The sequence below is a fragment of the Nyctereutes procyonoides genome, unplaced genomic scaffold (genome assembly GCF_905146905.1).
Source record: "Nyctereutes procyonoides isolate TBG_1078 unplaced genomic scaffold, NYPRO_anot_genome, whole genome shotgun sequence".
Lineage (NCBI taxonomy): Eukaryota > Metazoa > Chordata > Mammalia > Carnivora > Canidae > Nyctereutes > Nyctereutes procyonoides.
Window position 1 is genome coordinate 1443153 of NW_026575132.1, and position 114252 is coordinate 1557404.

The following is a 114252-nucleotide window of genomic DNA, read 5'->3' on the forward strand; positions in this document are numbered from 1 at the left end:
ACAACACTGCTCCTGGGAAGGTTTATGATGGCAAATGAAGATGAACCTAGAGCTATGTGCTAAAGAGTGATGTTCAGCCCCCGATGCGGGGTCTTTCCTCCCTGTAGCATGAGAGCTGCTTGTTGGCTATCTTGGCTAGCACCAGCCTGAGGGAAATTTGAGAAGTAGACCAAATTTGACATTTATCCACTCTCTTATTACAGTGTCTTTCTTTTTATACCCCCTGCCATTATCTCCAGTTCTCTATTTCCCCATTGCCTCTTGCTTGCATGTGCCTATCTGGCCCTCTCCCCCACCTGTGACACCCCATCAGGGCACCCCAGTTATTTCATTCTCTGAGTTTGTTCTCCCAAGGCAGCCATAATACCATGTCCATTCTCTCTGGCAAAACTGAGTGGCCAGTCTGAGCTAAACTGTTAATGACTGACAATTGATTGACTTTGATTCCCAATATGTTGCTCTCCCCACACATGGATTCTGTTAGAGATTTTTAGTGGCTTAATCAAAAGGTAGAATAAATATTGAATACTAAATAAAGGAAACCATTTAAAACAAGAGCCCACACTATGCCTCAAAATGAAGGTCTCATCCTCAAGAAGCTTGAGATCCTTAAGAAATAGATTTTGTATTTCACTGAAATAAACAGGACACACAGTACTTAAGACTTTCATTTCATGCTAGCGATTTTTGATAGCAGCTGCTGTTAATAAGGGAGGAGTATATTTGTCAAAGCAGCTAAGCATCTTGTATTAAAAAAAAAAAAAACAGAATGTAACCGGAATTTGGAAATCTGCCCAGTATGCTTTTTGAAAAATGGATGGCAATGGTTGACATCTCTTTTTTGTGCGTCTTCCAGACTCTCCCTCACAGGGGCACACCCTGCCTATTCTTGGGGTGACTCTAAAGACAATGTTGTCTAATACTTTAATGACACAGAAATGTGTTGTCTCCAAACTACACTGAAGGAGAATCAAATGAGGCAACTATAAATTATTAATGGCTGCTCTTATCAACCTGTTCTTCAATAATACTGGTTGCTTTTATTTGCGCCTAAAAATTCTTTCCTCTGTGTTAAAAGCAAAAGAAAAAAAAAAGAGGAAGAGGAGGGAAACAATGAGGGAAGGAATGTTCCCAGCTCTTTCCTGATGAACAGTTCTACATCTTTGAGATGTCAACATTTTTTTTAAAGATTTTATTTTTTTGAGAGAAAGAGTGAGAGAGAGAGAGAGAGAACATGAGCAGAGAGAGAGGGAGAGGGAGAAGCAGACTCCTCACTGAGCCAGATGCGGGGCCCAATCCTAGGATCCTGAGATCATGACCTGAGCTGAAGGCAGATGTTTCACCAACTAAGCCACCCAGGCACCCAGAACTGTCAACATTTTGAAATGAACGGTTCTTGGAATATTTATTTTTCTTCCCAAGATTTCGCTAACATGGGTTTTGATTAGAAGTACATGCTTACTTTATTTCCTATATATTTTTCAATAATTATGTACATATTTCCATGTTTCATTTTATTCTTTGCAGTGACTCTGGGTTGGACATCTGAAATAACTATTTCAAATATTTGTTTTTCCTCTCTAATGAAGGATATTTCCAATTTTGTTTTGCTTTTGCCCACATTCTTTTGACATTAAAAAGAAGACGTGATAAAGAGCTTTTGAGGAGATGAACCTCAGAAATGGCCTAGGATTCAGGGGTCAGGATGTTATGCCCACAAACCAAAGTAGCTGGCTGCCTGTCTTACAAATAGCTTTATTGGAACGACCCCATTCATTTATATATCATCTACGGTGGCTTCCTTGCTCTAATGACAAAGTTGACAGAGACTATATGACCCTAAATTTTTTATTACCTGGCCCTTTATGTAATAAAAGATTTGTTGACTTCTAAGCCTTAGTTCTTGCTACCAGAAGCTTGGTTCACAGACTGCAACTGGAAACCAAATATGTCATTATACACACCATTGAATTCAGCTGTTGTCCTTTTTGCAGACAGTCTTTCTTATTGGAGGAAGTAGTGTATAGATTTACATTCCGGTGCAAACTCTGTAGATGAGCATATTCAGTGGCAGTGGCTTAGGTGACTCTATAAAACTTTAGCTTACTTTGAAGAAGTATTTATTTTGTAACATTTTTTAACTGTGTGGCTCCTAGAGATATGCACAACTACCAGTTAGTTTTTGCTGCTTAATAAATTACCCCCCAAACTTTGTGACTTAAGTTATAGGTTGGCAGTTTGGGTAGAGCTCAGCTGATAGGGCAGTTGAGCTTGCCCATGTGTCTATGGTCAGCTGGTGGGTCAGCTGGGGTTGGCTGGTCTAAGATGATTCAAATAGAAAAGCCTTCTGCAGGGCCCCTGGGGGGCTCAGCGGTTGAGCATCTGTCTTCGGCTCAGGTCGTGATCCGGGAGTCCTGGGATCGATCCCTGCATTGGGATCTCTGTTCAGCAGGGAATCTGCTTCTTCCTCTCCTCCCCACTTGTGCTATCTCAGCTGCTCTCTCTCTCTCTCTCTCTCTCATAAATAAATCTTAAAAAAAAATGGTGATGGAGAAAGAGCCTCAACTCACCTCCTCTCCTCCCTCAGACACAAGTCGATAGCTACACATGGAACAACTTCCTCTGGAGAAAACCTAAAGGCTGGCTGAGCAAATGAGAAGAAACATCAGGCAAATGAGAAGAAAACCATATCGAAAGGGGCAGGAGAGGCCAGAACACAATCTCACCGTAAATCCCAGTCCCAGCACAGTGACCCATATTGGAAAGGAACTCAAAACCCAGAGCTTCTCCTTGAAGAGTGAGGGCTTTGAACCCCACATCAGGCACCCCCAACTTTTAAGACCTGCACCTGAGAGATGAGCCTCCAAAACATCTAGCTTTGAAAACCAACAAGGCTTGCATCCATGAGACCCACAAGACGGTAGCCATCTGAGGAAGAGTTTTTCAAGGACTCATGTGGTGGGACTCAACTGCCCCCGGACCCAGCCCAGGGGCAGCATTCTGCTCAGATTTTAAGGGAAAGAGCCTCATTTGCATATTTTGAAGTGTAGGCCTGAGGGGCAAGTTTGTAACTTAACACGCACACCTAAGAGCCTGCAGGAACACACCCTGGGGCAGAGGTGACTGTAGCTGCCACCTTCTTGCTCTCCTCGGCCTTGCTCTAGCCAAAAGGTGCCATCTCTCACTTTTTTCTTAAAATAAATTTTCCAGTGGGTGCCATCTTTATGCCCCCTTCTTCCTTGATACAGCCAAAGGGCCTTCTTGTGCTGGCCATCTGCAGTGCTCCAGGATGCCAGTATCTCCCACGGGGAGCTCGTCCATGTATCTTGTATCCTGTTTTTTTTGTTTTGTTTTGTTTTGTTCTTGTTTTTTTGTCTGGTGTCCTAGTTTTTGAAGCTGCTGCTCAGGGGATGTTCCTCCACCGCCTGGCTCTGATGGCCATGTGGGGCTGTGTTCTGGATCCCACAGCCCTATCACAATGGGAGAGTAGTTCTTGGTAGCTGCCACCCCCAGGGCACTGCACGGAAAGTGGATTGAAGCACATGCCCAGTCTTTCTGTGAAAGAGGCCCATTTGCATGTGCAGGAGTTTTGGCCCAAGGCTTTCGAATGGTGCACACCTAGGGGTCTACTGAGTTGTTCTCAAGGAATATAGGCCAACGATGCAATCCTTGGGCTCTCCCTCTACCTTACTACAGCTGGGTGTTATCTTCCAGAAAAGAGCTTATGCACTTGTCTGGAGTCCTGATTTTTGCCGCCCAGGGGACACCTCCAGGTCATCTGGTTCAGGTCGCCATCAGGGCTTATGCTTGTGATTCCACAGGACTGTATACATTTGCAAACTTAAAAAACTGGTGCCTGAGGGTCTGTTTCCAGGCGACCCGAATGAGTGTAAGTGCTGACTGAGATTCTCTCCTTTGGGACACTGACAGGTCTTAGCAAATCCTCAACTACTGGGAGCTATTAAAAATATCATAGGCTACTTAGACAATCACAAGGTTTAAGAGACAACCAAGAACTAGGGCAGGGTTGAATGATATGATTCATTTCCCACCCAAGCCCAACCCTTTAAGATTGGGGGAGGTAGCTGTTTCATCTAGTGCGTAGACAGGCAAAATGAAGAAACAGAGGAATATATTCCAGATGAAGGAACAGATAAAACTTTAGGAAAAAAACCTTAATGAAGTGGAGATTACTAATTTCCCTGAAAACGAGTTTCAAGTAAAGGTCATAAAGATGTTCGCTGAATTTAGGAGAATGGATGAACACAGTGAGAACTTCAACAAAGAGACAGAAAACATAAGAACGTACCACTCCACCCAAAGACATTCAAAGAGGTCACTCCTGATTCCCCAGATAATTATAATTTCTCTCTTTTTTAATCCTTCTTGAAGCCCGTGCATCATTTGATTCTATTGATCTTCTTTCTATAAACTTTTTCCTTCACTGGCTTCTGAGACCACTACCTCTCTGACTTCTATCCCTTGGCTTAATACTCTGACTTAATTGATTTAAAAAAGGCCAGGAGGAGGAGCAAGTCTCACCTCTATTTAAGTGTTAAAGATGAATTTACCATGGAGTGTAAGATCCCTGAAAATTTGGACAAACTTGACATATTGATAGAAAACATATTTTATTTCATTAAGGGGAAATCATCTAGGTGATATGCTTCGCTTCTTTGAGAGTAAAATTAAATATCTTAATGAGGGCATGCCAATAAATGTGATGTTTGTATTAGTCTTTGATAAAATTCTATACTAAAAACTCTTAATAAAAAATCATCACAAAAAAATTTTATGGGTAAAGAACTGCTCTAAAAGCCCTAAATAAAAGATAGGGATTAATGGCCACTTGCATTTATAATTGGTGCATCGAATAAGCCCTGTCTTATAGGATGTACTCAGAAAAACAACTTTTTCCCTTTCGTTGTCCACTTATATTTACTCAGTGGGTCTGGTCCTTCCCCTGCTTCTCTGAAAAAACTGAGTTTTCTTCTTACCCTTACATAAGAAAAGTTTATTTTGCTGGTTTAATTTAAGATTCACTCTTGACTTGAGATAAAGAAGGTGGGGTTGATACTTCACAACTCTCTCGAAAAGAAGAGAAAAGAAAAGAAAAAGAAAGAAAAAATAAATTCTTCAAATGCCCAGTAAAACCACCTTTATGCCCCTGACATGGGTAAGGACGCTAAGAGCATTGTAACTCTAAAATCAGTAAGTCTGCGCTTAGCTTAGGCACCTGATACCTTAGGACATCGGCTGAAACTTGGACTTAACATTCCATTCCCCTTGAATGAAGGGATTTAAACGGTGAGGTACACCAGGGATTGGCCCTAAGGCGTTCTTATGAATCAGTTTGGTAAACGATTCAGAGGTGAGCATATGTGTCAAAGCTCCAAAAAGGCATATGACATGAAACTTCCAGTTAGTAAAATGCCATGTGCAGGATAACCTACAGGAAAACAGCACCAGCCTGGGCAAGTGGGCAGAGAACTGGCAGATGGATAGTCAAGGATAAGGTAGAAGATGCTTTCAGGACAAATAATTCAAGTGCCATTCTCAGGTGGTCTCCAGGGTATCAGCCATGACCCCCTGGAAGGACGGCCTTCAGAAAGGTACAAACCTGGACACAAAATGAAGCTCCTATTTACAGTTCTTAAGTTACTGCAATCTTTTGCATGTTTCAACTAAGGTTTTTTTATAATCATTAAAGTCTTTCTTTTCAGTGAAAGACAAGGTGCTTGAATTGTGAAATTGAATTTCAGACTGCATTGGATAGCAGGAATTTGCTTTGGTCTTTATTTCCATATATATTTGTAATTAATATAGGGCTCTAAAACCTAAATTCAATCTTCTTCATGTATAACTACATAGAAGATCTTTATTATGAATGTCCTAATAAATTTCTTTTTGTCTATGTGAAGATGTGTTTGTATATCTTTATCCACATAGTTTCTGTTGTGCATGTGTGTATGTACATTCTGTAATGCAAGTATGTAATTACTTGAATTGTAATTAAAAGTCTTTATGAGACTCTCTCAAGATCTTTTTTTTCCTCCACTGAGAAGTTGAGGCATTGGGTAGCTGTACAATTTCCACTATTAAAAATAAATGTCCTTCAGACAGGAATTAGATAAGCAGGTTGTTTCTGCAAGAGTTGAATAGCAGCCAGTTTTACACTAACTCATTTCATAAATATTTCTCTCTTCCAAAAAAAAATTGAGAAGATGGATGGATTCAAAATTTTCCAGGAAGGTGCTAAGGATTCTGCTCAGGATTATCTCAGGGGGAAGCTTCCATCTGTTCTCTCTAATAGGTTAACTTGCTCTGCTCTAAATTTCTTTAACAGGACTTTGGAGCTTCTGCATAAGATCAAATATTTTTCTCATTTTCCTGTTTTTATTAAAACACATTAATCTGAAAAATCATTACCCTGCTCTATTGCTTATAGTATTACCTTAGGGTAGAGAAAATATTTTGTCAAGGAGAAAGATTTCATGACATCCCTATGGCTGCATAAATACTCATGTATCTTTTTAAGTGCCTTGATTGATTTTAGATTGTCTCAGATTCCATCACATTTCTCTGCCTCCCTAATCATCCTTCTTCAATCCCTGGATAACTTCCTATTTAATCCTGCTGGTTGGCCCACAAAGGTCATGTTCAAAATCTTAATCACCTTTATGTAATGATCACATACAAACCCTAACCTTCCCTAAATTATTTCAATATGAACATGACCATAAACCAATGTGAATAATTTTCAAAGTGAACAGGATTTTAAAATAGTTCAATAAGAGGAATTCCACAAATCCTAGCATTAGAACAAGCACAGAACTTTTTTCTGCTGAGTCCTTTGAATATATAAGTGCTATAATGTTTATCTATAAAGTCATTCACACTTTTTATACTCTCACTTTGTATTTGGTATTAATATGCTATACTGTGTATTTTCTTCTTGCTTTAATATTTATGTTAATAGCTCTCAAAACAGAAGTGGGTAGATTTTAATTTTTAGCAGTGCTTTTTTATCTTTAATACATTCTCACATTTAAATATGAAAAAGACATGAAAGTGAATGTCTAAAGATTTTTTAATTACAGGAATTTCTTGTATTATATTTGTTTGCCAAAAAACTCTTGGGTCCAATAAATTCACAGTTTTAAATGATTTGTTTGGAACCTTAGGGACTTTTCTACTGTTTCAGTCTCCCAATTAAAAAAAAAGAAGAAGAAGTAAGCAAAATCCATATGAAGGCACTCACCACTCCCCTGTGAAAGGTAGTACTTTATAATAATACCTTCCTCATGGACTCCTGTAATTTTCCATCACAAATTAGTATTCAAGTTCCTTTCAAGCAGATACTACTGTAATGTGCTCTAATACATGGTTGACTTTGGGGTAGAAATGGAAACTGCCCCAAATCACATTGTACTCTCCCACTTTCTGCTCCAAACACTTTTATATGGGAACATCGGGTTAAAAGCAATTAACCTTAAAAGAGAATGAGGAAGCCCCAGAAAAGCCACACCCAGTCTGGGCAGAGGGTGAACATAGAAGATAAGACAGTCTTACCTGCCTGCCTTGCTGACCAAGGGTATGGCAGTAGATTGGACACTACATTCATGTATAAGAAATACCCACCCTGAAGTGTGCTGAGAACACTGAGTTTTTATAGCCCTATAAGGCAGGTAGTATTATTATCCCCATATTTTACAGATGAGAAAACTATCTTTTAGGTCATTTTTAGCACCAGTTGGGGAATTGGCTAACTGCCTGACTGAGTCATGGTCCAGATGCTCAATCCTACAACCATGAGAGCCTAAGACGATTACCCAGTGTTTTTGGCACTCTTTGCTTTAGCTGTGCCCAGCACACACTCTGAATATTTGATAGTATGTGCTTAAAAAATAACTCCACATTGCACTGATGATCATTCAAATCTGTGTTAACAAATACTTATTTTCAGTATTTGAATCATCAACTCGCATTTCAATACTAATTTTCACCTTGGCCATTTGCGCCAATATAAGGGAGCATTGGCATGGATATTGGAAGTGGGCAATTTGCCCACTCAGCAGGACCACGCTCTTCACACAAATGAGCCAAACACTGATATTCACTGTCACTTCATTCCTTAAAATTAAAGCTAGAATTGAGGAAAGTTACCACCAGGGGGCAATAAATATCTTATCATGTGGTCAGAACCAGCAGCCATATTTTGTTAAAATGACATGGCAGCATCAAGGAATACAATAATTGAGCACCAATACAGAGATCAACATAATTTTAAATGACAAAATCTTAGATTTAACTAGATATATTTTTAGACTAATGCTTAACTGCTTTAAATTAGCTTATTCTAACTCAGTTCTTATCATCTAGCTGAAACAGAAATTTGAATATTTGTCCTAAATCCACATCCTGAAGGGATCAGGTCCTTTCTAGAGAGGCTATACATTTTGTTACTTCAAACAAATTTGGTATCTGCTCATTCTCTTCTTCTTATTATTATTTTTTTATTTTGCTCATTCTCTTAGTTGCAGGTACAAGCAAGAATTGTATAGCTGCCATGAGAAACTTGCTTAGATGGAGTTTCCCAACTTCTTACTCATCTTGTTCTCTCTCTAGCAGGTGCAAGAAACTGCTGGAGGGGATAAGAAAGACACCCTCCTCTTCCTTTCTTGCTTTCTCACTCTTTTGTGAGTCATTCACAATCAGAACAGGCAGAGAGAGCAACTGATGGTCCCCAAGGTCAAGGATGGCTTTGGCTGTGATGATATTTCTCACTTCAGACTCCTAGACTGTTATCATTGTTCAGGGTCAAACTTTCTGGTATAGTAGAGAAATTATTATTGCTCTCTAGAGGCAGTTGGGGGTGGCAGACAGAACTCTAGCTTTGGGAGAGAAATGCTTGATTTGAGTTATTGCTCTATCACTCACTGAGTATCCTTTACTATTTACTGTAGTCTGTAGCTCTCAATTTTCTTGACTGTAAGAGGTGGATAATATTATTTGCCCTTACAATTCCTCCCCTCATGTTTTTGTAAAGAATCAAAACAATCCACGTGATGAAAACAAAGTATAGAACACCATATAATACAAGGTATTAAAATTTTGAAAATGCCTGCGAGGCAAACCGACCAAAGATGGCTATTTTTATAATCCTGAGGCAAGAGTCATTGGGGAAGACAGCAGAATATAAAGCATAGGAATCTGTCTCCCCACCTAAAAAACAATTGCACTTACACGATATGTCTGATGTAACTATTTTGAAATTCTAAAATCTATTGAAGGCTTACAAATTCCAGGGGAAAGCTTGAATGATAAATTGTGGTTGATTTCAGACAACTTCAGATCTTAGCACAGTCGCAGCTTCCCATCTTCCACCCCTCAGACCTGTGGCAGGCAACTGTACACATGTTCTAGAACAGCTTGTGTGAAGCTTGCCAGAGCCAGCCTGGGGGGAATAAAAAAAACAAACCATGTCCTCCAAATGTGTGGGATCTGTTGTCTGATTGCTGGTTGTTGTTTCTGACCATAGAGGCACAAGCAAAGAGGCAGTGATCATTGTTGCTACACCTTCCTCATTTTTGCAAGTCTCTCTCACTTCAGTTGAAAGGACTTCTGGGGATTTAAAGAACTGACACCCCCTTTTTCCTTTCATTTTTCTCTTTTCCCCCTTTCAGAACCATACACTAAAGACTAGGATATTCAAAAGCAGTCACATATTTAGGAGAAATTAAAAAGTCAACACACATACCTAGGCAGAGGTACAGGCTCAGAAAAGACCTGAAAAGACCTTACATTTACATGTCAGACTGATTTCCCAGCACAGACATAGCCTACAACAAACCAAAATAGCAAACCTTGCAGGAGATGAGGGACAATCTTATTTTCCAGAGTTACCAAATTATTAGATTCTAATGTCCATTTTTCAACAACAAAAAAATCACAAAGAATACAAAGAAACAGGAAAGTATGGCCCATTCAAAGGAAAAATTAAACCAACAGAAGCTGTCCTTGGAAAAGAAGTGATGGTGGATCTATTAGATAAAGACTTTAAAACAACTGTCTTAATAATGCTCGAAGAACTAAAGGAAGATGTAGAGAAGGTTAAGAAAATGACATATGATAAAATGGAAATATTAATCAAGATAAAACCTAAAAGAAACAAAAAAGAAACTCTGGAGCTGAAAAGTATAATAACTGAAATGGAAAATTCACTACAGGGATTCAAAGGCATTTTTGAGCAACAGAAGAATCAGCAAACTTGAAAATAAGACAATGGAAATTATTGAGCCTGAGGTACATAAAGAAAAAGATTGAAGAAAGTGAACAGGGCGTAAGGGACCCATGAGATACCATCAAGCAGACCAACCTACAGAGAGTGGAAGTCCCAGAAGGAGTAGAAAGAGACAAAAGGGCAGAGACAATACTTGAAGAAACAATGTCCCCAAACTCATCAAATTTGGTGAAAGACATGAACATAAACATCCAAGAAGTTCCAAGACCCAAGTAGGATGAATTCAGAGATGCACACTGAGACACATTATAATTAAACTGTTGAAGGCCAAAGACATATTTTTGAAAGCAGCAAGACAGAAGCAACTCTTCAGAAACTTTGGAGACCAGAAGACAGTGGCCTGATATATTCAAAGTGCTAAAGAAAAAAAAAGTCAACCAAGAATATTATATTTGGCAAAACTACTTCAAAAGTGAGAGAGAAATTAAGACATTCCTAGATAAATGAAAGCTGAAGGAGTTCATGACCACTACACTTAACCTGCAAGAAATGTTCTAGGGAATGCTGCAAATTGAAATGAATAAACACTAGATGGTAACTTGAAGCCAAATGGGGAAATAAACATGTCAGTAAAGGTAAATACATGGGCAATTATGAAAACTGGTGCTATTGTTGCAATGATTTGTAACTCCACCTTTTTCTACATTGTTTAAGAGACTAATATACTTTAAAAATGTTTAAGTTTATGTTTTAAAAACAATGTATAAAGATATAATTTTGTGACATCAACAACTGAAAGGCGTGGAGATGGAAATGTAAAGGAGAAGAGCCACTGTATGTTATTGAAGTTAAACTGGCATAAATCCAAATTAGAGTGTTATAACTAGAATACTAAAGGTAATCCCTATGGTAACTACAAATAAAATGATGTAGAATATATATTAAAGGAAATGAGGAAGGAATTTAAACACTTCATTACAAAAAAATCAACTAAACACAAAAGAAGCTAGTAATGCAGGATATGAGGCACACACACACAAAAGCCATAAAGCATATAGAAGGAAAGTAGCAAAATGACACAGTAAGTCCCTTATCAATCAGCCTTAAAAAAACTTCTGACACATGCTACAGCACGGGTGAAACTTGGGGACACTATGCTAAGTAACATAAGCCCGTCATAAAAGGACAAACATGATTATTTTGTTCATTTCTCTATATGTTTATTGATGTTTCTACCTCTGTACAGTGTAAGCTCTGTAAGAGTGGGATCTTTCTGTTTTGGTGACCGCTGTTTCTGTACCATAGAGAACATAATGGCATATGATAGAGTTCAAAGAATTATTTGCTGATGAATAAATGGAATTTTTTTTTTAATTTGAGAGAGAGAGAGAGAGAGAGCACATGCAAGCAAGCAGGGGAGAGGCAGAGGGAGATGGAGAGAGAGAATCTCATGCAGACTCCATGCCGAGCGCAAGGCCCGACATGGCTCTGTCTCAGGACCTTGGGATCATGACCTGAGCTGAACCAAGAACTGGACGCCCCACTGACTGAGCCACCCAAGCGCTCCATGAGAACAGAATTTGATGCTGTTTTTAAGATGTAATATCTCTCAATTTCATCCAAAACTTAAAGACTAGACTCCTGGGTGGCTCAGCAGTTGAGCATCTGTCTTCAGCTCTGGGAGTGATCCCAGGGTCCCGGGATCGAGTCCAGCATTGGGCTCCCTGCCTGGAGCCTGCTTCTCCCTCTGCCTGTGTCTCTGCCTCTCTCTTTGTGTGTGTCTCTCATGAATAAATAAATAAAATCTTAAAAAATAAAAAAACACTTAAAGACCCAATGACTGACTCATCACTTTGTTCTCTATTCTTGGTTTAGGGTTAAAAAAAAGTGTTTTATAACAAATCCATATTTTACCAAATCCCATATATTTTTATATTAAAATCCCTTACCTATAGTCCCAGCCTCCATATAACATTTTTAATCAACTACTGGCTCTTCCAATTTATTGATTATGAACCTATGAAATACTTGAAAGAAAAATACAAAAAGCATCCATATACTCTTCATGTAGACTCAATACTTTTTAATATCTTGTCATATTTGCAATCTCTCCCTGTCTCCATACACACACACACACACACACACACACCTCTAAATAAGTTATTACAGTGATAACTATAAAATGTTAACTTTCTTTTTCTGTCATTCCTTGCATATTTATTACCTAGTATTTGTCATAACCAAAAACTTCTTGACACTGGATCATATGAGGGGATATTTGTATTAACAGTGAAGTAGATTCAGAAAAAATATTTTAGTGGTCTTGATGTACTTTTGAGTCAACCCCATTTAGTGTAGTCCCCAAACAGAGAAAGTATGAAATTCTGAAATATTCATTTTCCCTCTTTCAGTACAAGTGTAAAAGTGTCCCTGTATTGTTGTTATTGTCATTGAACCATCTAATCCACAGACATTTTATTTTATTTTTTTTTCAATTTTTTTTTATTTATTTATGATAGTCACACAGGGAGAGAGAGAGAGGCAGAGACATAGGCAGAGGGAGAAGCAGGCTCCATGCACCGGGAGCCTGACGTGGGATTCGATCCCGAGTCTCCAGGATCGCGCCCTGGGCCAAAGGCAGGCGCCAAACCGCTGCGCCACCCAGGGATCCCTCCACAGACATTTTAAACTATTTTGCTATTAACATTAAACCAAAAGGAAATAAATTGATGATATGTGTTTGAGATGTGAAAAACATTTTGAAATTGCAAGAAAGCTCATTCTAAATGTGTATAACATTTTCAAATGGACCCAGAGAATTAAAGAGGAAAATTCAGAGCCAACATTTATTGACACTAATTCTGTGAGGCACTATTGCATTATTGCCATGATGCAGTCCAATTATTCCCAACGTAATTTCTTAAGTTTAATTATATTAAATGGAATTTTTCCTCCAGCAGTTTGATTAACTAGTTTTTATGGGTTACTATTGCAACTAGTTTGATGGAGGAGGTGGTCTGGAAGAGGAGTCAGGAAAAAGCAGTTTGGAATTTGAATCCTCTACATGTAATCTACAAGAATAGTATGGAAATTACTAATTTTCAGGGTTTTGCCACTAGTCAAATTACATGAACCTTAACTGGTGAGATAATATTTAGTTCTAAAATGTATTCAATTCATTTGTGCACTCATCAAACATTAGCAGAGTTCCTCTGCATGCTAGCTACATGCTAGATCCTGGGAATCCCTGGGTGAACACAGCTCCTGCCATCAACTGTCATCAGTCTCCTCGGGCTCTAAGGAAGTATCTCTTTGGGGAAGTAGGTGGAAGTAAGTGTAAGAAAGGATAAAAGGGGGACGGAAGAGGCCCCTGGATGACTCAGGCGGTTAAGCAAATAAGCCTCTGCTTTGGGCTCAGGTCATGATCCCAGGAGCCTCGCGTGAGGATTAACCTCAGAGGTGAGCAGTCTTGAAGTGAGAGGTAAGTAGGGCTTGCCACAGACAGCTCTGTAGTCTGGGCGTCATGCAGACGCTGGATGGAGAGCCCAGGCCAACTGAAACCCAGACTCAGTTTCACTTGTCAAACTTCATGCTTGGGAAGGCGAGGGAAGGACTTGACCTGCCCCTAAAAACAGGCAACTTTTTCCAATTTACAAAGAGACACTATATAAGCTATCTAGTCCTTAGATCCAAAGTCGTGCCTTTGAAACTAAAAATATTAAAGAGAGTGACAGTTGGCAGTGCTGATGCTCTGTACTCAATCAAGCGTCTTCCTAACAATTTTCTCAAGTGTACAGCATTCAACTGTATATTTTCAAGACTTCTAGCTGTACGTCTTGGGCTTATAATAAGCTCTGGTGATAGATTTCGTCACATGAAGCTTAAGTTCTTCATTTACTTTAGGAGTATAGCTTAAGAATATTTGATATGTAATATGTTAAAACAAAATACTCGTGCACGTTTACTTTTGTATTATAACATTTTAAGAATCCTCTTGTTATTACTATTATTATATAACTCAAGAAAAACTCAAGTTTCAGTGTAAACCATGGTCATTTGCTATCTGAACAAGATTATTTTCATTTATGTTACTTCAAATCTTAAAATGTGTGGTTCTATATAAAAGAAGAGGAAGTGGTCTAATCTTTTTAAATATAGAATGTTGACATGGAGTTTAAAGTCTATTTTTATCCAATTTCAATTTTCTCTGAAACACCTAGAAAAATTCCTTGTGCTTAAAGAAAATACGTACTCATGCTCTTAAAAATTGTACTGTGAACCTAAAACACAAAACAAAACATGTGTACAAATACACAGCCATCGTGTGGGTGTGTATTTTATTGGGCCTAGAATCTAATAGCTTCTAGGCAAGTCAATCTACGACATAGTATTTTAGATTCCTTATGTGTCAAAAATTATTAAGAGTTCACTGTGCAAAGCTTCATGGAATTAAGCAGATAATAGAAAAGATACTGTTTCTGCCTGTTTCTGCCTTCAAAGGGATCAGGTGAGGGATGCCTGGGTGGCTCAGCAGTTGAGCATCTGCTTTTGGCTCAGGACATGATCCCGAAGTTCCAGGATTGAGGCCCTCATCGGGCTCCTGCAGGGAGCCTGCTTCTTCCTCTGCCTGTGTCTCTGCCTCTTTCTCTGTGTCTCTCACGAATAAATGAAATCCTTAAAAAACAAAAACAAAACATAAGGATAAGGTTATTTTGGCATTGAAATATTTCTTTTCAGAACGATGATAGCAGTAGCAATATGGGTCGAATATGGGCAAAATTGTGTGGGTGATGTCTCCTGTTTTGATCTCTCCTTGAGGCACCCAGTTGTTCTCTTGGTCTCTCAGAGTCCTTTGTGCTTCGCCTCTGGAAATTCTCCCCTTTCCAATTCCTTCTTTTTTATGGCTATATCAAAATTATTTGCTTATGATCTATTTTCTTAGGAATTAGTTGCCACAGTGACAGCTAACCTCATGAACTAATCCATGCTAAGGTATATTCTAGTTTTATCCATTTGGGTAACATATTTATGTTTTACTCTCATTTTAGAGACAATACCTTAATGCATAAAAGTGACTTTACTGGTCAGGATTTCTACATGTATTATGTATGGGTTTTTTGGTGTCTCTGAAATAAATCATTTGAGGAGCTGCCAACATCGTTTCCCTGTCCTGAGGGTGGAGGAAAAAAAATGGGCTAAGTCTTTGAATTGCTTGGAGGAGGTCCTAATGACATGCTTACCAAAACCCATGAGGGGCAGGTGGTTTCTTCCCCACCTTTGTGGGACCCTCTGTTTCAACAAGCTCAGCCCAGTTTCCCACAATTTCTATTGGAAGAAAATATATTTCTCAAAATAAGGGTGCAAGTGGCATTCCGGACAGGACAATTCTTTGTATTATAAAATGGTATTGTATGTGGCAGGAAATGTTAGCATCCCTGGTCCCAACCCACTAGCATCTCTGCCCTGCTACCCCACCTGCCCCGTCATGTGACAACAAACATGCCTCTGACATATTTCGAAATGTGTAGAAAAGCACCGGTGATGGCTTTTAGCCAACCCTCTTAGAGCCATTAGAACCTTCCCTGCAGAAGGCACAAAATACTCCATCAGCCACACCCTCACGGGAGGGGAGCAGCCTTGAACCTGTACTGATCATATCTCTGTTCAGGAGTACAGTGTATGAATGGGAAAAGGCAGATGTGAACTTTCCCCTCAACATCCTCAAACTAATTCCAGTCAACTGTCTTACTGAAGTCAGGAAGTCAGACTAAAAGGATGGGATATTTTTCTGAAAGTAAAGGCTTTCTTCAGATGGCAGGTTAATAAGGAATCATTTGGCAGTTTGACGTTGAGCTTTCTAATATTGTGACAGTATCCCTGAATGAAACTATTCCCTTTGGGGGTAACATAACTTAGAATTTCATTTATTTTTAGAGTCACATTTGGTCTTATGCAAAAGATTTTTTAAAGAATCAGTACATGAAGAAAGATGAGAACAGAAGTCTCATGTCTCAAAGCCATGGTAACACACTAAAATACTGATTTTTTTTAAACAATTGCTCACTTGACACAATTGCCAGTAAGTCAATTTGTTTTAATTTTATTAATTATTCATAGCCTTAGGATTAAATTACTTAAAGATATAGGTAAGAATAAGAACTATATAACATCATAGCAAAACATGTTTCAGTTTGTGGTGAGTAGATCAAAGTTTCCGGGGCCATAAAGAGTTTTACTGGGGGAGCAAAGTCCTTTTGTTTCTTTTAAATAAGGCATGGTAATAGTGCTGTTTTATTAAATAATGCTCAAAGAACATGACTGACAAGAAAATTATGTGAAAATAAATTTTAAGACAATTTATTTAAAAGAAAACTATGCGAGAAAAAAATTTTGGAATGATTTATTTAAAAGTCTGTGGTGACTCTAAGAGGATGGAAGGTAGGGAACATGACTTTTGAAAATATGAATATGTGTTTGCAGTATTAATGGTTTTCCCCAAAGTAAGGGTTAAGATGGACTTGTATTTTAAATATTGAACATTTGGTACAAACTGATGCTGACTTGGTATTATACAGGTGGTTACATTATTGGCTACATTGATAAGAAAGCCAATTATATTTCATCCCTAATGGTCTATGTGTTGGTTAGATGCCAATTTAGGAAAATGGTCTCTCTACTTCAAGTTCCAGGAATGCAGGGGCCTGTTAACACTGTTATATCTCCAGCGCCTGAGCAGAATGCCTAGCACATAGAAAGCCCTCAAAGGCCTGGATGAGTTGAAAAATATTCACTCCTTTTTTTCTAGTGTAACAGAAACAACCTTGATGATTCTCTACTTGAGCCATTTTCAATACAACTTCTCATTGGTAATAGTAACTCTCCTCATTATGCATTTATTGTGTGCCCAGCAGTAATGACCATTATTTCAATTAATTATTAAACCAATTTCATGGCATAAGCATTATTGTCGACATTTTCAGATAAAGGAGCTGGATCTTAGGTCAGTAATTTGCTCAGGATTACATGCAAATCAAAATGCAAATCCAGGTCTCCAAGACCTGGGTCTATTTATGGAGTCGCTGTTGTGAGTGAGACGCTGGGGTAGGAGATAGATTTTATAAGATAAGCTTCTGCCCTCTAGTGAGAAAGAGGGTCGTGTCAACAAGTCATTCCACTCACTATTAAAAGAGCTGAAATAGGGAAAGTTATAAGGCAGCAACTAATAAAATTTAAGGGGAGAAGTAATTTAAATTACCTGAATTTAAAGATGTTGCTAATCACATGATGATTGAATGACAGGATTTATATGTTGGTCTCCGATTCCGGGAGGCAAGCAAGTTATGTAAGATGAGGAAAATTATCCCAATTCTGTCCCTAGGTCCCACTTCTCTTCAGGCAGCTCTGCACCGTGGGTCAACCCATGTACGTTGACCAGAGCTGTGGTGCCTACTGATGCTTACCTCAAAGGTCCCAGTGCAATTCTTACAGTTCACACCACTTGCACCAATGTGAAAGGTGTCTCCCTTTACTTCTGAGAGTTACTGAAGGGGTGCCTTACACAAAGAGACAAAGCAAGTCCTTCTTCTACTGGGGATCCTTCTTGCAATGTCCGCTGCAGCTGAAGCTTGCTTAAGAAACCTGCTGGCATCTCTGCTGAGGACGGTTCAGCAACCCGTGCCCCACGACCCACTCGTGTTCTGACTTTATCCAGCAAAGCCATGGTAGGTGGAAGGACGCCCCTTCTGCAGGCCACTGGCCTCCAGGGCCCCACTGCCAGCCCCCCGCTGTAGCTCACAGGAGAATTTCTTACCCTCTTTATCACCTTAAGCAAAAATTTCGCCCAACAGAAAGGAGAAGCAGTTTTCTGTGTATTCCCTATGCTGTTTAAGTTCTTCCAAGAAAAATAGAATTTTCCCCCTACTACCGAAATACAAGTAAATGCACACACACTCACACTCACATAGGGTACTCGGAGACAGAAATCTAGTCCAAAGCTACACCATCAGCCATTTCCCTTACCAAACTGGAACACTTAGTACCCTGTTCAGATTAAGGGTACTTGCCTTCTATTTGTGTGGTTAATAGAAACCACTCTGGGTTCCCCCCCCCTAAAATGGAGGAGCAGTTTACATTAAATATGAATTAATATTTACTTGTAGAGACAAAAAAAAAACCACACAAAATTCCACAAATTTTAAATTTCAATCTCAGCCAAGACACCCTATTACATAGAGGTGAAGAAATCAGGAGTCAAGAATATGAAGTTTGAGGGTTACAATCATACAGGTAATGGCAGAGCCAGGGTTAGAATCTGGGATTTTCAATTCCCAGTCTAGTGCTCTTTCTTTGGGGAGGGAGGGAGGAGGAGGTTAAGAGAGGTGTAGTTTGATACTTTTTCCTCTCTGGGAGAAAGAAGAATGGATTTCTCTGTTTCCCTCAGCTAGTTTTGGTCAGTTTTTGGTCATCTGCTAGGTATGTGTCATTTCTGGCTCTTGCATTTTCAACACAGCCGACTCTTGTGTACTGAGCTCTGAGCCTCTGTGGTTTTATGGAATGCTCAACATGAGCCTCCTCCAAAGGGAGACTTGTGCAGCACTCCTCATTCTAAAAATATGCTGTTTTGGTTGAAATGGTTAAATCACTAAGGCCCATTTTATTATAGCTTGAATTGTGCCTACATTCCTTTCAGTGTTCCTTTTCAAATTCTTGTCTTATAATCTGCCTCTCCAATCTTTATGTTTTTATCTTTTGAACAAGCTGATCACGACATGCTCCACATAGCCTAAAATCAGTTACTTATGTTTCCTAATAAATTGGTTTCTCTAATTGTCATTAATGTTCAGTCACTCTCCCTTAGTGCGGTTGCTAGATATACTGCTGGGGGCCTGGAACATATTTCACCAGGACCAGGTGTAGTATTAATATTTCTATTCTGACTCCCTCTCCCTGGTGCAAGGAACAGCTCCTGTTCTTCATCTTCATCAGAAAGTAGAAACCTATGCATCTGCCACGTTCATAATGCTTTTGGCTTCTCTAAGTGAGATGTGGGGGAAAAAATGTTGGGGGTGAGTTTGTAGCAGCTGTTTTACCACATTCCTGTGAAAATGCCTGCAGGCACAGACTGCTCCACTCAAGCCATAAAAAGACCTTGGGCCCTGGTAAATCTGCCTTGGCTGATCTCTGTCAGAATGCAGGGTCGCAGACCTAGTGTGCATGAGAAACACCTGGGGGTGCAGGTTGCTGGAATGTACCCCAGACCCTAGGAGCCTGTCCATCTAGAGTAGGGCCCAAGGACCCTTTAGCAACATCCTGGTGATTCCGATGCAGGCTGTATCGGAGCATTCTTTGGGTTTTAGAATTAGTCTCATTTCATCAAAACAAATCTTTTTCTTAAAATTGTGGCTGGAGAGCCAGTTTTAAGGACTGCTGTATAGAGGGGATTAACAAACAGATGGGGGAGCAGGCCAGATTTCTCAAGTCTTTTCCTTCTCACCTCTTTGATTCTATGATTCTGCATTTTTTTTGGATTATATATAATACATCTGAATCCATGGAATTTAGGCTCAGTACAGAGAGATTTCTTGGCATCTTTTTCTCCCTACTAAAGATCCTGCAAAACGAAGGGTTGTGTTAAAATGTAGAAAATATGTGTTAGACGCTTTGGTGACTTTCTGGAGTTATTCTTTGCTAACTAAATAAAACCTCAGTCCACAGTCTATGGTCTCTCCTCATTCATATCTTCTGGGCACAGTTTGCTTGACTTTACAAGATTAGGACCAAAGTGGGTTAGTTTCTGTAAATAGGAGCAAATGAAGAATGTGTCCTGAGAATTGAGGTAAGCCTTGGAAACTGAAGGGGAGGGCTTGGAACATTGGGGGACACAGCAGGCTTACTTATGGGGGGAGCACACAGACCTTTTGTGATGTGGCTTTAGAGGAGACAAGGGCAAATTTCTTTAGTGGGCTCATGATGGCTGAAGCCAAAGCCTACACTGTGTAAAGAAGACACTTAAGAATATACCTGGAAGATATTTCCTTAAATTCACTTTATTATATATAAAGGATCTCCATGAATGTTTCCAGAAAGCTGTTTTAACACAGAGGGGGGAAACTGCCATAGAAAGTTGGAGTGAGGGAAGTCTGGGGGGGGGGTGTTGTCGTTTAAGTGTTTTGGCTTAGGTCATGATTTCAGGGTTGTGAGGTCGAGGCCCACATCAAGCTCCACACTGAGCACAGGGTCTGCTGGAGTTTCTCTCTTCCTCTCCATCTCCCTCTGCCCCTTCCCTCCCCCGAGCTTGCTCTCTATCTCAAGTAAATAAATAAATCTTTAAAGAAGAAAGTCGGAGTGAGGGGAAAAATAATGTAAATGAGGCAGACAGCATAAACATAGTTGGCACCATGACTGTTCTTATTCCATTTATCTTATTTAATAGGCAAGACACACCATAAAATTCTGGAGAAAAATACCTATGTGGCAACCTAAGCTAATGAAAGAATAGAAATTTCATGTAAGGTTAAAGCACAGAGGGCCCTGATGAAGCAATCGCCACTGTGTCCTCATTCTTTAGAGGGAGGGCCTCAGGTCTGGCTATTAAATGGTAAATATACATTTAAATACCCACACAGAAACCTCTCAGAGAACTTCCCTGAGACCTGCCTTCCACATTGGGGGTTTCCAAACAGGGATAGTGTAAAGGAGGATGTCAGACCAGCACGGAGAGAGGAATCTTAAAGAAATTCCAAGCCAAATAGGAAAGAAGACTCAAGTGGACAAGAAACTTCAGGAGAGACTGCCGATCTAGACAGATGACAAAGGTCAGATAACACAGAAGGGATGGTACCTAGCACAGTGCTTGGCACCTAGAGACATTTCGTAAATTGGAAGGAAGGGAGGAAGGGAGAGAAGACAGGGTTTCCTAGTAAAAGCTTTCTAAGTTATTGGAAGAGGTGGGGTGGGCTATGAAGTGTGCTGCCATGACTAAAAAGGGTAACTGGGTCTAAATCTCTAAACCAAACAGAAAAGGGTATTGGTACCTCCTTCCAGAGACCTATGCAGAAGCACAACTCAGGAAGCTAAAGCAGGGGACTTAGCCCATCGGTAAATGACCCGAAGATAACGTGACTCAGATTAGAAACAAAGTACGAGGATGTGCCTGACAGGAACATTTCTGCTGAGAGCTTGGACAGGGAGGGCCTTGAGGGATACTTGTAGTTCATCTCTTCTTTCATAGTGAGTGGGCCCTGCACTTCCTCTTTCTCAAATCCCTCTTTCTACATAAAGTTTAATTTTACTCCAGAACCATTTGTGAATGTTGAAATGCAGCAAACAGGGTGAGAGAGAGGAAGTGAAATAAAGAGGAAGTAGGAAGAGGCCAGGATACAAAGGTCTTGGATGGATGCATTTTCTTTCTCTTGATTCCTGCATGTGGCTCGAGGAGGACCCCCACATTTGACATCAGGTTGGCCCAAGTAAGGTTCTCCAATTTTCCATGGGCAGTGGGGATGGGGTATCCTCAGATCTTTCACTGTATCCCAGATCTTTCACTGTATCTTTGGGTGGACTTTATTGGTTAATAAATCTTGAACTCCAGCAGCAAGCATTTCCTGCATATGCTTTCTCCAAGCCAGACTGTGGCCATGAGGGAAATGCCCACACTACCTGGCCCTTAGAAACTTGGAGTCTGGTAGGGCAGAAATAGTCATACAGGATTATTTATTCACTTGAAAGAAAAGAACATGGTGCTATGAGAGTTCTTAAGAAGGAAGCATATTTGAGGAGATGATGTTGAAGCTGAGACCTGAAAAGTAAAGATTTTGCCAGTAATAAAGAGAAAAGGTGAGAGTTTCAGGCAGAGAGAACTGCATGTGCAGAAGCAGTGATGGTTTCCAAATTACTATATAGGAAAAGGCCTTAGAGGCAGCAATTTGAGTTGTGGGCTAGAAATTATTTTCTTTTTTACTTATTTCTTTATTTGAGAGTGAGCAAGAGAGAAAGAGAGAGAGAGAGTGAGAGACATAGCTCAAGCACGAGTAGGGGCAGGGGCAGAGGAAGAAGCAGACTCCCCATAGAGCAGGGAGCCTGACATCCGGCTGGATCCCGGGACCCTGGGATCATGACCTGAGCCTAAGGCAGACCCTTAACTGACCGAATCATCCAGGTGCCCCGGTCTAGAAACTATTTTCACATGGCATTTTGCATAAGATTTATAAGATATCAATTGTGCATCTCAAAGGAAAGACGGGCTCAATGCATATTATGAGAGAGAAAGCACCCCAAATCTCCTTTTGGGCTACTACCATGCAGGAGCCATGAGATAGGTCAGGCCTATCTGAAGACCTGAAACAAAGCAATTGTGGCCCGAACATAAACGTCAGGGGCAGACTGACTGAAGATGGAGCTGCAATTCAGATAGAGCTAAGGAGATTCGTTGGGAAGGTTACAAATTGCTAATTTTACCCTAAATGTAATGGGAAGCCATTAATGGTTTTAAACTGGAGAGTAACATGATCTGATTTTAGAGTTTAAGATCATTCCAGCTTGATAGAAACGAATTGGAAGGGACAAGGAGCTAACAGTTGTTGAGTTTTTGTATGGACCTGTCCCGGAGCAAGACATAAGCATTACTCATTTAATTCTTACAGAGGCCTCCAGAGGCGGGGGAACTGAGGCCCGTCAAGGTTACATAAATTGCCCAGCGTTAACAGTAGGAGAAGAAAAAAAAAAGCGTACGATTCATTTTATTATTGTGCAGTTAATGCATGGGGCATACCAATAAAATCTCAATGATTGTTTTGTCACAAAATTCTGTAGATAGGTGATGGTCACATCCAGAATGTAGTGAACCACAAAAGGGTTTATATGTCTTTTTGCAGCAGGAAGTCCCTGGCCCTGGCTGCTCATCCAAGAGATGGTGGATGTAGCCATCTATGATTAAAGCTGTTATAGGATTTTGCTCTTAAAACCTTTCTTAATCATTGTTAAATGTGCAAAAGACCTCTTTCACTGTTTTGATCTTTTTGTCAGGTTGTTTTCCAGGTAGTGGTTGCTAGGAGTGAAAGAGCTAAGTGGAGCCTAGATGTCCCATACCCTTATAAAGTACAAAAAAAAAAAAACACACAAAAAAACTCACCTTATGGTAATTGACATGAAATTTATTTTTGCAACTCCATTTGTACTAGTCCATCTGCTTTTTATTTACTTGTGGCTATCTCTTTTTGCTAATGATTCTCTGAAAGCACACACTAAGTCCTGGAGACGGTTGGAGGAGTCTGACTGGCAGGGCTCTTCAGAGCCAACAGTTGCTTCTCGTAACAGTGAGCATGTGAGTGCTGAGTGACCACAGGTCCCCACCATAAGCCTGAGTACCAGCCACGCAGGATGGCCCGATGCATGAATGACCCTTGATAGGGTTGCCTGTATAGTCTGCTAATGTTTACCACTGCGGGAAACCCCACTGAGACTGAAGTTGTTATCGACCAGGTTACAGAGACATGGCTCCACATCTGGGACCAGTTCCCCGCCAGCCCTGAGGTTCTAGGCTGGGAACCCTGTGCCCCTTCTCACATCGCCCCTTAACAGTATCTTTGATTATTAACCTAATGGCGTGTGTATCCTTTTGCTCTTGCAAAACTGCCGCGCGCAAGGCCATTAATAGCTTTTGTCTAGCTACTAAACTTAAAACATTGTTTAATCTTGTTTGATTTTTACAACGGGTCACCTGCAATTCATATAGTATCTGTTGGAAACAGACATGAGACCCCATCAGTAAACGTCTAATAATCTCCAGATAGAAGTCACAACTGCATATAGCCAGAAGCACATGCTCAGAATCACACTTCAGATCCACGTGGCACCTTTGAGGTCACTTAAGCCAAGCTTCTGTTTAATTGATGAGGGAACTGAGCCATTGACAGGTCAAGGGATTTACCCAGGTCAACCAGTAGGATAATGGCCGGGCTGGAGCTAGAATTCCAGTAGCCTCATTCTCGGTTCAGAAAGCATTTAGAGATCTATATCCATTATTAAACTCTTTAATACCTAAACATAAATTTAGTCCTCAGAATTAGACTTAAAATTTATTTATTGGATCTCTTCCTGTACAGGACTTGGTTTTCCTCTCAATATTTGGGCAGATACTAGGGAGTATACACACTTCAGGCACTTCCATTGGCCCAAATCACAAATTATCAAGAGCGAACTGTAATTACAAAGGAGACTAAGTCTATCTCCCGAATGTCCACCTTTGTTTCCCATCCTTTCTCTTCTCCTCTTTCTTTGAATTCCTCCCAGTGTTGCTGGTATCTTAAGATATGTATCCCAACCTATTCATCAGCCCGTGGCCTTCCATGCTTACCATTTAGGGTAACCCTTCATGTCTAGACATTTCCTACCTCATTTCCTCTTCTGTCTACATAAACTTACCTGTACAGTGTATCCTACCCTCTTGGTCTCTCCTCTCAGGTATGATGTTAGCAAAGCTAGTGTGCTAATCAATATACATGCACACTCCTGTCTTTGCCTATTATGAGATGTCAAGTTATCACTACTTCTGTCACTCTCTTGGATTAAGATATTATTTCTAGAAAACTCGATTAAAATATAATCAATGTTAGCTTGGAGGTAAAATCCATGAAGGCAGTACTATGTGAAAGCAATATACTCGGCTAGAATTAAAATCTAAGCTTGTCTCTCCCCAAGTTAAGCATTTTCATTTGTTCCATGCCTCTTTCAAATGTAGAAATGTAATAGCATCTGTTGCTCAATGCAAGCGTAGCTAATATATACTGAGGCTATAGATGACTCTGAATATTTTTTCTCCATCTGGAACACATTGGTCAGTGACTATGTAACTGTAAAACTGACTTAGGATGGATTAGGAAGACTTTTTCTTTTTTTTTCTTGACTTACCAACTTTGGAGTTAGTTGTGAAAATAAGAACTGCTGGTCAGAAATGGCATTAATTTAAAAGGCATAAAATAGGCTTATTTGAAGTCATGTATTCAAATATATTAGACATACACTTTTGGGTAAATGGTCATTTTATGGGCTGACCTTTATGTGTGCAGCTAATAGGATTGGCTTCTCTATGATCCAATGCTCTTTATCCCACCTTCCTCTCACCTCAAACTACATAGAATAATTAGGATAGAATGTTTTGCTCTGGTAAAAATAGACCACAAATCACAGAAGCTTAAAATGACAAGCTTTCTTTCTCTTACCCCAGAGACCAAGGTAGACAGAGGAGCCACCAGCTTTAAGTATTAACATTTATAGTCGCATAGGGAAAGAGACAGTAGAAGATCATGCATTGGCTTTTTAAGCTTATAACATTTTCCATGGCCAAAGCAAGTTGCATGGATACATCCAACTTTAAGGGAGCAGAGACATGAAATCCAACATAGGTGGATACTAGAAATATTTAGTAGAGAGTGCTAATACCACTTAGGATTACTTGTAATTCCCTGAACTTACCATTTAATGTATTTCTTTTCTGTTCTCGAAAGCATGCCCTTGTCAACCTTGTGCACCTGGATTTTTGCCTAGTAAATGCCACCTCCTTTTTAGAATATTTTGTAATCTCCCTGATAGAATTCATTTCTATATCATCTTTATCCATTGAATATACACATATATGTAATGTTTATAGCATCAAATATTAGATATATACATATATCCACATCAAATATTATATATATATATATATCCAGACTAAGATATAGATAGATAGATAGATAGATAGATAGATAGATAGATAGATAGATATACGGATATATTTGACAGAGTAAGAGAGAGAGAGAGTGCGCATAAGCAGAGTGGCAGACAGAGGGAGAGGGAGATGCAGGCTCCCTGCTGAGCAAGGAGCCATATATGCAGCTCTCTATCCCAGGACCCAGGGATTATGACCTCTGCTGAAGGCAGATGCTTAACCAATTGAGCCACCCAGGCATCCTGGAGACTAATATATTTTAATTAGGAGTTTGTCTATCTGTCATCTACCTCTTCCAACCAAAAAGCAATGCCTTCCTCATTCATCTCCATTAATTTTAGCTCCCACAGTGGTGGTTGATGCCGGTACATAGTCACTAAAAAGAAGATGTCCGTAAGGTCCTTCTGCAGTTTGAATTTTTTTAAAGATTTTTATTTATTTATTCATGAAAGACACACACACACACACACACACACACACAGAGGCAGAGACACAGGCAGAGGGAGAAGCAGGCTCCACATAGGGAGCCCGAAGCGTGACTCGATCCTGGGTCTCTAGGACCAGGCCCTGGGCTGAAGGTGGTGTTAAACCACTGAGCCACTGGGCTGCCCTGCAGTTTGAATTTTTAATGAATTTCTTCTTCTTTGTGAAATACAATAGAGGAGTAATTTACTCAAGATTCAAATAAAATTGTGAAAGGTTCATTTTTAAAATATATTTCCCTTATTTTCTAGTTAATAAACTCCTATATTACATTAATTAACACTCAATTCAGTTATTTAAAATGATGTTATTTAAAATGATGGTGGAAATGTTGAAAGTTAAAAGATCTATATCTTTCTGTCTAGCTGGGAGAATGATGTACACAAATAATCAGAGTAATGCAATAAATATATTACCAAGCAAGCCTTGATAATGGAGAGGAAGAACCCTTTAACTCTACTTAGAGAGGTTGGGGCAGGCTTCCCCCAGGAGATGACATTTGAGCTGAGTTCTTAGAAAAGGCAAGGGATATCCAGATGGGACTAGTAAGAGACAATGGTGGTGTAAAACCCATATCATCAAGAAATATGTGCTACTTTTAAGGCAACTCACTGAAATATTGAAAAGATTATTTAACATTTCTGTGTCAATTTTCTCATGTGCACAATAAGATCATACCTACTTGCCAATCTCAAATGGCTGTTAGGAGGGTAACAACTGTTATGAGGATAAATGTGCAGTCATATGAGAAATTAGCATCATGAAGATGTAAGACGGAGACCTTGAGAGATCAGTGGAATTTGGATGGGTTGAGGGAAAGTGGCTTAGGACATACAAGATGGTAAGAATGATGTAAGCAGACTCCAAGGAGAAAAATCGGTTAGGTGAAGGAAAACTGGTAATTTCGGCAAGAATGGATGATAAAAAGTTAAGGCACAAACCCATAAGGCACAAGTACAGAAGTCTAGTTTAGACAAAAAACAAAGCTGGTTGCTTAATATGACTCAATATTTTTTTGTTGTGTGAAGGGAAGCAAATCTAGAGTTGCAGAAATGTCCAAACTGTGACAAGCTTTTTAATGCTCATTGTATCTCCAACTCCATCCTTTAAATCATGCAAGGCTGTTATATGTGGCCCTCAAACAATATGCAAACAGGTTAAACATAGATATATAATTTAGTGGGGCTAAAAAAATGAAAAAAGGGGATCTGATAAATTGTAACTCAAGGCAAAGAGAAAGACACAGAAAGAATCTTCTAGAGTGTGATTTTGAATCAATCATGATGTCTTAATGGAAATCCAGATTCCAAATGATTTAAGTAATAAGGAAATGTATCATAAATGTATAATAAAGAGGGCAGGCATCAGAATTGGTTGCTCATGAATGTCAGTAGCTCATGAATGTCATGGAGACTCCAGACTCTTTCCACTTTTCCACTCTGTTGGCCTTGGTATGTTGGGTTTGTCTTATGCAAGCTCCTCTTCTCAGGAGCAAGATAGCTGCGGCGGTTTCATGGGGAATGGAATTTCCATGGCTGGTTAGGACTAATCATCTGGAGTAGGATGTGTGCTGGGGAAGAAAGTTACATTGCTATCATTGCTATCAGGACAGGGCTGGAAACATGGTGGCCCACGGGCCAAATTATTCTTGCAGATGTTTTGTTTAACTAGTATGGTGTTAAAGAAACTGAACGAGCTGCTTACTCTTATAAGTCAAAAGATTTTATTTATTTTAAAAAATCATATTTATGTATTATCTTAAAGAATCCAAAGGTCTAGCTAACTGTGCCTGCATTCCACTTAGTTAAAGCTGGCTGGAGTACATTAGTTACTTCCCCTTTAGGCAGGATATTCCAATTCTAATTTACTGGATCCTCATCATTCTCTAATACATTATAACATGGTCTGCTTTACTCAAGTTACTTACTAGCCTTTTACTACGGCAGGGGATTATTTTTAAGAGCTTTGTGATGCTTTTGTATCCATAAACATATCTCTTGTAGGCATTTGTCCAAAGGCTCAAGAGAGCAGAAGACAAGGACCACATCTAGGTGGAGAGTGTCTTTGCCAACTCCACTGTATTAGTTGAGTGACTTTATTAACTTATAATTTGCATAGCCATAAAATTTAGCAACTGACAACTGTCCCAAGTAGGAATGTTATAAAGATAAATAGTTTAACTTCAGAGGAAGGAAGGATATATTTTTATTCATATTTTATTAATAGAAGAATTCCTTTCATATTTATGTTTGAGGTAGCCAAGAGCCAAAAAATTCTTTCTGTAAGGTTTTCAGTTAAATATTAGCCATTCTCATCTTTTGTAAAGCTTTAGTTCAAGGATATTGTCTGATGTTGCATTCTTCAAGTGTATTTACAGAATAGCTATATTACTTACTAGTTGTATCACTCATCACTGATGAGTCAAAATTAAATAAAGTTTAAAAGGAATCATTAAAATGTGAAAATTGGATTTGTAATATTTTCTACAGTTATCATTGTTAGATAAAAGAAACAGCTTTCAACATTATAATAAAGCTTTTTCTCTTTAATTATAAAATATTTCAGACTTAGAACAAGAGGGAGAATATAACAAACACCTGCATATCAACCGCCTGGCTACCATATTTCCTTCAAATTTTTAAAATTATTTTTTAAAAAATCAATCATTACAGATACGTGTGAAGCTCTCTGTGTACATCTCTTCAATCCCATTTCTCATTATAAATAACCAGAAATAATAGCCACTACAATGAATTTGATGTTTATCATTCCTATGCACATTTCAAACTTAAATGACACACATATAAATCTATAAATAATATATTTTTCCATGATATACCAATTTTGCAACCATAGTATCCTAATATACATATTTGGCTGAAACTTGTTTTTTCTCAACATTGTTTTTGAGGCTTATCTTCTTTAATACATTATTAAAGAATGTATTTGATACATTCGTTATATGTATCGTTATATGTAAATATCACATTATTTTAATTCATTCTCCTACTGATACATATTTAGACTGTTTCTATAGAGAATTTTTAAAAATATATTAATTTGTTGTACTATTGGGGGTGCATATGAATAAGGCTCTGCCTCAGAACATATCATATGGTATTGTTACTGTGAGAAGCAGCTTAATCACAAATCAAGCTTTCTTTTGTAGGGTTGCTTCTTTGGTCTTATAATTAGACAGAGGGAATCACAGTAACTGTAAATGTCAGGTGCTTAAAAAGTATAAATATATTTGAAGGAATCAATTCTATATAAAAGATAAATACTGATTTCTTTTACTCCAGAACATCAAAATACATTACTGTGGATTCTTATGGTTTAAAAAAAAGTCTGAATTTTGTATTTAGCTCCATACTTCAGTGGAATTCAGTAATTGGTTTCTGGATTAGCAATATGATTTTACCATTTGGATGAGATAAATATACAAAAATCCAGGCTCATTTTTCTTTTTCAGAACTTAGAAAATGTGGCAAATTTCAGATGTTGAATCAACATTTGATTTCATAGCATAAAACCAACATATCACAATGGATATAAAAGTCATATTTCAAACCACTAATTTTCCCTAATTAAATCCAAATATATATGACAGATTGAAATATCACTCAAACATTTCCTACCTGAACTTTGATTTTAATCATCCTTGAAAGAGAATGCCTATTCTGATGGTCCCTTCAGTGATACTCAGCTTCCGCTGCTCTAGAGGTTGACTGCCTATCTTTTAGAGTTCTCAAATATTTTCTGTAATCCATATTAGTCTCATGGTGACCAAGTTATCTTTATTCAAGTTGGATGATATATCAGTCAACCTAAGTTAAATTATTCTATGGTAATAATCCCTAAATTGGAATTACTTACAGGAAGGTTTCTTTCTCTTCATGTTATTTGTCAATCACAGTCATCTTCAACTTTGTTTCATCATTCTGGGACAAGGTGATGGGGTGTCCCCTCTTTGGGACATGCCATTCTTGTCACACAAGGAAAAGAGAGATGTTAGAGCTAAGTGATGACTATTAAAGTTCCTGTCCAATGTAGCACATATCACTTCCTTTCATATTTCACTGAACAAATCAAGGCAAAAGGCCAAGCCTGCCAGACAGTTGGGTTGGAGGTAAAGTCTTCCCATTGGAAGGGACATAAGTATTTGGGAACAGTAATTTGATTCACCACAGAGGTTTTTTTCATTCTCAAGAAAGTATCTTTTTGATTGACTTGGAATATTTATAAAATATTATTTTTTAGATTTTTACTGAGTATACAAGGAAAACTTTCTTATCTCTGAGATGGGGTTTAGTCCAATTTAATATTCTCTATTATGTTACAAAAAATAAGAATTAAAATTACTTTGAAAAATCAATAAATATCTAGATAACCCATGCATATAATTGTGATCTAAGTATAACCAATATTAACTTTATAAATTGAACTAATTTAAATCTTTACCATATCACTACAAATGACAGAAAATAACTGATTACCATCCCACTCTTGTTCCAGCCAACAGGGGACCCACATGAGAAAAGAATTTCATGTAATTAGTATTTTGGATGAGACCATTCAAGTAGTCTCTTCAAATCTGATGAAAATCTGTCTTACCATTTTTGTGTGATATCACAAGGAAAAGAGGTTTAATTTACATAGGTGGCAAATAATAGATTTTTAGATTTAATTATATAGACACGTACATTTTCTTTTCAATCCAGCAATTCTTCTTTCTGTAGTACTTTAAAAAATTTATTTGTAAATAGCTGGTACCTTGGGCAGTGAGTCCAACTTTGCTTAATCTTATTGTCTTTGCAGCAGCCTATTTTTATTTTAAGATACTTTGGTAATTATTGGTTTGTTTTCTAAAAATGGAGCAAATGATCCCATTTCGGGGAGCTAGCTTCCTCTTAAATGGTATTTTACGATTAGATGGTTTAAAACAACTCTGTCTGGCTTTTCAATAACAGATGTGGCAACTAATGACATTGTACAACAAAATTTATTCACTAATGGAATAATAACAATAATATTTATAGTTAGTACTTATAAAATGCTACTGGTATTGTTCTAAGTGGTGTACATGTATTGCTTTATTTAATCTTAACGACCCTGTGAGATAAGATATTAATATTATCCCCATTGTATAGCTGAAGGATCTATAATACTTCAATACAGATCTAAATTCAGCTTTAGAATATAAGTCATATTTGACAGGGTTTATCAGCAAGACTAGGAAGTTGGCCAGCTAAAGCAGGAAACCAACAGAAGAAAGGGAAGTAGTAGCAGAAGCTGTTTAGAGGTTTCCTGAATCTTACTCTATTCTCTTAATAGAAGAGTTTCAAACAAACAAACAAACAAACAAAAAACTTACTCAATTCTTTTCAGCTGTTAGGCAAAGGAGAATTATTCTCTACTTAGCTTTAGGTCAACAAATAATAACCTCTTAGATTTTGTGAAAGGCAAAATCTGGAACTTATACATAATGATTTTGAAACATTAGCCTTTTTTAATCTTCAAAGGAACACCGGAACATAGGAATTGTTCTTCTAGTTAGAACAGAAACAAAGTGCATAAATTCCAGTTTTTCCTTTGGATGGTTCATTACCTTCCCAATGACATCCCCGCCTCTTGGGGGATGGCTGCACTTATCTAGTAGCAAAGAGGAAGTCTATGAGTAGCTCTGACAATCCAACCACCTGTTCATCTGGAGACCCATTTTCTATTTGTGGATGTTTTGGTGGACTGCTGTGTGGGTGTAAAATGTTTTTATAGGCATAGATTTTGTTTTATATAATGATATAATTTAACATGTAAATGATTAATCTAATGGAAATAATAATTAACTCCAATTCATGGTTACCCAGTTGTCTTTGATTAAAAAACATAACGAGATTAAAAACAATAAAGAATCAAATGAGAGTATGAATGAGTCACATTTTATTTATAGTAGTTTTAAATTGCTGTCTGTAACTTTTTCACGGTTTTCGCAAAGAGGGAATTAAATTTCATCAGACTCTAAGTTCTTCTAAATATTAGGAGTAACGTGTCCATTTTTATCAGCTCATCTCTGAAAGTAGACACTGTAGAAAACAATCAATTACTAAGTTTGCTTTCCATGTTTGTTAAGTATACTCTAAAGTGTTTAAACTTTTAAACATTAGAAAGCAATTTCATAGGAAAATTAGAGAAACTAAGAGAAAAACCAGAAGGAAAATAATAACTGGATTTGTCAACAGCTTCGAGGTGGTTGAGAGAAAGGAGACAATCAAAACGGATATATCCAGTTATAGCTAAGAGGTCACACAACATTCAGGTGTATGCCATTGGCAAGTCCGATGGAAAGGCTAGGCATGGCTGCTGTTTGTCACCTTTCCTTCAGAAGTTCGTGTTCCTTTTCCTGAATATATTATTGCTTAACTCTTCAAATTTTAGTGACAGGTGACAAGTAGTAATAAAAGTCCTCCAGGTAATTCCCAGTTGTTTTGACTTCTTTTCTTAAAGGTAATTAAGTAAAAAAAAAAAAAAATCAAAAAAATTTTTTAAAAAGGTAACTAAGTGATTTATGCATCATTATTTTTTCCAGGTTCCTTCCGGTTAAAGAGCAGACCAAAAACTTTAACCATGGCAAGACTGTGACACGCCAAAGGTCACATAACCTGTAGGTACAGCCAGATTTCCTACTAATTCAGTGCTGTATTTTAAGGTTCACTACATCACTGAATCCGGCGATCAGGGAATGACACCTGCCCCCCCCTCCCCACACACACTTCCTGTCTCTTAAAAATCATCCCATCACCGTTTGGGGATCCAGGCATCTAAACGTGATTCTTTCAAGAAATCTTCCAACCACGTTTTGTCGTGGAGCCGGATGCGAGGCAGGCCCGGGGAGGGGGAGAAACTCAGTTCATGACCTTCCGCAGGCCCAAACGGGGTGAGTGGCGGCCTGGAAGCAGGCCGAGACGACTTAGAGACCCGGTGTTCCGAGGCTCCCTAAGAGGATGGAGCAGGGCAGCCCAGGTGGCTCAGCGGTTTAGCGCCGCCTGCAGCCCGGGGCCCTATCTTAGAGACGCGGGATCTTAGAGACCCAGGATCTTAGAGACCCGGGATCTTAGAGACCCGGGATCTTAGAGACCTGGGATCGAGTCCCGCGTCCGGCTCCCTGCATGGAGCCTGCTTCTCCCTCTGCCTGGGTCTCTGCCTCTCTCTCTGCAATAAATAAATAAAACCCTTAAAAAAGAGGATGAAGCAGCTTTTAAGATAGAAAACTTTCTGCGATTCTGAGTCAGGGACTCATTGCCGTGTAGAAGTCTCGAGACGCCAGTGTACAGAAAAAAAAAATAATTGTTTTCAAAAGGGAAGCAGCCGCGCTGTGGCATTTCTGCCGGCCTCGCCCGATCCCCAGCCCTCCCGATGGCTAAGTCGCATAGCTCAAAGGATTTCGCTCATTTTTTCCAAAACACTTCACATCTGGGGAGGAGCCAAGCATGGAAAGTTTCAAGCAAACGTAACATTCGGGAGGGAGACGAGGCTCCCCGGCGCCGCCGTCCCGGGCCCGCGGCCATCGGAGGTGCTGCAGCCCGGCCCCGCCGCGCTCCGCCCGCCCCGCCGCCGGCGTGCTCCGCACCGCAGCCGCCGCGCCCCGCCACGGTCGCGCCCCCGGGGCCCCGGCACCGAACAGCGCAGCCTCGCGGCCGCCGCGGCCACACCCCGCCCGGCTCCCACGCCCCGCACGTCACCAGGCCCCGCCCCCGCCCCTGCCCGCCTCCTGACGCAGCGGCGCCCAGGGAACTTGACTGCGGCCGCAGCCAATCAGAGGCGGGGTCGAGGATCCCAGCCAATAGGAGCGGGCGGAGGGGGAGGGCGCGCGCGTCCTCCCGCCCCCCCCAGCGGGCGAGCGCGGAATGTCTCGGGCCCTCCCCTGCGCTTCAGCCTCAGTGCGGAGTCGGCGGCGGCGGCTGGAGGAGCAGCAGCGGCGGGAGGAGCGGCGGCGGCGGCGGCGGCGGCGGCGGCGGCGGCGACGACCGCGGGACCGGAACCGAGACCACACCCACGTCGCCGCTCGCGTCGTCTCCTGCGCTCTAGGCGGCCGGCGGCCCCCGAGCATCCTCCGCTGCCGAGCCGGCGGCATGATGCGGCTGCGGGGCTCGGCGATGCTGCGAGACCTGCTCCTGCGGCCTCCCGCCGCCGCCTGCGCCGCCCTGAGGCGGCCACAGCCGCTCGCCGCGCAGTGCCGGCGTGCCCGGGGCGGGGGCCCGGCGGCCGCGCGGCTGCTCCCGCGGTGGGGCGGGGGCGGCGGCGGCGGCGTCCGGCCGGCGGGGCCCCCCGCGCGGGGCCTGTCGGGCTCCCCGTCGGAGATCCTGCAGGAGCTGGGCAAGGGCGGCCCGCAGCCCCCGCAGCCCCCGCAGCCCGGGGCGTCGCCGCCCGCCGCGCCGTCGGCTCCCGGCCCCCAGGACGGCCCCGGGGAGGCGGACGCGTTCGGCAACAGCGAGGGCAAGGAGCTCGCGGCCTCGGGCGAAAAGTGAGTGTCCCCGCGGGGCGGACGGGGACCCCGGTCGGCGCCGCGGCGGGCGGGATGGGAGCGCGGCGTCGAGGCAGAGGAAGAAAGGGATGCCGGCGGCCTGCGCGGCGCGCGCCACGTGAGGAGCCGCCCCGCCCGCCCGCCCGCCGGGCCCGCTGCCCTTCCCCCTCCCCCGCCTGCCTCAGTGCGGCTGCCCGGCCGCGCCGCGCGCTCCCCCGCCCCCCCCGCGGGGATGCCGCCTGCCGTGGGGGCCCGCGCTTCCTGTGGGGAGGGCCGGGCGGCTCGCCCCGAGCGGGAGGGAGCGCGGTGCCGCGTGGCCCGGGAGTCGCGGCGGGAAGTGCGGGGGCTGCGGCGGCGGACGGCGCCCCACGCGGGCCCGGGCTGAGGCGACTGACTGGGTCTCGCCTCCCCGTGGGTCCCCCGGGAACCGTCTCTCCATCGCTGCGCCGCGAGGCTCAGGCCCGCGGAACGTGTCCTGTGATTGAAACGGGCGCCTTCCTCAAGGCGTTCCAGCCGCGGGCCTTCCCGACTGAGCCGGGTCCCCTCGGGAGACCGCCTGGTGCGGCGGGCCGGGCCCCCGGGGGCGTCGGGGCGGCTTCCCTCAGGAGACGGTGGACGCCGCGGGAGCGACACTCGCGGAAGGTGCTTCCTGTCGCGTCTGTCGGGGCCTGGAGCGCGCGCGCTCGGGGTCGTCGGGTCCGCGGGGCCTCAGCCCGGGGCCCCGGAGTTGCAAGACGCGACCGCCAGTGTTCAGGAGTCGCCCTCCGGCGCCCCCGGGGGGCCCGGCGCTTGAGCGCCCGCCTTGGGCCCAGGGCGTGACCCCGGGATGAGTCCCCATCGGGGTCCCCGCAGGGAGCCTGCTTCTCCCTCGGTCTGGGCCTCTGCCTCTCTCTCCGCGTCTCTCATGAATGAATAAATAAAATCTTTAAAAAAAAAAAAAAGTCGCCCTCAAAGGGCTGTATTCTCTCGATGACCCCTTCCAGTCGGTGTCTCCGCACTGGCTTTGCCGTCCCCCTTTTACACTTTTTTTTTTTTTTTTTTTTTATCACATAGGAAACTGAGCCTTTGTGATTTACACGTCTCCCAGAAATTTCTAGCTCCTTTGCCCTTGAATAAGAAATCCTCTCCTAGCAATCACTTTGAAATACTTGAGCTCATGCTAATAACAAGGATGTGTTAAAAAAAAAAAATTAAAAAAGAGGTTCTGTGCTGTACCCTAACCAGCGAAGAAAACGGGTCTAGAAAAGGGCGTCCTTCAAGGAGTATTTGCTCAGATGCCCTGGGCGTTTGAATGGCCAGTAAGCTAATGTTGTTTACGTTCAAAGGAGTTTATTCTTCTGCCACTGAAATTTGGAGTAATAGCTAGACTGGCTCAGGAGCCATTGGGGTACATGAGAATCCTGAGGGCTTTCAGTCCACCATTTAAAGAGTGAACCCCAGCTGCCTCCAGGCCACATAAAGTTGAAGAGCACTGGCCTGGAGATTGCCAACAAATTTTTAAGTCTTGTTAAAGATGCTATTTCCTGAGTGCTCTGGTTTCCAAATGTAGCTTTCCTCCTCTGACTCCTTTTTGCTTCCGTGCGGTAAACATTTCTTTCGTTCTGAGAGGTCAGGTCCAGTTGATCCTGTTATCCTTTCTAATGCTCAGCTTCCGAAGCATAGTTCATCCCTCCCTCAGCAAGCCATCTGGAATGCCAGGACTCAGGACTCTGCCAGGTTTTATGGAGGATTATTAAAAGAAATAACCATGTGATATAATTAAATGAATTGACATTTTGCAAAAGGCTTATTTGATATGTGTTAAATGCTACCTATCTGTTAAATAACCTGGCAACGAAATTGGTCTCTGAATTTTAGGCTCACACGTGAGAAATTTGCTTTCCTGCTTCACTTGTTCTATTTTTTTTACCCTTACCATATTATATTCTGGAAAGAGCCAGTTACCTACGTATCTTTTTCCTGTAGTCAGATTCTTTGAACCAGCGTCATCCTAGGCTGTGCTTGCTTGCTTGCTTCTCTTCCTTTCCTTTCTTTTTTTTTTTTTAAAAGATTTTATTTATTTATTCATGAGAGACAGAGAGGCAGAGACACAGGCTGAGGGGAGAAGCAGGCTCCATGTGGGGAACCCGATGCAGGACTCGATCCCGGAACTCCAGGATCACACCCTGGGCTGAAGGCAGGCGCTAAACCACTGAGCTACCGGACTCTCTCTTTACAGTCAAGAGAGCTTGACTCTCTTCTTTTTTTAAATTGTTCTCTTTGCTTCCCTGGCTCTTTTTTGGGATTGTTCATTGAGTAAACTGTGAGGCTAAAAGCCTTAGCTTCTTTCCCACTTGTCTGTCTTCTCAACAGCATGTGCCTTCTCTCAGCTTTGACTCTTATGGTGATATTTGATCTTTTATCCAGATTCTTTTCTCATATTTATCTCTACACGTTTGATGACCCAAATTTAAAATCTGTATCCCCATAGTCATTCTTCTGTCCCATTTCAATCTATTTTGTATAATGTTTTGAAGTTAATTCTAGAGTTCAATTTCAAACTACTATTGTTCTTCCAGAATACCAATACAGATTGGAACGAGCACTATATCAAAATCACAAACCATGCTGTAGCATTCAGTATTCTTGATTAACCTTTATGCCAAGTGCTTGCCCAACATGGACATTTTATACACTTCTCCATCAAGCATGCCATGCTTTCATTTCTGTAAAGTTCAGAAATGTGTATCCTCTCTTAGTCCCTGAAAAGGACTAGCAGGTGGGGATGAGGGACATTTTTGTTACTTTTGCTTGGGCCTATGACAGAAAGGACTAGGCTGGGAAAACATCAGCACATGTAGGCTCTTTAGTAAGCAGGTAATTTACACAGAGTACAGTATTGACAATACAGGATACAGTATTCATTAAAACAAGATCATTTTTCCCCTATCAGATTGGGAGATGTTAGGTTAAATGATGCGGAGGGTGTGGGCAATAAGAACTCTTACATTGCTAGTGGGTGTATAAATTAGTTCAGCTAATTTTGGAGGATGGTTTGATGGTATCTGTCAAAAACTGCATATCCATGATGCAGTCAGTAATTGAATGTTGGCTCATCTACACAAAGTCCTGGCACTTAAAAATATATTTTAAATTAAATGTGCATAATTAAAGACCTATCAAGGGGCGCCTGGATGGCTCAGTGGGTTAAGCGTCTGCCGTTGGCTCAGGTCATGATCTCAGAGTCCTGGGATCCAACTCAGAGCTCTCAGTCCTGAGTTGGACTCCCTGCTCAGCAGGGTATCTGCTTCTCCCTCACTCGCTGCCTTTTCCCCCCTGCATGCTCTTGCTCTCTAAATAAAATGAAATCTTTAATATATATATTATACCTAATATATTTCTATTAATCTCTAATATGTATTTATATATAGATAATTCTTCACTATATAAGTATGTATATAGTGAAAGCAAATATTTTCAGCTAGCTTCAGATTGTGTGGCTTATTTTGGTAGTTCATATTTATTAAAGGGAAAGTGAGGGACAAAAGGGAAAGTGAGGGGAAAAGAATCATTATATTGTATGCTGTGATAATTGGATCTCAAAGTAAGATTAAATGCATTTCAGCAAACACTGAATTGGGTCTATACAACAGTACTGATAATGAAGTTGAGACACTATTTGACAGATACAGATAATTTCAAAGTGAAAGAGCCTCTGGAAATAGGTGACAAATTATCTCATTCTTTAATAATGCATTTGCTTTTAATTTGTAAAAGTGAACATATTTCCAATTCACTTAATGTCAGGATTGAGAGTATATTTAATGGGGGGCTTCTCAGTGAACCCCTCTGATTTTATTTGTGATTCTATTAAAATTTTTTTGTAGGTTACAGTTTATTAGTGAGTTTTTGTTTATTTTTAATGGCTAGTTGTAATGTATACCACAGTATTTTGGCAGCCTAATGTTTATATTAAACCACACACATCTATTTAGTCATAGAAATATCTGTGGTGATCTGTAATTAATAAACTGCATGCTTCTTATTTTTAGATGAAGTTCACTGAAAGTGTGAATTAGATCTCGAACTTTAGTTTCTTTGAGTTTTAGCTGCTGCTTTTCAGGCCTTACTGTTTACAAAGAAGTCTGCCTGCCTCAAAATCAGCTAACTCAGGAAATGACTACCGAATTTAATTCAGTTTTTAAATGAGGCAGTAGGTAGGGAAAAGTAATGGGTGGGTGGGGCACTATTTTAGTCTAAAAAACCTAAATGTCATCTTGAAGAGAACTTAGCTGAAAATGTTTGTAGGTTTGAGTTTTTAAAAATTACTTGAAATATGTAAAAAGATATATTACTTCCTTGTGATTGTGAAGAAAAGTTATGGCTATAGAAACTGAAAGTCTGATTGTAGGATTTGCATTTCTTTCAGGCGCTCAGTCTTTAAATCCTGTATAAATCAAGGAGTTGCCTGTCTGCCCTTAACACCTTTTAAGTCATTTGCTAGTAAGAGGAATGCTTAAGAAAGTTGAGTAAGCATGAATTAATAAAAATAGTTACTAACTATTGATAGCTCTAAGTGAGTTAAATAGCTTGCAGGTAGACACTTATGTTATCCTGGCATCTACTCAGGTATAAAATTGCTTTGGTTATGAGACACGGTGCAAATGACTAATTATTGTGCTTAGTGATTTTCCTGGCTACCTACAATGGCAGTAAAAGCATGTTAATTTGTCCTCTGGCTTCCTTTTGGGAAGTATTCTCTGGTTGGTATGTAACATTATTGCTTACTAAAGAAAACTTTATAGTGAATGCTAATTTTAAAGCATGAACTATTGATATTGCATAATGAACAATAAGTTGACGGCTTTCAGGATTTGGATATATGTATATTTTTTTGCCTACTAATTTCCATTACAGACCTCTAAAGATTTTTTTTTAAGATTTATTTATTTTAGAGTGGGGAGAGGTAGAGGGAAGGGAAAAGAGAATCTCGAGCAGATTCTGCACTGAGTGTGAAGCTCCATCCCACAACCCTGACATCATGACCTCAGTAAAAACCAAGAACCAGACACTTAACCCAGTGTGCCACCCAGGTGCCCCTAAACAAATATATTTTTAAAATATATGATTTATTTGAGAGAGGGAAAGGGAGAAGCAGATTCCCCTGTCAAGCAGGGAGCCCACCTCAGGGCTTAATCCCAGGACCTGGAAGTCATGACCTGAGCTGAAGGCAGATGCTCAACCCAAGTGAGGCACCCAGGTGCCCCTAAAAAAGATTTTTAAGTTATCATCTTCATGAGGGTATTCTGAGTGACACAGGCACTTAAATCCTTGGTTGGAGTTCTTAAAAGTAGAGACTTTTTGAGAACAGTTTTTAAATTATATGAAACTTTATATATACATACAAACTGAGTTGTGGAAAGATTTATTCACTAATATTTTTTAGCACAGCATTATGCATACTAGTGAAGAGTGGAGAAAAACTTGTGTTCAACATTAGTGGAATGGTTAAGTAAATTAGGGTACGTCCATCTGAGTCCCTTATTTAGTCATTTAAAATGTATATGGAGGGGATCCCTGAGTGGCGCAGCGATTTGGCGCCTGCCTTTGGCCCAGGGCGCGATCCTGGAGACCCGGGATCGAGTCCCACATCGGGCTCCCGGTGCATGGAGTCTGTTTCTCCCTCTGCCTATGTCTCTGCCTCTCTCTCTCTCTCTGTGACTATCATAAATAAAAAAAAAATTTAAAAAAATTAAAAAATAAAAATAAAATAAAATGTATATGGATACTTTTGGGGGTATAAGAAAATGGTAAGCCAAAAGTTAGAATACAAAATATTCTGTGTAGTATGATCTCAAGTGATACTTAAAAAATAGTGATACTTTAAAAAAAATGCTTAGAAAAAGTATTCAAGGAAAATAAACTGAAATGACATAAGCAGTTGTAGATGGACATTGTTTTTCCTGCCTCTTTAGAGTTATTAAGATTTCTCCTTATAAGTATAATTGACCCTTGAATAATGGGGAGGTTAGGGTGTCAAGGTGTCGAGCCTTGCCCTGGCCTAACTTAATTACTGATAGCCTGCTATTGACTGGAAACCTCACCAATAACTTAAACAGTCAATTAATACATATTATGTTTTATGTGTTATATGCTATATTCTTACAATAAAATAAACAGGAGAAAAAATGTATTTTTTTTGTTTTATAACAAATTAAAAGAATTCAGATAATTAGGCTTTATGTGTAAAATGTGTGAATATAGGTGCTGTGTGTGTGTGTGTGTGTGTACAAATATATCCTAAGTGAGTAAAGTTTAAAGTCTTTAGGAGGACATCTATTTTTAGCAGCTCAAAACTGAGAATTAGAATAGGAAGTGACTTTAAAGACATCTAATTCCACCAGATTTTACGTATTTTAAAAGTTGGCCACATATACTAAATAGCCTAACTAAATGACTAAAGTTCATACAATATTAAGACTTAGTTTTTTCATCCCCAATTAGCTCAACAAAATACTGTACTGAATTGATTACTTTTTTAGGTACAAGATTGGAAGAAACCTGAAAACCTCATCTCTCCAGCTGATGTTTTTTCTCTTCTGTTATATACCCTGCAAATTGTTATTCATCTCTGCCTGTTTCCTTGACTAGAATTCTTTACCTTAGAATATAGCACTTTCCATTTTCGGAGCTGTTTTGTTTTTGTATAGCTAAAGTCAGCCTTTCATTAACTTATACCTATATATTTTAGTTATTTCAAGACATCATTTCTAGTATTGCATTAAAGTGATTACAGTAACAATTCACATAATATCTGTATTTTTACAACTAGAGTGATATATTAAAGGACACTTGACTGAAAGAGTAGGTGGTTAGACATCAGGGACAGCCTGGCCACTTCCTCACAGAAAGATAGCTTTGGTGCTTCTTAACTTTGGCATGCTCTTGAGTATGGTTCAGTAAAGTCCAACAGAACAGCAGCCCTAATTTAATACAGTCTCATCCTCACTTATTGTACAGGATGCAGTTTTAACAAGGTGGAACAACAGTTTAGTTATCTAGCATAGTTCCCCTATTAACATTTTGGTTAGAAATTCTTCAATATGTAAGGAGTCTTATCTTTCATTATTCTGAATGAACTCCAGGTATTCCTCCTAAAATGGAGGGCTGATTACTGAGTGTAGTTGGTGTGGTATACCAGGAAGTATCCAGGACTGGAAACCAAAGACCAGATTTCCAGGACTAATTCTGGTCCAGCCGCTTAAGAATTGTGTGACATTAGACATGTTGCTTGGCTTTGAGACTCTATCCTTATCTGTAAACCTTATTTTAGCACATAGGTTTTAAGATAGGAGGAGATTCTTTCCTAAAGGTAAAGCCTTACAGGATGTAAGGTTTTGTTTTTAAATTACACCATTAATTAGCCTTGAGGCAAAATGATGTGGAGAATAAGCAGAATTCATCACTTTGTCAGACTTATACATGGTCAATTCCCATCAGTTCACCTTTCAATCCCATAGGTTTATTTAATTAATTACTTTTTTGAAGTATGATTGACATGCAGTATTATATGTGTGTACAACCTAGGGATTCCATGTTTGTATGAATTGGGAGCTGATGGCAAGAAGTCTAGTTGCCATGTGTCACCTTACAGAGTTGATACAATATTATTGAAGATGTTCCCCAGGCTGTAAGTTACATCCTCATAGCTTATTTATTTTATAACTGGAAGTTTGTACCTCTCAATTCCTTTCACCCATTTTGGCCTCCACCTCCCAATCCCTCTGGCAGCCACTACTGTTCTCCGTATCTATGAGTCTCAACTGGTTTAATCTGCTAATTTCCTGGTGTTGATGGACACTTACCAGTCAGATTACTTTAAATTCAAAATGATAAGCTAAAAACAACTCCAAGTTTTTTTAAAGGTCATTGTTTTAAAATGACAACATAAGTAAAAATACCATTCTTTTGGATTCTGTTGATTTTTTTTTTAAACCTAGTTGTGGGGGGATAAAAAGGTTTTGATTATCTAAAAGGTTTAGCAGACCATACTATGTATTTGAGTTACATGGGGTTGACCCCCATAAAAAAAAAAAATTAAGGAAGGTAATACACCAGCCTTGAAGGTTTATAGTTTAGAGAAGTCAGATAATACAAAACATAATTTAACAAAAAAGAACAATATAGTTGGTTTCAATTTTTTCTTCTCATTTTGTAGTTTTTAGTAAAGACTTGCTTTTTATTTTTCTTCTTTAATTTGATACTAGAGTTTTTAACTTAAAATTTTAAACTGGTGAGGGAGAGTTGCAGTATTCCTCCTAGTTACAAAGTATACTTCCTTGATTTCCCCAATCCATCAACACAAAATTAAATGATTAGGGCAGCCTCACTGGCTCAGCGGTTTGGCGCTGCCTTCAGCCCAGGGTGTGATCCTGGAGACCCCGGATTGGGTCCTGCATCGGGCTCCCTGCATGGAGCCTGCTTCTCCCTCTGCCTGTGTCACTGCCTCTCTTTCTGTTTCTTATGCATAAATAAATAAAATCTTAAAAAAAATTAAATGCCTACTTTTACTTCCTAATACTTTTCTTGTGCTTCTGTCACAGTACTTGCCACACTGCTGTAGTCTTGGCTCTCCTGGATAGCATCCTTACTCTTATTCATTTTTATATCCCCAATGCTTAGTACATAATAGGCTGTATAAGAAAAGTACCAAACAAACTTAGTGATGCAGCCCAGTTCATGCTAAAAAGAATGGAAAATCTGGTTGGGGGAAGCCCTCTAAAATGATTGATTAAAAGGATCATTGATGGCCTAAAGGGTTAGGAAAAGGAGGTTCATAAACAGAAGGCTTCTATAGAAAAAAAAATTAAAGATGAGATAGGATTTATTTACAGGTTTGTGAGTCTAATTAAAAATAAGTTGGGGCTCCTGGGTGGCTCAGTTGGTTAAGCACCTGCCTTAGGCTTGGGTCATGATCCCAGGGTCCTGGGGTTAAGCCCTGGTTTAGACTCCCTGCTGACACTCTCCCTCTCCCTCTACTGCTCTCCCTGCTTGTCTGCTCTGTATCTCCCAAATTAATAAATCTTAAAAAAGTAATTAAAAGTGATAAGTTAAGAATAGGTAGTGCAAAGCCAAATCTAGGGAACTGAATACCAGACTGGGGAGCTTAAATTACTCCCAAAGTAGTAATTTCTTCCTGTTTGAAAGTTTGGGGAGAATCTTGCCATTCGTTTTTTCACCAGAGTGTTGAAGCTAACTTATTCTCAGATCAGAGTCAGAGGATTTAAATGCTGAGATAGGCAGTACATTTTTTAAAAATCAATTTTGACCCATTTATTTTGTGAGCACATCTTTTTAGAGATGACTTTAATCTCTCTTATATGGATAAAAATTAGTCTCATCCAAAAGCAAGTAAATATTAACCTTTTTCTAGCTGTGACAATAACATGGTCATTGAAATTTTTTTGTGCTCTGTACCATAAGCTAAAGAAGAGTATATGTTACTTACTTAGCTTTTAGGTAAAGCAAATACCATTTACTGGTGTGGTAGATACATAGAAAGCTTATTCTGCAGTTTTTTAAAATGACAAACTACCGTTATCTGAAGTTTATTTGACAAACCATTTTCTGTAAATAATTGGTATGTTCTTTTCCACTGATGTTTTGATGGCTAGCTCAGTTTTTTAAAAAATATTAAGCCATCAGAATTGTTAAATGCTGTTTAATGATTTTGGATCAGGGTAAGATCTAGAAAAATTGAACCTTATGAAAATAATAACTAGCTAATAAATTTGAGAGCCAGTATACTGTAATGGTGAATAATTTGGACTCTGGATTCAGGGAACTAGTTTCTAAACCCATTTTTGCCACTGTGTAGTCTTGGAAGCTTCTTGACCTATCTGAACCTCTGTTTCCATTATATATATAGAAATTCAAATTGAACTCCAATAAAAAATTTAAAAAATTCATATTTCCCGGATATGTCATTAAGTTATGATAATCCTATGTGTTAGTTTTTAAAAACTTTGGCATGAAATTGTTACATTTTAAAGGTCACTCTAAAAACTAAAAGTTGTGACAGCTTTTATTATTATTTATTTTATTTTTAAGATTTTATTTATTTTTTCATGAGAAACACAGAGAGAGAGAGAGGCAGAGGCAGAGGGAGAAGCATGCTCCACACAGGGAGCCCGATGTGGAACTCGATCCCGAGTCTCCAGGATCATACCCTGGGCTGACAGCAGCACTAAACCGCTGAGCCACCTGGGCTGCCCTATAACAGCTTTTAAAGCAAGTTTAAATGATGTTAATACCAACATTAATGTTTCTTTCAGGAGAAATTTTATATGTGCATGTAACACTGTTGATGTTCTGTGAGCCAACATTATACTGTTGTCTTTTAAGATAGAACTATATGGACTGCTAATAATAGGGAAGTAATTACATTAGGAAATAAGTACATATGGTCTTACTCAAGTATGGAACAATTAAGTAATTGGGTAATCCAGGAAATATTTAGATACCTAGAAAAGTTCTTTTTAACAGTACAAAAACACTTTTAAACAGACTTGAGTTGTGTAACAGTTTATCTTACAAAAGTAATATATACAGTTTTACCGTGAAACTTGATATTATACCTATGGCGAGTACAGAATTGTTCTCCATTAAGTTCTAAAATTAAGAAAATGAGTATTCCATTCCTCCTTTTTCTTTAATTTTCTCTCTTTCTTGAAATACAGATTAAAGTTTTCCAGAATATTTTACACACACAGACACACGTATTTGTATTTCTCTCTCCTGTTTTAATAAATACTGATAGGTGAGGAGGAGATCATTTAACCTTAGATTTGTAATCCTTGTAACATCACTATAATATTTAGTAATTGATATTTAGAATATTGGAATGTGTTGATTATAGTCTCAGAGCTAAAAGAAAACCCCCCACATTCTATAAGTTCATTATAATTTGTTTACTTGAAAGCTTTTCAATGGATAGGAAATAATTTCTTATTGAATTGTTTGGTTAATTATGATATCTTAAACTAGTTTATTAGTTAATTAAGATTTTAATTTTAATGTATTTAATGTATTTAATGTATTTTTTATGGTAAAAAATTTTATTCTAACAGTTGTCTTTGTGATTTGTGGCATTTAGTCTGTATATGTAAGCCTAGATCACTTTAGATTTAGATTCACTACAATTACCATCAATTGAGTACTTATTCTCTGCCAGTCAGCATTCTAAATGTATTGAACGTTTGAGTCAGCTGATCCTCACAAAGACCCTGAGATAAGCACTATTATCTCCTCTCAGATGAGGAAACTGAATCATGAAAAGGTACTTTAATTTATCCAAGGTAACTCCGCTAGTAAGTATTCTAGCTAGGATTCAAAAACTGAATTTATTGTCCAGTACGTAATTGCTGTCTCTCCCAGATTTTACAATTAGGTTAACTATTTTAATATATAAATATAGTCATTGGGGACATCTGCGTAGCTCAGTGGTTGAGTGTCTGCCTTTAGTTCAGGGCATGATCCCGGATTCCCGGGATCAAGTCCCGCATTGGGCTCCTTGCATGGAGCCTGCTTCTCCTCCCTCTGCCTATGTTTCTGCCTGTCTCTGTCTCTCATGAATAAATGAAATGTTTAAAAAATTAAAAAAAAATAAATATAGTCATCATATTTAAAAAAAATAAAAACAGAAGAAAGTGTTGACTCTTCTTACCTGAACATTTCCTGAGCTCTATAATTAATATGGAGTGTTGTGTTAGGCTATACAGAGGGTAGCACCGTAACAGATGACTAGGCATTAGTACCATTAGATATGGTAATCAAGATTTTAAGACCTGGGATTAAAAATATCTGTATTCATGAATAAATCCTCTTTTACTTTTTCAGTGTGATTTCAGTAATAACTGGTTTGATTTTGGTAAATTTGCATTTATCATGACAGTAGTCTTGATGATTAGATTAGCTCAGCTGTAGTCTGATTCAGTGATTGATTGTTCAGTGATGAATATACCTAAAATCCATTAGACGGTTCACACATGGATTAATTTTGTTTTCTTTTCTCCCCTTTAGTAAAATAAAACAGGGTCTATTACCTAGCTTGGAAGATTTGCTGTTCTATACAATTGCAGAAGGACAAGAGAAAATACCTGTTCATAAATTTATTACAGTAAGTTTTTATATTTTTCTATCCTAAACTTTTTAAAAATAGTAATACGGAATAAAAAATACAGTGATATTGAAATGTAGTTTTAAAGGTCATCTGACACGTAGATTCTGGCTGACACTGTTTCTCTTACTATGTTTTTAAATTTTCATCATGCTCATTTCAAGGTAATCAGTGAAAGAAAATGAAAGAAACAATGACAAACTTGTCCAGAAAGTGGGTAATAGTGACACTAAAATGCCCATATACATATTCAGGTCCTGGGTAGAAGTTTTTATATACAGGAATAAAAACTTGTAGTTGGAATAAGCATATACATTATTTGCACTATGTATTTACAAACTCTTATTTTTTTAAAAACAGGCACTCAAATCTACAGGATTGCGAACGTCTGATCCCAGGTTGAAAGAGTGTATGGATATGTTAAGATTAACTCTTCAAACAACATCAGATGGTGTCATGCTAGACAAAGATCTTTTTAAAAAGTAAAAATTTCTGCCAAACCTTTAATGGTGATTTGCTATGCTATATGCTGATTTTTCTTTTAAAACAAAATTGCATTTTTGAAGGCCAGTGCTTCCTGTGTAACTGAAAAAAGGGGGAATTTATAAACATCAGTTGCTTGAAGAACATGGTGCGCATAACGTTCTACATTACACAGGGGCTAAAAGACTTCCTTGAAACTGCTCTGAGGCAATGTAGGCATGGATGTTTCCAATTTACAGTATCTGGAGATTGCATTCAGTTTGAAGAGAGCACATTCTTGTAATAGCTTAAATTGATCCTCCAGTTCATCTGCATGTCTTAATAGGCTTTTTCAGTAGGGTCTCTGTTTCTTTCCTACAAGGTGACTTAGATGACATCATAAAATGAGAAGGCTTCAGACAGCATGTATTCCTTAGATTTACATATCTCCAGTGTCTGCTTCTCTCCTCTCTTCAGACATATTAATACATAAGCTTTTGACTACTTTTTTTTTCCCCTTCAAAATATTTAAAAACTGAAGATACTTTGGATATTAATGCCTTGATTTGATTGGATGAGCATGCTTTTTTTGATTTTCTTGTATTTGCTTATTTATGATTTATCTTCATTAAGGTAATCCTACTTGTCTGACTTCTTAATGATTTAAAAGATAATATGTTTATAATGAATCCCAAAGAGGTAGTAAATCATATTTTAAACTTCTAAGAGTTAGGTAAAAACCAGTATAAAACTATAAACACTACTTTAACACTAGCCTTTTTCTAGACCATGGGGTAAGTTGAGGTAGATCCAAAGAATTCCAGCATCTACCTTGAAAATGAATTTTCATGTATATGTGTATTTTTACTTATTTTTCTTTTATTTTCTTTTGGGGACTTGATTTGTCCGAGATATCTCCTAGGATATCCTAGAATATTAAGTCATTTGAAGGTATAAGTATTCAACTGAGGTCCTTCACAGTTTCCTGGCCTGCTTTGAAGCACTGCTGATAGTTTTGGATTCTTATCTTTTCACCACAAGACTCTTGATCCTGGGAACCCTGGGTGGCGCAGCGGTTTAGTGCCTGCCTTTGGCCCAGGGCGCGATCCTGGAGACCCGGGATCGAATCCCACGTCGGGCTCCCAGTGAATGGAGCCTGCTTCTCCCTCTGCCTGTGTCTCTGCCTCTCTCTCTCTCTGTGACTATCATAAATAAATAAAATTTAAAAAAAAATAAATAAAATAAAATAAAATGTTTAAAAAAAAAAAAAAAAAAAAAAAGACTCTTGATCCTGCTCCTCAGCTGATCTTATAAAGTATAGATTTTAGGTTAATGTTGGAATTCATGTTAGGAATTTTGAATCCTCAAAATATGTTTCTTTGTGGAGGGGAGGAAATAATTTATGGTTAGCTATGCCTTTGCAATAAGTATTATTTTTAGTGTTCGTGAACTGTCTGAGCAAAGTATTCTTGATTATGGTGCCTTCTGAAGAGTTATTTTAGTGTATCTGAGAATGAGGTTGTCAAAGAGATGGGTGGTAAATCTGTTGATAATAGGTATGAGGAATTGCTTTGGAATTTTAAATGAAAGCGGTATTTTATACCTTTTTAGTACTGTTTAAAATTTTTTATGCTTTATAAACACATTGTTTAAATATGAAATTAAAAGTAACTTAAATATACTGATCATGAAGCTAGAAAACAAGCATAAAGTTTTCTCCCCATAATTACATAAAAGAATAGCAATTACCATATTTTAAATACTAATCAATTTTTAAAAATTGATGATTGTGATATAGGCAGTTCCCAACTTGACAAATGCTTAGTGTTTTATATGAACAGGCAGTGGAAAAATCTCAGTGTATAGGCGTAATTCTTTTCATCTCTAGAATGAATTCAAAACATCTGACTTGGTTGAAGTCAGTATTTTGATATTTTACCTAAAAAACCTAAAAAACATTGTTGGTTAATATATTTAGCCTTCGAGGGTAATCTGAGAAACAATTGTTACATATGACTTTTTTTTTTTTTTAAGGGAAAGTTAGTTCTAAGCATACTGTTTGGAGCATAATCTATTTGAAAGTTGGAGACTGCCTGTACCCATTTAGTTAATTAATTGTTTTTAATGCTAATAATCCTTAAAACTAATCGAACTGGAAAATTGTGTTGAAAATGAATGCCTTATTTATTTATGCATTTTTAACCATACAAATATTAGAACTATTTTTATGTGTGATAATAATTCTTTTGGTCTTTTCTGTTTCGGAGGAAAATGAATGATAGTCTTTGCATTTGTATACTGCTTGATTTTTCTATTATGTTATTTTACTGATGAAAAATTGTGAGATACTCTGTAAAACATGTGCATTATAGTTAATCATAAACTTTTAAGATGAAAAGATGATTATTATTTCCAGTTTACTGATGAACAAATTAAACAAAGCATGAGAAAGTTGTGACTTGCTGAAAAATATGAGCCCTTCCTTCTCAGAATTCATTTTTGTATAGGACTTCTAATTTTCTAGTTCCATTCATGACATCTGTATTCACATAACTCCCAATGAAAAACATTGACTACCTGTAATTTCCATCAGTTTGCAGTAGACACTGAATGGTTACATTGCTTGTGTTGGCCACAGTAATTCACCTGAAGTCAGTTACCACAGCTTTACCAGCACCTTCTGATAGAGGGCTAAAAAACAGCAAACCAGTTTCACTGACTGTACACTTTTGTTAATTATAAAGCTTCCTTTTAAAAGTGCTGATTAATTTTAAATAGTTAGTTAGTAGTAAGTTAATAATTTTAAGTTTGTTTGGCAGTCCTCATGTTTTTTTCACGTTTAGCTTTTTGAAAAATTGGGATTTAGGTTTGATACAGATAGAATGATCTAAGATTAGGAATTGTCTTCTTTTCTTTTGAGAAATGTGTTCTTTAGTGTATATTTCTTACAACTCTCATGTCCAAATTGAATTGCTATTTATTTTTTAAATTTTTTTGAATTGCTATTTAAACATCAAATATTAAATCAGTGGCACACTTAATTTTTAGATTAACATTGGAACTATGAGAAAATTTATCAAAGTTTATTGAAGTAAATATTTGTTATCTCTAGAATGTCCCATTATTTCTCTATTGGTTAATAATGGAAAGTAGGACTATAGTTTTTTCATGCTGTATTTGGGGCACATCTTCATCATTGGAAATAACCTGTATTATTTTAAATCAATAATTTTATACTGACCAAGTGAGTATATTCTCTGATTTTTAAATTAATAGTTTAAAATGAAATCTGGCTTTTAATTTTAATTTGATGTTTCATTTAGAACAATTAAAATACTGAGATATGAAAATTTCTCATTCACCACAAACTAAAAAATATTGAGTGTCTCGTTCTTCTTTCTTCATTTATCTATTTATAATTGATGCAAGTTATTTACTTGCAGGTACAGTTTTCATACCCATAAAGTAAGGAAATCATCTTTCTCAAAATGTTGATGTTTTCAGGGTTGAACAGATGAATAGTATTTCAAACTCACTTAAAAAAAAAAAAAGCCAATTTGGATGTTTTTTTTCTTCCCAAAGAAGCTAATATAGTATCACATCATTGACCTTTGAGGAATCCAGTTACATAACTTCCCATAGTTAGTGGCTTGAGTTTCTCTTACTGAATTACTGAGACTGTTAAGAAGATGAGCTTAGAAGACGGTTCGCTGTAACATTACAAAGCTCTTCTTTATGGTTAGATTAATATACTGGTTTTCTGGCTTAAGCACTTTCTAGAACAAAGCAGAATGTTTGTTCAAATCATTAGATTTGAATCAAGCTCTCCCATCCACATGGTTTACCATATCTTTTAAAATAGATTTTAACAATGAGACCTTTTTATTTTACAATATATTATATATCTTATAGTGAAAAAAAACAGTATGATTCCATGTTTTTGGGTATTCATATGAAGTGAATTACTGTACTACATATATAATTTTATTTAAAATTATACATTACTTTTTACTTATAATAAATTATAAGCAATTTAATAGGTATTTTATTCTAATCTAAAGTTGATCTTATCTCCATTTGTTAGCTTGGAAATAGAAATTTTTCAAACTAATTCAGGGAAAATATGTTAAAATATAAAAAGTTTAATTTTTTTATGAAATACTACTAATAGTTATATAGGAACTAAGGAATATATGCCTGAGGTTACCTAATGGATAAACAAGATTTCAACTATAACATTATTACAGTCCAGTTTTTGTTAACCAGATGTCATACTGAATGCTTGTCAACCTTGGTGGGCTTAAGAAACTTGTCTTTGGATGCTCTTGATATTTACCCTGGTAGATGCTCTGCTATTTTAATCTTTGACACAATTTTTAGGCAATTTATTTCTTTAACTTGTTCACAGCTTACAAGCAACTACATGAAAGACCGCTTGAAGGGAAGAAAATAATACAGAAAGTATAATTTATAGATTTTTAGTTACATAAAATGAGTATTTTCTTTATTGTTTAATACTCTCCTAAGTAATACTGTTATTACCTAGTACTAATATTTGAAAGGCACCTAGTCAATTAATGTTTTTCTCACATTCCACAGATGTGTTCAGAGCAACATTGTTTTGTTGACACAAGCCTTTAGAAGAAAGTTTGTCATTCCTGACTTTATGTCTTTTACCTCTCACATTGATGAGTTATTTGAAAGTGCTAAAAAGCAGTCTGGAGGAAAGGTAACATTTTTGATGTGAATATTTTCCTAAACCAGTCAATTTATTTAGCTTAACTTGTATAGAAATTCAAGTTGTAGAGTTTTCTTGTCCTTTGCTAGTTAAGAAATTTAAGTCAAGCGAAACTACTGGATTAAATACTTTAAAAGTATTTTAAATATTCAGCTTTGTTGTTTGGGCTACAAAGAAGTCTTAAGAATTCTTTTTGATTTTCAGATGATGGAAATGGCTTTTACCTCTTTCATTAATAAGAGTATTTTAAGAATTTCTATGGATGTGATATTCTCGAGCATTAAATTTTAAAAATTCTCTAAATAAAATACTAAGGACTATTTTATTTTTTCTTTGTATTGAAGGTGCTTAGATAATGAAACCCTGCTACCATGACTTTGATTAAAGAAGTTTTCTATTTCTTTAACTTTAAAAAAAAAGTCAAATCTTAGTTCTTTTTTTAGACTGTGCTTTCGTAGGAATTGAGAATACATTGGAAAACATACAGGGTGATGGAGACTGGCAGAAATCAGTTAGATCTTATCTGTAATCCTCAAGTCTTTGTTGCCCTTAGTTTTTATGAATGTTATTATAAAAGACCCACAAACCCACTCCGTGCTATAAAATAATTCTTCATTAGTGGAAGCTAACTTAAATTTTTTGGTAGAAGAAATATTATCTGCCTATATTCTGTTAATTTTTTCCCAATATTTTGTATAGGTTGCAGATTATATTCCTCAGCTAGCCAAGTTCAGTCCTGATTTGTGGGGTGTGTCTGTGTGTACAGTAGATGGACAGAGGTGAGTTTATTTTAAATTCATGAAAACCAACTTGAAGCCTTAAATTTTGTGTAACAGTGAGCATGAGGGAAAATGGAACATCTTCTGTGGTGGGAATTAGCCGTAACATAGGAATTCAAGAAAGAAAAAAAGTTTAGATTTTAATTTAATTTTTAAAAACTCAAATGAAATAGTCTATACTAAATTTTATGAGGCATATCATCTCATTCACAGTTGTAGTCTTGTTGTTTGAGTATTTATTGTTCAAGTACCTGCAATTATAATTTCATTAGGAAAAGCAGACTTGTCAGAACATGAAATTTTTCACTAATGTATTGACCACTAATAAAATTGGTTTCCATTTTTCAGCTTAACATTAGTTACTCAGCCTCCCACTACCTTTGTTGCTCATGCTCCTGATATAAGTGCCATGATTGTTAAGACAGTACAATATGATAATGGGGTATTTCTGTCTGTCATTTGCAAAGTAAAAAGTCATTTTCAAATTTGCAGGATCTCATAAATCCATGAAAGCAATCTTTGGGAAGTGCTTATACTATAGGCAGAGCTACTGACAAATGACGTCCTAGTAGCAGAATTATAAAAAGGATAATGATGTGAAGGCACTTCAAAGAGAATGATTTGGTTTTAAAATCAGTGAATTACGTGAGGCCCTTGAAAAATTGATGAAATTCTGGAGTATTTTTTTTTTCAAGAATGACTCTTTATTATGCTGTGAGTCGGGTATTAGGATTTATTATCATGTTATAATTTGGTTTTGTCAAGTCAGAAAAATTATGCCAAAAAATAAAAATCCATTTTTTAAATTAATTTGAAGACTTAGCTCAGAATTATAATTTTTTATTCCTTTTATGTTTTCTTACTAAGGTATTATCTCTTTTTAAGTAAAATGTTACTTACATAAAATAAGGTATAAACTCCTAAATGTATACTGCTTGATGAATCCTATGTCAGTGATGAAATTTTATCCTAAATTTTGTTAAAACTACAAGTCATTTAGCCTTATAATTCTGTCTTCAATACCTTCCAAGTGATCTTTTTATTTTTACTAATCATCTTCTTCAAATAATACAATAAAAACACACATGGCTTAGCCCATTCATTCTTAAGGTATCTTGAGGTTCAAAATTCATCTAATACTGGCAGAGGTAAAATTAATACCTGAGTCTCTTGTAGTTTGCCGTTCTCTCCATTGTGACAGACTTCTGTTCTCATCTGGGCTTGTAAAATGTACAAACCACTCCTCGTGTGTTGAATTAAATGTTGGGTGATATGTAAGGACATAAATACATGAGAAGACATGGCTTTGTTCTTATGAACCAAATTCTAATAGGGAGTGAGTCCTGTTTTTGTATTTGGAGGAAATGATAATGCAAGGCTTGCACGTGATTTTTCTCTTAAACATTCTCTGTGTGTAGAGATGATTTCTTAGGTTACTTATCTAGAGAATTTTAGAAGTTGACTTTGGATTAGAACATACATATATTTTTTAATCCAAAGGTAATAAGGCAGGTACTTGCCAGATTTTAGAATGATGGTCAAGTTGAAGTCAACAGTCTGAATTAGAAATTATTTATAAATATGATAGGAAGAACATATAGTTTCCTTACCTATACATTCGTATTTATATTCCATAACATACTTAGAAGTAAGGTTGCCCTCTGATGTTTCTTTGCCCTTTGATACCTCCTCTAACCCCATTTTGCCCAGGGGTGGTTATCAGTAGTACCCAGTTTCACTATGAATGAATTTCACTCTGAATGAATGAATGTTTGGTCTGTATTGGGACATAGTCCAGGGTACTTGGGATGCCAGTGAATAAAACAAAGATCTCTGCCCCTGTGAAGCTTACATTATAATAGGGTCAGTCATTTTTTCCATTTTTAAACCTATTCTGTACTTCAGGTGCATTCCAATTTGGAAACATAAAGCTCTCTTTTTGTTCCATTGTTTAGATACATGGTAATAATGGTGCCATTCATGCCAGCTCCAATACAGTTTATAAAACTGGGTGCTGTTTATTTTGAACAGGACTGGAATGTGGATAGATATGGTTCGTAGGATGAAGCATTTATAGACAAGGTCTCAGAGCACGGTCACTCTGAGAATGCTATTGAATCCAAACTGAGCTGTTTAAAAACTAACTGGTGTAGCCATGGTTGAAGCTGAGTGAGAAAGTGGTGACTCACTGATTTCTAAAAGGTCCAGTTCATTTTATATGATTGAATTCAGGTAGGCATAGGGAGAGCTGTACCCCTCTTGCCCTCTGAGGAAAATTTTCATACTGCTTATTTATTTTCTAATTCTGAACCATGTTATTACCTGAGTACCTTTAAGCTTTTGCCCTTTTTGCAGTATTCTTAAAATTTATATTTATTCTTTGATAGCCAAGTAAACTTGTGGTCAAACTATGGGAAAACCTTTGTAAATTAGAATTAAAATGTAAAAATAACTCCAGTTATTCAAACATTTTTTTCTAGTTGATTTTAATTATTTTTTAAATCTACTTTTAAATAGGCATTCTATTGGAGATACCAAAGTTCCATTTTGTCTTCAGTCCTGTGTAAAACCTTTGAAATATGCCATTGCTGTTAATGATCTTGGAACAGAATATGTGCATCGATATGTTGGGAAAGAGCCAAGTGGATTAAGATTCAACAAACTGTTTTTAAATGAAGATGGTAAGAATTATGTAAAAAAAAAAGAAATACCTGATTTTCCTATTTAAGTCTAAGAAGTTTTTAATTTTTTGAAGAAAAAAACACTCATACTTTTTTTATTTTCATTTCCCATGGAAATTCTGTGAAACCCATAAACATAGTTTGTTTAATCACCTACTTTAAATTTTTTTTTTTTTTTTTTTTTTTTTTTTGTGGGGCTTCTCATATTATTATTGGAAAGTGAGCTGGGGAGAAGATGGGACAAGGAGTAAGAGTTTCCTTTCACTTTATGACCACACAGAATATTCTGTGGTAAAATCTCTTAGTGTCTGGGATTTGCTATAAAATTGAATTATTTTTGAATTCAGGGATACTGAATTGTGAGTATAGCTAGGGAGTGCTGGGTGTGATTATTAACTATATGTTAGTAATTATTGAGGCTGATGGCTACATGGGTATTTGTATTCTATTCTACTTTTTGCATATTATATATATTTGAAAACTTCCATCATAAATTTTTATGGTGGCTGTGGTTGAAATAATGAGTGTTTTTGCTTTTTCTCTTTAATAACATTTAAAATTTGAAAAAAAAAATCTTGCATTAAATGATTGGATAGCTAACAAATATTACTACTTAACAGGAATACAAAAGCAAAAGGGGAAGACAATGGTAGTTAGTACTTTTGTTCTGATAGAGGTTTTATTTATTTATTTTAAAAAGATTTTATTCATTTATTTATTAGAACACGAGCAGGGAGGGGACAGGAGGACAGAGAGAAGCAGACCCCCACACACACTGGGCAGGGAGCCCAATGTGGGCTCAATTCCCATTGAGCCACCCAGGTGCCCTGATCTACCAGAGGTTTTAAATCTAAACAGCAACCTATACATTGGTTTCTGTTCAGTCTTTATGACATTTATGTTCCTCATTTTGTGATGAGTTTATAATTCAAAGAAAGTGCGGAAGTCTGTGGTTGCAGTAATGGTTGTGAGAAATATAAATATACGTTTTGTATTTTTTGTTAGTACTGGATAAAAAATGAAATATGCCTTACACTTATTGTTTTTTACAATGATGTTGTAAGAATGATATTTTCTTAAGGCACGTGGGTATGGCTCAGTCAGTTAAGTGTCCAGCTCTTGATTTTGGCTCAGATAATGATCTCAGGGTCCTGGAATTGAGCCCTACATGGGTCTCTGAGCTCAGTAGGGAGTCTGCTTGAGATTCTCTGCCTCTCCTTTGCTCCTCCTCAATGTGCTCTCTTTTTTTCTCTAAATTAAATGAATCAGCCTCTTAAAAAAAAAATAGTATTTTCTTGTGCTTTTCTATTTGTTTTGAGAGCAATTATATTTTCTTACCTATTTTACCATAATCTTTCTGTCCTGATACTGCATTTGATTTTATGGAGATCACCCCCCTTGTGATCTCTCTCTCTCAAGTAAAATCTTTTAAAAAATTGAGAAATTTTTAACATTGTTATTGGGACATAGTTCACATGTCATATTATTCACCCATTTAGAGTATATAGTTCAGTGGGTTTTAGTATATTCATAGAGTTATGCAACCATCACCACAATCCACTTTGGGACACTTTTGTCACCCCAAAAAGATACCCTGTACCCATTAGCAATGAGTATCCATTTCTCTACTACTTCTGGCAATTAGTGATCTAGTTTCTGTCTCTGTAGATTCCTGTTCTGGGGGGACCTGGGTGGCTCAGTCAGTTAAGTATCCAACTCTTAATTTTGGCTCAGGTCTTATCTCAGGGTTCTGAGATCCAGCCCTGTGTGCTTAAGTTAAGATTCTTTCTGTCCCTCTGTTCTCCCCCCCCGCCCACCTCCTGGCTTATGCATGTGTGCACTCTCTCTCTTAAAAGTTATTTGGCTCTTCTGGGCATTTTATATAAATGAAATCATAGGATATTTGGTGTTTTATGACAGGCCTATTTTATTTTTAAAGTACTTGCATGCAGTGGCATGCATCAGTATTTCACTTTTTATTTATTTATTCATAAGAGACACAGAGAGAGGCAGAGACCTAGGCAGAGGGAGAAGCAGGCTCCCTGCAGGAGCCACATATGGGACTGGATTCCGGAACTCCAGCATCATGCCATGGGTCAAAGGCAGACGCTTAACAGCTGAGCCCCCCAGGCATCCCAGTACTTCACTTTTTTAAAATTGCTGAATAACATTGCGCTGTATGGGTAATAATACCACAGTAATTATACCACATGGTGTACAGCCGATAATCAGTTGGCAGGATGTTTGAGTTGTTTTTCTCCTTTTGACTATTATCTATAATGCTTCTGTGATCAATGGTGTGCAAGTTTTTGTGTGCACATATGTATTTATTTCTATTTCTGTTGGTTATATACCTGGTAAATGAAATTGCTGGGTCACATGGAAACTTGAACAGTTGAAGAACTGTCAGGCTGTTTTCCAGAGGTCAGAGCTATTTAGTTATAGGTTCATCTTACAGAAGATACCTTGCTTAAAATTTAAGAAACTAATAATGTAGTAGTGACATAGTGAATTCTGCTGGATTTGTCAAGTTAGATATGAACTTGTTCCCTCCAAAATAAATCACTACCACAAACAAATAAATGAGGAATTTTGCTATCAGATAACTGTTTTCAGTGTCCTGAGAGGTTCATTTGGTGTTTGTGCCATGCCATGAATGATAATGCAATCAGTTGAGATTTGAAATTCTATTTATTTTAAGAATAGGATAGGAAAAAAGATATGTTTTTGGATGAACTTAAATTCTAAGTAATTTTTAAAGTAAATACATCTTCATTGTCAGGGAGTATGGAAAGAATAGAGAATATAATTTAAATCCCCTGTAATATTTTTATTATATGTATATCCCTTTATAGTGTTCATGTTTTCTTTTTCTACATGGGTAAATACATAAAAAAAAGAAAGCACTTTAAAAAGCAAAAATGGTTTCATATTAGATGTGCTTATTTTCAAGGTTAATTTTTAATAGTAATATTTGAGTGTTTAAGGGTGTGCCATATACATTTAAGCATTTCATTTGTTTTAATTAATTCAAGCATTAGGACTCGCTCAAGTGTTGGTGCTATTTGTTACTCCCAATATAGAGTGGGGAGATTGAAGCACAGGGAAATTCAGTTACTTTCCCAAGGTCAAATAGCTAGTAAATGTGATAGAGTTAGGAAATTTCGATGTAGTATTATACTACTATTCACGGTCTTTCAGTACATGAGTCTTTGTTTTCCTGTATAATTATTATAGAAGTATATTACTGGTTTGACAAGTAAATGACTTCAGTGCATTCTTCTACCCTCTCTTCCCCCCCAAAAATAACTGTAACAGTATTTTACATAAGGAAAATAGATATATATTCACGGGAAATACTTGTGCACCACAGAAAATGATATCAAGTATTTGAAATAATGCTATCATTTTTATATTTTGCAGATAAGCCACACAATCCTATGGTAAATGCTGGAGCAATTGTTGTGACTTCATTAATAAAGGTAAAATGTTGACAATTCCTTTTAACCTAGTAAGTTTTTAAAAATGAGACATAAAGATGAATCTTGGAATATTTATGTAGAATTGTGAAAAGTTTTGGTGTTAAAAAAATTAATCTTATGGTATAAAGCTAAATTCCTACTTATTTAAAAATAAATGTAATTTCAAAGTCAAAATTAAAAACAGATGACTCATTCTAAGTGTTACTCAGTTACTCTTGACCTGAAGATCTGGCAAAAATTCAAAAAGAAGTCTCTGCTCACCAATAGGCACAGAGGTTATTCTTCCTAAAGTTTGGATATTTTTTTCTTCCTTCTCCTTTTGGTTCTTTGAAAATGAACAGATGTAACCGCAAGTAAAAGCATTTTATTGTTAACTTTGTCATTAGCATATGTAGGAACAAATATTCTGGTACTTTGTCTTAAAACAAAGTACATTTACCCTTGAATATCTGAAGTCCTTTCTACTCTCAGGAACTACATTCATGATTTTCATTTGAACTTCTTTCATTTGTTTTGCTTATTCTCATAACTAAAATAAGTAAGACTTATTCCAATTATTAAGTTCTATTATTTTTCTTATGCATTGTTTCACATTGTGTGTTTTGATTGTTTTAGTGTCTGGTTTTCCTTAATAATTGGAAACTAATGTTGTTTGGAATAAATATTTGAAAATGATTCAATTGTATGATACTATTTAGATTTTTAATTTCTAATTATAAATTCATTTGTTCAAATAAATTTCATTTATGTTTAGAACATTTATATACTTTCTTCAGTAAATCTGTGCCTACCTTTTCCAAGAATGAAAAAAACCTAACTACATACATTAGTGAGGATGGGATTCCCTGATTACACAAAGGATGTTTGGATATAAATTACGCCCTTGGCCCAATTAATAAAGATTTAGCTAATTTGTATACTAGAAATTCTCTCTTTCATGAATTTTATATGTTCATGAGAAAAGGGTTTAAAATGGAAGACTACTACCATAAAAATTATATATGTTGTTATTTTAGGGCAAATACTTTGTTACATCTAGCTGTTCATGACTGTTATACTTCAGATAAAAGTTGTGAATTTGAGGTGAAAGAATATTTGTTTATTGTAGAAAATTATACAGATCTGTGCTAGGCAGTCCTTCCTTCAGTCCTTGCCTTGTAGTGTGAGGTGGACACAAGTATAAATGGGTCCTTACAGTGAAATTTAGTAAACATTGCGATGAGAGAAAAGTCTCATTAACTACTGTTTAGATTTGAACAAGTAGTAAATTAGAGGTGAGGAAAATTACGATAATACAACCTATATATTAGTGCTTGATGAGAAAACTACTAGAATGGTTCCAGACCTTTTTTGGGTCTTCCCAGAAAAATGTTCATGTATAATGATTTTATATAAACTTTAAGGAGTTCACAGACCCTTTGAAGCTGATCCATCATCTTATACTGGAGAAAGAGTAACGTAGCACACCAATACTATTTTCAGGAAAGGGTATTTATAGATGATTTAAAAAAGCCTTCCTTAACTGCATGCAATTAAACATCTTTTGTTTATACGGGTTTCATATACTCTGCTGAAATGCTGCATGTGAGAAATGCATGTCTGGTCATATCACACCATCACTTCATCAGTTTCACTTCCCATGTTCAGTCAGGAGCCATAAAAGTCACATGGAGCCACATTAACATAAACACAAACAGTGAAAGAAATACGTATACACAACATAAGTGTGGTTCAGTGTTCAACAGTGCAAAAATTTAACTGAGTCATCTGGTATTTATAAATTTGATCAGTGATTTTATTTTTATTTTTTATTATTTTTTTAGTGATTTTAAATATATAAACAGTTTTAATTTACTGGCACAGTTGAAAAATGAGGCTTTGGGATATAGTTTATTTTTAAGGTCACTTTCTTGGAATTTTTGTTTTGTTTTTAGAAGTGTTTCACAAGTTTCTTTTTCTTAAATGACGTTCATCCTAAGTGTTGGAGGGGTAAGCTTCATCTCCCTCTGTAAAACTGACTGCCCTAGAACATAATACTTTCTTTAGGCTGTTTTAAAAAAAATTCAGAACTCCTCTAAAAATTTGTATGTGATCTGTGCAAGTTGTATGATCACGTATTTATGAATTGGTAATCGAAATTGAGGTAACAGAACCGTAGCAGAAGGGTCTTCAAGTCCAGCCTTCTTACTTTACACAGATGCAGTGAGAAACTGAGCCTTAGACAGGGACTGACAGCAAGTAGAGCCAGGCTTGAGCTAAATCTGATTTGTTTGCTCTTCATTAGAATCCGCTGTGCATATTTAATGTAGGTGTTTGCTGTTTCTCTAGATGACATCTTTGTGTTACCCAGCATGGTTATATTGTCCAAAAAGCAGAAATTTTATTTTCTTAATTTTAACTTGTACAAAAGATAACAATTTATTGGCTTAAAAGTCCCATCTGATTTTTAGTGGGTGTAATATGGCATTCTTTGGACATTAGTCAGTCCCTACTATCTGTAAGGAACTAACCCTTTTCTCAAGGAGCTTGCATTTGAGTACACAAAGCGTGGATATATTTTACCATGGCTAAATAGATGTGAATTTTATTTAGCTCTTTGAGTTAATGACCTTAAGGCTATTTTTTCTTTCAAACTTCAACTTTATTTAATGCTATCAAAACATTCTCTTCATGTTATTAGTCTTCTCTCATCTCCCCCCAAAAATTAAGTAGAGTCTTTAGTAAGACTCTTTATTTCTTAATTTTGTAGTATTGATATTTTTTCCTTGTAGGATTGGAGGTGATCCTCAGGAAATGGGGGAAGAGGCAGAGCAAATGTTCAAAAGGATTAGCAGATTGTGGAAAAAAGGAGGATTTGGACAGAAGGAACCTGTTGCATAAATTCTTAACTACTAAACTTGTAGGAAAACTCCAAAATTTAAAATTTTAAACAAAGCTTATATAGGTAAATACCTTCAAAAAAACCAAATGTCATTTTGTACTTAAAATGCACATAATTTTAAAACTATAAACTATCCTTTCTTTTTCTTTGTGGTAACTATTAAGTTTAAAGGAATACTTTTTGATGAAGTTTGTTTTATATGATGATATGGTTACTTGATTTAAAGGGAAGAGTAAAAAATTTGAAAGCACAGTTAACTCTGGATGAAATAGTATACATACATAATTTTTTTCTTTGCAGTGGTAAAGCTTTACCTAGTTTTAGTTTAAAAGTGAAGATTTCCGGATGACTTCAGGATTAGGGTGGAAAATGAGGACAACATATTACAAGATAATTGCTATACTTCTGCCTTTTTATTTTAAAGATAAAGAATAAATTTCATTGTCTTCTCTGCTTCTGTCTCTCTTTATGCTAGTGGTAGTTTCCAGTTTTTGTTTTTTGAAGAAGCTCAATTTTATTTTTACATCAGAACTATTTTTAAATTTTAAAAAATCAGACTTTCTCTTTTTAAAAGACAGTTTAATCTTACTCCATGAAAATAAGATGAGTTTAGTTTGCATGTATGTATATAATGCTCAGTTTGGTTATGTTAGCAGTAACCTGTTGGATGCACTTAAGCCACACTTTTAAGTGGTTTGTGGCTCTGGGGAGAACTGGCTGATGCCTTTCGACTTAGTGATTTTATTGTTACTGTTTTATTTACTCCATGTTTATGTCAGTTGAATTGTTTGAGTTTTTTTTTAATGAAAGGCAGATAATTCATTGCCAACAGAATTCACTTTTCCCTTTATATTTAGGATTAATCTATAAAATACTACATTTAGAACCTTATTTTTTACCTGTAATATCTATTTTAAGTTTTCCAAGTATTTTTTAGCTTTAAGGCATTTTCTGTGGCAAGATTAAACTAAGTAATTCTATAAAATCATTTTTGGTTACTTCTTCTTGCCTCTTTTTTATGCCTCTTTCCTGTGTGATCTCTAATTTTCAGTTGGCTTTTACACTCCATACTTTATGAATGGAATCAAGTGATTTCTTTACAAACTAAATGATTAATGCACTGACTTCAAATGAATCATTTTTTTATTTTATTAGATGTTCCTGTTGACTGTAATATTTTCACCAATGTTTTAATGTAAAATACATAATTCATTTTAGGAGTATGTTATAAAAAGCTATAAAAACACTCCAGTATATTTATATTAATTCTTTGAACAGCCAATGTTCACAAGTCTCTGCTTTTTTATCACTTTTTCTTTCATAAAGTTTTCTTCAGTGAAATGGAAATTCTTTAACTTGGTGTAGGTATGTTTACGGAGAAATTAATTTGTATGATTTTCCAGTCTCCGGATCTAATTACTACCCTTTTCAAACAAAATGTGCTTTGCTTTTTAAAAGTCATTTGATCTCCAGGATCCTGTAAGTCTTCTTTAACATATGAAAATCCTTTTAGAAATGTCCTTTATCTCTACTCCTCCAATTTAAATGTATATATAATCAGTCATTCCTTACAATCACAGTGCAGCTCATTCTGCCCATTGGTCCTTGCTCTAATACACACTTTTTCATACAAAAAATAAAAATCATTTAGAATAAAAATAAAAATATTTTGGCAAATGGATTTGATAAGTCATTTGGTAAATATATTTGCTCCAATTTATTTTTTTAAGCTTTCCTACTGTACTTACTACTTATCACTATAACTTTTTCTAAGATTAAAATAGCATATCTTTTTTTTTTTATATATTTATTTATTCATGAGAGACAGAGGGAGAGAGGCAGGCAGAGACACAGGCAGAGGGAGAAGCAGGCTCCAAGCAGGGAGCCCAACGTGGGACTTGATCCTGGAACTCCAGGATCACACCCTGGGCTGAAGGCAGCACTAAACCACTGAGCCACCTGGGCTGCCCCTAAAATAACATCTAATAATGGTTGTACAGTGATTTAAAACTGGGATAAATGTATCCCTGGTTATGGGAATTTTTTTCCAAGAGATAAAGGGGCATTTGATATTTTTAAGACTATCAGTTTCCAAATCTCAGTTTCCATGTGTGTCTTTTTAAAAATTAGTCTACCATTGGTCCAAATTTCCTCCCATTTTTCATAAAAAGGCATACTTCTCATATGTCCCAAATTTTACTATGGTGCACTGCTTCAGGTTGTAAAAACCTCTGGGGCAACAATAGAAGAGAACATTTTTGAATTAGAGTCAGTGGTATTGAGGATATGAATCATAACGAGGGGAAAAAGCTCTCTGGTACTAGGTTGTTTTAGGTCTTTGGTTTCAAGAAAATGGACGGAGAATCTAATCAAGTTGTTAGAGCATTATAATTTCTAAGGATGGATTACTGTGTGACTTTTATATATAATATGGTAGATATGTAAAGAACTGAGTGGTATTGCTATAACAAAACCCTTTCTATTTCTATCCAATTCTGTTTCAACAAGATTTCTCCACTCACACATCTGTCAAAATTTTAAATAGATTTATTTCCTTATTCTAGCAGTAGAAAATATTTACTTATACATGAACTAATTAAAAATCAATTACTTAAAAAAAATCAATTACTATGTCAAAGAGAAAAACCTATTCTAAAGTAACCATTGTAAATTAACATGAGACATTAACATTTTTCTTTAACTTTTTATGAAATATTTCAAACATACAAAATAAACATGATAGTGGAACTTAGCCCCCATTTACCTGGCTTCTGATTTTCATAACCTCTCTTCCTCTACCCTCTGTACCCTACTATTAGATAATGATAATGGATATTTTTTTACAGTTTATATTTTTGCTTATGGGGGGTTTACTCTAGTTAATTTTGTAATGTGTGCTTTTTTCCTAACGTTATGCAAATAAACTTTATACAGTTATTTTTTTAGGAATTATAATAACTTGACATTTTGTAATGATTATTAGAGCTCACATATCCCTGAGGTACACAGAATCTTCCCAAGAGATATGGGGGCAAATATATTTTATTAACTTGAGTTAAATACTATTTTCAGAGTAGATAGTAAGAACAAACGTTAATCAAGTGCTTTCACATTTAAATTTTGGGGTGAGACCTTCTTGGGTCAAGAAAAATCAGTTAAACACTTTATTTTGCTTGTTTATATAATCTGCCTAGGACATTTCAAGTAGCTTATCCAAAATGTTATATAATGATTGACATTAGTAAATATCAATTGTTTTTAAAGACAGCATAGAAGCAAAATTTAATTGTGCTTTAATGTAGAAAGTTACAAAGTAGACCAAGCATGTGACCATAGCCTGGAGTTGAAACAGTTTTTTTTTTTTTTATTCTTTTTATTAACCATGACAGCTAAATAAAGAAAATTTGTATTTGTTCTGTAGGGCACAGTTTAGGTCAGAGAATGAAAGTTCAGTATAACTTGTTTATTTTACATTGATTAATTGTATAATGGTAATTATCCATGTAACATCCCAATACAAATGCTGAGATCCTTTTCCAAAAGAGTTGCTTCTTCTTTTTTTTTTCTTTTTTTTCTTTTTCAAAGGTTAAAAAGGTTTTTGTGGTTTAAATGTTGTTACATATTTTACAGCATTAGGATCTATGGAATATTTTGACAACTGCAACAGTTCAATGAAGTTGGTAATTTCTTCTTTTAATTATTTTTCATTGAACAGCTTTGGAGTTACATTTCTACATTTTGAATTCTGGTGTATTATAAGGAAAGAAAACTTAAAATATGTCAAAGGGTACTTTAGAGAAAATACATAGATAGTGATTACAATATGGCGGTAGCTAAATTATTCTTACCTTGTTTAAGCTTTGCTAATGCCTAATTTTGATGATACAGTCTGTTCTTTTCAGCTACTGATTGTATATGTGATTGACATCCTTTCTTAAATAAGTTGATTTGTAAGGTTTCACAGATCAGTCACATTCCAGTCCATTTGTAAAGTGGATGAACCTGGCTTTATTCAGTTAAATAAGTCTCTGGTACAGTTTTCCCCCTCATAGTAAAATTTTAAAATGTAATGTTTTGGAATTTTTGAGAGCTAAGAAATTTGTTTTTAAATTTTTAGTTGTCAAATTTTATTTTAAGCCTGTTTTAAAAATTAGAGATGTATTGTTTCTATTGGGTGCACATCACCAATTAATACGTTTGATTTCAGATCTACATCTTACTGCTTTGTAAACTTCGCCGAGGTAAAATGAAACCATTTGGCTACTTGAACTGATCTACGTTACATAGGTTTTTCCTATTGACATTTGCAGTAGCTAACATGTCAGAAATAGAAGTGATGAAACAATACATCTTCCATGCTTTGAATTGGCATAATGCTAAATTCATATGTAGCTAATTTTTTAGAGACTGCGGAATATATATTTTTTTAGTTCAAGTATTGTTAAAACAAATGAGATATTAAAGGTAGAGCTTTCTTTACACTAGCAAAATGTATTCAGAATGTTTGCATATACTAGAATTATAAAAGATTAGTTTTGCAACATAACTCATTCTTCTAACTCTAATGCTGGTTTAAGGTTATTTTAAAAATATGAGTAGATTGTTCTTAATTGAAAACCATAATTTATAAATACTCAGTTCTTTCCTAAGGGTGAAACTTTATTTTAAGTTTTTTTTTTAAATATGAAATTAAATGACATGTTCTAGAATATTTTATGTTGTCATGAAAGATAAGGGAATTTGGGGTAACTAAAATTTTTTAACTTTGGGTTGGGTAAAGATACTTAAAATAAAGCATTCCCTTCCATTATCAACATATTGGTGTTAATAAAAGAACATGTAAAAAGTTTATGTAAATATTAAATTATTTTAGAAGTATTTCCTAGTCTTAAAAGTACTAATGCACAGTATATTAATTATAATGATAGCACTTTGAAATTTTGATATTATATTCACTTAAAACTGTGGGGTGATATCTATATTAATATATTTGTCTCATTTCTTTGCAGCAAGGAGTGAATAATGCTGAAAAATTTGACTATGTAAGTGCAATGTGGAATTGTTTTCAAACTGTATTTATATTCCTTATTTGTTTTTTGACTATTACTTTCTAATTTTGGTTTATAGGTGATGCAGTTTTTGAATAAGATGGCTGGCAATGAATATGTTGGATTCAGTAATGCAACGTGAGTCTGATTTGTGACATACGGTTTTTATAAATAGGCCAAGCCTCTTTAACAAAAATATCTGGATTATAGAATTCTATTTTAAATACTGTTTTGTCCCTCCTCTCTCCTTCCCTTTTCCCCTCCCTCTATATTATAATACACAGTATACTTAGAATTCATCTATTTTCCTTTGTTGGTCCTAGAGCTTACTTCAGTGAATAAATACTTAAAATTTGGTCATTAGAGGGAAATTAATTCTAAATTACCTGAGGGGGGGAAAAAAATAAATTACCTGAGGGAGAACCCTTAAATTCTTTTCAGTAGTTTTGATAAACTTCTTGTGAGTAATTATAGAATTAGAAGGGACCCCAACTTTACATTAAATTAGTGATATTTAGTTTTCTCTTTCTACTACATGTCTTCTCTCTTTTTTTTAAAGATTTTATTTATTTATTTTGAGAAGGAGGGAGCCAATGTGCCTGAGTTGGGGGAGGGGAATGCAGAGAGAGAAGGACAAGCTGACTCCAAGCTGAGTTGTGGAGCCTGAAACCGGGCTCCATCCTTAGACCCTGAGATCATGACCTGGCTGAAACCAAGAAAGCAGAGACTTAACTGACTGAGCTACCCAGGCACCCCTATCTTACCTGTCCTTGGCTAATGACTTTCACCCCAATTTTTTATTTTGAAATTTGCCAGTCTACAGAAAAGTTGAAAGAATAAGCAATGAATATTTGGATATCTTTCATCCATATTTTCTGATTAATATTTTGTCTCATCTGCTTTTCTTTGAACTCTTTAAATAGAGGCATTTAAAAACGTATATCTCTCTGTATATGTACATATATGTAAATAAATATACATGTAAGTGATAGATTTTTTTCCTGAACTAATAGAAATAGTTATAGATACCATAATATTTCACTCTTAAATAACTCAACATGTGTATTCTAGGAATAAGGATATTCTACAGAACCACAATACTGTCAACATACTTAAGATCATTAAATTTAATTTAAAAGTACTATTAATATGTAAATGTCCTCAATTGTCCCCTAATTGCCTATTCTGGCCTTTTTTCCCCAGGAATTAATCAAAGCTCATGCAATACATTTATGTCTGTTTTGCTTTATTAAAATAGAAGAGTTCCCCTGCCCTACACCCTTGCTTTATAAAATTTTATTAAATGGCTTTCTTTCAGGAGTGCCAATCACTTGTCTTACAAAGCAGGAATTAACTCACTTTCTGTGAAGGACCAGAGAATAAATCTATTAGACTTGTGGGCTATATAGACTGTGTTGCAGCTACTCGTTCTACTGTTTTAGTAGGAAAGCAGCCAGAGACCATATGAGATGGTATTCCAAAAAACTATTTATAAAAATAGGCAGCATCTGCCCCATGGGCTATAGTGGATATTCATTCCCCATGTTGAGTAGGTCTGGTTGTTTCCTATGGTTAAAGTTGAAACAGTTTTGGCATGAATACTAACCTGGGTAATACTTTGTACTACATGTTTCAGGAGGGGAAAAGTTTCAGGTTTGTCTCCAACTTTTATTCATCAGCTTAAATATCTTTTCTAGGAAGTTTTTCATGAATCTCATCTCACCTCTCTTATGTGCTCTCATATTACCATATTTAATTGTGCTTAATCTATGTCTTTCTGCCTTATCACCACTATTAGATTCTGATCTTCTTTATACCTGGATAGAATATGTTCCAGTTCACACTGTATTTCTGTTTTTTGGCAGATAATAGACACTTGATATGGTGTTTGATGAACAGAGCTATATGCTAGGTGCTGTGATAATTGCTTAGTACATTATGTTGATTTTTTTTTAAAGGTATGGCAAGTTGACAAGTTTATTTTCAAGAGCTTTTCCACATCCAGCATTGTTTTTCTAACCAGGGAAACCTTAAAATGCGTAGTTAGGGGGGACTGCCACCTCCCACTCCATGATCAGCCATACAGAGTGTCATGCTCAGCTTTTTTGTCAGCAGCCATCTAGACCCTTGTAGGTAGATTTCTTAAATGTACTGCCAATGAATTAAATTAAAACTTTCTTTCTTCTCAAACTCCTCTTTGTTCCAGGTTCCCATCAGTTGGTATCATGATCCTTTCAGTAGACTGCATTAAAAATCTAGACTTTTGTACCAGACTTCATTCACCCTGTTTCTCCTCTTTCCCATCAGGTTTGAAGACTTGCCAAACTATTCTTGTGTTTGATCATACATCTCCTTCCATTCCTATCATCACTACTTAAGTTTAGGCTTTTGGTGGCTCTTTACTACTCCAGTCTCCTAATAACATCATTCATCCTTTCTTTTTTTCCTTTCCCAAATGATGTCATAGTTCTCCTTCTAAAATGCAGTTCTGACAAGATAATTTGATTGAAAGCCCTTAAGCTTTCATTTTTTTGGCAATCAGGAGCCATTTTTAGCATCTATTAGTCTTGATAATGTCCTAGTCCCCTTTGCTAGTTTGATGTTTCTCCACTCTTCTCCATGAACCCTATTTCCCAGATATGTCAGAATATGTGTCATTCTATTCAGTGAAGTCCTGCCTTTTATACTTGTAACTTTGTTTATGCTGCATGGAATTTGCCACTACCTAGGCTTACCTCTGAGATCTGTTAATCCAACAAATAACTAAAGGCCCATTTCATGTATCCCTCTCTCAGTGAAATTTCCATGGATTCCCTCAGTTGGAATTAATTATTGTACTTTTGGAGGATCCAGAAGATGTTGCAACTTTTTAGTATATTGTTTAAATTTATTTTTTTTTTTATTTATGATAGTCACAGAGAGAGAGAGAGAGAGGCAGAGACACAGGCAGAGGGAGAAGCAGGCTCCATGCACCAGGAACCCGATATGGGATTCGATCCCGGGTCTCCAGGATCGCGCCCTGAGCCAAAGGCAGGCACCAAACCACTGCGCCACCCAGGGATCCCAGTATATTGTTTAATAGTGGAATATTTAATAATTTTTAAATTAGCTTCTTTATTCACAAAATGTGAAGACTTCAAAGAGCCTTAGCTCATTTAAGTCCTTTTACAGCTGAGGAAGTTAAGATTGAAAGAATTGTCACTTAAATGACTTCCCCAAGACACATAGCTTATTGACAGAACTGGGACTGGAACCCAGAAGTCTTGACTCTTAGATCAGTGTTCTTTATACTGTACTTTGCTATACAAATTAAACTACGGTATAGTCATACTCGTACAGAAAATAAATAAATAAAGCTATTTTCTTTTCCTCCTAGGTTTCAGTCTGAAAGAGAAAGTGGAGATAGAAATTTTGCAATAGGATATTACCTGAAAGAAAAAAAGGTTTTTGAATTTTGTTTCTATTTTAACTTATTTTATTAAATAAAACATATAAAGATGTATGTTAAGAACTCAACAATAGCTTTTAAGCAACTTACTACTATTTAAGGTGCAGAAGTTTTTACAAGATACTCTTGAGTTAATGGTATCAAAATGTTAGTTTTAAATTGATTTGCTATCTGGCAGTATTCAAGTATTTGACTAGTTATATTAATGCAAGTTTTGCTTAAGGATTAGCCCATTTTTCCAAAAGTGTAATGCCAGACTTGCTGATTATATTTACTTTTTAAATTTTAAGAGGGTAGTCCAGTAGTTTAGTTTATAAATTATGAATCAGCATATCATTGTTAAACTAGTATCTAGAAATCTGTATGTGATATAGTTTTACTTTATCATTCTTCATATTTCACATTTACACTCTTTTATAGATTATGTGCTTTTTTGTTCTTAAGATGAAATATTTGTGTACATTTTAAATTTAATCTTTATGTATGTTTTATGTGCGTATATTCTTATTTTTAATTGTCTTTCTTTTTTTCCAGTGTTTTCCAGAAGGCACAGACATGGTTGGTATATTAGACTTCTATTTCCAGGTAACGTACTTTAACTCTTTGAATTAGAAGTGAGTCTGTGACATTTTGCAGAATATAGGTGTCTGTGAAATCATGGCTCCAGCTTAAGATAAAATATATTTATCATTGACATTCAAAAAGAAAAGCCTTCATGAAAGACAATTTCATGTCTTTTTCTCCTAAAATATATTATGCCTCAAGATATAGGGAAAGTTTTTTTCTATACAAACATTATATTAAAACAACAACAATTATATTTAAGAAGTGTCAAAAATGATGTGTAACTCCAGAAATTGGCTTATCCTTATTATGACTAAGTTGATTTCTTAACTTTTCAATATTGTTTGGAGGATTTATTTGTTTTTTTTTTTATCAGAGGGTTCATAGCATCTTAAAGTAGTTTTTCTTTCAGTTAATTCATTTTTGCAGTATCATATGATGGGTTTTTTCTAAGTTAAAGTAGCTCTCTACATTCAGGAAGGAGGTGGGCCACTCCCATAGATTGCTGTGGTTATAGAACTCACTTATGTTTTCTGGGTTTTTTTAAGATTTTAATTTATTTGAGAGAGAGACAGAGCATGAGTGGGGATGGAGGAGCAGAGAGAGAGAGGGAGAAGTAGGCTCCCCACTGAGGAGGGAGCCCAATGTGGGGGCTCCATCCCAGGATGGATCATGACCTGAGCTGAAGTCAGAAGCTTAACCAACGGAGTCACCTAGGTGCTCCAGAACTCAGTTTTAAATAGCCTCCCTGGACATCCCTCTTTTCTCCTTGTGTTTTCAGTTCAGTTCATTCAGTTCATTATTAAATCTGTAATTTAATAAATTGGTGCCTCTGATGGACCAATGTAAACTACGTAGTAACTAATTAATTAGTATCGATTTCTAGTTAACCTTACATTTGTCTGTCATTACTTTTAAAGAAGTACTTGAATTTCAATTTTGTAATAATCTTAAAAAATATATAGGAGAGGTTGATAATGCAATAGATTTTGATGGCAGTTTTTCACCTGCTGATGTGAAGACCTGTGAGTCAAGAATACAGGCTATTAATATAAAATCAAGGCCTAATCTGGCCACTTTTTAGCCATATGACCTAATTTCAGTTACTTAGACCTAGTTTGATTATGTATAGCACATGCTTGTCCTAACATTCTGCATTACCTTGAAGACAACCTGAGTTAATGTGTGTGAAATTTCTTTGAAGCTATAAAGTGTTAAATAAAATATAGCATCATAGTTACTTTTATCCCGTAGCCCTTATTTTTCCTCCAGCCCATATGAATTTCTTCTATACACATAATGTTTCTTTTCCTTTGGTATACATACTTTGGCTGTTACAGCCTAGATGCTATTAATGTGAAATGTCTGCACTTCTGGGCAAAAGTCAAGAGAAGGCCATAGAAGCCTTATATTTTTGGAGAAAGGCTGTATGTAATTGAACATTTGTCAGGGTATCAGGAAGTGCTCTCAAATTGGGATTTGTCAAATTAGTATATCATCTTATGACAAAATTCCAATTAATACTAAGTATAAATTAGGAAATGATCATAGGAATTTAAATCTTACTGATTTTAGAAAGCCTTTCATGATTAGATCTCCTATAAGTCTTTGCTGTCTGGTTAAGTATAGTAAGTAGGTTTGGTAGTTTTGAAGAAAAAGGGAAGAGATTTTAATATAGATAAGCAAAAGTAAAAGCCATAAGTGGTTCCCAGTTTCCTAATGCTACGTAGTGAATTAGTTTTCCTTCCTGCTGTTTCCAAACACCTTTGGGCCTCTTGTAAAACTTGCAAATTGAGAATCCAGTCTTTTCTTCTCCCCTTATCCTCTTTCTCCTCTCCTTCCTCCTCCAGCCCCCACAGTTTTGGTTGCTGTTGAGGAAAACTAAAATGGAGCATAATTATTGTTTCAGTTTTATGAGTAAATTTGGATTTGCTATGGTAAACCATGCATTATTTTGCACAATCAAAACTTCACATTATTTTGATTTTATTTATGTATTTATTTATGTATTTATGTATTTATTTATTTATTTATTTTAAAATATTTTATTTATTCATGAGAGACACAGAGAGAGGCAGAGACATAGGCAGAGGGAGGAGCAGGCTCCATGCAGGGAGCCTGATGTGGGACTTGATCCCGGGACCCCAGGATCACGCCCTGGGCCAAAGGCAGGTGCTAAACCACTGAGCCACCCAGGGATCCCCTTGATTACATTTAAATGCAAAATTTTCAAACTGTACTGTACCTGGACTTTGCCTTTTTTAATTCATCATAGTTTATCCATCACCCATAATCAATATCAAATAAATATTTGATAATAAATGGTTTAAAAGGTAGCATTTTGATTTAGGCACACTGAGTATCCAGGCTAGAGCTGTCTTAGAGTTATCTTCCCTTAATTTTTTGCATATTGCTATGTGGAGATGCTGAGCTTTGTTATAGTGTGAAATGTCAGGCATTTTAGCATTTCTTTTTCTTAAAGTGACAATTTTCATGTAGATGCTATCATAATACTAATGTATGTTGCTTTATCTTAAAAATATATCATGACTCCTGCTTTTTCTTTTGATTTAAAAAATAATTGTTAGTGTATCCAATAGTAAGTATTAATATTTAAGCAACTTTGAATATCTCTTGGGGCAATTACAAATCTTAGTGCTTAGGGGCTGGCTCTTTGATTGTTTTGCCTAGTCTAAAAGACTAGATAACTGGGCAAATCAGTAAACCTTAGAGGGGCTTGAACTTTGTTCAAACTAAAATCTTTGGAATGTTATCAAGTTATATTAAAATTTTTCTTGGAAGAAAGATTACAGATCTGTATGAGATACCAAAAAAACCCAGATTTCCTTAAAAGTCAACTGTAGTATGAAAAATAATGTGAACCTAAATTTTTAGAATTCAGTTTTTTCTTCCTTTTAGCTATGCTCCATTGAAGTAACTTGTGAATCAGCCAGCGTGATGGCTGCAACACTGGCTAATGGTGGTTTCTGTCCAATTACTGGTGAGAGAGTACTGAGCCCTGAAGCAGTTCGAAATACTCTAAGTTTGATGCATTCCTGTGGCATGTATGATTTCTCAGGGCAGTTTGCCTTCCATGTAAGTAATTGTTTAATCTTAATTTTCTCTTGCTAGAAACTAGTCTGGACTAGTTCTTTTAAAAATACTGTTTGAACTTTGGTTCTCAAGCAGACATTAATTTTTGAGAGAGAGAGACACTTTTTCAAGGTTAATTTGTTACAGACTTGGTAAGGAATAGAGTTAAGCAGTCTGCCGGATATTCTAAAGAACTTGAAGTTTAATTTATAGAACCTCATCACTTGTACTTACAAGGCATTCCAATGTAACAGGGTTGGTACAGACATTATCTGCTTTTTCTTGTTAAATATTTAGCATTACGGCGATTACATACCTCAAGAATTCCTTAAGTTCAGAAGGAACGCATAATTGTAATGTTTAATATCTTTGGTTATGTTATAGATTTTTTAAAGCACTTAAAGTATATTTAAGTTAATAAAATATACTCCTTTAGTCTCTGTTGTACACTTGTGAACATTTGTGTATGCGTGTGCAATGAATGTATAGACTTTCTTACCTCATTCTGCCTATGTGAAGACATAATGCCCTAAAAAAATTTTTTTTGAGATTTTATTTATTTATTCATGAGAGACACACACAGATAGGGGCAGAGACACAGGCAGAGGGAAAAAAGCAGGCTCCCTGCTGAGTATGGAGCCCAATGTGGGACTCGATCCTGGAGTTCTGGGAACACGCCCTGAGCCAAAGGCAGACGTTCAACCACTGAGCCACCCAGGGTCCCAAAAAAATTTTATTTGAAAATTTTAAAGCAAAAATAGAGAAATGCATTTAACATTACCCACTACTCAACCTTGATAATTATCATTATATGACCAATATTGTTTATCTTTATTCCCCACCCCTCCATAGTTTAATATGTAATTCTAAATAAGGACTTAAAAAAAAAACATAGCATTATTACATTTTTAAAAAGATAACATCTTAATCTTTAACATCATCAAGAATTTAGTGTTCAGAAGATCCGGATTGATTATTTTATAATTTCCTCGACTTGGCAAATATGGGCCATATGCTATGATAGTTGTATCTCCTCTTATTATTATTTTTTAACTATGGTTTCCCCCTTGATGTTTTTACTTGTTATTTTTAGTTGAAAAAACTAGGTCGTTTATCCTGTAGTTTCTCACAGTCTAGATTTGGTTTATTATATTCATACCATTGTCCCTTGTATCTTGTATTCCTTATAAATTGGTATATCCCATTCAGATGATTTTTTTTTCTTTCTTAGATTCTGTGCAAAATTACTTCTAGCAATAGGTATTTAGTAGCTGAATGTTAGTAAGCCATTAGTGAATACTACTATCCTGATGATACTGATTTTGTCTTTTATCATAATTATTGTCAAGTGTTCCATAATGTGAACTTAAAAGTTTTGAAGAGGATTAATTTGAATTAATCTTCTCTATTCCTCAGACAATTCTCTGACAGTATGCAGAGAATCTTTTTTTTTTTTAGAATCTTTTAAGAAGTTATAATTTCTCATTGTTTTCTAGTCATAGAATATTTTTTGAAAGTAATGTTTTATACTTTATTACATATTTATTATAGAATTAAAAAATATAGTCCAAAAGAGTAAAATAAAGACAAGCATACCCCACAATTTAGATATAATCTACTTTAATATTAGAGTATATCTTTTCAGATTTTTTTTCCATATTCAAATATATCTCAACCGTTCCATAGTGTTTTCTCATTCATTGTATTATAAACATGTCGAAAAATACGTACATTTGTAATGTTGGAATTCTACTGTGTATATGTAAACCATAGTAAGTTTAAGTTCCCTTATTATTGGGTATAACTTTTCTTTTTTTTTTAAATATTCACATCTATATCCTTTTTTTCAAATTATTTTCAGGTTGGTCTTCCTGCAAAATCTGGAGTTGCTGGGGGCATTCTTTTAGTTGTCCCCAATGTCATGGGCATGATGTGCTGGTCTCCTCCTCTGGATAAGATGGGCAACAGTGTCAAGGGAATTCACTTCTGTCATGTAAGCATATTTTCTTAATGAAAATAATGGTCATAGAATGAAACCATCCAGTGATTCAATGTTTTAAATTTAATTCCAATATAGTTAACATACAATAATGATATATTAGTTTCAGGTGTACAATATAAGTGACTCAGCAATTCTCTACATTACCCAGTGTTGATCATCATCATCCCCCTCACTTATTTCACCCATACCCCCACTTACCTCTCCTCTGGTAACCAGCAGTTTGTTCTCTGTAGCTGAGTCTGTTTTTTGATTTATTTCTTTTTTGCCTCTCTATTTATTCTGTTTCTTAAATTCCACATACGAGTGAAACCATATAGTATTTGTCTTTTTCTGACTGGCTTATTACTTCACTTAGCATTATACTCTCTAGATCCATGCATGTTGCAGCAAATGGCAAGATTTCATTCTTTTTTATGGCTGAATAATATTGCATTGTGTGAATATGTATATGTGAGTGTGTGTATGTGTGTATATATATATATATATCTATTCATCTGTTGATGGACATGAGCTATTTCCATAGTTTGGCTATTGTAGATAATGCTCCAGCAAACATAGAGGTGTATGTCCCTCAAATCAGTGTTTTCATATTCTTTGGGTAAATGTGAAATTGTGTGATTACTGGATCATAGGGTAACTTTTTTTTTTTTTTTTTAACTTTTTAAGAAACCATACTGTTTTCCATAGTGGCTGCACCAGTTTGCATTCCCATCAACAGTGGTTTTGATTTGCATTACCCTGATGATGAGTGATGTTGAACTTTCATGTGTTGACCATCTGCATGTCTTTGGAGAAATGTTTGTTCGTGTCTTCTATCCATTTATTAATCGGATAATTTGTTTTTTGGATGTTGAGTTGTATCAATTTTGGATACTTACCCTTTATCAGATATGTCATTTGGAAGTATCTTCTTCCATATAGGTTGTTTTTTGGTTTAGTTGATTGTTTCCTTTGCTATGCATAAGCTCTTTATTTTGATTTGGTCTCAATACTTTGTTTTTGCTTTTGTTTTCCTTGGCTCAGGAGACCTACCTAGAAAGATGTTGGCTATAGCCAGTGCCGAGGAGTTACTGCCTATGATCTCTTCTAGGATTTTTATGGTTTTTAGGTCTCACATTTAGGTCCTTAATCCATTTTAAGTTGAGTTTTGTGTATGATGTAAGAAAATGATGCGCTTTCATTTCTTCTGCATGTAACTTTCCAGTTTTCTCAACACCACTTCTTGAAGAGACTATCTTTTTCAGCCATTGTATGTTGTTTCCTACTTTGTCAAAGATTTATTGACCATATAATTGTGAGTTTATTTCTGGATTTTCTCTTCTGTTTCACTGATCTATATGTCTGGGTTTTTGTTGTTGTTGATGTTTTTAAGATTTTATTTTGAGAGCGAGAGAACACAGCAGGGAGAGTGGCAGACAGTGGGAGAGGGAGAAGCAGGCTCCCAGATGATCACAGAGCCTGATGTGGGGCTCAATCCCAGGACTCTGGGATCATGACCTGAACTGAAGGCAGATACTCAGCTGACTGAGCCAACCAGGCGCCACTGTATGTCTGTTTTTGTGCCTGTACCATTCTGTTTTGATTACTATAGCTTTGTAATATAACTTGAAGTCTGGAATTGTGATACCTCTGGTTTTTTCTTTTTCAAGATCGCTTTGGCTATTTAGAGTCTTTTCGGTTTTATACAAATTTTAGGATTATTCTAGTTCTGTGAAAAATGCTTTTAGTATTTTGATAGAAATTGCATTAAATCTGTAGATTGCTTTGGATAGTATAGACATTTTAATAATATTTGTTCTAATCCATGAGCATGGAGTGTCTTCTATTCCATTGCTTTGTATCATCTTCAGTTTTTTTCAGCAGCGTTTTATAGTTCAAAGTACAGGTCTTTCACCTCTTTGGTTAAGTTTATTACTAGATATTTTATTATTTTTGGTGCAATTATAAATGAGATTGTTGGGACTCCTGGGTGGTTCCGTGGTTGAGTGTCTGCCTTCGGCTCAGGGCATGACCCCAGGGTCCTGGGATCGAGTTCTGCACTGGGCTCCTTGTAAGGAGCCTGCTTCTCCCTCTGCCTGTGTCTCTGCCTCTCTCTCTCTCTGTGTGTGTGTGTGTCTCATGAATAAATAAATAAAATCTTTTCGAAAATAAATAAATGGGATTATTTTCTTAATTTCTCTTTGTGATTTATTATTAATGTATAGAAATGTATTGGATTTCTCTATATTGATTTTGTATCCTGTGACTTTACTGAATTCATTTATCAATTCCAGTAGTTTTTGGGTGGAGTCTTTAGGGTTTTCTATATATAGTGTCATGACATCTGCAAATAGAGAAAATTTTCTTCTTTACCAGTTTGTATGCCTTTTATTTCTTTTGTTGTCTGATTGGTGTGGCTAGGACTTCCAGTACTATGTAGAATAAAAGTAGTGAGAGTGGACATCTTGTTCTTGACCTTAGGGTAAAAGTTCCCAAGTTTTTTCCCATAGAGTATGATGTTAGTTGTGGGTTTTTCGTGGATGTTGTATAATAATGTCATGTAAGTGGTACCATCCAGTGATTCCATTTCTTTACTCACTTCAGTGGTCTTTTGATGGTTGGCATTCTCCCTACCTACCAGTTACTCATCGAGTAGCTTTCAACTGCTTCATCAGATAGCTGCCATATACTCAGAAAATTGCATTTGTTGAATGCTGATGTTTTACTTGTCATGGTTTTAAAAAGTTTTGTTTTCAAAAGTTGAACTAAAGTTATTAAACTTGGAAAGGTTTAAGTTTAAAGCACAACACAATTTATTATAGTTTAATATATCATTGTTAATATGCATGTTTATCCATAAACTACCATGAAAGTCTCTTTTTTGAGGACATAAGCACTGGTAAAGTAAAATTGTTACTACTGTTGATTAGTTCAATATTTTATGTTGCTCCCCAAGTCTTGCTAATATTTCAGCTCTTGGTTTTATGTACATTTATTACTTTTTAGACTCTATATTGAATGCCATAATTTTTCTGAAAACTTTCTCAATTAAAATTCTGATTTATTTTTCAGTTTTTTGTATTTTAGAAAAACTAGAAGACATTGGATTGCTTATAGATTACAATAGATTATAACTAGAATAATTATTTTTATTTTTGTGATGCTTTATGGTTATTTGATAGAATAGTTCTTTCATATGGCCTGTTGGTATAGTGCCTATTTTATAGGAAATGAAAATTAAACAATTTGATGGTATAACCCCCAGGGTCATACTAGTAAGCAGTGTTCTCAAGATTTTATCCATGTCTTCTCGTTTTGATTTCAGTTCCCTTCTTGATGTATCATGCTGCTTTATTAACATACAGTGGTATTTTCCATGAGATAGTAGTTAGGTTAGGTTAGTATTAGTGTGATTTTTTTTTTTTAATATGAAAATCAATAGCCATTGAAGAGACAACCTCTTAACTTGTTCTGTTTATTTATAGGATCTTGTTTCTCTCTGTAATTTCCATAACTATGATAATCTGAGACACTTTGCAAAAAAACTTGATCCTCGAAGAGAAGGTGGTGATCAAAGGGTAAGCAAAATTCTTATTTAGATTATTATGATTTTTCTAAGAACATGAGATTCACCTGTTTGAATAGAACTTTGTTAGTGGCCTCATATATTTGCTGATCACAAAGGACTGTACACAAATTGTTGACATTTTTATCCTGGAAACAGTGATAAAGATATTGTTTCATTTAAATTTCAACTGGTTAGCTTAGCAGCAGTGTTTCCCTCCCCACCACCCATTTTCCTATTTTAAGCGATATTTTTAAGAATTGATTCTGTTAAAAAAATAAAGAATTGATTCTGTTCCAAGAAAACATTAGAAAGTGCTACATGCTATTTAAAAAAAAAAAAAAGCCTTGTTTTTACTCTTAATATTTGTTAGCTTATAGTCTTGAAGTTTATTTTGATGTGGATGGATATATAAATGGAAAAGGATTATACTACTAGTGAATGACCTTTGAAAGCCACATAGTAAGTTTTATTGGCCACTATAGTTGAGATACTTTCCTATAAAAAATGTTTAATGCAGAATTCTTGAAACTCTTACTTTAAACTAATATTGTTTATCAGTGTGTTTGGCTTCATATTATTGCATATACCTGCTTTTTTAGAGCTGATATTTAAGAGTTGGGACTTAAATTTTAGGAACAAGATTTTTTTGTCTTCATAGTTATTCACTGGAACAAGGACTTGTTTTTGAGTTTTAATTAAATTCCTTTACATCCCATCTATAAAATGTTTTATAGTAATAAATACCTAACTAGACTTGAAGCTAATAGAAATAGAAATTATTTTTAATGCATACCAAGAAAATTTTCCTATTGTTAGTTCCAATCAAAGTAACTTCTAACATATATGAGAATTATGCAAAGCCAAAAGAATAGAAACTTCCATGAGAGTCAACATGAGTAACATGGAACAAAACATCAAATGGTGGTGGGTGAAAATGTTAACAGATTTTAATAACATTCATTGAAAAATGCCGTTTTATAGCTTGGACCTTTCTTCACTCAAGTGCACTAATAAATTATGTATGTTGCTTGAACAACTAGCATTCCTTTGGACCATTGGACTATGAAAGTCTCCAACAAGAACTTGCTTTAAAAGAGACAGTGTGGAAAAAAGTGTCACCTGAGTCAAATGAGGACATCTCTACAACTGTAGTATATAGAATGGAAAGTCTGGGAGAGAAAAGCTAAAGAAATGGGTTCTAGTTTCAGAATGTTCTTCATTTAACCTTTCAAACATCTTTAGCTTTTTGCATACTATAAATATTTATTTGAGTTTTTTTTGTGTTCTCATCCTTGGGTGCTGGAGCCATAAAGCTTTTTAATCTTTGTATAAAGATAATAGATTAAAAAGTGGATTTGTTGGTCTTTAAAAAAGTATTTATAAATAAGTAAAGCATATTTGCTTTATCTTTAATGATGCAGAACGGAAAAATTCCTTTAAATTTTTCATGGTATAATTAAAATTTTAACAATCTTCATTTTAAAATATTAACAAATATGTAATTTTTGGTTCTAAAACCCACACATTGAACTCATAAGTTTCATTACATTTTGTTTTTTCTTTCCCAGTTTTACAACTGACATAATGTCTGTAGGAGCAATAGAAAGTTATTTCATTGCTAAATTCAAAACTAAAAAGGCAAAATTAATCCCAAATTATTTAATATAGCAGTAGATCATAAAATTAGCTTAAGGTTTACATTTTATGCCATTTTTTAGTGATAGATTGGCTTTAAATTTTTAAAACTTCATTTTAAATTTTATGAAACACTTTAAAATATAATCATGTCTTTGCTTTTTTTACTTTGCAATTCTTCTTTGTTCTGTCAAAATTGTCATGTACAGGAGTGTCTTATGTTACTAAAACATTCCAGCCAAAGAATCTCAGAAGTAAGATAATGACGTTTCACTGTTAAAAAGCTATAATGGTTACTCAGAAGGAGCAACAGTGAGTGTCTTCAAGTGAAATGTTTACCTGAACAATTTTATTTTCGTATTATCCACATTACTTTTTCTATGTTATATTTAAGTATGAATGGTGAAATCTTGGGTTTTAGCTTTTAATATTTTTATTATAATTTCACAAATGCTAATCTTTTATGATAAATTATAACATCTCAAAGTTAGCTTTATTTGAACTCTTAGAGTACTTAAATGAATTCAGTCTGATAGTAGTAAGTAAGCTACTAAAATGTTAGATCTGAATCCTTTTGTTTGGTTATAAAAATGCAATATTGAGAATCAAAACTTGTTTTTAAAAGGATTATTTTGAATAATTTACAATGTTTAAAGTTTGTCTTGGCAAAGTGGTTGTAAAATTCTGTAGGACCTATTCACACTTCTTCCTTCTTCCAGATATCTCTGCTTTTTCCCCACAATTTCTTTATCATAGCTGCAAGGAGTTTTTTGTTTCTATTTTATTTATTTTTAAGCTTAACAGATTTTGGAGGGCAGTGATGGTCTAGAAGGAGAACTTGATAGTTTTTAAGTGTCATGGCAAATATGTGATAACATCTATGAAAGTAAATAATGTAGTAAAAAAGGTTTCACTGAGTAATTTAGATACTGTTGCAAATATGCAGAAAACTTGATCATATGATGTCTGGTGTTTGGGGACTATGACATTAGAAAAAGAAGTTCCCTTCCAAAGGTGTTGGTTAAAAGCTTTTTGGGCTAAGTTAAGTATTAAATTTAAATATTTAAATATATGTTAAGTTTTAGAGGATTTTTTCAAGGATTTATGGTTACTTGAATACATCTCTAATGTACAAATGCATATCTCACTGGATGCTTCTGGTTTGGTTTGGCCATTTATAGAGCAGTGGGTTTTTTTTTTTTTTTTTTTTTTTAAGGCCTTGCTTGTTTCTCCAACACCTTTAAACAGTATCATTTGTACTGTGACTTCCACCAGAGCCATTTGCAGTTTGGGGAATGTCTTAATTGATAGATCAGAAAAAAGGCTTTATTTTTCCTTTATGCTCTAAAGTGTTAACTTTTACTATTTGGAGAGTGGTTTTACTTTATAAAATGAAAATTTAATGTTTCCCATTGTATCCATATGTATAGATTTCAAAATTATGTTGTTAATTTATGGTACTTATGTTGGTAAAGAGCAAATGCACACTTAACAGTGAAGTAGTATTAACCTAACCTGTGTGTATAGAATCTTGTGAAGGATGAGCATCCAGAAATTTTGGGGGTATCCATATGGAAGAAGGGGGAAGGTACTGTGAATAGGCCTCCAAACTTTACTTAAAAAAAAAAAAAAGAAGAAAAATCTTTGCCAGATTTAAAGACATTCTTTTAAATTGATTCCTTCAGTATTTTTAATACCTTTTCAAATAAAGTTCTTGAAAAGTACCCAGTATTGTGGATTTAACATTTCATGCCATTACTGATTCTTGATATTCAAGCATTTAGGAGTTAGCACATCTGTTTTTCTTTTTTTTTTTTTTCATTATTAACATTTCATTTGAAATGCATATCCTTCCTGAATTACTTTATTTTTAGCATAAATGTTGTGCATTTTATCCTTAGTGTTTGGATTAAAACATTTGTGTTATTTAGCTTTCTTTCATTTGCTTTGTATATTTAAAAATGTACCTTTTATTTTCAAGTATGCCTACTTTTTGTATTGTACAATAAATTTATTTTAAGCTGATTTTATTGTTTTTTTTTTGTTTTGTTTTGTTTTTGATGAAAGCAACTCTAGCATTTTGAATATAAAACAAGTATTTGGAATTTTAGCATAAAAATTTCTTTTATGAAGATACTATTAAAATGCTTTATATTTTTAATTCTGAGGCTGTTGAGATATTAGAAATACTCAAGGGCTTTGATTTTTTTTTTTTTTTTTTTTTTTTTAAGCAAAGTAGAGTTGGTGGGGTTTTTTGAGGGATAGGTTGCTTTCCTGTTGGATGTACTAGAATTATTTGAATAAAGACTTTCCTCCCAAATTTTTTTGGGGTGTTGTTCCATTTGACAACATAAAAAAAAAGTATACCCTATTTACTATTTCTGCTTTCTGAGGAAGAGTATCACTGATTTTAATGGACTCTCAACTATCTGTTGTCCAGCATAGGAAAAATATATTGTTAAATAAAATGAAGAGTATCAGTCATACTACTACTATAAAATTGTCATTCACAGAGTTATGTTGAGTGCAAGAACTATAATATAGAAATTTACCTTAACTACTTTTTAAGGATTTAAGGAATTTAATTCATTTTTAAGGAATTTTTCAGAAGGAACTTAGTTCTTCTGTATATTTACACAGCATAGTTGGTCAAATATAGTACAGTTGACTCTCAAACACAGGGTCGAACTGCATGAGACCACTTATATAACTTAATTTTAGGCCAGTACTGTAATGTATTTTATCTTCCTTATGATTTTCTTAATGACCTTTTTCTTTCCTAGTGTACTATGTATGTTTTAGTGTACTGCTTATATTCTTGGTCAGTGTAGGCTGTTAGTAGTTAAGTTTTGGGGGAGTCAAAAATTATGTGCAGATTTTCAACTACACAAGGAGCCGGTATCCCTAGTTCCCACCACAACATTGTTCAGGGTCAGCTGCACTTTTCCACCCCAACATTGTTCAAGGTCAACTGCACTTTAAATATTTCTATTTGATCAGATCTATCATTTGCATCCAGAGATATCCCAAATATATTAGAGAATTTTAAAACTATTTGAAGGGGAAATACCATTGTTTATAAGAATTTGTATTTGTGGGATTTTTGATAAAATTCTTTGGGGGCTAGTAAATAAGGAGTTCAAGTGTCATAATATATTCAATATGTAATGATTGCTTACTTTTAAAGATACAGTTGGAATTTTTTGTTACTATTTTTAATCCATTTAAAGCAAAGGGAGAGGTGACTCAAAAGATCTTGGTGATCTTGGTCTGACAGTGTAGAGTTTTATAGGCATGCATGTAATGTGGAAAGAAACACTGATAGATACCGGTCTGTATCCTGGTAATTTATGTGTAATGTGTGGGTGTTACATGTGTATGTTTGTAAGTATATATATATATCTGTATATGTCTGTCTATCCATCCATCTATCCATTTATCAGTCCATCCATCTTCTGAAAATTAGCAGCAGTTCTTTACACATAGTGTCTTATGTATCAATGGTTCGTTGCTTCATTCCTATCCCAAGTTTTGTCATAGAAGAATTCTTTTTAATTTATTTTTTATTTTTTTCATAGAACTCTTAACGTTTTTGCTGCCCCCACAATTTATAAAATATAACATATTTCCCTTGTTAAATTTAACTCTAAAAGATTGTGATTCCTTTTGTTGTGCCATTCACTACCTGCACTGTCAGGGCAAGGGGGTAACAGTATTGGGAAACTCTGTAAGAGGCAAAGGAAGAACTATAAATTTCATGTGGAAGTTGAATTTAAGGCAGTCTCCAAAATTTTTTACATGGAAGGATTATATTCAACTGAAAGTAATGTACTCATTTTGAACACCTTATGTAATAGATTTATTCCAAAAACTGCACAATTTTTATATTTATTTTTTTTAATTTTTTAATTTATTTATGATAGAGAGAGGCAGAGACATAGGCAGAGTGAGAAGCAGGCTCCATGCACCGGGAGCCCGACGTGGGATTCGATCCCGGGTCTCCAGGATCGCGCCCTGGGCCAAAGGCAGGCGCTAAACTGCTGCTCCACCCAGGGATCCCCAATTTTTATTTTTTAAGAATGTGCTTTGCTATTCTCTTGTGAAAATGTGGGTGTTTGTTCTAACTACTCTTAAATTCTAGAATGCAATTTTTAAAAAAGGGTAGCATGATTTCTGCCTAGTTCCTTTACTATTTTATAGTAAATGTTCTGTTTACATTGTATAATAAAACCAAAGCCAGATGTTGGAGATACAGCTGCTATGATGCATCGTGACCTATCCTTCAGTTTTCACCTAGATTTATTCAGAAGAGACTTTTACTTAGTGTTTTTTGCATTCTCTGTCATGGAGTTCAAAGGCAAAATAAAGCAGGAAAATATATTCAAATAAACTAAGTTCAACCACTTTTATTTCATATTGTAGCATAGTTAAAAACATTTGTTTCTTACACAGATAGAAATGGAAGGAATTTAATTGGACTGGGAGAGGTTCTGTTACCCCTCTTCTCTCTTCCCTGCCCAAGTAGTTTATCAAAGTGAATTCCATACAGACCTGAAGAAATTTAGAGTTCTACTTAGTCTCTTTTACTTTAGTTTTTAAAACTACTATAAAAGGCATCTTAGAGGGACGCCTGGGTGGCTCAGTGGTTGAGCGTCTGCCCTCAGCTCAGGGTGTGATCCCACTTCCGGAATCGAGTCCCGCATCAGGCTCCCCGTGAGGGGCCTGCTTCTCCCTCTGCCTGTTTCTCTGCCTCTCTCTGTGTGTCTCTCTCGAATAAATAAATGAAATATTTTAAAAATAATAAAAATAAAGGCATCTAGAGCAAAATCTGCAACATAAAACAGCTGGCAAAAATGACGTTAAAGGGTCCTTAAATATAGAAAAGGTACTTACTTTTTAAATAGAAGATGTTAAGGAGAATGATCATAAATCCTTAATGAAGTGATTCTATTATATTGTAATTTTAAAATGTTCTTTATATTTTGAAATATGAAAGATTATTAATTTTAAGGTTTACTTTACCATTTGTTTTGTAGATTGTAGTTCCACTTTAGTGGTCTTTATAAGTTGTAGCTGTAGAGATTTTTAAGATCAGCAAAATGGGGGACCCCTGGGTGGCTCAGCAGTGTAGCTCTCATGAATAAATAAATAAAATCTTTAAAAAATAAAATATGCCAAATGTATAATTTGTTGATTAAACTTTGTTTAAACTTTTGTTGATTAAACTTTTATAATGGCTTTCTAATCAATTAGATTAACCTTTAACCAAAATGAGTGATAGAAAATAGCACTTGAGTGTACTGCCTTTTTTGGTGGTGTCTGGTATTTTTTGCATAAATTTTTATTCAGAACTGTTGTGTATGGGATAAAAAAAGAACAAATTATGATTCTTGGTGCCAAATGCTGTGATGATACAGTTCAGTTTGGAGGTTCACAAGAAAAAGTAATGAAATGACAAGTTTTGGCAATTGATCTCATAACACTGTTATTAGATTTTCAACTCTAAATCTCATTTACTAAGTCAGAAATATTTAGTTAAATCTCAGTGATAAAGAACGACTTGGTATATCTACTTTTAAGCCAAATTTTAATATCTGAGGATGTGAGTTTTCTGGACATGGTATTATTAAAAATATTGTTTTTTTTTCATTATTTACCTTCTGAAATACTTCCAATGCTAATACCCCAGATGATTGAAATTATCTGTCAGGAAGGCTTAGCATTTTCTTTTTCTTTCTTTCTTTCTTTCTTTCTTTCTTTCTTTCTTTCTTTCTTTCTTTCTTTCTTTCTTTCTTTTTTTTTTTAAAGATTTTATTTATTTGACAGAGCGAGCGCACAATCAGGGCGCGGCAGGCAGAGAGAGAAGGAGAAGCGGGCTCCTAGCAGGTGTGGAATCTGATATAGGGCTCCATCCCAGGACCCTGGGATCAGGACCTGAGCCGAAGGCAGGCACTTCACTGACTGAGCCACCCAGGTACCCCTGGAAGGCTTAACTTTTAAAAGGAAAAGTTCTTGAACAGTTTTAGATTTGTTTCCATATTAACATGTCTGGTAATTTTTGTTTATATAATGAAAATCTCTGTCCCGTAATTCCACTTTGGAACCCTGAGTTACGGTTTTAGTTCATATTCTCTAAACAGCTGAAGAATTTTTTATTTTTAAAACATAGTTCAACCTTTCTAGATCTTTGATGTTCTTTCATTTATCATAATCTCATAATATTTTAGAATTTGATAATTGAGGGTCACCAGGGTGACTCAGTTGTGTCCAACTCTTGATTTCGGCTCTGGTGTCATGATCTCAGGGTCATGAGATCAAGCTCCAAGGTCGGCTCTACCCAGGGCATAGAGCCTGCTTAAGATTCTCTCTCTCCTACCCCCTGCCCTTCCCACAGTTGCACGTAAGCAAGCTCTCTCTCTAAGAAATAATATAAATAAGAATCCCATAACTGTGCTTGAAAGTTAAATAAATCCTAAAGTTTATCTGGTGCAAACTCCGACTTCAGCCAACCCCCTTTTCCAGATTTCTTAGCACCTTGCTTTCTCAGTTAACATATGTAGAATATTTTTTTTCTCTGTCTTCATGGAGTTTGGTCTGTTTTGTGTTTTGTTATGACAGCCGTTTGTTTATTGGTTATTTCTAATGAAAAGCATAATTGGCAATAGTTAAAGTGACTAAGTTATTTGGCAAACTGTCCCATCAGTGTTTGTTAAAACTACTTAATTGTATTTTTCTAGTAAACAGTCTTATGCCACAATTTATAAAGACTAGTAAAGTTAGAAGTGAATGTTACAATTCTAAATATAAAACATTACCCTGGAACCTTTGAAAGAAAAGTAAGTGTAGCAAAAATGTGATTCTAAATATAGATGTTGCACCATTTGCTTTTTAAAAGAAGTTCCTTTGGGGTTAGGTTATATATTTAAGTAAAAAGGTCAAATAAGCAAAAGGTTATGGGAGTTCTAAACAAATGTTTTCTAGAAGAAAAAATCTTTTTCTCTGCAAATTAGCTTTTCTCAGCACATACTATACAAAATATCTAGCTTATTTCCTTTATTTTTAGTTTACATATTGGGATCTCTGGGTGGCTTCAGAACAAGGCACCTCATTTGTCAGTGTATTATTCTATCGTGTATATTGTCCTTAGCACCATTTTCCATTTCATAGTTCTGGATTGATTGATTTTTTAAAGGAAACTTCTATTGCTGTTCTTGAAAAGCATTACTTTTTAAAAGCCTTTGTTGACTTAGAAATGTTACAACTTAAAATATTATTTTTAAAAAAGTATGAATTTCTTCCCCAAATTTAAACTTGGCTAATAGGTAGCTCTTTTTCCCACAAGTTTATGTAGATAAAAACCTGAACTTTTAGGAGACTGGCTCTTACTGAGTATAATCTGCTTGTTTTCACATTATACTTACTAAAGTAGAATGGCCTTGAAGTACTCCCATCAGTTATACTAGTATAACTATTCATATTTGGACTATTCCATTGCAAAAATCAAATTGAAATGATAACTGTTAGCCTTTCGTTAAACTTCTCTTTCTAATTACTAGTTTTCATGATTTTGTATGTGCCTTTCACAAATCATCACTAAGGGGCAATTATTACAAATTATCCTTTGAGGGATTCATTTAATTCCATTAAATGAGATTAATTATGTTGTATAAAACCATGATGTAAATTATTCATTGGACTCCATCCACATTTTGTTGTTTTGTTCTTTTGCATAGTCACTCACAATTAAAGATCCTAATTGAAAAATTCAAAGTATATTAATTTCAAGTATTCTTTTTTAAGCTTTTTTCCCTCATAACTCATTTTTGGCTGAAAATGAGGTGACATAAAAATTATGTCAAAGTTACTCATAAAAATGGGGTTTCATTTCAAGCCTTGTATTGCTGATATGTTCATTTCCAAATCTTGTTGACATTTGCTATTCTAGGGTTTACTTTCTTTAAAAAGTTAAAAACATAAGTGTTAAAATTCAAACTTTTTTCATTATAATAAAGTTTGTTGGTAATTTATTATTTTACCTTCAACTTTGAATGCATACATCTGTGTGTCCAGGTCTATGCACAAGATTTATAATATAAATAAATAAATGAACTAAATGATGTTTCTACTTCTAATTGAAATGAATGTTGCAGTTTTTGAACAATGAAAGTTTATTAACATCTCTTGATGAAATTATAGAACAAGTGATTTTGTTAAAATTCTATGATGACTAATACTAATAACCCTTTTAAATCATTCCAATAAAATATTCCTGCATTAATGTCTCTTCTTTTTACCTAAAAGAGAAACTTTAGAGAATGGTTTTAAGGAGGTGGGGAAGTAAAGCTTAACTTTCTATTGAGGGGTTTGTGAAGTGTTTCAACTAAAACAGGATATTAAAACAAAACTTTTTAATAATAGTATGTATGATTTTTTTTTCACCTGAAGGAGAAACAAAGGAGAAAGAAAACTAACTTGCTGTTTTTAGCCAAGTAATAAAAACTTGAGAAGCTTTAATTTTTATTTTGTCTCTGTTGTGCAATTTTATTTTACATCCACCATATATGTCTGCCACAGAATCAGCACTGCTATTTATTTGGTATTCCTTATGTTTTGGGCTTTGTCATGTATTAGTGCATTTACCTCATATTTAGGGACTCTGGATAAAGGGCTGTTGCTATGTTTGCCTCTTGAGTTTTGTAGTTTTTGCTTTGCAAAAATTCCCATTCATTGCTGTCATGAATTTTAGAATTTTTTTTTTAGTTAAGAATTTGCAATCTTAAAAAAAAAAAGAGTTTGCAATCTTCTGCAAAAGTTCTTAATAGATTGAAACTTGTGGTTTACCTAGTGTTTTTTGGACTTAAATAGGATCAGTGAATACTGGAAAGTTGGGGACATAGAAACCTAATGTGATACAAGGCATGAAGTTTTTTTTTTTTTTTTTTCTGGCATGAACTTCTGATTCTTGTTTTCTAACTTAAAAATGCATATAAATTTTCTTCTCTGTTACCTACTTTATTATTTTTTAAAACATAGTATTTACTACAAGTTCTGACTTTTTCTCCAGAGTTGGGGTAAAATTGGCTTCAGGAACATGTACCATTCTCATTCATTTTAACATAGACAGTAATGGTTAGTCTTAATCACAGGCTTGAAGTTACCATTTGTTCCTAAAATTGGCAGTGATTTTAAAAAGGATGTCTCATTTATACCTGCTGCCAGAGACCTTGGAAGTCTAGAGTTCCTGTCTCAGTCCCTTATCACAAGAAGCTTAACCGATTAAGACTGAATATACAGTGATGAGCCCTCCAAATTGTGGGCCAAAATTTAGATAATCTGTTTGCTCAGATCCTGCAGTTTTCTGTAGACTTCCCCTTTTGCTTTCAGTATCAGTAAATTTCAGTCCGCTCTAGCAACTGCCCAATACACCACCAGCAAAAACCTGACATCAAATCTTGAATAGCATGACTTTTAACCAGTGCAGTGCTTTGAGAATTTTTTTAATCCTTCTAAAGTCTAAGTAGGAACTATTATTACCTCTATGGATCTGTATAGATCTTGTAAGTTCCCTAAAATCACAGAACTTTTATATCTATAGCATTAGGATTTGTACCCAGACAGTTTTGCTTCCAGAGCTCATTGTTTTGACCATAGACTATATTATTTCCCATTGCAAAATGTAAGTGGAGCAACTTTTGTCTCCTTGTTAATAAAATTGGGCTATTCTATGGGAACATAAGGACAATAACAGTTTCAGAGTGCTTTGATAGAACAAAAGGAATTTCATGTCAAACAAGGTTATCCTGTAATAATTTCAATTTTCATTGTATGTAATGCAGGCAATGTCTCCATCACATGTCCCCAGTATCCTATGATCGTCATATGTGCATGTATTTATTTCATTCATAGAGAAGAACTTTCTATTTCCAAAGATACTTTTTTGTGATGGGAGGTTATTATTGGCGGGGGGCGGGGGGGGCCTTTCAGCAGACAGCACATTTGTTCTAAAATGTTTGTGTAAGTGGGAAAGTTAAGTCCAATATTACTTAACCACAGCAGATAACAGATCAGCCCTAAATACTACAGTGAAATCGTTTTTTAATTTAGCTTTCTTATAAGTGCTTTTCATTACTTAAAAAGTTTCCTCGTTGTATATTTCTACAGCACTAAATATAAATTGGTATATTAGCACTAAAAGCTGATGTTTGTTGTAACTCTTTAAAACTTGTAAGATTCATTTTTAAATCGTTTTAAATCTTTTTGTTTGTCTCCTCTAAATGTCTGTCAGCTAACCTTAATTTTAAAACTTTTGTAAACTGTGACTCCATAAAGCTTTTCTTAAAGCTCAGTTGTAGGGGTTTTCATTAATCTTACATAGAAGAATTCTATGATCTGGAACCTTAACATCCAAAAGTGAATTTTTCTTCGTTCACTTACTTTTAGGGTAAAATGTATTTTGAGACTAGAATGATTCAGTGATTAAAAACAAAACAGTTTGTATTTTCATCTACCATCATTTGTAGTTCTTGTATATGTGTTTTATTTTAATAAGGTTTGAAACAAAATCACAGAAACATGCCATGTGTACTGGAATATGAAGAAACACAATTCTACTATTAAATTATATCTAAAAAATGAATTCTGCCTAATTCTAATGCCCTTACTCAGGGAAGCTGGTAGTAAACGTACCTATTTTCCAATTAAATTGTTCCTCCAATATTGCTTTTATAATTAGTAGGATACAAGAGTAGTCAAGTAGTTCCTTCTTTATATGATGCTGCTCATCCACTAAAGTGGCTATAAGAAAAGTAGGATTGTTCTGGTTTCTAGGCCTCCCAATTAATTATTATTAGCCCCAGTTTACTTAGTTAACAGCTTTTCATTTATAATACCAAGAATTTTATTTTCCTCTTGTGTGAGTTTTTTTCTCTTCACTTCAGGTAGTACATATAGCTCACCTACCAATATGTCTAATAGATCCCGCTATTTAAGTGCAAATGTGTAACTTTTCCTTTTTTTTTTTTTTTTGCTTTTTTCCTACTAAGAACTAGTTGTCTCTCCATATTTCACAGGTTTTTGTTTAAGCAGCACACAATTAGTTTAAGATATTTAGTAAATTTAAATTGATGGAGTAGTTCAGATTTTATAAAAAATAGCTTTAGCATTATCCTATTGTTCATTCACTAATTACTTCTTCAACCAATATTTATTTGTCTCTTGCCTGTTACATGTTAGATACTGCAGAGTGCTTAGGATGTGTGGTAGTGAATGAGTGATCAAGCCCTTGATGTTTGCAACCTAGAAGGGGATGCAGGTCTTGAATAACTAATAAAATAGCTAAAATGGTAATAAGTGATTTGTTCAAACTGACCCATTTAGATCTAGAATTTTTTTTTAAATCTAGAACTTTTTAGCTTATTAAGGAGGTGAGACGGTATATAGCAAATGGCACTTTTTATACACCTATACAATAGACTTCATGAGATGAATGTACAGTGTAGTTAAAGAACATGCACACTGGTCTTCAGTAAAACTTACAATGTTTTTTTTAAGAAATACACGAATATAATAAATGACAGAAAAGTACAAAGTGCCAGCAGAGGGTATAGCAAAAGACTTCATTTTGTCTGGATGAATAGGTATGGTTGGTTTCCCCTCAAAGGTGATAATTAAGTTTTGAATGAGTTAGAGGAAGGGTGAGGATTATAGGACAGTCTGCCTTGGAGGGACAGGAAGGAGCTCATTTGTAAAAGTGAAAGCAAAAATGATAGAAGAGTGAGGCAAAGTGAATGGAGATTGGCAAGATCACATGATGTAGGGTACTGTGTCCTAACTTTAAGGTACAGAATCCTAGGGCACAACCTCAGAGATTGGTTTAAGCATCTACATTTTTAAATAAGCACCCCAGGTGCTTCTGCTGCAGATAGTCCCCTGAACACAGTTTGGGAAATAATTTACATAGGATCTTACACACCACATTAAGAGTTTTGGACTATGTAAAATGCAATGGGAAACTTTAGGGCTTCTAAGAAAGGGGAATGACATGATTTGGCTTTAAAACCCTGCTTTGTGGGCAATTGATCAGAGGCAGACAAAAGTCGAAGTTCTGGGCCTCAGGTGGGACGTGATAGTGGCTTAGAATAGGGAAATAGACATGAGAAAAGTGAGCAGGAGACACATACAGGAGATGCAGTTGGCAGCACTGAGTGGTAGCATTTGGTGGGTGAAAAGGAGATGTCAAATGGACAACCAGGTTTTAGTATAAGTGATAGGGGAGATGGAGCTGTGTTTCTAAGATAGAGAACACCGGAGAAGCAAACCTTGGGAGTACGGGGAGAAATTAATTTTGATTGTTTAACAATTAAAGGGTATATTTGACTAAATAGATACCAAGAGGATCATTAATAGGGACTTAGATGAATGGGGTTATTTTTCTAATATAACAAGTTGGGGTAGAAAATCCAGGAAGTGTGCCAGCAATAAGATATACTTAGGCTCCAGCCACCCTTAATGTGTTGACGTTAGGCCTCCTGCCTGTCCCCTTAAAGTTACAAGGTAACTGTTCACTTTAGCCTCACTTGTGTGGTCAAAGTGGAAGAAGAAAAGGAGGAGGGATACCTAACTAAGTCAGACGAGTTTCCTAGAAACCCATCTGACCTGTACTGACCACAGCAGCAGCTACAAGACGATCTAGGGAAGGATTTTTAGATGCCACATCCTGTGCCTAACTAGCAGAGATTCACTTAGCATGAATGGGGTAGGAAATAGGTGATAGGTAGGCACTTGGCAGTGTGAGAAAACTAACTTCTATTTGGCGTATTTGTGAGATTCCCAAGTAGCAATGTTGGGGTATCAGATGTAGGCCTAAACCTTAAGAAAGTGGTCCCCGTGGGAGAGTACATTTGAGACTGTCAAGCCTTGTAGATTGCTCCAGGAGACAGTGCAGAATGAGAAGGAACCTTAAGGAACTCCCATTTTAAAAGTAGGATAGGGGGCACCTGGGTGGCTCAGTGGTTGAGCATCTGCCTTGGGCTCAGGGCATGACCCGGGGGTCCCGGGATCGAGTCCCACGTCGGGCTCCCTGCAGGGAGCCTGCTTCTCCCTCTGCCTGTGTCTCTGCTTCTCTTTCTCTCTCTGTGTCTCTCATGATTAAATAAATAAAACCTTAAAAAAATACAATAAAAGGCTAGAACAGTAGGTCTCCCACTAGGGAAAAATGTCCCATTAGGAGGAAATCCAGCATATCCTAGTAGAACTCAAGGAAAGAGCAGATAGGCGTGAAGTATGATGAGGGATGTCTATTTACATAATCTCTAATTTTCTTTTCGTGTGAAAGTGTCCTTTTATTTTAGTGAATGATAGTAGTAGTTGGTAGGGTTTTTATTTTATGTGCTCAGAAAATAAAAAAATTGGCAGCCCGTATTGGTAACCTCTTCCCCACAGTTAAAATTTCCTTGGCTTTGCGATCTAAAGTCCAAGAACTATTGGAGTGGAGTGAGTGTGGCTGCTGGTAGAAAAGACCCAGTTAAGAAGGTGAACCTGAGATAGATACAGGAGAGTGGAAACGGCCGATAAAGCACTGTCTCTGGAAAGAAACGGAGCTCTCAGCACAAGTGGAGGATTAGGTTTGGTGGGAGGAAAAGCATCTCTTCTAATAAAATAGGACATCTAGAGGCAGGCAGGCAGGTTTGCAGACCTGGAGGGAGAAGTTGAAATTTGTCTGTTGGTTCCCACTTTCCTGAAGAGTATAAAAGGAGGTTTTCAAAAAAAAAAAAAAAAGGCTTTCTGGGGAGAATGAGTTGGGGTTGGAGGGAGCCTGGTTTCAGGGCATATAGAAGCTAGGAAGGGGTGTTCTCGGAGAGCGGGGCAGAGCTGAAGGAAATGGGGAGCATTATCAGACTACAGCTGAGGTTGGTAACTGGATTTGCAGTGGTGCTAATCTGTCCGTTGCCACCTGCCTCCCTCCACCCGTTACCCTAGGTCTGCATTCCAAATTTAGGTTCAGGAGCTGCAGAAGATCAGGCAAGGGATTTTAGAGCATTTACCAGATAGTGATTTTAACAGCAGGCTTTGGAATCTACTTTGGATTGAAATCCATTTGGGCTTTCTTTGTTTAGAATTTGATTCTGCTTAAAGAATATTTTATTTTATTATTTTTTAAGATTTTATTTATATATTCACAAGAGAGAGGCAGAGGGAGAAGCAGACTGCATGCAGGGAGCCCGATGCGGGACTCGATCCCAGGTCTCCAGGATCACGCCCTGGGCTGAAGGCAGCGCTCAACTGCTGAGCCACCGAGGGATCCCCTGCTTAAAGAATTTTAAACTAGGATAGATTACACGAACAGGGGAGTTGTGTGTATTACTTTGCCACGGCCATCTTCCTTGCTTCACATAAAATAGTGCTGAAAAGAATTACAACTGTTAAAATACGGATACATGCTAAGCGGTCTCCTGATAAAGGCCCTGAGAATGGTGCTGGAGTGATTTTTTTGGCCGGGGGGGATTGGAGGTGGCTATTGGTACATATTTTTTCGTATAGTGTTACACTGCATTATGTTTAAGGGTCTTAAAAAATATCCTATTCTCTAGCAGCCTCCTGTGTTACGTGCTGGAGGAACCTGTTTGATGATATCACAGTGTCTAGGAAAGTGCTCTGAAAAGTGCACAGCACTAGAGAAACCTGCTGTCGTGCCTGTTTCGGGTGCTGCCGTAGAGCCAGCCTGTCGGACAATCCGTAGTAGAATTGTAAAATTAACATTAACGAATGTAGAGAATGAAGCATGGCTCTCTGGAGATGAGAAGTTTCTAAAACCAAAGCAGTAAGAGTGTACTGTGGACTGTCCGCGTCCCTGTGCCTTGCTTTGTTGTAGCAACGTTTAGGGCATGCAAAGGGGAGAGCGGTCCTTTAAATTGACCTAATTCTGCCTCTACTGCTGCCGAATCTTTGTTTTGTTTCTTGGCAGGAAGAGAAGCCCACCTCTTTTCAGGGACCTCATGTATATATATATTTTTTTATTTCTACCAGACAGCAAGAATCTTTTGATTCTGTTTGCTCCGATCCTGGTTTGTTTGTTTATTTGTTCGTTCTTTGGTTTTTGTTTAAAGTATTGTGTACAAGAATTTGGTGACCGGTTTCTTCTCTTTCTTATTCTTTGCTTTTAGTTTCTTTGACTCTTTGGGGTTTTACCTACTTGTCTTTTTAGTTAATCATCATTGTAAATGAACATGGTACTTGCCCCTGCCGGAAGTGTGGCACCTTGTCCTCTCTATCTGAGCACCCTGATGTAATCTTACCTGCTCTTTACGGTGTTTCACGAATATTTGTATAAAAGAAAGAGAGCGGAGAAGACCGTGAATATGAGCCTTTGATAGCTGTCCGTGCTATATAAATACTCCTAGGTTTGCCACATGGAAAATGCACTTCTGTTCTTCAGAGAAGTAACTGCCTTCTCCCTTGCTCGTTTCAAGTTTCCTCCTCTGTTTGTGGCTGACTTGTTAATTAGGATGCCCTTTGTCATTGCCACACAGAGCTACACCGCTAGCTCCTTGTATGCTTGGACCTAAAAGGGTCGCTAATGGGTTTTGTTAGGGAATCTCCTGGCCCCGTAGATAGAGCCTAGTGGTTGGGAGCACTGACCGGAGCCCCAGTCAGGCTGACTGGGGATGAGCTCCCACTGTGCCGCTCACCAGCATGATTACTCTGCTCAAGTTAATTTGAATGCATTACCCTTCATTCTCTCTCTTGAATAATAGCAGATAGTCCTGTTGAAAGCACTTAAAGCTCAGTCCAGAGAGAGTAGGTACTTCCTATTAGCTGTTTTTTTCCTAAATAATGTATAATCTGAATTTTTGTCTTCATGGGTCATGATACAATCATGAGTTCTTATTTCTTTGATACAATCATGAGTTCTTATTTAAGAATAAGTAGAATTATTTAAGGTTAATCTGTTCATTGAGAAATGTTGAAAATGGTGTGCTTAGGAGAGTTTATTCGTTAATGAAGCAGAATGCAGTTATTTGGAGCTGCCATTTAGAGGCTGTATTTTGTAAGTGTAATTTCTATGCTCTTCTTTAGAGTAAATTTTACTGTTCAGTTTCCTCTCTATTAAAACGTCTGTATGAGAACCTCCTGCGTTCATGTAAAAATTTGGAAATGTCATGAAATTGCTGAACTGTTACTTCCTTAAAGGATTTTCTCTAATCCTCTGGTCATGTCAGTTTGGATTAATTTTGTCTATATATAGTAGATTAATTGTGTCTAAATAAGTCAGTGGGAGACATTAGTAGCCTATAGCCTCATACTCATCTTCAACTTTCTAATTATGAAAGTACTATGGTTTTGTTTTACATGTCCGTATGATATTAAATAAGCTCGTATTAAATATTTGTATGAATATTAAAAAGGGAAAGGAAATATCTTTGGTCACATACACATTGCTCAGGCTTATATTTCCACCCTTGTTGGTAAGAGATTAATTTACATTTGCTGACAACTTAAAATTTGTCTTCAGCTATACTATAAGAGGTTTGTATTTCTTAATCTGACCTTAAGAAAATTATTTATGAAAGAAGGCTAAAAACTTACTTTCACTTAAAGTCTCTACAAGGCCAAGTTGGCATGAAGTTTTTAAAACAAAATTGGATCTGGAATGATGATGGTTTATTTAACAGATGAAGAAGAGTATCTGTTCCATGGCAACAGATACTATAGTGAGTTGGAAATGAGAGAGCAGCTTACGTCAAGCTGGAAGTGGTAGGAACGGAAGGATGGTTTTTCAGTCACCTCCTTTTTCTTCATTAAAGCCTTTCCAAAAGGGCTGCATTAGTTTTTGTATGAAGACAGAAATTAATGATGAAAAACGAGGGTAACCACCCTGGTGCAGTTGCTGACGGAGTTGGAAGTAAAATACTTGGAGTAAAGCTAATGAATCGGTCTTCCTTTCCTTCTTCCCTCTTCGTCTCTCGTCTCTGACCCATCCCTTCCAAACCGCCCTCCATCCTTCTGATATTTAGCAAAGGACCTTTATGGATCAGAGCAAAATTGCTATTTAATCCTTTGGTTTCCTTCTGTCCTTTGGATAACAGTTTGAGCTCTGTTAAGGGCTCACATCACCACGGTCTGGTTGTAGGAATTAAGAATGCAACCCAACTACATTACTAATTCATTTGCCATATGACCTTGAGCCAAGGCCCTCCACTCCAGTGGTAGTAATAAATAAAATATACCTATAATTTTATTTTACAACCAGCCTGTCAGAAGTGTTTAAAAACAATTGCAACTTTTTAAAATGCTGATTTTTTTTCAAGGTGGTTCACCATAGAAATGCAAAGAGATCTTACATAATTCTAACTGCTGCTTGTAGAGAATTAAGACATTGGGGAGGAGGAGACAAAAGTCACACAACTCAACTTCTAACCAGCCTTAAAATGATAGGATTGGAGAGTTAGGAATACCTTGTTTTAGAATTGTAAAATTGAAAGAATCTCCAGCTACTTCTAGCTGTTTTTTTGGGGGAAAAAAAAGTATGGTTTTGATATGCCAAGCATGCTAGTGCTAAATGAACTCCTGTGAACTGTAGCATTTTTGCCCTACTGTTGTCATGACTTCGTATAAATAAACGAAGATAAGGTTGTCTGGTTCTGACAGGCTCCAACACAGATTTGATAAGGAAAATGTAGTAGTACTAGAAAACGTGCAGTATAAAGGGAAAACTGGTTAACCTTTAATTTATAGATATGTAGTGGCTACCTGCCCAAGTGAAGCTTCTCTTTACTGTGGAGAGGCATACGTTAGACCCCGGGGCCCTTCATGTACGTGGGCTCCTGTTGACCTGCGGAAGCTCTGCTGCTTTGTACCGAGGAGCGTCCTCGAAGCAGACCCCTGCCTGTGTCTCGACAATTACTGTTAACTGTTTCCTACACTGGCTGCCGCCGCCACCTTCTTTTTGTTCTGTTATTTAAATTCAACTTGCCAATGTATAGTACAACACCCAGTGCTCATCCCATCAAGTGCCCTCCTCCGTGTCCATCCACTGGCCTTCTTGACGGCATTTTAGAAAGTAGCGTAACGCAAGTATCCGTTAGGGAGGCAGGGGGCTGAGCCTTCCTCCAGGGCTGGCACCCCCCCCCCATTCTTTGCAAGGGTTGGGTAGCTGTTGGCACGAGTCCTCTCCTCCAGTTTGATTCACGATGCTTCTCATTCCCGAGGCTCTGCCAGTGCAGCTGGCAAGATTTGCGGGACCCTTTTAACCAAGACCAGGAAGTGAACTGTCCGCAAATGAAGTCATGTTCCTTCCATCCGCTGTCTTAAAACTGTTAAAAGCTGTTGCATTTTTCTTTCTTGGCATTCTACCCATGGCTTGTTCCGTGATTTATGCCAGCCTTAAAACTACAGGTGGCTATTTGCTGGAGATAAATGTGGTTTTCATTTTCAATGGTGCCAGTGTCTGTGCTGCTTCCTGGCGTTTTTCTGTCCAGAAGTAAGCGGCACTCGCTGTGTGACCAGGCTCCTTTTCTTGATCTGTGACTGGGACCAAATTGAGCCCTGCAGCTAGCCTTTTGTTCTTATGGGAAGAGTACTAAGCTTCCATGCTACCCTTTAATAATTTTTTTTAAGGCAAGCTAGTGTATTTTCCCCCTGATACATCACAAAGCCTTTTTTTTTTAAAAAGGGATTTTATTTATTTATGAGAGACACACAGAGAGAGAGAGAGAGGTAGAGGGAGTAGCAGGCTCCATGCAGGGAGCCCGGTGTGGGACTCGATCCGGGATCTCCAGGATCATGCCCTGGGCTGAAGGCGGCGCTAAACCGCTGAGCCACCCCGGCTGCCCTCACAAAGCCTTTGTACATTACAGTTTCCTGGATTTCTCTGAGCTGAAACATGCTTGTGAATAAAGTACTTTTATGCTCTCAGTGAACTGGTTCTATTCTTAAAATCAGCCTGTCCTGGGACTTATTTAATAAGGAGTTTTAGAACTTTGGAAATACTGAATAAGTGACACAACATATTTTTAAAGAATCTCTTCAAACTAGCTTGGTCTAAATTCAAAATTGTAAAAAGGGCTGTCGTTCATGCACGCAGTCACAGAAATACATCGAGTTACCGCTCGGAAGGACTCATAGACCATAAAGAATAAGAACTATGGGTGGTTAACATATTAATGGTACCCATGTTGGAATTCTGGATTTCTCTTGAGTAGTAGAGGAGATAGGAGATACGTAGACCTACTGAGTGTGGTGGTGTCCTCGGCAAACACAGGAGGAAGAGAGGGCTTGTGATTGAAGGGACGGGAGTAGAGCTCCTGGAGGAGGGCTGGGAATAGCGCCACAGTGGAAGCCGGTGGGGGAAGGCGGCTGTCGGCCAGTAACAAGGATGTCATGTGGCTCAGTAGGAGCAAGGGTACACTTGGGGGGTAGTGGGAGCCGTGTCTGGGTGAGGACTCCCCAGCACCCGCTGTCACAGACACTGTGCAGACAACTGGCAGCCAGTGACCCGGGTGATGAGTGTTGGATGGGGTGGGAGGAGGTGTGGCAGCCACCAAGGGGCTTTCCCAGGCTCTCTGGCTAGCCCTCGAGGGAATGGAAGGGTCTGACTAGGAATCTAGATGTTCCCAAAAGGAGGAAAAGGAGCACAGACACAAGGATACAAACGAACAGTAACTAAGGCCAGTTTTGCTCTGTTTGGGGTTGAGAGAGAGAAAAGCAAGGAGGGAGCCAGAGCGAAGAATCTTGAATGCAAGCATAAAGGACTTAAATTTTATCGGGAATGACTTGGGGATTTTTGACCCCCCCGCCCCCACACTGACAAACCTTTAATGATCAGAGCAGTATTTTGAGAAGATGAGCAGAAATATGTGGGAAAGTTGCAGCAGGTGGAAGGACCAGAAGCAGAGGCAGCAGGGAGGAAGACAACCAATCTGGTAGTGATCTTTGAAGTAAAAGTCAAAGGAGGGAGAAGAACTAACTAATAAGGATTAAAATGTAATGCCCCAGGTGGTGGCAACAATTTGAATATTTTATGCTTTGGGAGAGAATATGGATTAGTCTGTGAACACATTATTTTAATTATGGTATAATTGGTGTAGAGCCTTGTGTAAGTCCACGGTGTACGATGTGTTGATTGACGTCCACGCGTGTTTAATGAGCACCTGTTCTGTGTGGTAGGCCCTAGGGCAAAGATACGGTCTCTGCCCCATGTGGAGCTCACAGTTAATGGGGGAAGGGGCCGAGAAATAAATCTGAAGATACATATATAACAAAGATTTATATATATACACACACACATAGATATATGATGTGAAACTAATGAAATACATGTATGTATGGTGTCAGATAATGGTACGTGCTCTGAAGAGAAAAAGCAAGTTAAGGGCTAAGGGATGATGAAAGAGGGCAGTATCTTAGGACCTGAGATGACATGTGATAGAGACCTGGACGAGGTGAGGCGGGCATCCTGCCGTCGGGGGGAGAGCGTGCCAGGCAGCAGAGCACGGGGAGAAGGGGAGCCCCGAGGACCCACAGGGGCCCACCTGGCTGGAGGAGACTGGCGGGCTGAGCGGGAGGGAAGCAGGTGCGCGGTGCAGCTGGGGAGCAGGGCAGTCGGCGCCCTGACGTGCACGGGAGGGAAGCCCCTGGGGGTGCTGTGGTCTGGGTTTTCAGGAGAAAGCCTCTGCGGTGGCAGCAGAGGGCTGAGGAATGAGGAGTTAGGGGGCCGGGCAGTCCTGCAGGTGGGGGGGGGGGACATGGCGGTGGGTTCCACGCGCATCCGCAGGCAGAGCAAACGTGTTGACGAGCTGGCCGTGGGTTGTGGGAAACGGCAGCAAGGGACGTCGCCAGGGCCTACGTGGTGGGTTTGTGTGATTAGGGAAAAGGCCGGTTCCCAGCTCTGCCTTGGCAGGAGCAAACCTTCGGCGCGTCTGTCTGAAGAAGGCCCCCTTGTCCCACCAGGTGGACGTGGAGCACGGGCTGGGAACCCTGCCTCGGCGGCCTGGGGGGCTCGGCCGGGCCCTGATGGTCCCTGAGCTCCCGGCCTGAGCGACTGGGTGGACTGAGGCGTTGCCCCCAAATGAGGGAGCCTGGGGGGAGCTGCTGGCTGGGGGCTGGGGATGCAGCTGCACTCTGTGAGTCGGGATGCCTGGGGAGCGTTCTGAGGCGGCAGCAAGCAGGTGGCGGCCGTGGCCTCCGTGGGAGCCCCCGGAGCGGCAGAGACGCCGCGTGACAAGCAGGCGGAGCTGTTGGGTCCAAGCTCAGGGACAAGAAGCAGGTTCAGGATGTGGGCTGGGCGGTCCGTGGGATGAGGGGCGCATGAGGCCTCACAGGAGAGCCGAGCTGCGCAGGGAGGGGGTGCCTTGGGGGCACCTCCGCAGAGGGAAGCAGGGAGGACTGTAGCGCAGGCTCGGGGATCTGGGGGAGCCAGGTCCCTGGGAGGCCAGGCTTGGGTGGTCCTCCAGGGAGGGCATTGGGAGGCCGCTGGGCCAGAGGAGGGTGATGGGGGGGGGAGGCGTGCAGGGAGCTAGAGGGGCCGACTGCGGAGACGTGCCCGGAGAGGGGCCGTGGAGTGCTGGGCGAAGCTGTGTCCGACGGCAGAAGTGAGGGGACCAGCGGGGGAGGGAGAGGGCGAAGGTGCTGGCGGCCCCCAGCAAGGCCGAGGGCCGGTTAGGCAACGGGGAGGACGCGGGTCTAAAGGAATAGGTGAAGGAGCCTCAGCAGTGGAAGCGGGGAGCTGGGGAGTGGGGTGCGGGGCCCGGGGCGCAGGCCCGAGCTGGTGGGGACGTGGCGGGGGCAGGAGGCCCTGGGGACCCGAGGGCGCGGGGGCTCGGGGGTCCCGGGGTCCAGCTGGAGAAGGCGAAGGGCCCTTGGGACGCCTCACACCCAGGAGAGCCCGTCAGAGTCTCCGGTGACACTTCCTGGGGGACCACTTTTCCCTGAGATGCACCAAACCGGCACGGGAACCGGAGGGGAGACGCTTCCGTAGCCCCTTGGAGCACCGGCTGGTTCCACGGAGCTGCCCTCGGCTGGGGGTGTGGGGGGAGTGGGGCGGGGGTTCCGGGGGTCCCGGCCATGCTGCTCTAGGACCTGGGAGGCCGTGCAGCACGCCAACCCCGACGGGGCGCACACGCCCGATGCCGGGCCTCCATCGTGACGCTGGCCCGAGTCCCGGCAGCGGCTCCTTCAGTTTGATGTCCCAGGAAAGCCAGGGCCTTGGGGGGGCTCGGGGCGTGACCCGGGTCCCGGGATCGAGTACCGCCTCGGGCCCCCGCACGGAGCCTGCTTCTCCCTCTGCTGCGTCTCTCGTGAATGGACGAATAAAAACTCTTAAGAAATAATAAAAGGGAGGCAAGCCGCCGGCCACGAACCTTCCCTCCGCCCAAGTCCTGCTTGCTGCCATCGAGGCCCACTCGGCTGGATCACCCCTGTGCCTGCAGAGGGTCCAAGGTCAGAGTGGGACCTGATGAGATGTGAACACCGCATTTTCAAGAGTTTCCCAGAAACTGGCTGGACACGGTGCGTGAAAGCAGGCCGCGGTCTCAGGACCTCTCAGGACCACAAGCCCTCTTGCTCATCGGAAGGACACCCGTCAAGAGCAGACACGCCTTGAAGTCTCGGAGCGGGGCACTCGTTAGCAGGGACTTCACGTCCGGAGGGTTGGCGCAGCTTTGAGCGGACAAGGTCCCTTCGAGGACGTCCCAGCGTCCTCACCCCGACCTTGACCACCCGGGCCATGGCCACCTGGACCTTGGCCACCCGGACCTTGACCACCCGGGCCGTGGCCACCTGGGCCTTGGCCACCCGGACCTTGGCCCACTGGGCCTTGGCCACCTGGACCTTGACCACCTGGGCCGTGGCCACCTGGACCTTGGCCACCCAGACCTTGGCCCACTGGGCCTTGGCCACCCGGACCTTGGCTACCGGGCCTTGACCCCTGGGTCTTGGCCACCTGGACCTTGGCCATCAGGCCTTGACCACTGGACCACTGGGGTCTTGGCCACCGGGCCTTGACCACTGGGGTCTTGGCCACCCGGATGTTGGCCCACTGGGCCTTTGCTCCCTCCGGGCCTTGGCTACCAGATCTTGACCCCCAGGTCTTGACCACCGGGCATTGGCCACCTGGGCATTGGCCACCTGGACCTTGGCCCACTGGGCCTTGGCCACCGGACCTTGGCCCACTGGGCCTTGACCCCTGGGTCTTGGCCACCAGGCCTTGGCCACCTGGGCATTGGCCCCCTGGGCCTTGGCCTGGAGCCGGTCGTTCTGAGGGAGTGCCGTCCTGGAGCTGAGGGGTTAGCACTGAGCTTGGTCTCCGAGGGCCCCCGATGCCAGGGGCCAGGGAGGCAGCGGTCCCTGGCCGGGGGAGGCCCCCCATGACATGGTTTAGTTGTCAGCAGGATGTGGTGTGAGGCTTGTGAGGACGCGAGTCCCCACACGGCACTGAGGCTGGGTTTAAGGAAGGTTCCCGAGGATCATCCCTGGCCCCGACGGCTGCCCAGGCCCCGAGTGTCCCGCCTGTGCCACATCAGTGCGCGGTCTCCTCCACGCAGCGCACCTCGACTGGTGGACTTTCTCCCCCAACCCGCTTCGCGACCGCCATGAGTGTTCTTCAGTTTGGGGAGGTGCTTGTGGGAGCTCCTGCTTGTGGCCCAGCGGAGGTGTCCGCGCGCACTGGCGTTGATGCGGCGAGTGACACGCCCTGTCCCTGCGTTGTGGCTGCTTGAACTCTGTTGTCTTCACAGGTGAAGTCAGTGATAAACCTTTTGTTTGCCGCGTACACCGGGGACGTGTCTGCACTGCGAAGGTACGTGGACGCGGTGGTGTGTGGCGTGGCACGTGGCCTGCGGCCCTCGGGGTGGGGCTCACCGGTGGCGGCCATCTGTAACGGCTCGAGGCTCCCCCCTCTGTGTCTAGTGGAGATGGCCCAGATCCCCGGGGAGCCCCTTGCCAGTGCCGCGGGCCCCCTGAGCAGTCCCCAGAGCGCCCAGACATCTGCTCCCCCATGGGCAGTGGCCACCGTCCGCTTCGTGTGTCCTTGGAGGGGAGTGCGGTCCCCTCAGGCCGGGGGGTGGGGGGGCGACCGGGCTCCTCGCTCGGCGCAGGGAGAAGGGCCATGCGGGCTGCGCCTTCACCCTGGGCTGCCCGTGGGGCATGGCCGCAGCCGCGTGGGAAGGAGCCGATGCCCTGTCCCTGGGGGTGGCTCCTAGTGACACACACGGGCCTCAATAGCTGGCTCTGCACACACCTGCACACACACCTGCACGCGCACCTGCACACACCCACATGCACCTGCACACACCTGCACATGCACCTGCACACCTGCACGCACACTTGCATGCACCTGCACGCGCACCTGCATGCGCCTGCACGCGCACCTGCACACGCACCTGCACACACCCACACGCGCCCACACCTCCCATCCCATGGGCCTCAGCGTTGCCGGGATGCAGGTGCCTGGCGTCTGTCTGCACACGGCCGGTGACAGACGTGCCCAGAGCTGGGGTCCTGGTCCGGCCGAGGCGCGCTGTCGCGGGGCCCTGAGCAGGGGCGGCCGGGCCCACGGGGACGGGGCCACGCGGGGCTGAAGGGCCGCCGTCCCCCACTTTCAGGTTCGCTCTGTCGGCCATGGACATGGAGCAGCGGGACTACGACTCGAGGACGGCGCTGCACGTCGCGGCCGCAGAGGGTAAGCCGCCACCCCGGCCGCTTGCTTTTCTTTTCTTTTTTTTTTATTTTCCAGACGGAACCTCAGCTTTATACTAAGTGCTGGCGTCTGCTTGTGTTGTTTTGGGTACAGGTCACGTCGAAGTCGTCAAATTCCTGCTGGAAGCGTGCAAGGTGAACCCGTTCCCCAAGGACAGGTGAGGACGCCACCGGCGACGCGGGCCCGCAGCTCGGGGCTCCGCTGTCCCGGGCTGAGCCGCCTCGTGCCTGGTGCGCCCAGAGCCGCCGTGTGGGGACCCTCTGCAGCCTCCATGGCGCCCAGAGGCCGCGGGGAGGGCCCCCCACCCCCACCCTGTGTCCTCAGAGGCCCCACTCCGTGGCACCGCCGGGCTAGGGGGTGGGCCCCCCGGCACGAGGGACGCCAGGCTCTGTGCTGGGGAAGAACCAGGCACCTGGTCCTGGCGGGGCCTTAATCTCCCGGGACAGACCCTAGAGGAGCGAGAAGACCCCCGTCGCAGGACGCGGACGGCCGTGGACCAGGTGCTCTCGAAGCTGCTGCCCGTCCTCGGGGGCCCCGCGGGGGCCGGCTTCCAACCACTGCTCTGGGCCCTGAGGGCACAGGAGGGCGCCTGGCACTGGGAGGCACCAGCCCGGCACCCATCTCCCCCTCCATCCCCAGGCCAACCCGCTCCAAAGTGGACGGCCTGGGGGGGCGTTGGGGGGGCCCGGGGGGCAGCTGCACCTGAGTCCACTGTGCCTGGGCACTGTGCCGCATGCACGTGGGGTGGGGAGCTGGTGTGGAGCATGAGGTGGAGGGGAAGGAGGAGGGGGAGGAGGAGGACAGGGAGAAGGGGGAGAGGCTCGCCAGAGGAGGGAGAAGAGGAGGAAGAGGGGAGGAGTGGGATGATGGAGAGGGGAGGAGGAGGGGGGAGGAGGAGGAAGGGGGAGGAGGAGAGGCTCACCAGAGGAGGAAGAGGAGGAGGGGAGGGAGAGGGGGAGGAGGAGGGAGAGGAGGAGGGGGGAGGATGGAGAGGGGGGAGGAGGAGGGGGAGAGAGAAGGGGCAGAGGGGGAGGGAGAGGGGGAGGAGGAGGGGGAGGATGGAGGGGGGAGGAGGAGGGGGAGGAAGGGAGGGGGAGGATGGAGGGGGGGAGGAGGAGGATGGAGAGGGGGAGGGGGAGGAGAAGGGGGAGGAGAATGGGGGAGGAGGGGGAGGATGGAGAGGGGAGAGGAGGACGGGGGGAGGAGGAGGGGGGAAGAGGAGGAGGACAGAGAGAAGGGGGAGAGGCTCACTAGAGGAGGGAGAAGAGGAGGAAGAGGGGAGGAGGAGTGGGAGGATGGAGAGGGGGGAGGAGGAGGAAGGGGGAGGAGGAGAGGCTGGCCAGAGGAGGAAGAGGAGGAGGGGGAGGAGGAGAGGCTTGCCAGGAGGGAGAAGAGGAGGAGGGGGAGGATGGAGAGGACGAGGGGGAGGACAGGCTCGCCAGAGGTTCACAGGCACGACCAGGAGGTGGGACTGGACACGAGAGGACATGTCAGGAAGTCTGCGCGGAGCAGATTAGCCCCTCGCTATTCAATCTTCGTTTCACTGTTTTTTCTTTAATTAGAAGTTTGGGTTTTATTAGTTCGCTGCTTGCAAGAAATGCAGAAAAGTCACGAGACGTGCTAGCAGGGCTGTCGGGCTGGGGCGCTCTGCTTATCCCCCAGTGACCCGCATAGGCCAGACTGTAAAGCCTCAGGCCGGGAGAGGTCCCCCGTCCCTGCAGGTGTCCTGTCACCGCCTCGCTTCCTGGAGTAAGTCAAGAGCCCTCAGCCCTGGCCTTGGGCCGCGGGTCTGTGATGCCAGCGGAGGACATGTGCTGGGAACCTTCACGGTGCTTTTCTGTTTTATCCTTCATATTTGAAGGTTGAAAGGTTTTGGCCTTTGTTCTCTTTTTGCATGACACCGGCCTCCAGGAGCCTGGGAGTGCAAGTGCCGGAGCAGGCAGGGGCAGGCAGGCGTCCGCTGGACGACCCCAGTGACCACCGCGCAGCCAAGGCCACTCTGCCCCGTGGGATCGGTGTCTCTCCAGTTGCAGGACAGGCCTGGGTGGTGTGGGGAGTGTGTGTTGGTTCACGGAGGAGGGGGCTTGGGGGCCTTGCCGTGAACACTCACTCGCTAAGGCGGAGTGTCTGTGCTGCGGCACCTGAGAGCCCCCCGTCCCCCGTCCCCGGGCCATCGACTCCCCAACCCGGGGAGGCCAGTATGGAGAGGAAGCGGCTTTCGGACACACGCCTGTAAAGTGTTACTTACCTGACGTAAAGAATGACGGTTACCGAATCCTACCCCGAAAGATCTGAGGCTATTTGAGGAGCCTTTCGGCTCCATCCCGTGGCCCCACAGAGGAGGCAAGAGGTGGAAGGCAGAGCTGGACAGTCGGGGCGGCAGGAGGTGGGGCCGGGCGCCCCGTCCTGCACGTCCTCGCCTCATGCCCGTGGCCGGCCGAGCCCAGTCCGCTCTCCACTCGGCACCGGCCGCTGCGGGGTGCGCCCCACGACACCGGCAATGGGGAAGGCGCCGTTCCTGCCTGAGGCGCGGTGGCCCGTGGGAGCCCCTGGGTTCCCGCCCTTACCTGAGAGGACTGTGTCCATCCCTCTGGGGTGTGGGACTCCCCGAGGTCACCATCCCTTCCAGACCTCTGAGCTGTCGTGACTCCCACAGGACGGGGTGACGGGTGACTCTTCCTCGAATGCTTTACTTGGGGGGGATCCTGTGGGCTTTTCGCGAAATTACCGTTTGGGAACCCGAGGGGCCCGCCGTAGCTGTCCACGCCAGGATGCCCCTCCGTGGTACGCACGGGGACACGTGGGCAAGGCCCATGTGGACAAGAGCCTCTCCCTGCCCCCGTGTCTCACCCTGCCCATAAGACCACGTTTTGGGCGAGGAACCCCTTTCTGTATCTCAGTATTTACTTGTGACGTTGCTGAAACGGCTGAGTCTGAAAGGCCCCAAAACCCACGTGAGCATCTCCGCTCACCGCGGGACCGTCTCCGCACAGAAACCCCCTCACGGTCGGGCCGGGTTGTGCTTGTCGTTTCAGGTGGAACAACACTCCCATGGATGAGGCGCTGCACTTCGGGCACCACGACGTGTTTAAGATTCTCCAGGAGTACCAAGTGCAGTACACGCCCCAGGGGGACGCCGACGACGGGAAGGAAAACCAGACGGTCCACAAGAACCTGGACGGGCTCCTGTAACCGCCCCAGGCCCGAGCACAAGCCGCTTACCTACTCAGTCGTGCAAAACGATTATGAAGAGCACGTGTATTCCCACCCGGTGCGGTGTCTGTTTTACAACCCGTCATCTCCGTGTTGCTGGAGTCCTCTTCATCGTACACGCAGGACAAATCTGATCTCTTTGGGGAAACAGAAATAAAACAATCTCCCTCCACAACGTGAGCAATATTTACCTCGTGCGCTGTGTCATTTGACGTAAGAGGCTTAGTTACCAACGCTGGCTTAGCTGTGCGGTCCTCCCCTTTGATTTTTGTGTGTTTTGTGAACTTTCAATTTGTACGATACGCTTAAGGCATTCATAGAGTAAGTTCTGTCGTACGGTCCATCCAGGTGGGTCAAGGCCGTGTTTTAGAAGTGAAAGAGTGCGATTTCAGGACTTCTGGTGTAGATTTAGTTTGAGCGACTGAACAACTGTATGCTCTTGGGGTCACGTGTGTTGTCTCCCATCACCCGAGCTTTGTGACTAGACTCCTTAAAAAATTAAAATGGTTCGCAGCTGTTCGTGGCGTAGGCCGATTCTGATGAGACTTCATCAGGGAATCTGTTTAAGATGTTTGGTGACCAAAACACATATGTGAATGTAGTTCTGTGACACTTTTGAAAAAACCCCCATTTCCATCCCAGTGGCCCAGCGGCTCGTCTGGACCCCAAGCCGTCGGCCTGGCTTGGCTACGAGCGCGGGCACGCCCCCCGGGAGGTGGGGGCAGGTCGTCCCCTCTGACCGGGAGAGGTGTGCGGGGGCTGCAGGCCGCGGCCTGGGCCGGGGACACCGAGACGCCGCTGAGCCGCTGCGGCCACCGCCGAGGGTGGGGGACCTGCAATGTGCTGGAGCCCGTAGGGGCATCGATGGTCTGTTGGGGCCAGCGAACCACTCGTGTTCCGACCCTCGAGGGCGGGCGTCTGCCGGGCTGCAGCCTGTCCCACCTCGGGAGCCGTGGGGGCCGTGGGGTCTGCTCAGGAGGCCGGGGGCTGAGTACATGCACACGCACGCTCGGGGACCTCGAGGCCGCGTCTGGGGACACGAGCTCCTGCACCGCGGGAAGCCACCGCTCCGGGCCCAGCCCCGCGCCCTGCACGGCCCTCCCGGCGGCTCCTGGCCATGTCCCTTGTGCGGGCCTCGTGGGGACGGTGGGGACAACAGGGCCGGGGACAGCTGTGCCCGCCAGCAGCTGCGAGGCTGGGATGGAAAGCAGGGCGGACTGCTCCTTGGAAGCCGCTTTCATCGTTTGTCAGATGGGAGGGACGTGACCCTCGCCTCCAGGGGGCGCGCCCTTCCGTCGGCCCCGTGACCGTGACCCCCTCCGCCCGTCCTGCACCCCAGAGAGCTCTGGGTCTTGGCTCCGGGCCGCGGGGCTGCCTCTGTACGCGGGAGCTCAAGCTGCTCGTGTTTGTGCGAAGCTGCTTACGCGCTGCCGCCGTTTCTGGGGGCCTCACCCGTGACCCCAGGCTGGGGGTCGTGGGCCGCCCCCACCCCCGCCCCATGCTGCTCCCGGCTGCCCGCCTGGCACTGAACCACCTCACGTCGGACTGACCTCCCTCCTTCCCGAGGACTGTACAGCCATGAATGTATTTGCTTCCAGAACCTCCCAAAGTGAATCTAGTCTTAAAAATCAAGTTGTAAGCGTTCCGAAATTGGGAAATATTAATTTTAAATCAAATCAGGTAGTGTTGCTTTTTACGGCATAATAAATACGTGTATCAAAAAAAATCTGTAAAAATGAATTTTTTAAGACAACTAAGCTCCCTTACGTCCCTGGGTTGTGGAGTCTGCTGAGCATGTAGACTGTACCTGGTCGGCTCAAGGGTGATGCCCTCGATACTATGCACACACGCGCGCACACGCGTGCACCCGCACACCAGTGCACTCCCCGAGGTCGCATCTAGGGGCACGGGCAGACTCTGGGAGTCCGGGCCGCCCGCTGCTGCCGCTGCTGTGCAGGGGGAGCAGCTCGGCCTCGCGGGCGCACGGCAGGCCTGTTGGCAGCGCCCGGGGGCGGCCACCGTCCACAGCAAGTCGGGGCCCAGCCGCCAAGCGCCAGCCCCGCAGCCGGAGGGCCGCTGACCCCCATCCTGAGAGACAGGTCGCTCTCCCGAGGCCCTGCCCTCCCCCGGGAGCCGGATCTCCTGCCGCCCCACAAGCGTCTGCGGGGCACCGGCCGGTTCGCGGGCGGGCGGGCGGCATCTCCTTCAGCCCAGAAGCCCCTGCCTGGTGTGGGCCCGGGGTCAGCCCGTGGTCTTCCAGCCACGGGGCCGGTGGGCGGCTGCCACGCCTGCCACCTCCAGCCGGGAAGGAACCTGTGTCACCAGGTGACCTGCTTTGCACCAGCAGCTGGGCAGCGTGGTCCGCGTCACTGACCCATGGCCTGAACAGACGTGGGACACCCCAGTCTTGTCCCGCCGTCCCGGATGCAGCGCAGACCCGGGCCTAGCAGGCCCCCGCCCCCTTCTCCACGGCCTGCCACACGATCCGCACAGACCCCGGCGCCCCGCCACCAGCGAGCCCCCATGTGGGCTAAGGACGAGGTGTCCTGCCACGCGTGGCGGCATGAGCTGCGCACAGACTCCACGGAAGCGGGGATGTGGCCAACACCGACCACGCTGTCACTACCACATGACGCCTTACCTGCGCGGGGCTGTCCTGGGGGCCTGTCCCCTTCCTACTGTCACTCATGAACCCCCCTGGCGGGAGGGGGGCCCTGCACACCCCAGACCTGAGAGGGCGGGGAGGCAGCCTGCGCCGAGTGGCCGGTGCCCTCATGAAGGCGCTGGGGGGCGCAGCGGGGACGTGAGCGGCCAGCAGGCAGGGTAGGCGAACGCTAGGGAGGGGACGCCCTGGACAGTCACGCCCGCGGCACGAGGGAGCGAAGCCTGGGCACCTGACTTCTATCCCAGAGCCTGCACCCCTCCAGGCCTCCTGCGCCCCAGCCTCGCCCCTTGCCGCCTCCCCACGGGTCTAACATTTCCAAAGCTCCAAAAAGTAAATAAATTTGGCAGAGAGCCTAGGAGCACGGGCCGGGGGAGTGGCCGGGGGAGCGGACCGGCTCACACCTGAGGTGAGGCAGGTGCCCACGGGCTCCGACAGCCCCTGCGAACAGTCCCCTAGGACGGAGCCCAACAAGCAGGGCCACCAACAGGAACGGCTCGGCCACGTACAGGGGGTGGGGGAGGGGAGGCTGCCAACAAGGCATGGCAGGGGGGGCAACGGCCCGAGCTCGGCGCCAGCTCCCGACGGTGCGCGTAAGCACTTGCACACCTGCGCCCAATGCAAACTTAACACGTTTCAAGCCGCGTAAGTGCGGCACTTTGTTCCCTCCAGTCAGGGCAGAAGGGCCTTTCCTGCATGGAGCACGCGCAGCCTGAGGCCGGGTCAGCGCAACGTGGAAGCCGAGCGGGACGGTCCTTTAGGGCCCGGACTACGTCGATCGGCTTTGAAGGGTCCGAAAACCATAGTCTTCGGCCTCCGCAGCTCCGAGCGCCATTTCCTGGAGGCCGTGCATGGTTTCATAGAACAGTTAAGTTCTCTGCAGCTCTTGGCTGCTCGTGTCACAAAGTCTAACGTTTTCGTGAGACGTCTGGAGCGTACAACCCAGTAGCTGAAGACTCCTGGGGCTCTGACGGGCAGGGCTCCTTGTTGCCAGCGTTTCCCAGACGCCGAGAGGAGGGCCAGGCCGCGGCAGGTGCTCACCGCGCACGTGATCCATTCGTGAGCAAACGGGGGCTGAGCGGGAGCAGCACTCAGCACACGCCCCTGGTGTGGAGCAGCACCCCACTCCGGGCAGCTTTCAAGACCATCTCCCGTTCTTTCCTGTTTTCCCCGGGATAGGAGGGCAGACGGGAAAGGGCCGCCTCGCTGGTGGAGACATGACGCTCACTTTAGCTTACAGGCCCGGAGCGGGTGCCGGTCCCTTCACACTGCAGGAGTAGCTCAATCCTTGACTGCCCACCCGGGATCCCGGGATCTCTTCTTAGTGAGGGGAAAGGTTTCCTGAGTGGCACATAAAGGGTTTGTGCTTCTCGAACCCTCTACAGACACTACTCCAGTGCTGTTACGACGCACAAACATCCCCGAGCCGGGGCCCATGTGGGGCCTGCGGTGACAATGGGTCACACAGCGCGGGCCGCCGGGTCAGTCTCAGCCCCCCCAGGACACAGGGGACCATGTCCGGGTGCAAGAGGGCGCGGCACCTGGTATGACGCAGGGTTCAGGCCCACCCCCCACCCTCCCGTCAGCCCCTCCAACGAGCGTCCAGGCTAGCCCGTCGGGGTCCCATCTCGGTGGCAGCTGGGCTGTTGTGACATGATTTTCCCTGCACACGGGGCCTGTTCCCTTGAGGCGACCATGGCCAGCCGGGTCATGGCGGGTCTGCAGGGAGCGGGGCCGTCTTGGCAAGGGCAGGCCGCCACCTCGGGCAGGGCTCCTCTCCTCCCGGGCGTCTGCACTGGAGCCGGGCCTCGACCCAGGACACAGCCCCATGTATGTACGTGCATTCTGGAGGCAGGGCCTCAATCAGCACCAAAATGCGCTTCGAGCCACTGCCTGCCCCGGGGGCACCGGGGGCCGCTGCAGGTGGGACCCACCCGCCCATGTCGCCCATTGGCTGGGGCAGCGCTCCCGTGGAAGGCTGCACCCTAGGGTTGGGTCATCGGCGAGGAAGAGGCCAGGCACACCGGCGACGGGAGCGGGACGCCTGTAGTGCTCAGAATCCGCGCCGAGTCTGCTCGGAGGGCTCGGGCGGGGCTTCAAGGCGGGCAGAAGCAGCGGCCGGCCGGTGGGCGGCGGGGGCGTGGGGGCCTCGGGTGTGCAGGCCTCGGGCCATGCAGGTACTACCTGAAACCCGACGATCACAGACTGGATGTTCC

The 114252-nt window shown here is 39.7% G+C and overlaps 1 protein-coding gene across 4 annotated transcripts; it reads left to right on the top strand.

Moving 5' to 3' along the window:
* The first annotated feature begins 34384 nt into the window (after positions 1-34384).
* Positions 34385-109554, top strand: GLS (glutaminase). Of its 4 annotated transcripts, XM_055344964.1 has the most exons (18): positions 34385-34953; positions 47014-47110; positions 47471-47592; positions 52172-52301; positions 53010-53089; positions 55607-55770; positions 59194-59252; positions 67143-67175; positions 67261-67319; positions 70558-70624; positions 71164-71214; positions 74113-74289; positions 76148-76279; positions 79753-79845; positions 105200-105261; positions 106067-106143; positions 106255-106318; positions 109197-109554. In XM_055344964.1, exons 1-18 carry the CDS (start codon positions 34562-34564, stop codon positions 109351-109353), a joined length of 2016 nt encoding a protein of 671 aa, XP_055200939.1. In that variant the 5' UTR covers positions 34385-34561; the 3' UTR covers positions 109354-109554. The 4 variants fall into 4 exon arrangements, with proteins under 4 accessions (XP_055200939.1, XP_055200940.1, XP_055200941.1 ...); XM_055344967.1 differs by lacking the exons at positions 34385-34953; positions 47471-47592 and having other exon boundaries at positions 47027-47110; XM_055344965.1 differs by lacking the exons at positions 105200-105261; positions 106067-106143; positions 106255-106318; positions 109197-109554 and adding an exon at positions 80876-83495.
* The last annotated feature ends 4698 nt before the right edge of the window (positions 109555-114252 follow it).

Bases quoted from the DNA above. Each gene is read 5' to 3' on its own strand.
- GLS (XM_055344964.1), top strand. From the start codon at position 34,562: ATGATGCGGCTGCGGGGCTCGGCGATGCTGCGAGACCTGCTCCTGCGG. The intron at 74,290-76,147 runs GTAAGTAATTGT...AATTATTTTCAG, and splicing joins CAGGGCAGTTTGCCTTCCAT to GTTGGTCTTCCTGCAAAATC. The intron at 79,846-105,199 runs GTAAGCAAAATT...TTGTCTTCACAG, and splicing joins GAGAAGGTGGTGATCAAAGG to GTGAAGTCAGTGATAAACCT.